We start from the raw sequence: 144,179 nt of genomic DNA, 5'->3' as shown, positions 1-144,179 counted from the left end.
ATGGCTGTACACTCTTGGTCACGTTCATTCCTCAACATTAAGTTATATTACATTTTTTTTAGACAACAGGCTTTAAAATACGATAGATAATGGGCCTGAAAACTTTGTTCATCAGCTCGATGATCATTACAAATGAATATAAATACATCGCTCTGTCAGCATGAACACTAGCAGAGCACAGCTTGTCCCGATCCATAAATGCTCTGAGTGTGATACAAAAATGTACTTATGTTCCCAACAAACGTCTCTTTGTCTCAGGAACAGCGGTAATGAGAACACAGAAGCTGACAGCTGACTGAGAGAAACACCATCACATGATTATTGTCTTTGTTTTTAGTTTAGAGAGTTAATGAACATTCAAATTGCTGCATGACCAAAGAAATCCAAAAAGGATTGTTCTGACCAAACCCAACGTCTTAATGCTGTCCAAGGCCTTAAACCTGATGGTCCATGGTCACCTGACATACTGTACAGAACAACAGGCCTCAGAAGTTTCCTGTAGGAGCAGCAGTCAGACTGTCTGCATGTTGATCTCTCTGGTTCTGACTCAGTGTCTTCAGCAGTACACGGACCAGTAGATAAGGTTGAAGAAGATGTAGGAACCCGGGAAAATCATCCGGGAGTATTTGTCAATCGCGTGCGTGTTCTGGATGATGTTGAGGGTACGCAGGCTCTTCTTCTTCTTGGTGGTGGTGGACTCGCTGCTCACTGACAGATGGACCACCATGTGTTCAGGTTTCTCTGACACCTCGTGCAGCTCTTCCTGCTCCTCTTCTGGCACCATGGGCTCCTCAGTGTAGCCGGCCAGGCTGTTGGTGTCGGCCTCGCTGTAGGTACCGTCTAGCATGGTCATGGTTCGTGTCTGGGAGATGCCGCAGGTGCAGGGCAGGGACTGACAGGGAAAAACACAACATACAATATAATCATTATTACGTTTGGATTTTTAAAGGAATACACCATTAGGGAGATTATCAGGAAAAACATCAGTGTCCTGGTTAGATGGCTAACTTTGTAACCCATGCTAATACCTGTTGTCCAGCTGATCCTGGGCCCTGATTATGAAAGTTAACTGTTGGTCACTCCTTCAGGATAACTCCCTGTATCTGGAAGTCTGCTCATGTGAGTCTTTGTACAGTGTAGGAGACAACAGGGACATCAGTAATCATCCAGTTCCCTGTCGGCTGAACATCCTGACATCACTAGTGAATAACTAACTCAGAGTATATCACCAGTCTGACCTGTCAGACCTGTGACCAGCCTTGCTCTTACATTAGTTGTAGATTATATTGTTTCATGTCTGGACCAAAGGAAGTGCTGCACTGCAGTTTTCATTGACTTATCAAAAGCTTTTAATTCATTCTCTGTTTATTCAGACACTGTGTGATATGAGGTTGATTCAACACTTCAGTTCTAGGTCCTTTCCTGTTCACATTAACCCCCCTCTTGACCCCCGGCAGCCTTGTAAGGGAAATAACAAACTTTCCAAAGGTTGAATAAGATGGTTGATGGTTTAAAGGTTCAGTCAGTGTAGACTACGATAAGACAGGGCACATTCAAACTTAAAACATGTATTGTTCTGCACTAGTTGATTGAACATGCACCTATTGATGGAATTGATGATTAAACTACTGAATAGTGTTAACTTGGAGTGAAATATAACCACAAATGTAAGAGTAAAATCATGTAACCAAATATATCACACTTTTATTATTGTTGTTAAAAGAGATTGCAGTCAGTAGGGCAGTGGAACATATCATGGAGGAGACTTAGAGTTAGAAACGTCTCACAGCCGCAGCACAGTGGAGGCAAGGCCACAAAGTGGCAACACAGTAGATAAGACGTGCAGGGGAAGTCCAGGAAAGCAGCTGCAAAAGGACTTCAAAGCGTATGACCGGTGTGGAGGTTGCCTCGACCAAATGTTGGCATGGGTGGGCACATGTTTAGCCTCGTGCAGGAAAATACCCGAGTCAGCAAAAGTTGATACATAAACAAAAGAAAGAGCAAGGATTGGATAAACCATGGTGCCCAACCCCCATCTTAGTGACTATAAGGAGTATATTTTGTATTGAGGATTTGGGTCTTATCTGATGAGCTTTTGTCTGTAAGATCTCATGATTTAATTATCAACAATCAAACATTACTGCTCTCAGCTTTGGAGGACTCCTGGAGATTATTTCCTTTTTATTGGTGACTTTTTGAAACTCTGAAAAACCTTTTTGGACAAACAAAGAATAAGAAATCGAGACACGACAAATGCAGGTCCATTATTCTCTCTTTTAGCTCTGTTTTGGTCTCCACCAACTCTCAGAAATCCTTCTCTCTGACGTTCAGTTACAATTTGTTTCATATAATAAATTTGAATAACAAAAGTTTGTAAAATGATAACGTGATGTGATGTCATCACAGGACCACCCCACTCAATATGGATGTGTGTTGACTTTTCACCTTGTGCTGTCTTTACAGAAGCTCTGTGGAGGTGTGCTCAGTTATAACATGCTGTCATAACTGCTGCTACATTTTATTTCCTCAACAGTATAGTAATAGTCGTGTAAAACCATAACAGGTTGACCTTTGTGCTAGCTTTTCTTTTGCTTTCCCGTCTTGCTTGTTTGTATTGAGGGATTGAAGCAGTGAATGAAGTGAGAAGATCAAGTTATTCTACTTCTGTTTCAAACAGGAACTTGAACTTTCCCAACCCATGCAGTTAACTGATAATACAATACTGTTAATAATACAACAACTCATTGCTTTTGCTGTCTTTTCACTGCTGCTCTTGTTTTTCCTCTGTTTCCTGACAGCCTGACAGAATCTCCCGTAAGAGAAATTGCAGAAAGTCAGCAAGAGTGCCAGAGCTTTGGAGTCTGGTTCTCTGGGGGACCGGTCCGGCTCATGAGCACAGAGAGTAATGCCTCGTACATTAATATTTCATGGCAGTCTGGGGTCTTTTTCACAGCACCAAACAGCATGCAGCAGAAACAAACCTGAGATCGCGCCCTCTCTCTCATCTTGCGCTCTCGGCGGTCCTGGACAGTGGACAGGTAGTTGACAGCCGCGTACTCCAACACGGATAAGAAGACAAAGACGAAGCTGACCCAGAGGTAAATGTCTACCGCCTTGATGTAGGACACCCGGGGCATGGACGCGTTCACTCCAGTGATGATGGTGGACATGGTCAGCACTGTGGTGATGCCTGAAAACAATTGATAGACAGCAGAATGATGATGTGTTTGAATCTCGATGAGTTGGTCTGTCCTTACTTTCACAGTGTAAACACACTACAGACGGCTGGGTCAGGAGGTGGACCGTGAGTGAAAGATAGCAATTGAAAGCAATAACATGACCATTTATACAATATGATGCAATGTGGTCCAGTAGTGCTGCAATGACATACAACCCTGTGAAGCTCCCAGTCAGCATGGTGCTGAAGATTCACAGGTGAGAAGGTGTCAGAGGTGAAAGGTGGTGAAATACTCAGCTTTTACTTAAAATACTACAAGAAAGTGACCTGGTGATGAAATTTACTGGTGATGCCTCTATATGACCTACAGAAGCAAACAACACCATCAGTGAGAAGATCAGCTCTTTCTATATAATTATTATAATTCTTAATGCCTGTCAGCAGGTCAGAGTCCAACTCATCTGGGTTGGATAAGTCATAAAATCCAAACTATTTTTCATGGTGGAGGATGAAGTGAGGAGTGTCACAGCCCGGGGAGAGAAGCTGCTGTATCAATCTCAAGGTCCATTTAGTAGTTTTTCTGGAGCTTTCAATCCTATTACATAACTTTCATCACCAGGTGGAGCTGTCCATCTGTCATGGAATGTGTCTTTAAATGTATATTTTCTAAGCACTTAGAAACTGCAATCGAGTGAACACCAGACAACTGTGTCTCCTGAGGAATGTGTTTCGCAAGTTACGTAAGTAAAGTTCTTCTTCAAACCCAAACCATGATCTTTTCCCTAAAGTAGTTCTGATGCCTCAACCTGACAAGCTTTATTTAAAAGTGGAGCGATAAGTAGAGCATCATAGTTGGAAGTGTAGGACCACGAACCAACCTGCTGTATTTAAAATGATGGAGTCAGATTACACACTCACACTCACACTATATATATATATGTATATATATATATATGTGTGTGTGTGTGTGTGTATATATGTATATATATATATATATATGTATGTATGTATGTATGTATGTATGTGTATGTATTTATGTGTATATATATACTGAATATATATATATATATATAAATATAAATATAATTTTGGTGCACAACAGAGAGGAGAAAAACAAAGAAGAACAAATTGCAGTTGAGATATGAAAATCTTTTAACATCCCATCCTAACAGCTGCAGTTAATAAGAGCGATGAGATGAGCCATAAAAGGATCTCAGTGACGCCTGTATGACAAGCACAGCAACAGCCCCGATACAGAAAATAATTCAAAAGAAAACCCAGAGTGGAGCGTGGGAGGTTTGTGTGTTCACACAAGCATGTGTGTGTTCCCAGTTGGTGGAGCCATGTCACAGCCAGCTTTCATCATTTCACACACAGTTTTTCCTCAGGCATGCACATCTCTTCAAAGGACAGTTTTTTTACCCAGGGAAACTCTGGCCGGCACAGCCCGACGGTCGATCCAGAACGACACCCATGACAGCATCACCATGAGTGTGGCAGGAAAGTATGTTTGCAGCAGGAAGAAGAAGATGTGGCGTCGCAACGTGAAGTTGATGTAGAGACGATTGTACCAGCCTGCAAACACAGCAAGAGATCCACTCAGACAGAGTGAACACTGAAAGATTCATCTGCTCACACACAGTCAACATGCACATGAAGGTTAACAGTATTAATATTTCTTCAATTAGAGCAACATTAAACAAATCCAATGACACATCAATGTAATGATGACAAACACATATAAACCAAAATATACCCTACCGCTAATATCAAAGTATACAAAGTAACATTATTCTGTATTTATTCCATATTAATTATTTATTCTTATTAGTCCTTTATACACATTAAAAATATTTTTGTTTGACGACCAATCATAGTTTACTCTTATATGTCCACAGAAGTGCACATACAGACACGTACATGAATGTTGCTGGGTTTGTTTTGATGATGATAATAATAATAATAATAAATATTATTATTAATTGACACCTTCCATCTTTATTCACGGCGTCCTTCCATGAAAACCTCAATAGAATGGAATAGAAACCTTTTTTTAAGGTCTGTTATCAAGCCTTCTGTGACCTGTCGTCTCTCTTTAAACCTCAGGTAACAGGATCTCTCTACTGATCTAAAATCTAATGATGTCTGTGTAGAAACACAGTGGACTGTGGAGGATGATCCTCTGTAGATATAAAGCCACATTCTAAAATTATGAAAACACAATTATACTTAGTGTCAGGTGGTTACACAGCAATCAGTACATTATTATGAACACTATCTTGCATTTCTGCCTATAGACCCCCTTAAATCCTACATACTGGACCTCATATGAGACTGTGAAGTATTACTGTATTGTATTAATAATTCAAATGTTTTAAACATAACGTACATTCTTGCAACTTATACTTTTATAATTATTGGAACAAGCAAACAATCTTTTGTTGTTTACACCATCACTTGTATCACAGTTTGTAACTGAAGGGTGACAGTCAGGCGGTGACCAAGTAATGTAACTGGTGTATGTCCGACCAGTGTGTAACACCAGGAACACCACAGCCAACTGAATCATTTGTTAAATTCTTGCTCAACTCAAATCTTGTGTGGATTTTCTCTTTAGAGCCTTGACAGCAGGGGAGTTAAAATATTACATAAATATAAATATAACATTTCTCCTGAACGTATAATGTAGCAAGAGAAAAGGTCAAAGTGGTCTCCAGTGGTGTTCAGGTCTACACTTACAGGCCTCATGACATGAAACATTCATATCAGGATTATATAAAAGAACAGAACAAAGTCCAGCAAGGAATACTAATGCAAACACATCTGGGCTCCTGTTGCCCTAATCCTGTGTGTGTGTGTGTGTGTGTGTGTGTGTGTGTGTGTGTGTGTGTGTGTGTGTGTGTGTGTGAGTGTGTGTGTGTGTGTGTGTGTGTGTACCTGTGCTGCTGTAGAAGGCCAGGCGAGACGTGGTGTGGAACTTCTGGATGAGGAACTGTGATAAGGAGATGCGATCATCAGTGCTCAGGGACTCATCTCCACTCTTCCAGTACAGCATCAGGTCCTCATCTGTGTAGGCATCTGAAACATCACACAGCCAATCAGATGTAAGCGTGGACTCATGGAGAACTTTACATCTTTGGTGAATCACTATTTAACATCATACCTATATAATAATAATAATCCTGGCTGCAGACTTCAGCTTTGGGAAATGTACATTGAAATGTTCATGAAACTGACCTGGATAAGCAGAAGTACATTTTTTTCTCACTGCACTCTGCTCACATGTTTCCACACTTGTTATTTATTCATCGGAGAACAGCTTTTGATGGCCAACAAGCGAGCAGCAGCCTGAGGCACAAGTCAACAGTCTGCAGAATGGAACTAGCAGCAGAATAACATGGCAGTGTTTGCTACAGTGTCAGAACACTTACAGTGAGACCTGGTGATATAATGTCATCGTCACGGTGAACAGACACCAGGACGCATTTTATTATTCACACATTTAATGTCTGCTTGGCTAGTAGAGCTAAAGACAATGTACAGCTAATGTTGATGGGAACACAGGTTTACTTTCCATAGTTTGTTTTCATTACTCCCCATCACAATCTTTATTATCTCATACTGCTGTGAGCAGAAGGGAAGGAGGGAGTGTTTTCTGTTTGTGTGTGATATATGGAGGATACCTCTGTTTGGTATTTGCTTGCTTGCTCTGCCTTATATGAGAATGAGACTGTATTCTATGTCCCACATCTGTTTTCTAAATGAAGCTGGAGGGGATGTATTTGACTTCATGAGTGTAACGTTAGAGAGGAGAGAGAAGCAGAGTCTCTGCTGAGGGCTGAATGTAGTGATTGACCTGGATTCAAACACACAGACACATTTTAATTCACAGGAAAGCTGTTTGTGGTGACGAACACTGGTGCCAGTAATGTGAATGAACCCACATGTGACTGCTAACAGGCGAGGGGAAGTTGTATTCTCATTAAGTTCCATCTCGTCTTCCTCCCTGTCGCAGACGCAGCAGTGATCTAATGAGACGCACCGTTACCTTCAGTGAACGTGTGGATTCGTCTGGTTTGAACATTGTTGGAACATTTCAACTCAATGACATCTACAACATAGGTCTGCTTGTTTTCAGACATACATATATATTCTATAAATGAGAAGTCTGAGGCTCACCGAAGTATCCACGTGTCACAGATATTTAACTCCACCATGAACTTTTGTCACAGCCTTTTTCTCTGTATGTAATTGATTAGCTGTCAGCCTGATACCAGACAGACACACAGACATCTGGCTATAGACTTTAAATGATCCAGTGGCAGGTTGATGTGGTAGTTTACCAAGATTCAGTCATGATGATGCAGATGTGTTTCCCATGACAACACAGAGGAAATTCATGTGTCCATTGTTGCACATGAGGGGGAATGTAATAAAGTGAGGCTGTCAGAGAGGCTTAATGAAGTAACAGCAAGGAGATATATGACCACAGCTGTGATTAACACAGACACTGATGCTGAGAAACTTCCTGCTGCCACCTTCTTCTGCTTGAGAAACCTATAAAGCCCCACTGTGAGCCGGAAGAGGCTGTGAACAGCTTTTATCTTTACAAGCTGTCATGTTTGAAGTGTGCCCAGTAGCAACCTTAAATCCCCAGATGTCTTCACAGCTAACTGTTGATGTTGTGAAGCTGCTCACACACACTTCACCGTTGAGCCTGAAACATCAGAGGGTGTGTGTTTAATGTTAAATGTGTGGGGACGCTTAGTGAACTGGACCCTGGGGTGTGCTGGATCTTTCCTCAGAATCTTTGATGTCTCAAAAATAAAGAATTTCAAAAGGCAGAAACTGCAACGCCTCTCTGCCAGCCTCTCTTCAGGTATGCCCTGCCTTCTTTCCTTCTGATGGCCTCACAGTTTACCAGGAAACACTACAGGCCATGTGAGCCATCATCTGCCATGTGAGCCAACAGCAACTCCTTACACGAGGGACGATGTCAGCAGTGACGTTACTGGCTGATGAGAGTGATGACAGAGCAAACCTGCACACACCTGCCCTGTGTGCATGAATCCAGCACACACACTGACTACACACTGCTGGGGCTCCCAGACCATGCTGTCATACTACCAAAACCTAAGTCTGCCGGTTTCAACAGTCTTGTGTTAATTTGATTAAACAAAACAGTGGTTCAGGAGGTGGAGCAAGTTGTCCACTAATTACAAGGCTGACAGTTCAGTCCGCTGCTCCTCCTGTCAAACTGCCTACACACTGAAGCCTCGATAAAAAGCAGCTTGCTACCATCAGTGAGTGGTTGATTTAAAGTCAAATCAAAAAGAGATTTAAGGATAACTCTAGATTTTAACAATTTGGACCATTATGGGTTATCTTCATTTTTCTTCCGTGAAGAAAAATGTCTGACTGTCTGACTGTCATGTTTCGCAACTGCTCTGATTTCTTTTCAGTGATGTCTAGACTACCTCTGATCTCTGTGAATACCTTGATGAGCACAGTGTTACTCTACAGATGAGACTGACAGCCAGAACTACAGAAACCTGAGCCAAGTTGTAACAAACTAATAATGTGGTAACTAGTACATAGTAACTGGTAATACTTAGCAATGCGTAGTTACTCATTAATCAGAGATACTCTGACAATTAAAAAGTTGTTGAAGTGAACTGAGGGAACTTCATTAAACTGACTCCTCACACACACGATCAATGACAGAATGGCCTTTATTACTGCCATCACACACGTTCACACATGTTCACACATGTTCATACATGGCCCAGGGTTCATACAGAAGTGTCCATCTTCTGAATTCATGTTGCATATCTTCATATGTTTTAACATGCTGGTCATTTATAGTCTGTTGGCATCATTCACAAACTGAGAGAGCCACACTTTTAAATCTGTAAACCTTGACCTTATAGCAGACTTTGTTGATGATTCAGTCAGTGTGAAAGTTTTCTAAATGATAATTTCTAAATGGTAAAGAATGGGAGGAGTGACACGTCACATCTGATGACATCACACGTCACTTTCCATTCCCAAGATTCCTTAAACACGGGATGAAACTCTTTACGGCTCTTCACCTGTGAACGCCACCCGTCTGGACCTCAGCCCAGTAAGTCTGCACCTGGAGCCAACAGGCCTACAAAAGGTGGATGCCTCCTCCTCTTCCTCTGAGACAACCAGCATCTTCAGAACATACTTGTTTACAGATGTTTACAGATGTTATAAAGAGTCGACTGCTCAGAAATACTCGGTTCAGAGTGGGTTTCTACTGAATTAGGATGATTAATAAACCATTTATTTCTCACCTCTCAGCAGGTATGATGTGGGCACAGTTTAATGTTGAAGCTCCCTCCACAGGGATATGGTTATTATATATCTCATTTAATATGAATCACAATGTAGGTGTCAGCATATGTCTCGTCACCTCTAATAACCCACGTAAGAGAGACATATTGCCAACTTTCTAATAGTATAGCAGACCGTCAGGTCAGCCTGTGTGACAGCTCTCTGATAACAAGCCTGTCATAATGATGTCTTGATGATGTCATAATGAGGCCTTGTTCCTGTCTCTGTTGTTCTCAGTTTACGACTACAACTTTTTCTTCTTCTGCTGTTTGAATTTAATAATAAATCACTCTCATTATTTTGAGATAAATAATTCTTGTTCCTCTAAGAACTGAAACAATCTCTGAATACAAAATAACATCAGGTCCTGATTTCTGAGGGAAAAACATAGAAATACATTCAAAAGAATGTGGATACTTGACCTGCACTGCCTCACATTAATAAAATGTTTGACGTGTAGCGGTGTCTTCTTCACCATGTCATCAGTGAACACATTGTCTCATTTTGACCAGGAACATGACCACTTGACCATCCTTACAACAATACATGAAGCATGTACTCACAGCTCTCCAGCTCCAGTGAGCAGGTCTGAGAATCCAGAGGAAACCGGCTGAAGTCCATGTTACAGGCTGCTGTCACCGTCACTCTGTCCAGCACAGAAACAACAGCAGACGGTCATGGTACTGCATTTATTCTTTATTAATATCACTCTCAATCTAACTGGAAATATTCTCAGGCACACCACACTCTGTGTGACGCAGGGTGTAAAGTGCTGCCCCGGTACCAGGTCGTTAGGGAGTCCAAACCCTCATATTATAGCTGAGTACAGTAACATACATCCTGAAAACATCTGAGGACAGAAACAGGAGACAGAATCCTGATTCAGATTTGAGCAGCACAGGTTGATCTGCTCACATTGTTCCACTCAGTAAAGTCACATATTATAACCTTTAACCGGACCCGAGCTGTAGTGTCACGGCCCAGCTGGCTACGGTGGAAAGTTTCCAGTCTGAGTCTGAGACTTTTGTTGCATGTTGTTGTTGTTCATCTCTTCCATCATTTACTGTCATCTGTCAGAATCTGTAATAAAGGCCTGCCACTATGGACAGAGAACAACAAATGATATATTGGGAATAACATTCTGAAGAAAAATACCTAAAAGTTGTCATTTTTCATCTCAGTGACATAGTCTGACACAAACAGTGTATACCTCAGACTGTTGTTACTGACTGAGAGCAGCAACATTGTGCTTATAGAGATGATTATCTTATTTTTCACCGGTCATTCAGTGGCTCACCAACACATTGTAACACTGGAGGAGAATGTCAGAACAGATGAGGAGGTCCAGTCATTTAAACTTCTGCTGAGTGAGTCACTGACAAACTTTATTGTTTTGTCCACTTATTTTGTCTTTTAGCGGGAAAAGGTCATCTGTCTGTTTGTGTGGTGTTTATTCTACCGTGTGAAGCGTCATCAGGTCACGTGACAGCTGCTATATAAAGTCAAGCTATTATTATTATTATTATTATTACGAAACGTGCACATGTAGAGACATCTTCTATGTGTCAGAATCAGAACAGCTCCTCTGTGTTCAGCAGCTGGTCTGGTCGTGTACAGCAGGTTTTTCAGAGCCTTTTCCCTGCAGACAGCTTCCTGCTGCTGCTGCTGCTGGAAACCAGGTCAGTGTGAGCAGTGAGACTGAAGCAAAACAACCAAGCTGTGGTTACTGTTGGGCCATCAAACCAAAACAATGAGCTGAAAGAGGCTAAACATCTCTGCAGAGCTGAGGGGAAATGCAGAGTCTGTTAAATTTCTCTGCAGGTTCATTAATACCAATGACACATTTCACAACACGCTGTCATCTGAGCAACTGTTGGTGTCAAAGACAGACTCAGCACTGTGCTCCTGTGATACAGTCACACTGATGATGGACAAAGAGGATTAAAATCAATGCAGCAGAACCAGTAACATTGTCTGTATTTTATTCCACATATTCTTCTTCCTTGTCAAAATCTGGTACCTACATTACCCACAATGCAACTCGAACACCAACAGTTTGCTCTGAGATTCAGGTGTGTTATGCTAGTAGCAGCTAATGTGGCCTGGAGCAGAGGTGAGGACGTCCACAGAGGTCTGATGAGCTCACTGCTGAACAACTTCAGCTCCAGCCAACACTTATCATTACTATTATCGTTATTATTATTATTATTATTATTATTATTATTATCGTTATTGTTATTATTATTATTATCATTATTATCATTATTATTATCATCATTATTATTATTATTATTATTGTATATAACTTATTACTCACCCTACCATTATTCCAGTGTTGTGTTGGTGTGGTCCTGTTTAAATAAAGCATGCAGTGGAAGGATTACTGAATGAGGATTAATGGAGGATCTGCATCTGATTCTTGTCCTGGGGCTTCCTGGCATCTTAATCCAGCTCTGGTTTCAAAAGTCTCCCTTTATTTATTCAACTGTTCAGTCAGTGCGACAGTAAACTAAACACAAGATACACATGAAGCCTGCTGGCCATCACTGAGGCCTGATGACTTTCATTACAGCAGTTAATACTTGTGCTCCTGTTCAGTATGCAGCCAGACATCACTGTGTTTACTCGTTCACTCGTGCACTTGTTTGGCTCAGATTCTACTTTAATGATTTTCTTATTCGTCATCTTGTCAGAAGATCTTGACATTGCACAGTGCAGCAGGGGACACTTTAAGGAGAATAGTGAAGTCTTCTGGCAGTGTTTGAACTTCTGTTTGTAGTTCAGCTCTACATCTGCACATCTCCATATCTCTGGCATGAACATTCATGAATATCTTTTAGATTTCATGAGTCATATCTCAGTCTAACAGCACTGTAATGAGCACCTACGCTCACTACATACCAACCTGTAGGCTCACTTGGATCAGGAAAATTAGCAGTTTAGAGATTAATGATATCCAGAAACAGGGGGGATCTATGAGAAGGAGGAGGAGGAGGATCTCAAGGGGAGATGATGACACTGTCAGAAAGCCAGCAGAATAAATGGATTCATTTAAACATTATGTCAATTAAAATTCAGCAGCATGTTTTTGGAGCTATTATCCATTCTGTCAGTCTAAACTGTATCATTACTGAGCAACGTGATGATTACTGAGCTAACAGGTCAGTGAGTCAACAGGATATACTGTAACATCTGCCTGCCTGCCTGTCTGCCTGTCTGCCTGTCTGCCTGCCTGCCTGTCTGTTTGCCTGCCCGTCTGCCTGCCTGTCTGTCTGCGTGCCTGCCTGCCTGCCTGCCTGTCTGTCTGTCTGTCTGTCTGTCTGTCTGTCTGTCTGTCTGTCTGTCTGTCTGCCTGCCTGTCTGCCTGCCTGCCTGCCTGCCTGTCTGACTCTCAGTGTGTGTGGTGCTTTCTGTGGGAGAGAGGAGCTCCTGGTGGTGTGGACTTTTAGGATCTTTTACATGCACAGGAACATTTATGACACTCTGAAGGAAGTCCTTTAAAGGGACAGACCTGTTTGATATCATTGTTGGGCGGCCCTGGACACTCAAGTATTGCTAGGGGATGCAGGTGTGTTGCTCAGTACCAAAGGAAGCACACGGAAATTGGTGTAATTTGGTTTGATTGAGCGTTTTTCAAAAGCTGCAAGCAGCAATATAGCAGAGCATTCTGAACAGCATGTTTCAACGAGCGGTGAACTATATATAAAATATATAAGACTCACATTCTTCAGAAAGTCTCTGATGTGGCATTTGAACAGAGACACGTGAACTCAAGCTCAGGTTAATTGAATTCTTCTGAGGTTAGCAGCTCTCTCAGGCAGACTGACCCACCTCATTATTCAACACTAGAGATAAAAAGGCTTCAAAATAAAACTCCTGGCTGACTGATATGATATAAACTGCCATCATGGCACATGTGGTCTGAATCATGGTGGTTTACAGTAGACAGGTTTAGTTTTAGCCTCATGTCTGGAATACATCACAGATTATCACACTGCAAACTATTCTACTGTGTTTTAGACATATTAAATATTATACATAGTTTCACATGTGCAGTAGTACACACCATGACCTGTGAACTAGAGGTCTTCGGAAAAACCCGACAGCCCGGACACCCGAGGTTCCGACCCGACCCGGCTCGGGTTTTGGGTCCATTCACAAGAAGTGACTCCTGGGCCGGGTCGGAACCAGGAGAGTTTGTCTCGGGGCTCTTATAGTGAAAGGCCGGGTTATACAGTACCCGAGAGGACCTGGCGATTGGCGGTCACAGCTGTGTGGACTGTAGTTTGTTCAGTAAAAAAAAATTCATTTGAACTAGACTGTTGTCCCCTGATGATGGATAATTTGTATGTCATTTTCACAAAACTCTCGCCACAAGAGGGCACTAAATGATTGACTCATGACTGTCACATTCTGATGATGACGTCAAAGGGGAAAGTTCAAGCAAAAGTTAGAGCCTAGGTCAGGACTCGGGGCAGTTAAAAAGATTGTTTATTAACGTAACGTTTTGGTTAATGGTTCAAAATGGTTAAACAATCGAGTTGCCATAGCGTGTTGTTACCGGTATGCTCTGCAAAGCACAATGGAAACTCCAAAGTTATAACGTTAATTAAACAAGAGAAAATGTGTTCTATAATAATTATAATAATAGCTCGGGGCCAGTCGGTTCCAGGAACAATTTTCACGGGTCCATTTGGGTTCGGGTCCGTCAAATTGGACCCGTGAAGACCTCTACTGTGAACACACAAGTAAGATTGGCGGATTGACCCTTTAACAGCATTTATTATAAGTTATTCACCACTGGCTCTGACGTCTCTTTGAGTTTGAAACAAAGTCATTCCTCTGTGGAGATAAAATGATTTAGTCAAACACTGAGATTAGTTTCTGTTGGACTGGTTTGTCTGAGGGTAAACTGACAGATACTGTATGAATAATGGTTTGAGATAACAGAGGAAGTTTCATTTGAATCTCAACTGAAGTTCTAACACAGGGAAGAAGAATTTGGATTTGGTACTGGCCCAGTGGACGGGCTTACTGCGATCGCTAATGTTTAATATGACACCTGTGCCTCTCCTGCTATCTGATAATATTGTCAACAGACATAAAAATCCATTCACGTTGTGTTAAATAAATCAGGCTATGAACGTATGGTGTATGTAAACACCACTGAAAACCAGCCTGAAGTATGAGAAGAAGTCAGATGGTTAAATGCTACAGACCTCAAGCTGTAGAGGACATGTCCATCAGGGAAGACACGCAGCATGATATTGTCTGTGGTGGTGTCGTGGATGAAGGACCTCTTAGAGTGCACAAAGAAGACATCAGGGACCCAGATCTTCTTCACCAGCCGACCATCGAACGTCATGCTCTTGTTGGTGCTGCTGGTGAACGAAAGGCGCTCATCCTTCCAGTAGTGCCTCAGGTACAGAGTCATGGTGAAGTCCTGGTGGAGTCAAATGACGAGTGTATGAGACACAGTGTACTGGAGATCCACTATCACACAACACAGAGCCATGTTGGAAGGTGACCAGTGACTTGACAGACCGAACATGCTATGAAAGAAAAAAAACTTTTCCCTCAGGGATCAATAAAGTCTCATCTTCTGTTGAAGACCTCATCATCATCATCAATGGGACCACAAACAAGAAACCACAGTTATATCTGCAGGTGTATCTGCTGCTTTTACTTCCTGCTTTACTTTTGTGATAAAACCTCTGAAATGTTTATCTGTGCTCTGCTATAATGTAGTTTCACAGTGGTACAAGAAAAGTCTGAGCGACAGTATAAATGTTTGTGTAAATGTTATGGAGAATCTACTATGATCTATAATCTAAGGACCATCTGTCAACACTGAACACATGTCCAATACAAACCAGTCCAAAGCTAATAAGCTATGAAACAAGCTGAGAAACCAAATGTACATTTGTAGCTACTGTGAGACACAGTGAGGCTGCACTCACAGGGAGGAACATGACTGACAGGAGCTGAGACAGCGGGGACATCTGGTGTCTGTGAAGACCATCAAAAAGATGAGAAAACGTGGCTGCTGTTCACTGCTGCTGGTCCTCAACAGTCAACATTTAATTAGATTTAGACCGAAGCTATTCAGAGTTTCACAGCTCTGCACATCTGCAGGCTCAAAGCCATCGGAGAACCATTTACTGCTGGTGTTGGTTGCATGAGGTGGAAGTCACCTCGAGGTAGAAAACTGAATTCATTAAAATGTCTTCACCGTTACATCTCCAGCTCAGTCGACTGTATAGGTGAATGTCTGCATTTAGATATGATTATTGAACACACTATTTTACATTAACTTGGACCTCAGTTTGTTTCTGTCGGTCTTGACCATCAGGACACACACGTACAAATCCCGTTCAACATTCATCTGACATGCATTCTGTCAGAAACTAGCATGATGTTGGATTCTGACCTTCACCACCCTCTCTTGTTGAATCTCTTCAATAATTACCTTTAGACACAACAAACCCAGCTCGCTCTCACTCCCAACACATCACATACAGCAGCCGGGTCAGTGGACCTACACTTCCAGATTCATCCCTGTACTTATCTCTGGAGGGTAAGAGCCTCGAGTGCAGTCGTATAAACAGCAAGAACAGTCTGAGTCGGGATGGTCGAGGTGCTTGGATGGCTCATGAACTCAGCTTGTCCTCGGGGACAAGGTTTTGCATCCCGAGTATGTTACGTAAGTAAGTTAATGTATGTAAATGAGGTAATATGACGTTACCTAACTGATGAACTTACATCACAGTTATTATTATTATTACTTACATTGCCTAAGTTACTGAATGTAGTTCAGTTCAGATCATTTCCTGAACATAAGTAAAGTAACATAATAATCTTAATGATCATAACTGTCCTAAAGTCATAACGTCATAATAAGTTTGTCAGCAAGCTTTATGTGAAAGTCTAACTGGACGTTGCACATGTGTGTCATGGTTTGAAGCTGGAGTGAGAACACGTTGTTTAATAAAACATGCGTACAGTATGTGTCACTGTAAAGGTCTTTTATTCAGAAAACAATTCACAGACTGTAAGCCGTACAGAGTGCAGCAGCTACGTAAGTTCTTCCTTATGAACCAGCACACAGAGCTCCTCAGGCTGGACCCTGCTGTCTGCCTGCATCAGGAACAATCTGTCACATTGTATACAAGTGTGGACAACCACAGTTTATCTTACCATATCAACCTCAGAGATGCTGTCCAAGCTCTCCACCTGAACATCCACTCCGACAGGAATCGCAGGACCTGCCAAACAGAAGTATATGATGAGCGAATAGTGTGAAGTACACAGTTATGTAACAGCAGGCCGTGTTGTCCAGCTGATTCATGAGACAACAATCTGAATTTGACCAGCTGGCTGCTTCCTCTGCTCAGTGTGTTTGCTTCTACCATGACTGACTGCAGCTAACAGGTGTATCAGTGTGTTTTCATTAGGATGCACAACAAGGAGGTGCAGGCAGCTCTACCTGACACTGACTTATTGTATTGTCCATAGTTAGATGATAAGTCTCTTGTCTACAGATTCTCTGTTCATATGCAGATATGTGTTTATACAGATCAGCCAGCGACAAACATGTTGCTGCATGGCATCACAACAACTACAGCATTCACAGGACATCATGGTCACTGAGGATGAATCCTCTTGTTTTCGTTAACCCTCTGACATTTCCTCTGGTGCTACCATCAAGCAAACATTTACATTTACACAAAGAAATGTCAAATTTAACAAACTGCTATGGAATTCAGTTATTACATTTATTTCAACACACAAAATGCAACTTTAAAGTCAGAAAACTGTAACCCATGTTTAAAAAATCATGAGCCTATATAATTTTGAGCCACAACACACTATTATTTAGGAAAAACTTAAATAAAAGCAATAATAATTCAATAGAGGGAAACTTTTCACCAGATATTGAAGCGTGACATCCTGAAAATCATGCACCATCACAACAGAAGTGTAAAAAACGAGCTGGATTATGAACTGGGTCAGAGAGCGTCTTCATTCCCACCAGCATCACCGACACCAACAGTTACCAACAGTTACACAGCTTTTACACTCAGTTCAGAATCAAACTTTCTTAAGCTCCATGTGAACTTGTGCTGACATTTGGCCCATTTTCTCTCTGTGATTTAACTTGTGTGGAATCCAGGAATTAACAGCCGTCTCACTTCAGCAGTGTATCAATGAGGGATGGAAACACACAACACCACAGGAAGTGATACACAACACATCTGACTTCTGTTCATGGAAGAGAGGAAACGTAAACACACCTGTTGCAAAGATTTCAGCTTCTTTAAAGAAACGTTTCTGTCCCATAAACTGCTGCTGGACTGTCTTCTGTTACATGTCTGTGTTAGCATGTTTCTGTCCAGGGTTACATTCACTGTCTCATGCAGTCAAAGTACAGGAGCTTTAAGAGCTTTACCTGTATGAGGTGTTTGACTCCATCTCATTCAGCGTTACTGTAACTGATTCTTGTAAATGCTTCATATCTCTTTATCATATTTGTTTTGACCTCTGACCTCTCCGTAAGGATAACAGCATTACGTGTGACCCTGTCACATGCACACAATGCTCACAGGCATTGAGCTGAAGTGGAGGCAAGATTTACAGGCGATTTGAACCACTTTGCATCACTTATCTATACAGTCTGTAATCCACAGAGATTAGCAGAGACACTAAATGCTAGATTAGAGTCACCAAAGCTCTTCAAATGAGGGGCTGTGGAGGGATCTCTGTGTTTGGGATTATTCTTCACTTACTGGGACAATGGCATCAAGTGTGTCGCACTTGAAATGTCATCATATTGAAACCAACTAAATCACCAGTGTCTACCTGGTCAGAGTATCGAGCAGCATTTAGAAATTTAAATCTCCTCTATGTTTGTTCATTTGTGATGCTGAACCGAGTGCAGGCTCACTGTCACTGTCCGACTGTTTGACTGAATCCAAATGTCCAGATTTCACAGCGCCTGCTGACTTTCAGACTTTAGAGGTGCATCCCCAGTCTGCAGGTCAAAGGACCATCCATATCCACAACTCAGACACAAAGACTTTGAGGACTACCAGTGAACACTTGATGATCTCAGAAGAAGAAGAAGCAGAATCCACATCAAGATGGAAGTTATAACCCAGTGATGTTCAAACTTCTTACACCATGGACCACCTCAGAGGATATTATTCTTCCACCATATGATCCACATCGTTGACTCAAACAAAACTGAACACTCTGGGTTTCAGTACATCACTCTGTGACTGGATGTTGGACTTCCTCAGAGTCTTCAGAACATGTGATATGAGTCCTGACAGACATGGATGTGACGTCAACTGTGCACATGACACTTTTAAATAAAGCTCCATGCGGGGACACTTACTGAGGACTGCTCACTGTCATTAAATCAGACTGCTGGCTGACATCACTTTTGTGAACTACTGTACATCACTCTCCGCTGCAGCAGAATCACATACTAGCATTAATTACCAGATCCATGCAAACCTCACATTATATGGGCCTAATACAAACTGGACTCATGAAGCTGATACTGTGTACATATTAATGGCATGTGCCCTTGACTCCAATAAGTCCAGCAGTAATAAAACACAAGTGTGATAATCTACAGTCTGAAAGCAAAGTGAAAGTACTGCTGTCCAGATGTTTACAGGCTCATGTGTGATTGATACAGAGTAGCTCCTGTCTGTAGATCCCGATGTGTGCTATTGACATTACAGTTACACTGTGAGTGAAGAACCACACACACACACACACACACACACACACACACACACACACACACCACAGCCAGTAGTTTCAGAGAGGGCCTGTCTAAACACAACAGATCACCCCCTGTGGACTCTATAGGAGACAAAACAAACTATAATGGGACACCACTGAGGGAGAGCTGTGATGCAGCTTAGACTGTGTTAATGCAGAACTACAGCTGTCACACAGATCTGAAGTGCTTCACTCACTTTATGCAGACACGCTGAAGGCTTACTGTGCACTGAGAGAATCTGAATAATCTTTTTTGGCTCATAAAATATTTACAGATGAAGATCAGATTGTGAAATAACAGACTGAGATGTCTGTGATGGGAAGGTGTTTCAGATCGGCCTTCTTCTTCACAGACAATCAGTGATGTGAGGATGAATCACACATGATGTGATCAACCAGGTTCCTCATGTTCTTTATGTGTCCTGAATATGAGTCAAAACAACATCAGTCATGACTCGTGTGCCTGTACAGCTTCTCATTAACATCTCTTGTTGTTGACGACATGACAAAGGCCAGATACTGGGACAGACTAATGAGTATGAATTCTTAAATATCATTAAATCATTTGACAATAAGTCACCACAGGATGTCTGACCTGATGCACCGGCATCTTTCTAAATGTCCCTGAGGACCTAACACCAGGTGTAACCTCCTACAGTCTGCATCAGATCGAGGTTAGTTTGAATCTAGATGTGAACAGCTGTTACCTGTGTTTGATTACTGAATCAGTCCCTGTGTATTTCAGTCTGTTTTCAAATCAGTTCCTCCGTCCTGTTTTATGTCTAATGTATCCTTTGTTTGAAGCACTTAGTGGAGGTGAGCCATCAGGGACAGACTGAGACTCCCACACAGACTGTACCTGCATCATGAGCTGCTGCTGACGCGGACAGCAGCAGCAGGATATTTATTGTGTCTTATTAATGTTATTGAAATGACATAATTGTGTTACAGTGATGTATTGGGGGGGGGGGTTAGTGTGGAGTCTGGAAGAACTCATCAGAATGAAGCTGTACAGTCCAACAAGTTTGTCTTCACCGTGTTTCAGCGTCCGTATTGATGAGCAGCATCCCGACACATCTGAATGTGAATGGAGAATTGACATCAGGAGCTAATTCACCACAGATCAAACGATGAGGTGACATATTGTAATAAACTGACCACTGCTGCCGGGACAGTCATCAGAAAGAAGACAGACCTCCAGCAGATGGTGGCAAACGGTTTATCACTTGTATGTTAAATCTCCAGCAGGCAGTAAATGTTAATGTCAGGCTGTTTCACTGGCTGTGTGCAGCAGTGTGTTAGTTAGTTATTGATTAGGGCTTTCAATGTTTACAAGACAATGATGAACAAATGTTCTGACTGATCCATTTGCCATCTGTTTTCTCACAAACACAGCTGATGCATTTGTCTCCACCAGCGCTGTGATTTGTGCTTTTAACGCAGCCAATCAAACAGGGATGTTATCACCACCACTGCATCTCTATAAACAGTGTTTGTTCGAGGCTCATAATGCTGACAGCCCGGCCACTTAGCCTCGCTGCATTAGAGCCAGCACGGCCACGGCAGCACCAGAACAGCCAGCCCTGATAGTTTACTGTGACAGCATGTCAGCAGCATTTATTACTGTCTGAACGTCTTATCAGTGATCATGTTGGACACATTAAAGTGATGTATCTGCACATGAACATCCGAAGAGTTTTGTGTGTTTACCTGATCATAAGAGACTATCAGCCTTCATTCCTGCATGTTCACAGATGTGACTGATGTAAAGAAACAATTAATAGTGATTTCAATTTGATGGCAGGCTCCAGTTTTACTGGTTGGGCTACATTTAGGATGTTTTTGTTGTTTTTTTGTGGCTTTAAATATGGCCTAATTTAATGTGACGTGCAGGACTTGCCACAAGGCAGACATACTGAAGATCAACACATACAGGTATCAGTCAGCTGCACGCAGCAGTGTCGCAGAGTGTTGTCTGACTGGTGCACATTCTCGTCGGCTTGCACTCTTATTTTTGGTGATTATCACTGCTTCTGTTGCAGGTGAAACCAAAGGTAAATGCTGACTTATCAATTTAATCCAGACCATCATCTTTTCCAAAACCTAACAGAGTAGTTTTATTGCCTAGATCTCACCAAACTGCAACTGAAAAGTCAAACGACCATTCAAAAGGTTTTCCAGCAGAAATCCTCCCATAAAACCTCCCAAACTGTCTTACAAGCAGAATATCACCTTCCATGCACATAGATCAGGTTAGATACAGAAATGATTGATAAACCATGTGCATGCAGGCTAAGACTGTCACAGAGCTCTCCCTCCAGGACCCTGGTGGGTGGAGTTAGGTCCTCAGAGACATTCAGCTCACCTGGTCCGTCTAACTATTACAGGCTGGACACTCTGGATTCCTGTGTGCTGCGTGGCGGCTGTGTCACCGAGCTGCCGCGGCTCACTGGTGTGTTTGTGTTCACACCGGCTGCGTGACGTGATTTTCCTTCACCACGCTGAAAGAGCCAGACAGCCGGAGGGAGCGAGGGAGAGGAAGTGAAATGAAGAGAGTGCACAGGACAGAAACTGCCTCACCTGTTGTGTGCAGCAGCCACACCTGACACACGTTGGAAGCGTCTCGTGCATCCAGTGTGAACGTCTAACCTGTTAACATGGACGCTAAAATGAAAAGTGAGAGGTAACGCCACGCAGCAGCGCTGCACACATCCACTGTGTCCAGCCTGTTAAAGTCTCACTCCAGTGTGTTTTGGTGTTTTTATATTTCGTATGTTTTTGAGTAATTACCTGATGATTGATGACTTCCTGTTGTTCACACTGTTCATGGAATATGCTTTGATGAATAACCTTGTATGGTACCTTGACCTCTCACAACATGTCGCCAAAAGAAGAGTCAACTTTCGGATCACATGACTCGGTGTTGTTGAGCCTAACATCATGCTGGTGACCAGCAGAGCAGTAAAGCACAACACATGCTGGTCCTTCTGGTCTCACCAGTGTACAGTATGCTGACCATGCTTGTTAGTAGCCAGTGTATGTTGAGTGTATGTGACTTGTCTATTCTCGATGGTTGACTTAACGTTGCCACCATAACCAATGTTGTGCGTATATGCTTGTTGTTCAATCTATGTGTCAGGTAGTAATGCTGTAATATGTTTTATTTATTTATTTTTTTACACCGTAAATGCAACAGTGGTGTCCTGTTAGCACACAGTTGTCTCTGTAAGAACAGAAAGCTTTTGCATTAAGTGCAAAACACATTTTATTTTCAACAAAGTTGTTAAAGCTGCAGTAATAACCAGGACCAGGATAAACATGACACGCGTTTGACAAATGATGGCCTTGTTCAGTTGATATTAACGTGTTCTCAAACATTTACTGTTTACACGTCCAGCAACATTATCATCACTCTGAGACGTGTTTGTGTCTCGCCGATGAAGGGAAGAAAACACTGAGAACAATGTCTGTTCAGCTGCTGAATGCTCCTCTATGTCTGTTCACCAGCTCGTCTCTAACCGAGTCTGTCTGCGGTGACAGACACTGAGGATGAGAGCATAGAGCCGTGGGCTATAAAATCAAGACTAAGAGCTAAAAGAGGCCAAAAGGCTCAGAGGAAATGCAGAGTTAACACAAAATCCTGTAACTTTCTGTGCTATTTTCCTAGGTTTATGCACTGACTTATTGGTCAGGATAATGTTTTACTCACCACCTACTTTGTAGAGATTTGGCAGCAAGAAGCTGAATCACATTTCCATAAACTTAAATATACAGTATGTAACATTTCCTCATTAAAATGTCTGTTACATTGTTTTATATTTTGTTGAATCCTAATGTGTAACCAGTGTTGGGGCTAGTTACTTTAAAAAGTAATATATTACAGATTACATATTACTCTCAAAAATAGTAATGCCTTACACTACTATATTACTCCCTGGAGAAAGTAACTAGTTATATTACTAGTTATATTACTAGTTACTTTTTTTCTACTTACTCTAAAATTGCCTGAGATGCATAAGATGGAAAGAGAGCAGACAAAGGAGGAGTCTTCTTGAAGGTCTTTATTAACCCAACAACAGACTGGCCTACATGCTGTTTAACTTCCTCAATTAACATTGTCTAGTGCAAATACAAACAAGTGTACTTGTGCAATCAAATACAAAGAAATATTAACTAATATTGAAAATAGTGGTTGAATTTCCAGCCGTCGAACGAGGTTTTTTGCAGAGCGGTGCCTTCTTCAGGACACGAGCTAGCAGAAGCAGCAGCAGCAACATGCTCCGGACTTGTTGACTCTTCTCTGGCGGGTGCCGCTGGCGACCAATCGGTGATGGTAAATGATACCTCGTGTCAAACCCCAACCAATCACTGATCCATTCACGCCCCCCCCCTCCCTCCGTGCTGTTTTGTGTGATGCGTGTGTGGTGAAGTAGCTGGTAGCTACTAGCAAATGTAACGCAAGTAACGAGCCCGGAAAATTGTAATATTATTACTATTTTCAGTAGAGTAATGCCTTACACTACTAGTTACTTGAAAAAGTAATCTGATTACAGTAACGCGTTACAAAGTAACGCGTTACACCCAACACTGTGTGTAACTCTTTGCAACGTAAGGGTGCATTTCATTTGGTCGCCTGTGACTTTAACTTCCATGAAAACATCAGACGAGACGTCAGTGAAGAAGGAAACGTGACTTCATGTTACATGAAAACATCTTTAATAAACTGTCACGTCTGTGAACACTTCTGCATGAAGATAGATATTTATTGCCGATGGCGGCTGTTTAACAATGAGGACAACATTTCCCATGATCCTATGCTACTTGTCGCCGTCATCAAACTGCGTCTCTTGTTTTCATTGCTTTGATTGAGAGACCTCTAGTGGCAGACATCAGCTCAAACTACATAAACAGACTCAATAGTAAAGAAAGCTGTACAGTGTGTTCAGTACAAACACAGTGAATAACTGTCGTAATGTAAAAACACAGGACAGTGACACCAAGTCTATAAATAATATAAATAAGTCTATTAATGTCAGGATGTCAGAGTACCAGATGTACTTTTACAGCCAGTTTTGGATCTCCACTCATTTCTGTGTTCTTCGGTTGGGACAAAGTGTCATTTGCAGGGTAACAGCTGTCTGATGGCGTAACAGATTGCTGCCTGTGCTAATCTAAGCTGTAAACAGGAGGAACCGCTGCCAGCTTAATCTGCTCATCACTGCTGAAGTGGGGCCTGCCATGCAGCTAGGCAGAATTAGGCTAGGCTAACAGTGGAGGCAGGCTGAATTATGTTGGGTGAAGCTAGCCGCTAAAGCTATACTCCAGTCGCCTCAAATAAAGCCCACATCTCCAGATGGTATCTGGGTGTTATACTGACCATTCCATCAGTGAGCACTGCTGAAAGCTTTAGCTACAGACACTGTAGCCCAGTGTTGTGTTCCCCTGAGCCCTCGCAGCCTGTCAGCCTGTCACTCTGCTACTCATTCCTGCTGTTCATGACATCTAATGCCTTTAACCTCTTTTCATGCCAACACACGAGTCACTCAACTCGGCACACATTGAAAAGTGACAGCATTTAAATAAAGCAGCAGTGAGCCTAAATCAATGGATTATTACAGTTTCCTTTGATGTAGAGAGCTTGATACAATCTTCTAATTGAATCTCCACAGTTCTGACATCAAACTATGGCAGCAGCAGTCACAGCGCTCATGTTTGGAAGATATCATGCCATGTTGGTTATTTTAAGATTTGCGGGGGATGATAGTCAATCATTTGATTCATAGTACGACTAAAAACTGTTATGGCTGTTTGTGTACATCAATGATGCCTCAATGGTCCTTTAACCTTTTCATCAAGACTAAAAGATTAGAGATCGTTCAGTGGCAGAGCTCCCAGAATGAGGCTGCAGCAGGGAGCCGCTGCAGGAGACCCAGAGCTGTTTACTTCCTCTACATGAATAAAGACATATGAAGTGCTTCGGGACTTCTACCTTCTTTTTAAAGACTGTATTCCTCAAGGTCACGTTTGCTGCCAGCTCCACGATCAGCTCAACTGTCCTTAAGCCTCAGGTACACTTACTAATGGTCAAAGCTGCATTCATCGATCTTTATGGACACAGAACATGTGGAAATATCATCACATATAAAACATATCTGACATTTCAGCCTCTAAGCTTTTATAGAGAGCAGAACTTTTGTTGAGGTCATGTGGTCCACTCCACATGTGTTGACAGGTCTGTCAGAATTCTTAAAACAGTCTTGTATTGTTTGTATCAGAACCCCAAAACCCAGGGTGGGTTTGAGCAGCATTTTATTTATAAAATCACTAAAATTATACCATTTACTCAGTTTTCATGAGGAAAACGACCACATAGGTCGACTGTGGAAGCAGCTTGTTACGACTCATATTAATGTTTCTTGTCACCTCATGGCCGTTATAATTATTGCGGCACTAAAAACAGGAAGTCAGGCAAGGGAACAAGACTGAGGAAGTCAGGTACAAATTGTTTCATGTCCAGTGTGAAACAAACACTTCTGTGTTTGTAGTACATGGTTCACCTAAGCTTAAAAATATATTTTATCAAAATCTACGAAGCATGAAGCCCCTCAGCTGCTACTTGATTTACTCAAGAACAAACAAAATACTTGCAGCAAACACATAACAATTCTCAAAATGCAAATAGACAGTTTGAATTAAACACTCTCTAACCATTCATAGCTTTTAAAGCATGACAATGTTATTAAAGCAGGACGATTGGTAAATGATCTGCACTGATGAATAATATGATATAATCATATAATCTGTATCTGTTGTCCTCAGCTGCTTCATATTGGATCAGAAGCTTTTCCTGCAGTTCATTAAATCCCAACTCATCACTAGAATAAACGTTGGCAATGTTCAAACGTTACATGTCTTATGTTCCTTTAGGTTCAGTTTTTAATGTAATGTTGTGAAACGCTGTGCTTATGCTCTGGTCAGGTTTAGGCACAAACACACTTGGTTAGCTTTAGGAACACATCATGTTTTGGTCGCCACAAACACAGCCGGAAATTGTCCCGAAAATGTTCGTTGGCTTCACGCTTACAAATGTTGAAACACAGTTGTGAACTTTGGTCTGTGGCTTGGCAGATTGCTAGCTCAACCCCAGCAGCATCCCCTCCACTTCCAGATATAGAATCAGGTCATGATGTGTAATGTGAACATGATATTAAATGTATTGTAGAAACGTCAGTATGGTATGTGTGACATGGACAAATGTGAACATATCAGTGGTTTGCATAAATCATTTGATTGTGTTGACTGTGCTGTTAAATCCCTGCAGCCATGTGAAGGCAGCAGGACAGATCCTGTATATTCACACATCTGCAGCCTCTGACAGCACAGTGCCTCTGTTTACTTTCATTACATCACCTGTAAATGACACCAGGCTCCTACACAGGAACCCTAAACACCTCAACATTACCTCTGCTCTGCCTGTGTGTGCAGGAGATGTTGGACCTCATCAGTTCTTCGTCACAGCCTCATGCCCAACTTTCTTCTGAAAAACTATGTTTTTTCTTGAAATTCATTCGGGTGCAAACGCTGCAGTCACATCAGTTACAATATGATGTGAACATTTATGAGGTGAGACAGTGGAAACAGTAGCGGTTTGATGCCATCATACAGACCCTCGGCCTCGTCCTACAGATCTATGGTGTGGATTTCCAGCATGTTGAGCTGCTGTCGTCATGCATCGCTGTGATTGGCCTGGAGTTGTATCACCACACCCTCCTGTCTTTATTCGAGCCCACCATCAATATACTCATCTAATCCTCAGTGATATGAAAATATTGATTACTGCAGGCTTTAGGTCAAATGAAAGAAGGTACTCACAGAAGCTCTAAACAGTCTGTGGCTTCATATATTCTATATTAATACAGCTCAACCTAAACATGCATTATGCACGGTCTGCCACCAGGGGTGTTTCAATTAAAACAATGAAAGTTTGATGATGTTCTGCAGGAGTGTGGCATCATGGGAGCTGTTGTCTAACCCGAACTACCAACATTGGTAATAACAATCTGTCTTCATGACTCAGAGATGAGGTTATGTTTATTCTCATTAACCAACTTCTTCCTCACCTGACGCATCATCTGATGTTTCCCTGGAGATAGACACATAGATAGATAGAGCAGTGTAACTTTAAGTGAGGGTGGATGATATATTAAAGTAATAGGCTGCATGAAACAACCCCACCTCTGACTCTCTGACCTCTGGTAAATCCTCAACACTGCTAAGCCACCACATTTTCTGAAAAGCACACAGCGGCTCTGGTATACAGTGAACAGATCATAACATGAGTCGCTCCGAGCCCATACATCAAATGATCTGGCCGACGGCTTTCTCCCTCGCTCCCTTCAGCGTGGATTAACAACAAGCTTAATGTGTTATCTTTCTGAGGATTAAGAGCAATAATACAGCCCACACGTTAGCCACACTCACCCCCTCTGTCCACTGAAGACACGCAGCATCTCACTTCATCTAGATCTTTTTAAATGTGCACTGCACAACCATGTAATATGTCATAGTGTTGTCGTGCACACAGTTTGTACTCAGGACTGGTATCATGAGGATTTTAACAATAATACTAATCTTGTTGATGCTCCTTATCGTCTCCATTCTTTTTCTTTAATAAATAATCGCTTTTTAAAAAATATATTATTTAAAAAAAGAATCAATTCAGAACAGGAATAGATCATAAATAAATACATATATGTATATTGTTTCTAGAGCAGCAACAGTAATATTTACAGCAGCACAATCATTATATGTCATATAATATGTCAATAATAAGTCACCAGAAACAAACCTAATCAAACCAGTGAGTAAAGTTTAGAAAGAAAGACGTCAGTATCAGTCCTCCTGCCTGTGCTGCAGTCATTCACTGGCTGCTGGTCCAGAGTCAGTCAGCAGCAGTCACAAGCTGAGCTGAACAGAGACTGTGGACAATAACGAGTCTGTGGACAGTAACCAGACTGTGGACAGTAACCAGACTGTGGACAGTAACGAGTCTGCGGACAGTAACGAGTCTGCGGACAGTACTACTGATCAGTAGTACTGATGGTGACATCACTACTGACCAGCACTACTGATCAGTAGTACTGTCCAGTAGTACTGGTCAGTAGTACTGTCCAGTAGTACTGTCCAGTGGTACTGATCAGTAGTACTGGTCAATAGTACTGTCCAGGAGTACTGGTCAGTAGTACTTTCCAATAGTACTGTCCAGTAGTACCGATCAGTAGTACTGGTCAGTAGTACTGGTCAATAGTACTGTCCAGTAGTACTGGTCAGTAGTACTTTCCAATAGTACTGTCCAGTAGTACTGATCAGTAGTACTGGTCAGTAGTACTGTCCAGTAGTACTGTCCACTACTACTGATCAGTAGTACTGATGGTGACATCAGTACTGATCAGTAGTACTGTCTAGTAGTACTGATCAGTAGTACTGATGGTGACATCAGTACTGATCAGTAGTACTGTCTAGTAGTACTGTTCAGTAGTACTGATCAGTAGTACTGATGGTGACATCAGTACTGATCAGTAGTACTGTCTAGTAGTACTGATCAGTAGTACTGTCTAGTAGTACTGTTCAGTAGTACTGTCTAGTAGTACTGTTCAGTAGTACTGATCAGTAGTACTGATGGTGACATCAGTACTGATCAGTAGTACTGTCTAGTAGTACTGATCAGTAGTACTGTCTAGTAGTACTGATCAGTAGTACTGATGGTGACATCAGGGCTTATTTCTAATGAAAGGATGTTATTTGAAGGGGACAGTTGGGGGCTTGACCCATACGAGAGACTAAAAGTCTGGATATCTTAACCTTTGGACCATTTCTTATAAATGTATATGAAGCTTGTGAGTTCCAAAACTACTGAAGTTCAACACTAAGTGTCTTGAAAGAGCCTTTAATTGAGTTTCTCTTTGATTTTGGGTTGTATCTCCTGAGGATGGAGATATTCATCATCACTGTCAGATGTCTTGGCAGCTACTGGCCAGGTAGAATGTAAATAGTGACACCCTGCATCAGGAATCTGACTCAGTGTTTTTCTTACCCTTTCTTTAGCATCCTCATTAAAACACCATTCACAAAGTGGATCAAAGAGGTCGTTCACTCACTGAAAACTGTGAGCTCCTTCAAGTTTAGAGAACCATCAGGGTCGTTGTCAGGTAAGCCTTGATGGCCAAGGTGTTGCCTTATTTATGTCCTGGAAGCTCGTCATAGCTGTACAGACTACTTCTTCTTGTTCCTCCACCTGCTCCCAGCTGGGACTGTAGCCTTCATGCACTCTGTGCTCTTTCAAGCTTCACAGTCTCCACTTAGCCACATGAAATCCAATACTGTATGACACAGATTGCCATGATTGCCAGCACTTTCATGCTGCCAGGGAGATAAAGCCATTCAATATTCAAGCTTGATTGATTGATAGATAGATAGATAGATAGATAGATAGATAGATAGATAGATAGATCCAATCAGTGCCCTAGGAGGAACTTCTGGCAGCTACTGCCGAGGTTCAGATGAGTGCTTGTTTGAAAACAACGATGGCGGCTCCTCCGCAGGTTAGCGTAGCTGCTATAGCATCAGCTCTATCAGAAGTGGAGAGCAGAGTGAAGAACAGCACTGGAGGCTTTTCTCCAGGAAGAGATGTTTTCACTCTTCTCCTCACTGACTTCAGTAAGAGTTTGATTTAACAGCGGCGGCTGTAGCTCAGGGGTAGAGCCACTGTCTTGTTAGCGGAAAGTCGCTGGTTTGATTCCCCTGGTCTGCATGTCAAAGTGTCCTTGGGCAGGATACTGAACCCCAAACTGCTCCCGATGTGCTGACAAAAGCATCTGCTAAATGCCCTAAATGTAACAGCAGGCTCTGCTGGTGGTTGAAGTTTGTCGTGAGAGACGATCACCTCCAGAGTATTTTTGTGCCCTTTTACAAAATGTTCCCGGCGGTCTCTCTCCACATGGTCTGTGTATTGAACCATCTGGTGTGTCAGGTTCACTTAAACATATTTAAACAATGGAAACCTGTGAACCTCCATCACAGTTTACAGACAGATTTAAAACTTCATTTTCAGACAGATTTTTAGTGGCTTAACAAACACAATTCGTTTCAGTTCAACCACCAACATAAAAAACAGGTTTAGATGATCTGTATCAACTTTCTGCGTATTTAAAAGTGACCTGATCATGTGAGTGCATGAGCTGCCTGCAGCTACAGAAGTAAAAGCCAAGTTGCGATAAACAATTGGTTTTCTTTTTTAAAAGCGACCGGATATTTTTCCTCTGCTTTGGATGACAACAGGTTGCTCTATATGTTCTCAGTCTGTTATTGACTTGCCTATCAGAGGAAAGGGAGGACTCTTTCAGCCTATCTCATTCTGATGCAGCTAAGCCAGTAGTTTACTGATCTGTTATGGTGGAAAATCCATGTTAAAGTATTATTCAGTATAAAAACAGCTAAGGGTTTAAACACATCTGGAGGGGGCAGCCCTTTGTATCAGACTCTTTATACTAATGCAACTAGAGCCGTGTATCCTCTGCTGGGACTTTGTGCCAGAACCCGGCTATTTTTAGTCCCATTTCCACTGTGACCTCCGGCTGCACGCTCTGCCTTTCTCTGAACAATCACACTAACAGCGGAGAAATGACATCACTTAACGACAGCTTCATCCTCCGCTGCTAACAAGGTACAACTTCAGAGGAAGACGAGTCAGGAGATTTATTCCTGTCCCACCCTATTTCAGAGCAGAGATGCAAGTCTGTCTTAGCTTCTAGACGTCTTTATGAGCAGATCCAACGACTTTCATTTGAGAACCCAAGAGAGGTGCAAGAGGCACTAAGCATATCAACAATGACTGAGGCTTCAGTGACTTTCCAAGTATTTCAATGAACAACACTAACATTACAACAGCTTGTCTATGAAGTGTATGAAACATTCTGTGAATGCTTCAAAAAAAACTCTTGACTGTTTCCTTTTGTGATCCAGCTGGGGAAAAAAAAGTCAGTTAATTGTTGAGACAACCTGGTGATGGAGCGAGTCATGTTGAGGGTGGAGGCTGGTGATGGAGCGAGTCATGTTGAGGGTGGAGGCTGGTGATGGAGCGAGTCATGTTGAGGGTGGAGGCTGGTGATGGAGCAAGTCATGTTGAGGGTGGAGGCTGGTGATGAAGCGAGTCATGTTGAGGGTGGAGGCTGGTGATGGAGCGAGTCATGTTGAGGGTGGAGGCTGGTGATGGAGCAAGTCATGTTGAGGGTGGAGGCTGGTGATGAAGCGAGTCATGTTGAGGGTGGAGGCTGGTGATGGAGCGAGTCATGTTGAGGGTGGAGGCTGGTGATGGAGCGAGTCATGTTGAAGGTGGATACTTGAACTGGTATCACATCAAAGAGCACCATCACTGTGACTGACCAATCACCTTGTTCTGATGTCATGGTTCTGAGACTTATGTTGGTGTTCCTTTTGGAACATCGTAACAAATGTGGCACCAGGACCATCATTTCAACAAACAGCCACAAGGTCCACTTCCAGAGCAAGCCGGAGGTCTCTCAGCGAGGAGACTGGGGTCAGTGGAGCATATAGTTCACCTACTTTTACCTATTTGTTTGCTGTTTTAGGTTTAGGCGACAAAAACATTGATCACGATCATGATTAATCATGTCGTTCAGACACAACACCAACGTGGCGATGTCAGATCGTGCTGCAGGTGGAGCTGTAGATGGAGCTGTAGATGGAGCTGCAGGTACTGAACACATCCTGATGATAATGGATTTGGATTCATACATGAGGTTTGAGGAAGCCTGTTGAATCAACTTTGATACTATTTTCATTTTTGACCACATCTCATGTTCTTCATGAGTGAATGGAGACAAGAGACAAGATGAATAAATGCACAACAGGAAAATAATGCATGAAAATGTGAGGAACTCTCCACACCTACCTCCAAATGCTGGTCTCATGGTGAAGTCATGATCATCTACTTTGAGCAGGTGCTCCGTCTTCATTTTGCGAGACTTGGTCACATCTGGAGGCTTCTTTGCCAAAGAGCTAGAGGAAGAGAAGATTCTGTCAGAGGAGGTTTTGAACCAACACTGAAGACTTGACTCAATCTGCTGGGACAGCTGGGGACAAGAACTGAGACTCAATCCTTTCTCCTCAGCAGAGTAAATGTCTTTCTCTTTCATCTGCATCCCAAATGTCTAAAGGAGCCACTGAGAGCTCAACCCGACACTAATCATCATATCATGGTGGAGAAAATGCTAATGTGTTTTAGAGATCAGCCCTGTGTTTCAACCACACAGTCACCCTGACAGCAGACACCAGTTCCTCCTAAAACTCTATTTGTGTCCTTGGTTGAATAGACGGCCGTGCTGTGATAATTGTCAGAGCTATTTTGTGGGTCTCACAGTGATGCAGTGTTTAGAGCACATGCTGTGTTAAATCACCTGTCTGGACAGACGGATAAATGTTTTCTCTAACAGTCAGCAGAAAAGAGGAGACAGACGTGTTGTCCTCCCTGCCCTCGTGTCCATTCAGGGTTCGATATGTTTGAATGCAGCTCTGTCTGAGCGTATATATATATATATATATATATATATATATATATATATATATATATATATATATATATATATATATATTATATATATATACATATATAAATAATAATATAAATAATAATGTTAACAATAATAACATGCCTTCCAGAATGACACGTGGTAATGTTAATCTACCTGACAGCTACAGTGGGCTCTGACAGTCTGAAACCACTCATCATCTGTGAAATCCAGGTATGTCTCAGTCCACCTCACACATTAAGCTCCTGACAAACTGCTGCTCGTCCTCTGAGACTCTACAGGACAGTCTGTTCTGACAGGACCACTGATTGGACTCTTGTGTTGTTAATTTAGTCAGTTCTGTGTCTGTGATGAAGCTGCTTTTCTGTCTCTCAGTGAACTGAGCTGGATGTATTGATCCTCTGATGCTGTGCTCACTTTGGGTCTGTCTGCTTGTGTTTTGGAAACAACTGATCCAGTTTAGAGTTCCAGCGCCGCCCCATTAGGAACCTTTAGTCTGCCCATGATGTGACGCTGAGGAAGACCCTCTTTCTTATAACACTGTGACTTCTGACACTTTCATTTACTTTCTTAAACTTTCTGATTATTTCCAGGTTTGAGTGACCACAGATGTTTTAATGTGGTCTCAGCCCTCCATGACCTTCACAGCCCTGTTTACAAGATGATAACCGCTGAGGTCACTGAAAACACAAAGCAACAGAACAACTGTTGTCAGGAGATGGAGGTGAGTTGTCTCTCGTGTCCGACCCCGTCTCACACAAAATATGTTTATATACAACCACTGTAATTTACAACAGCAAATATGCTTTAAAGGAAACATTATGCCGACCATTTAAATTTCTATTAATTGTGAATGAATAGCATAAATGTGTTGTCAAAAATATAGATTTTTCGATACATAAAAGTTCTAAATACAATACACAATACTCGTTTTCTGCAGTAGAGATACATCAGCTGCTCTCTCTCTCTCTCTTCTCTCTGACGCCAGGTTGACACACACACACACAAACACACACACACGCAAACACACACACACACACACACACACACACACACACACACACACACACACACACACACACACACACAGAGAGAGATCTTCTTAAAATAGCCTGATCAAATGAGAAAAAATACAAATATTTCTAAAATTGTGTGATATTAAATGTCACCACAGAAACATCAGAAAATGTTCATGTTTGTTTAATATCTACTCTTAGTGACTCCAGCGTTTATGAACCTTTGGATGCTGGTGCTGCAGGACCAGGAGCATTTGGTCTGAATGAACAGAGAAAGAGTCCTCAGAGACTTCAGCAACATTAAAACAGCATCTGCACAGACCCACAGTATGTCCCTCACCTTAACCAACTAGACCCGTCCACTGTCATGTGGCGTATGGACTCACAGCACGGCCTCATTCACTGTGAGTTTGCAACAATAAACCTGCAGTGGGTGTGAGTGCGGTTACACTTTCAAAATAAAGGCACAGAAACTACTCGTGGTTTGGCCTAACAATAACTACTTCCTAAACAATCAGCAGTAACTATCTGCTTGAAACGCGGGCCTCCTGGGTGATGACCCACCTGACCAACCCGACCTCCTCTACATGTGGACTGTCTGGCTCTTTGTACTACGTTGATCCTTTGCTCTCTTTATCGCCCCCTGCTGCTTCAGAAGACCAAACCCTCACACACACTTGTGTCCTCTAGTGGATTTCTGAGTCTGTTACATGCTTTGGTGTCAACCTCACCACAGACGTGACACCTGCCTGACATTTTATGAATGGATGGTTCTGAATGGAAGGGCTCTCTCTCTGACCCTCCTACAGTAACACTATGACGTGTCCCCCAAACCAAGCAGCACAACAGGACTCTGCCTCTCTAAAGGAGCATTTCCTGCAGGACCACATTCATTTTCAGCACTTCTCAGTTACAATTCATGACTATATGATGTTTAAAGAACCCACCTGGTTCAGGTTTCAGGGGAGGGATTGAGTGCACAGCTAAAAGTGGGCGTGGCTATCAGAAACTGAAGGTGACCGTCAGAGGGAGCAGCATCAGTGACTGCTCCGTCGACCCTTTCATCCACCCAGTCCTCCACCCTGAAAGGTTTTGAGGGTCTCTGCCAACATTGTTACAAACAGCAGCTATAATTCACGCGGCCACTAGAGGTCTTTGTCTGGTTCATAGAGATGCTGGCTGTTTGAGAGCAGGTGATGCTGCTGTCTGCCTCTGAGGACAGTCAGTGCTCTTCTTCTGAACCTCACACTCCTCCAGATGAGCAGGTTGCCGTCCTGCAGGCAGCCTCTCCACCCTCCTGTGTGGGTGGTGTTTTGGCAGAGTGCTTTGCTCTGATATAACTGCAGTCCATTTACTGTTCACAGCCCATGCACTTTTCATTTGCCCAATTTAACCTTTTTTTATATGATTTCCTCATCGTCTCCACTCCTTCACTCTTGTTACAAAGTGCTGACATACAGGTCACTTTCTTATTAACAAGATATCACTCTTCTGTAACACAGCCACAGATGCCTCGACATGAAGCTACACATTTACTCTTGTGACCACAAACCGTTCACACAGAGCAGAGTTCAGACCAGTGGCTTTTTCCCATTCTGATAAGTCACAGCCTGCACTTCTCTTAACATGTAGCCCACCATGCATCATTGATTATTAGCAGATAGAGCAGCTGATTTATCTTCCTGACACTCTGACGACTTCACTCTCTTTTGGTAATTGTTGTTTTTTTTAAAATTCAACATTTAATTTGTGAAATGTAAAAAGCAGAGCTGCAAAGATTTGACCATTAATCGATCAAGAAAATTAATAAGCATCAAATTTGATAATCAATTAATCGCTGTAGACGTTTTTCAAGTAAAAATGTCAAACATTGTCTGGCTGCAGGTGCTTCAATGTGAGAGTCTTTGAGTTTTGGACTGTTGGTTGGACAGAAGCAGCTCTGGGAAACTGTGATGAGCATTTTTAATGTTGACATTTTAATGCCTCAAAGATAAATCGTGAAATAATGATCGATCATGAGAAGCAGCCCTGGTCAAATCTTCTGATTAAAAAGTGGGCTTGAGCTCCACTACTCTTCAGCTTCCAGCTGTCTCCATGTCTCTCCTGTCACACCGTCCATTAGTGACATGCTGCTAATGAGATGATCACAAATCAATTATCACACTGAATCTCCCTCATGGAGCGACTAGCTGCCACTTACGTGCCATGCTTCTGGGTCTCCACAGTACCGGTCCATCTCCGCACCCGGTGGCCGTGCCGACGGCATTCACCGGTAACAACCAGACATAAGAGTAAGATCAGAGGTTTGGTCACATAAGGCATGTTGACGGCGCAGATCTACAGGTGAGTCTGTTGAAAGCTCCTTTCAGTCGGTTCATTCCAGCAGCGCGCAGCCGGCAGCGCATGGCTCTCAGCAGAGGAGGCTGCACGCGTCCTTGGTCATGGCATCAGACTCTCTCCCGCGTGAGGCTGCAAGAGTGAGTGTGTGTGTGTGTGTGCGATCCCATACACTGTGTGTGCGCTTATCCTCACGGGAGAGAGAGAGAGAGAGAGAGAGAGAGAGAGAAAGAGAGAGAGAGAGAGAGAGAGACTGAACATCTGTAGCCTACATGCTCCGAGGGGGGAACAAACCACACACACACACACACACACACACACACACACACACACACACACACACACACACACAGGGATTATTTGCAGCCTGACACAACAAGAGAGGCAGATTATTCCTCCCTCTTGTAAATAAAAACCTCATCACAGGAATCATGTTTCAGTCCTCTCAGGGACATGCTGGAGCAGTTTAAATGCAACCCCCATTTTCACTTAGTACAAGGCCTGAGCCAGTGTTTCTGGGGCCAGGGGCTCAATCATTCACCATGAGATGAGTAAAATGAGTTCCCACATGATATTTAATGGTGGTGCTGCTGTTGGAGCATTGTGCACCATGCAGAGCAGCTGTAGATGAATGTCTGGCACTGTGCACGGCTCTCAGGATGACGTCAGTGTTTTCATATTGTGAACTTAATTTTAGCAGGATTTTCACTCCTCAATAAATAATCAACATCTTGTTAATGATCAGTCAGTTTTAGCTCCCATGCAGTCACAATAAGTGTTTCAGTGTTTCATCACAGATGTCTTGCTCTGTATCTCACTTGTATGTCAGAGAAAAAAAGTCATTCAACAGTAGGTTATTTAGTGACTCGTATGTTGTAAGAAGATGCACTTAGGAAGAGTGAAAGCTGAGCTGATTACAGTGAATGTTTCAGGACCAAAGACTGTGAGGGATATTTCAGACGAACTGGCCCTGACTGAAGGTGAATGTTACGTCCCCTGGGAGGTCTAGGGATTGTGGGGAGTAACACATTACAAAAGAAAGCTTAACTCCCAAATCAGTTTTCAGGTTTTATTATGTTACCCAAAAAAAAACAAAGATTTACTCTTTAAGCACACAAAGTGAAAATGCAAACAGAAAACTAACTTCCCTTTAAAAGAACAGGGAAGCTGGTGGCACTCCACAAACAAGTTTCCACTAACAGAAAAACACTAGAAGGTTCAGTCTGCTCTCGACGCTTCAGAACACACATACAGCATGGACGTGGCTGGATGACCCACTGGCTCCAGCCACAACTCCGGCCCCAGCTTATATCTTGCCCTGATTACTAACTGGAGACAGCCATGCACAATCACCTGCTCCAGCAGGGGAGGGCAGCACCTGGAGGACAGAGAAGCACAGAAGAGAGCAGCCACACCCACACACACAACCACTGACGGCTCTCAGGCCGTAACAGTGAACCTGTGAATTTCTCAGTTGTCACAGAAACAGGACACCAGACCAAACAGCTGTCGTTGCTGACAGTGACAAGTGGTTTGATTTCTCACCAGAAGATGTGAAACTGAAACCGATCAGACTCTATGAGTAGCCCTCCTTCACGGACCTGGAGCAGCTGGTGGCTGCCCTGAAAATGACAGAGAGGTCGGTATGGATCAACTCTATAAAGAGTTTTGTTCTAGTCGGGAGGAAATAGAGAAATCCAGACAGGACACCACAAAATCCACCAAGCGGCTGCACAGTGTGCCGGGCTCAGTCACCTTTGTTGAAACATGTAGGACTTCCTGACAGGTGCAGCACAGAGCTGATCAAAAACACTTCACATCTGTGAACTGTGACAAAAGGACAAAGGGACACTTGAATCATTCAAGAGCAGCAAAAAACATCCATGGAAGAAAACTAGGTGAGTCATGTCTTCTTTTCTTCTTTGATTTTTTTGCTGTCAAGGTCCAAATGTGATTTATTTGATCATTTATTTTGAGACTTGTTCACATAAGCTTTCACACACACCACACCCACACCACTGTGAAGCCCTTCTGTCCCTGGTTTGGTTCAACATGTCCCTCCTGAGCTGCCTTTTAATATTCTACATGTTTATTACTGTCAGCAGACTAACCTGTCTGTGACTCTCAGCTCCGAGCCTCCACCCATGTTAGCTCGATCACTAACTCGATGATAGCCAATCAATAATCTCGGCTGTTAAAGTGCAGAGTGACGTGTTTCTCTAAAGCTGACTGCAGCATGTCAATATCAGGACTCATTCTCTTAAGCTTTCATTCATATCTTATCAATCAGTTCAGATTATACTTCTCATATTCTTGAACCATTATCAGGAATCTCATGAAAAATAAGTAGTGTCAGATGAGGTAGGCTACAGGTGTTATTTCAGGGTGTCAGGTAAATGTAGTCAACATTTAATAAATAAAAAAGTCAGATTGGACTGACTGTTGTCAAATCTTCAACATCATCCGGATCGGGCCAAGAACACGTACTGGGACATCCTGGTGAGAATGAATGGCAGCAGCACAGTGTCAGAGTAAATGTTGGAGCTCTGTGGCACAGAAGAATACCATCGACCAGCCTGTGAGACATACACAATGCTTACACAATACTTACACAATGCTTACTACAGATATACAAACAACAAACACACCAGACAAAAGTAATAACAATAATGAATAACAAACACTGACAGTAACACCAGAGAGGAAACGCTCTACATAACTGATGAGATGAGTTCAGAGGTGCTGTTAACCTGTCACAACATGAAGCAGCCAGCTGTGGCTCAGGAGTCATCCTCGCCTCCTACAGTCCACATGTGGACGTGTCCCCTGGCAACATACTGAACCTCAGTGTGCTCCTGGTGGCTCTTCAGTCGGTGTGAGTGTGTGTGAATGGTTACCACTCCTGGTAGCCTCTGTCACCACAGTGAAAGTGTGAGTGTGTGAATGCTGACTTGTGTTGTAAAGCACTTTGAGTAAGACAAGAAAAGTGCTGTATAAATTCAGTCCATTCCCCATTCACTCAGTGTTTCAGTCAGGCTAACAGAGGGTTAGAGTCCCTCTCTGTTTGACAGGTCTCATCAATAGATACATTCATGGCTGGTCTGCACGTTTGATTTTTTGACAATAACATACATATAGAATATAATCAGACAACACACAAAGTGTTGAATGGATTTCCGCAACTTAAGATCATCTTGAAAAAGAAACCTCACTCATGCAGAAGACAATGTGTAAAATTAGCTGCCACAGGGACGGAGAACATTAACGAATGAGTCAATAAATAGTGAAAGTCTTTGAGTTCAAACTACTCAGTTACATCAGTGTAACCAATCAGCCTACACATACTCCTTTAAAGCAGCATTATGACACTTTATGACCCTAAAATAACAGCTTCAAAATCATTTGGATGCTACAGTGTCTGTCTCAGCCACTCCACCACCCTTTCACTTGTCTCTGCACTATGTAACTGCAGTGAGTAGGGTTGGGTACCGTTCACATTTGAAGTGCTACCAGTTCTGACTGTACCTGGAATTCCATACCGGTACCCAACGGTACCTCTTTTTCAGTACCTCACTCACTCTGTAATAACAAAAGAGTCATTTCAGTTCTAACCACGGAAAAGAGTTAAATACAGTAAGTCAGTCTTTCTGAGTTTTATGTCAGCAGCCTCATTGCCATACTACTAAAACTGGTGAATAAAATGTGTCCTTGAAGTAAATATTGAACATTAGAAGTGTTGTTGCAAAGAGTGATCAGTTAATTCTTCTTTTGTGGGACTCAAATCTGGACTTTCACTGCAATTCTGAAACATGGTTACAACCACTCCTGTTCATGTATTAATGGTGCCGGGGTATCAGTGCTGTAGACAGGACAGAGCTGTGGGGAGGGGAGGGGGGTGCTTATATATGTAAAAATGGCATTAAATGTGAACATGTTGTGTTCAAACCTGGTAACACTCTTGAGAATGTGGGGTTAAAAATACTTTTGTCCCAACAAATGTAATTTACTATTATAGGGCTATAATATAATATATATTATGATCAGCTCACAAAAATCCTGAAAGAGTGCAATCACAACATTTACATTTACATTTAGGGCATTTAGCAGACGCTTTTGTCCAAAGCGACTTACAAAGTACATTTGTCACAAGAAAGAACCACAACATATCATAAAGTAGATAAAGTAGAAAAAAAAATAGAAACAATTTTCAAGCCCTCATCTGAGCAAAGTAGCTGCTATTTATCTATTTATCAAGGATACCTTAAGTACAAAAGTGCTATGATGTAAGTGCTAAGGGTAAGAACATACATATGCATATATGTATGTATATATATATATATATATATATACATATAGATATATATATATATATATCTATATGCATATATTTTTGGGGGGGTTGGGGGTAGGGAGGGAGTCATGCTATGCGGGGTCAAGGTGAAGTCTGAACAAGTGAGTCTTGAGTCTTTTGCGGAAGATGGCGAGTGATTCTGCTGTCCTGACATTGGTCGGGAGTTCGTTCCACCACTGGGGGTGCCAGAGCAGAGAAGAGTCGCGACTTTGCTGAGCGGCCTTTGTTTGCTCTTAGCGATGGCGGTACCAGCCGGCCAGTTGATGTAGTAGAGCGAAGTGCTCGCGCTGGGGCATGTGGTCTGGAGGTAGATGGGTGCAGTTCCGTTGATGGCCTTGAAGGCCAGCACCATGGTCTTGAAAGGCGTGCTGCAGCGTTCTGGATACGTTGCAATGGTTTAGTCGCAGAGGCTGGGTGTCCAGCCAAGAGCAAGTTGCAGTAGTCCAGGCGGGAGATGACCAGTGCTTGGACCAGGAGTTGCGTTGCGTCCTTTGTGAGGAAAGACCGGACCCTGCGTATATTGTAGAGGGCAAATCTGCAGGATCAGGCCACCACGGTGATGTTGGGGGTGCAGGATAGTCCGTCGTCGAGGATTACGCCCAGGTTCCTCGCAGTCGATGAAGGCGATACAGTGACGTCCTCGACAGTGACTGACAGGTCCATGTGAGGGCAGTCTTTCCCAGGGATGAAGAGGAGTTCAATTATACTAAGGTTGAGCTTGAGATGATGCACAGTTGTCAAAGTGGAGATGTCTGCCAGACATTCAGAGATGTGCGTGGCAACGTGGGTATTGGAGGATAGGGGAAAGGAGAGGAACAGTTGGGTGTCATCAGCATAACAGTGGTAAGAGAATCCATGTGATGTGATTGCAGAGCCTAGTGATCTAGTGTATAGTGAAAACAGAAGTGGTCCTAGTACTGAGCCTTGAGGGACACTAATTTCCAGGGAGCAGGGTTTGGACAAGGAGCCATTCCACGTGATCTGAAAGGTGCGATTTGTCAGGTATGATGTGAACCAGGTTAGAGCAGAGTCAGCGATGCCAAGTTCAGCCACAACAAAGAGTTAGTTATCATGGGTGACTTCAATTTAAATTGGGGAGACAAGTTGAAGAGGAAAAAGATAAAAAGCGTAACAGACAAATATAATTTAGATCAGTTGATAAAGGGTGCAACAAGGACTTCAAAAACCTCAAGTACACAACTGGACCTGATATTTACTCATAAACCAGATGGGATAACTCAAAGTTACAGCCTGATTACTGGCTTGTTTGATCATAATCTAACCCTGGTTACAAGGAAGTTAACTAAAATAGATTCTTTAACTCCAAAGAATCTAGTACAAATGTTTTTTACTGTGTACCGAAAGATTGGAAAGCTGCATTTGATAATGAAATTAATGTCTGAAATGGAATGACATAATCACCTCTGAAGATCTTGAGGGTTGCTGCAACATATTTACTGATAAAATGAACTGTGTAAGGGCAAACTATGGTACAGAAGGAACCAACTTTAGTAGGAGACCTTCAGCTCAAAGCTGAGGGAAGATTCATGTTGACAAGCCTTCTGTTGCTGAAACCTTTTAACGGTTTCTTTCTCTAAATTAAATAGGTAGAAACCTTACAGAAAGGGAACTGGATATTGTTCCTATAGCTACTACAGATCAGTTTTTAACAAATGTCACAGAAGTAAATGTAGCCCTTGCTGAAATAATTGATTTATTTTGATAACAAATATTCATAATTTATAAAAGTTCATTATGTATTGAAGTGGGTAAAAGTTCATAAACATGGTTAAAATGCAGAACAATTTAAAAATGCAAATGAAGTGATCTGTTAAAATACAAGTTATGCCATTTCATTTCATAGTGTTTGTGAGATATGAGTCATTGTGTGTTATTTAGGCTCACTGTATTATTACTTGTTTTGTGAGCTGTCAATCATTCATTTCTTTGACAGTATTGGCATGTGTAGAGCTCGGGTACCTCCGGCCAATCAGGGCAGTCTGTAGGTGAGGGGGTGGGACAGAGAGGGATGTTGGGATTGAGGTGAGCAGAGCGACGAGAGAAGGGAGACGAGTTAACTCGACCGAGTCCGTGTTGGAGTGATTTGGTGGACCAGAGTTCTTATTTTTATGGGGGACGGCCAGTGTACCTGATGTAAAGATCTTTGTGACCCACCGAGAGGTAATTATGAGCATATGAGTGTTTTTGAAAACTGTAACTAAGCTGTACAGTATAAAACGAAGTATTAATGCTAACCGCGATTAGCCGTTAGCTTCAACCTAGCGCCGCATGTGATTAGCTTGCTCTCTGCTCTGTATAAACATGTTTGGTTAATTCAAGCTAAGGCTAAATCGGCCTGAAGAAGCCTGTGGACTTGGAATTTAGCTTGTGTATTTAATTTAGGAGAAGGAGACGGACGTTTTGACGGCATTAAAGAGGGAAGCAAAGCTCCTGTGAGCTTGGACTGTGAGCTGCTGCTGCTGCGCCCTGTCGGTGACCTGTTCACTACTCTTTACCCCACTAACTGTCGGGAGCTGTGAGTACTGGATTTGCACGTGCCTTTTATTTTTCTTCTGCTTGTTAAAAGTGAAGCGGCCACTTTGTTTTAGGCCACAACGCACCCAAGTTACGACACAGGCCTGCAACAGGGGGTTTAGATGACTCATAGAGACTGTTGTGGACCAGGTGTGAGTGTGTGAGCATGTGAGTGCGTGTGGGTCCATCATATCCTGTATTTAAGTTTTGCTTCATTTTATTTGATGTTATAAGAGGTTGAATAATACTAAAACCAGGTACTGTTTCTGTTAAACATTAACATTCTCACTATACCCAAGTGATTTATTTCATTTTCTTTTATTTATTTTGAGAGTAAGAACTTACAACTAAAGAGTCTTTACATTCAAAGTCTGGTTGTGTGGTGTTTTATTTATTTGCATAAATAAAACACCACACAAGCATAAACAAAAGGGAATATCATAAGAGTAACCCAGGCCCCCCCTATATGTACATGAGGCGGGTGTTACATAAATAAAATCATCAGCTCTATAAAAAGCTTGAGATGTAGAGATGCTTTCCAGTTTGACACAATGTTTATTAAAAAACACAGATACTTTTGTTTCACCCACTGTTAATTTAATTAATCCATCACTTCAACAGATTACTTTCCCCAGTGCCTGGAAACAAACCATTGTGACTCCTATATATAAGTCTGGAGACCGTCATGAAGCCAGCAATTATAGGCTTATAAGCATACTGCCAGTATTATCTAAAGTTGCTAAGAAGGTTGCTATCAAACAACTGACGTATTTCAATATGTGCAATTTAGCTTACATCCAATGCAGTTTGGCTTTCGACCCACTGAAACAGCTACGTTACATCTAATAGAGCAAATAGAATCTCAGCAAGACAAAGGAGGGGTGGTTGGTGCTGGATTCTTAGATTTGTGCAAAGCCTTTGATACAGTCAATCACAATGTTCTTATTTCAAAACTTTCTAGATTTAATTTTTCACCGAGAACACTGGAATGGATGTCTTCATATGTATCTGATAGGTTGCAATGGGTTAAAGCTAAAGTAGCATTGTCAAGCAATCTGAAGCGTACAATGGGTGTGCCTCAAGGTTCTGTGTTAGGCCTTCTGTTATTTAGTCTTGACATTAATGATCTCCCACAAGTGTGCCATGGGATAGATATACAAATGTATGCCGATGACACTGTTCTATATACACATGCAAAAAACAGCTGAGCTAGCTGCCGGGAAGTTGACAATCCCTATGGAAAGGATCACAGAGTGGATTGACCAGTCTTGTTTTAGCCTTTACATACACAAATCAAAGGGAATGTTCTTCTCCAGAACCAAACAGAATATCAATGCTGACATTTTCATTAAGGCTGAGAAGATTGAAATAGTAAATGAGTTTAAATAATCTCAAGTTTAGGTCACATGTAAAAAAAAAAAAAAACACGACACAAATTATCAAGTACAACTTGGCAAATTTTAGACACATTAGAGACTGTCTTTGAACGGATGCAGCCAAGACCTTCATGCACGCTATGATTCTTTCCGACATGTCATTTTGTATCACATGTTGAGGGCAAGCCGGGGAAACCGTCACTAAACCACTGGAGTCTCTGTATAAAAAAACCTTAAAAGTTTGGACAACAATTCTATGTAATATCACATCTGTAGGGCTTTGAAGAAGCAACATCTTCTGAGCTTTGAGAATTTTAAACTATTTGCAAATTTGTGTCTTATGTATAGAATTTTAAATGGTTTGGCTCCAACTCCATTACATCATTTTATTAACCTTCGCTCGGAGGAGTCCATAAAATCCACAAGAATATCTCCGACAACAGATTGTTCTGTACCCTTCCATCACTCTTCCGTTGCTTTCTCTGTGAAAGCCACGACTCAGTGGGACGCTCTGCCAGACGACATGAAGAACTGTAATTAAATCAGCAGCTTTAAAAACAAACCGAAACATCTGCTAAAAGATACTCAATTCTGTAACCACTAATCTTATATCACTGCATTTAACTTGAATAATCTGTGTGTGTTTGTGTTTGTGATGTACTGCTCTGTGTTACTGTCTTATGTTTGTTATAGTTTATTTTTTTTCAGTGATGTTCTTTAACTATGTGAAGTTTTAATTATGACCTGCCAAGGGACTGCAGATGTAAATAAGCTCTGAGGTAACGCTGGTACAATGCATCAAATGACAACGTTTATGTTTAATATTTTACATGTTCCCTCTACAAATAAAATAAATTAAATGGATTAAAAATACATAAATACATAAATAAATTGCTACATTTAGCCGTCCCTGCAGCATTAATAAAATAATAAATACAATAAGATCTTGGGCAAAAATCAATAGAGCCCCTGAAATCTGAACACAGCACAAATGTGAGTCTTTTTATCTTTTATTCTTCATCTTTTATTCATTTTATTGCAATTTGTGTCCATTAGTCTCTAAACCTGTTTTTTTACCATCATTTGTAAAGCACTTTGAATTGCATTTTGATTTGTTTGAAAGGTGCTATATAAATAAAGTTTGTTTGTTTGTTTGTTTGATTGATTGATTGATTGATTGATTGATGGATTGATTTATTTAAATTAACATCCTTCACATATAAACTTGAAAATTGTCCTTTTAAACACCTTGACCTGACCTAATAAAAGTGGAAAATGAAATGTACAATAGGATGAATAAAATATATACTTTATGAAGTAAACTGCTACATTTAGCGGCTCCTGCTCATCCAGCGAGTGCTATCATAATAAATATAATAGAACAGATATATATGTGTGCTGCCTTCTCCTGGCATGCAGCGTCTCCACCAGTGGCTGTTTTTTCTAAACTTTGGGTACTGGGAATTTTAGGGTTTGAGTTTTGACCCTTCAGCTTGCCAGCCAGCAGCTCAGTGTTACAATGCTACAGCAGCAGAGTGAGTTAACAATGTGAAGTCAGCAGTTATAAATTGGTTTCCTGAGCATATTAAATACTTTATGTGCCTGTAAATCTGTCCCTTTATGTTGTTTTCCTTTTGTTGGTTTCTTTTGTGAAGCATTTGAGTTTTTTGAAAAGCACTATTAAATTAATTAAATGTATTACTATTACTATTACTATTACTATTATTATTATTATTATTATTATTATTATTATTATTATTATCATTTGTAAATATACTTTTATTGCGGTCGCAGTGCTAACCTCTGTTAGCACATTAAAAAGAATTCCCATTAAGTGTTAGCGTCGAGCTAGCAGGCTAAGCGCTTGTTTTATAAAAATCGATTCAGGAATCACAGAATGCACACTGTAATATTTCCTTGAACATACAGAAATACTAAAAAAAAACTGTTGTAGTAAACTAAACGGCATGTTGGTCAGGTACATCTGACACAGCCAGTGGCTGAGTGTAGGGGAGACGTCTCACTCTGTCTTTCTCTTAGTAATGTAACTTTAAAGATTTGCACTCAGGTACCGAAATTCGGAACTGATTGATTTAATGTGAATTGGTACTCAGTAGTACTAACGTTGTCCAGACGGTATCCTTAAAAGTACCGAGCTTGGTACCTAACCCTATCATTGAGAGGGTAGGATCACTTTACAGCAGAACATCACACAGCACCAACTGTCAGTGATTTTGGAGAAACTGGATCATATTTTATGGAGGAAATGTTCTCTGGTTTTCCCTCTGATGTCTTCCAGCTGCTCTGCATCAACTCTGAGTTTCTAGCTCTGCTAGCTAACTCTGCTTAGAGCAATAACACAGTAAACTATAGTGAACTGCAACTGGACTTGTTTCAGTCTGTTGAAGATGTTTCACCTCTCATCCAGGCTTTTAAACTCTGTGTGGGAGTGTTCTAGTGAACTATATGCTCACCCACACAAAAGGTCAGAGCTATCCATATTCATTCATTCATTCATTCATTCATATTGCCAGTGAAATAAATAAATAAATAAGGTTATGAACCCTAACCCTATGAAATTCAAAAATACGGTGTAAAGCTGAAGCTCAGGTCACTTTACAGTTCAGCTTTGATTGAGATTTGTGTTGCAATAAGAAAAGAGTAGTCTGTCATAGTGTCATAATGCCAACAATTACCTTTTAAATGAGTCTGATATCACATCTCTGGAAACACATACACTCCTTGTCTGTGCTCTTTGAAGGGTGAGCAAAAAAGAGAGATCAAGTACAGATCATTTTAAATGCAGCAAACGCAATGGAGACAAAAACAATAGGTGGTGTTAGTGCACATTGCCCAAGGTTAGGGTTAGGGCCCTCTCCTCTCAGATAAACAATGGCTCAAGTCAAAGGAAGCCACTGTGCTGCTCATCATGCGCACACAGCTGCAGGCAAGAATTCATCTCCGTTCTGACCGGCTCACAGGCTGCAACCAAGAAGGGAGACCAATGGAAGAACTTAGCAATAACAAACGTATTACGATAGGTTAGAGTAATAAGTGCAGTGAGGTGTGAGAGTCAGTGTCAGTGATGTATGGAAGTGTATTAATGCAGTTTCTCATATGAGGTGCATGTTGTCAGTGTGAAACAAAAAGACAACTATAAAAGTGACTGAGCTTGGTGAGTGGTGAGGTAATCAGCACTCTGATGTTTGGGCAAATACCTGGTTAAAATCACTTAGCAACACTTTAGTGTCACACATACTGTAAGTATATAGCACACATTTAATCAACTACACATTTCCCATATTGCCAGTGCAACACCGCCCACAGTGCAGCAGAAGCTCCACCTGCAGGACTGGATGCAGATGCTTTCCTAACGCGATGACTCACCTAAAAATCAGTGACTCAACATCCGATTCCCTTCATCTCCCACTCAGCCAGCACCCACTGTGCAGCCTCAGAGAAATGCAGCTTATCCTGGATTTCCCTGTCAATCAGCTGACACCGCTCCCCCTCAATCAGACACTGCACAATCTGGCTTGTCGCCAACAATACCACGGGATGGGATGAATAATGTAAGAACTTTGGTCAAGTATCTCTAAAAATCGGATGAACCCCTCTGCTTAATTTAGATTGTGAAGCTCTCAGTGTCTACCTCAGCCATTCTCATACTGTTCATAGATTTTGTCATGTGTTACTGTGGAGCTGAGTACTGCACATGTTTCTCTTTACTGTAACAAATATGGTTCGTATGAGGCAGGATATGCAATCATCTTTGGCACACAGCCTGCTCATCATCTGACCTTTACTAAAAGAAAAAAAAACCTAGATCGACCATACTGGAAAACTTCTAACCGTTTATTTTATTTTATAACTACTTGAGCATTTTATTGTATATAGTACTTTATTGTTTTTTATTGTTTCTATATTTGCCCTTGTATTTTGATTGTATTTGTACTTGAATGTACCCGCTGCTATGATAACCTAAATGCCCCTCTGGGATTAATAAAGTTATCTATCTATCTGTCTGTCTGTCTATCTATCTATCTATCTATCTATCTATCTGAAACAACACAAACGTCAGACTACTGGTTTGTTCACGTTCGGTCAGTAACACTGTGTCATAACCTGGCTCTCGGTCATGACAAAAAAATGGGACAGGACGTGGAGTGCTAAAATGAAAATAAGTAATTTATTATAATAGACATAGGAAAATAAATAATAAACTGAGAGATGAGGTGTGTATGTCAGTGGCATCAGTGGTTTGAATGTGGATGTGTGGAGAGCAAAACAAAACCAAAGAGGTGCAGGCGCTGGTGAGACTGATGAGACAGAGACCGGCCCAGTTAGAGGCTGGACTTTTCTATCTTTCAGAGCACTGGGCCCAGGAGCTCCACATCTGGCTGTAACTGCAGTCAGCTTCCTCTGACAACCTCAGAGAGAGACAGGTAGAGGATGTCAATAACAAACCCACTAACACTCATTAACTGCAGCATTACTCAAATACTACACAGAAACTGAAATACTCAATAGTGAAGAATGTGCTCTAAGTAAACTTACAAACAATGAGTTAATAAGGAAATAACACCCAATTTAATCGAAACAAAGACTATATTCTAAAATCAATCAAAGTAAGTGTTGTAAACCTTTGACCTTTAGCTTTCCCCTGGCCGGCTGCTCGTCCACACCCATCCTCAGACACACGGTACCTGAGAAGCAGAGTAAGAGCAGTAGGCAAAGCAAGAACAAGTCAAGGCAGCATGAAATGGCATACAGTGGTCGTTCAGCAAACACTCAGAGGGCACGTGACAACGCATTAGCAATGAGGTTGGCTGTTCCTTTAATTCGCCTAATGTCCAGGTCATGGCCTTGTCAAACCACAGAGCTGCTAAGACAGGAGCACAACTCAACAGGGACTTTACATTATCAGAGGCTTGCTGACACTCAGGTGATCTCACAAACGTTGCATTGGCTTTCAATGGTTCAGTAAGATTGGAAGACGGTGGAAACGTTTTTGCAAAACCTTCGATAGTGCCCCACTAAACTCAAAAACCACTCCAGTTCTTTTTTGGTTGTGGGCTGCTGATACTTATCAACTGCCATCACCTCGACCTGGACAGGAGCCACACTGCCATTATTAAAGCTCGCCTTTTGTTCCCCTATTCCTGCCTCCTGTGTGTGTCTGCATTTGGGTCCTCGCCTTGTTTAACCATAAAATATAACACAGGTCAGCCGTGGATCTGCCACTGTTTTGTTATCAGATTTGTTTTTTTATTTGTTTAGTTTTCAGATAGATTTTCATCAAACATATAACCATGATTGTAACCATATAACATAAATGTGACTTCAGAAATCACAGATTTTATTGGGGAACCACTCAAATATGACCAGCTGTGGTCCTGAGGACTCCCTGTATGGAAAACCTTTCAACATAACTGAAAAAAGCATGGTTGTTGTAATGGGCTTGGGCAGGAGGGAGGGAATGCCATTCTTTGGTGGTGGTAGGAGGGAGGAATGTGTGTTAAGGTTTTCGTCCATGACATTTCTAGCTAGAGTTTAGTTGGTGGACACAACGTCCCTTCATTTGGCTGGAAGAACAACGTCTGTGATTGTTCATGTGTGCAACTGGGCCAGACACATCTGAGATGAAGCATGTTGGAACATGGCAGACTCAGCCCAGCTTAGAAAAAACAACAACGAGACAAAGTGGTTTGAATGAAATGTCAGTTTGCAGTCTCACCTGCAGTCTTTGAAGTTTATGAGCTCTTCAGTCTGATAGATAGATGATGATAGATCCGTCATCACTGAGACCTCCTGCAGGTCTTTCTTCTGTGGCCGTGGGTGTTTTGGACACTATGTTTTCAGTGTTTCAGACAATAATGACACAATAACTACAACCAATTTAAACAGAACATTCCCCCGTTGACTCAATCAGGGACTTTGGTGTGAGAAGCAGTGAACATCTGGAACATAAACTGAGGTTTCTGTTGTGGACATATATGTTGTTGTTGCAGAGATATATGAAAGTCACAGATAACTTGATATACAGCGTGATTGATCAGATGAAAAGAGCGTAGTGTGTGTCCCTGTTGTTCTGACCATACATGATTTTAGGCCTGGCTGCTGAAGTGGGGAGATTGGACAAGGTAATGTGCACTTGGAGACTTTTCAAGTTGCCCGCCATCAAAGTGATATTGGTTGGAGGATGCCATCCTCGTTGCTTACCAGCAGTGCTGTGTTCTCTCCCGGAGAGTGCTGCCAGCACTCTCATTTTCTTTTTTTCGAGTGCATTCAATACGATCCACAGCAGTCTGCTCTCTCCAGTCCTGAAAGCTTTCATGATGACAAACTGGACGTGTAATTATCTGTGTGGCAGACCACAATATGTGCTGCTGAATGACACTCCATTCAGAATGACGAGTCTCTAACAATGTTAATTATAGACTGAATGATCAATGAGTGTGTTAAAATAACAGCAACTAATCATAGCTTTCCCAGATGCTATCTGCGTCTTTGATAGCAGCTCATGAATTACCTCAGCATGTGAACATCATCCACAGTAGTTTACAACAGAAGATGATATAATGTGAACGTCCACTTCATGTTTGGGGCTTAGTTTGTGTTAATGAGCACCTTGTACATTATATCATGGCACAATCTACTCATACAGGATTGACCATGTGTTATGTCATTCATTCATTTAACCCTTTATTTAAGGTGTCTTAAGACAAGCCCTTTGTTTAAACATACATTTTGTCCACCAGCAGGCTCAAATGAAGAAAAAGCAGAGCTGTTTCCTGTTCTCAGTGTATTCATTCACTTGAGCTACAGCTACACTTTGACTACTGGCTATTACTGTTGTTTCCCCAGAACGGTGACATTGCATGAAAACAGTTATCATAGTATCACACACACACACACACACACACACACACACACACACACACACACTCTCATTTAATTTATTTTCCAGAGATCCTTTATTGATTTGTTTGGGAAGAGGGTTCACTCTGGACAGATCTGAGAAACTGTAACTCTGTAACAAACATTTTTGTTCATTGTTGAATCCTGGAAGTTTTTTTTTATTGAACTGAATATATAATATTTCTGTTTTTGGTGACTATAATCTGAATATGCCTGGCCCGAACACACAGAAACTTACCAGAATCAGATGTAAAACAACCTTAATCTTTTTAATCAATAATCATATCATCATCTTATAAACTTTTAGAATTTGAAAATGTAAATGACAGTTTTCAGGGCATAAAACCAATGATCTGTTAATCTTTACAAATCCAGTCACAGAATTCAAACATTGCCATTAGTGCTGAAATAAATGTTGAAACTGAAAACTGAACAGAAAGGTGACCTTAAAAACCAAATCAAGGAGGATCATGCCTTTTCTTACACGTTTGCACAACAATTGTAGTTACCTCTTCTGATACCTGTGAAATTCAACACAGTAAGGATGTCTAGAGCGTATGCAGAGGCTCTTCAGCCTGGGCAGTGTTGTGCTGACTCTGAGAAGGAACAGATTGACTCCTTCCTCATGAGGTCTAACCACTGTTTTAGTGATAAACAGGTCAAATCATTAGCTGGAGCAGTCTACTATAAGCTGTGGTTTGTAGAGGGCTTTCCCTGGTGTAATTCTCTCACCTGTTTGAGTGTGTTTGGCCCGTTACATGCAGTTCAGGTGCCGTTTCAAAAGTTTTTTTTTTTTGCTTTTCAGTCTGACATCATCATTAATGGTGTTAGGAAGAACCAAAGGAAGATCTTGTGTATGTCCTTATTAGGGAAGGGATGTAAAATGATATGTGTCTGTATGTAACGTTAACATTATACTCTTAACCAGCAAATACGTGACAGTGCATTTCAGGCAACGTTGCAGAGTTAAAGTAATGTAAAAGTAGTGTAACAAATTACTTTCTATAGGGAGTACATCAGTAAAGTAAGTAAAGGATTTTTTTTGTTAAGTTACAATTAGTGTGTAATACATGACTTTTTTAGTGTAACAACCCCAATGGGCATCACAGAGTACAAGAGGTAAACACTGTAGTTAAAGGTCCACCTTGTAAGTTTATTTTTGAGTCTCTCTTCAAACTCGTCAAATACTGATGCTTTGGGATGGGGACCGACCCAACCTACAGTCCCAAAGCGTCAGTGTTTGATGAATTTGAGAGACTCAAAAGTCATCTTTCTTACAAAGTGGACCTTTGAGTCACTATTAAGTGGTCATTTCATATGAACTCACCCTCTCACACATGTGGCACACAGCAGGAGACTGTCCATGTCAGATGTGCTCTCACCCACTGGAAATACTGTGTGGCACCTTGGTGGAGCGTGCAGGAGGTAATGATGAACTGTTTTTGATTTGATATCAATGCTACATGGATTTCGACACACTACCATTTCACTGAAAGTGGGAAAGCAATGAACAACAAAACCAGCTTCACTCTGTGCAATGTCGTCATCAACACACACACTCATCTTTGGTGAAGGAAGTTATGTTTGACTGCTCTCATAGAGTTATAAAAGCTAAATCTGTGTTCGCATACAGTACACTGTTACAACAGATGTACTGTAAGTATAAGTTAAAAGGAGCTTTGCATTAGAATTATATAACATAATGTCAAAGAGAGGTTACATGAACAGCTGCTACTTATGCTTACATTCTGCCTCTAACACGTACATGGATGGAGTTGCTGCAGCACTCGTCTTACAGTACACATTAAGCACGATCAGCTTTGCCTCATAAGTTTTCCTTTATCTCCATAATGTAACACATCAGTCAAGTTGACCTCTGCTTATTGCACACTGAATAACTCATAGCCAAAGTGTTTTAAATTATAGAGCTGTATTACAAAACAGGTTTAAGTTTAAGTACTTTTAACATTAAGAGCTTAATAAATCAAAAGCATGAAAGTACATGTCAGGCACGAGCTGGAGCTATGAAGTGAGTGAGAGCTTGGCTGCAGCACTCTGAAGAAACACAATAGACCCCTGATCTGAGTGATTGGATAGATGGCATATTTTGAGGTACTCATCATGACTCACGATGGTCTATGATCATCCAAATTAAACATGTCACACAACTGGAGCTAGAGACTAACCCAACGCACACTGGGCAAAGTGGTGCACCCAGGAGAGGCAGGCAGTCCATCACAGGGTTGGTAATTAATGTAACTCGCATGTCTCAGGAGGAAACCAGCCAGCAGCTGAAATCAGGGATTGTCTTGTAATTCTTAGCACTTGACCACAAAAATACTGGCATACCTAAAAGATGAAGCAGCCCAGTATTATATTCTAACAAAAGAATAAAACAGCACTCGCCGAGTAATGCCTTTATCTGTGTTTAAAGTGAACACAAGACACCAGACTCGGTTTGGCAGCAAAGAGGAGACAGATGGAGTCATCAAGTTTAACCTTTCTGAATGTTTTCTGATGAGGTATATGATCTGCTGCCTTCTACTGTTCCCTGTTTTTCTGGCACGTTCATGATGACGAATGTGACACACAAAGAAAAAAAACAGAAAGGCAAGCTCGTCCACTGGAAATGTGACTGGAGTTAATCGCCTATTTTTAATGTGTTTAACCGCGCCTAAAAAAACAGCATATACACACAGATTTTGGTGTAAAAGTGGTATTAAACATGAGGACAGGAGGAGCCAAACACGTGATTATTGGATGACTCAGCGTAGCTGAGCTTCAATTAACAATTAGACTACGCCTTACAACTGCGTAACCTTCCCCTTACCTCGACCATAATCTAGTGCCAAAGAACAGAAAAAGAAAAACTTGAACGTAATCTGAGTTTGGCAGAATTCTTCAATATCACCAGTCTGTCTGGGGATAGGACTGAGATAAATACATGTGAGTAAAAGAGCGGCAAGAGGTAAGTGAAAAGTAGGACAAAGGCTCCTGCACACTGTCGATGCTCGCAGTGGAAAATTAAATATTGTATATTTAATACAGACACCTTCTTCAAAGACCTTCTGCCTGACAAAGATCTTTGAAGAAAGAAGGTTTTCCAGAAATTATTGACAGTATGTGGGAGTTTTAGGCTATGGAGACAATAGTACTTAAAATACACAGGGAAGACTACACACAGCAGGCTAGAAAACAGCTAACTGGAAGCTAGGAACATGACCAACCCTTATGTGTTTCGTCAGGCCCCATGCTCGCAGTCCTCCTGCACTAATTTCCTCTTCAAAAGATATCTTCTATATCAGTATTCTGCTGAAAGAGAACAGACAGATGTGTTGCAGATGATACCTGATAATATGCTCTTTGACTGACTTTTCTGTGTTTGAAGGCGCATTAATATATGCCATCTGTACGGTACAGAGTAGCCACATAGCAGAAAAGACAAAGGATATATGGGGTCAAGTAAAGACATGTAACAATATTACCTCTGGGTGAGACGATATTTAGTTGCCATAGTGATTTACTGTGGCATTAGACTTGCAAAATCTGCAATCAGCAAGAAATGGGTGTCCTGAGGCTGTCTCCACTGAGAGTCAAATTCTTTTCATTATGCTCCATTTTCGGGAGAAGAGTCACTTAGCGTGAAAAACAACGCTGATTCAATATGCATATTATCTCCCACATGTTCTGAAACTACAGTCGACCGCAACGTCACTTGGATGGAGTTTCTGAGGGAGTTAATTAGTTTAATTTTATCTTCAGTAATAGAGCTACTTATCGCTGGTTACAAGGGAGTAGGTTTGATTTTGAGATTGGTGGGGACACAAAAGTGCTCCAAGGCAGCACTCCTGAAAGTTGACGTTTTTTTGCATCATAATTTCACGTCATGCAGATGATCTGCATGACGTGAAATTATGATTGCTAATGCAAACACATACACACTAGTAATACATGATGAGGCCTCTTAGAACACCAGACTTGATATAAAGCTCTGATTTTAAAGCCACATGGGTGAAGCATTGCTATTCAGATCATCATCACACTAACATTTGTCACAGTGCTGAATTTCAAGACTAACATATTCATCATTATTTAACCTCACCTGTGAATTTCCAGCTTCTCTTTCAGCTTCTCCTCCTCTATCTCCTCCAGCTTCTCCTTCTCTACCTCCTCCAGCCTCTCCTTCTCTACCTCCTCCTGCCTCTCTTCCTTCATCTGCTCCAGCCTCTCCTTCTCTACCTCCTCCTGCTTCTCTTCCTCTACCTTCTCTGGCCTCTCCTCCTCTATCTCCTCCAGCCTCTCCTTCTCTAGCTTCTCCTCCTCCATCTCCTCCAGCCTCTCTGCTGTCTGTCACCTTACAAAAATATGTTGATGCATGACATGAACAGATACATTAGGGATACAATGATCATAGAGCTTGATGGTACAGCATTGAGCAAAAAAGGCTTTTACTAAATATTAAGATTACTTAATATTAATTAATTATATTTTATAATTATAAAATCACATGATCATCTAGAATCTGAGGTTTTATTGTATTTCCACCACAAATTGTCTTAATTTGTGTTTTTAAACCGTTTCTCTCTTCTACACAAATACATGAAAATAAGAATTAAAAATAACTTTAAAAAAGTGTATCTCTTTGGCATTAAATATTCTCTTTTATTCAATATCTGTACTGTTGAGCCTCTACCTATACACCCTTGAAGTAACTTACACTTTGACTCCTAAAGAAGTCTCTTATATCCAGTTTTCTTTTCTTTGACATCCTTTAAATCCTATACAGCACACACGCACGCACACACGTACACGCACGCACGCAAACAGACACAAACACAAATGTAAATGACACCACTGATATTAAAATCGATCTAGCTGACGTGACCCAGGAAGAACAAATGCCGAACATGTTGACAACTTATACTGGCAGTTGCAGATCACATGCACTGCCTCTGGTCCGGTCCAACTAGCAGGTTGCAGGTAGTTTTTTTACAAGCAGAAGGAGTGACAGTGGGGACAGCCAATCACATGTAAGTTAGCGAGAAACCGGCAGCCGATCAGGGAGCGGTATTTAGGTTAGAGGCGGGACTTCTAGCAGAGACCGACATTTATCCCTTTGTGTGCCATAATCATTGCCTAAACACTGCGGACAGCGGTTGTATTGATAGTGACTACCCTACCCAATTCTACGCCCTTGGCTGGTTATGTAAAATAGAACATATTATTAATCATGAAACAGAAACAGACCCCTTGAAGCCTTAGAGAAGGACACTTTCAATGCTAATATGTTCCCTTTGAGCTCATGGTTTCAGAATTTATATCAAATCAAGGGATTGCACCAAAATTTAAGAAGCATGACAGAAAATGGAAAAAAATGTTTTCTTCATTCGTACATTGAATCTGGCATGAAATAAGTCTATGCTTCAATGAATTGCATTGCTCAGTTTGACTCTTCAGCACTATAATAACAGAATTCAGTTTTTATTTAAATGTAATCTGCAGTTTATTGGTATGGTATATCATTTCTGCATATCAGCAAGTGCACCCTTTCATAGCTGTGTTTTATAAATCATGAAATGCATTTTTCAGTGAAATCTTCTGGTAAAGAAGAGATCAAAGTTGTGGGTCTTGTGTTTTTAATGTAGCTTCAGTGTACATGTGGAGTCTTTAAATTTTGCAGGTGTTTGCACAAATCCATACAGCTATACAACTATACAACTAAAGTCACATTATTGAAGATAGTCTGACAAAAAGGCAAAAGTTCAATAAAGTTAAATTGCCTGCTGTCTCTTATATTATAATGTATCGAATGACAATGTGAAAAAAATGTGACTTGAGCTTCAGAATGACTTTCAGCTCATTGTTAAGCTCAACTTTACATTTTTGCTCACTCTCATCAGTTGCAGCAGGCAGCGGCTTTCAGCAGTAACTATTAAAAGCCAAACAGTAGACAGACACACTTAGCAACAAGATGATGGACATAGTGTTGAACATTGTGCTGCATTGAGCACCTGAAGAGACACAAAACCTTAGAATCTTACCAAGTACATTTCTCTAATATATAGGACAAAATCTCATTACACTTAATATAAGACATAGTCATCTAGGAAGTAGCATTTCAATGAGATAACTGGGACAGTTTTCATCTGGTCCAGTGACACTTCCATCTATGCCTTGAGATCTTGTCCTGCATGACAAACAGGATCAAAGACAAGGAGCAACACAGTCACAAGACTTTTCCTAAGCGGCAAAACACATGCTGGAAGGTCAAACTCTCCCGACCCCCTAACAACCCCGCCTCATTACCAGCACCTTGGAAAAAACTTACCCAGGAAGGCTCTTGTGACAGCTCGATAACTGAGTACACTTCCACTGTCCCACTTTTTGAAAATGGGAACCACCCCCATGCCTTGCTGCCAAGGAGCTTCTCGCCCACATCAGTAACCTCTGCCATGGATAGGGTGAAGCTTAACCTGAGTCTTCACACTCTGCCACATCCAGTTTCCCTGACCTTCCTTGTCACGGACCAAAAGCTCTTCATAGACTCCCTGAACTCCTGCCACACCAGGGTTTTTGATTCTGCCAAAGCTGCAGCCGTTCTGGCCTCCTGGTACCTGTCTGCTGCCTCAGGAGACCCTCAGGTAACCTAGCCCGAAAGGCCTCCTTCTTCAGCTTGACAGCTTCCTTCACCGTTGGTGTGCTCCAGCTTCGGTTGCCACCACGACAGGACTGATGACCTTTGGACCACAGCTAGCAGCTGCCTCTACAATGGAGACATGACCCATTTTGACTCCATGTCCCCAACGTCCTCCGAGGTACATGAGAATTTTTTTCTGGAGGTGGCAGTTGAAGACCTCATAGACCAGGGCCTCTGCTAGACCGCTCAATTCACTACACATTTGGATTGACCAGATTTGTCTGGCAGCCTCCACTGCCGTCTGATCCAAGTCACCACCAGGTGATGATCACATGACAGCTTCTCTCATCTCTTCACATCACTGCCAGACCAGTGCACAAAGTCGATCATTGATCTTTGGCATGAGATATTCTGGTACCAAGAAGATTTACAAACCACATTATGCCCCAACATGGTGTTTGTTATGTCCAATCCATTGTTTTTGTAGTTTCATATTGTACGTACTCTGTGGCTGGTACTACATTATTTTAACTGATATTGTTGTGATGTAAAGCACTTTGTAACTTGGGTTTAGAGTTAAAAGTGCTATATAAATAAAGTTTTACTTGCTTACTTGTATGATGTACAGTTGTTAAAAACCTTTGAGGCAATTTTGTGATTTGGGCTCATGTGAAAATGACTTGACTTAATGCTTCTGCAACATAGTTGGTGAAATTAATTGAGTGGAGACATTTTGCAGACCCTGCCATAGGCTAAAGAAAATTGTAAATTGTCCTGATAGGCCAGCAAATAGGCACATTTCAGAGCACTGCTTCACACTGTGAGCTTTAATCCTGAGCTCTGTGTCTTCAGTCTGTTCCTGTTTGTCACCCAGTTAATGTATAACCAGTGTGAGGTGCTAGCATAGCTGATAACTTGTTGTTCATACATTCTGCTTAGTGTGCCCAGATCTGATGTGTTCTATTTGTTATATATTAGCATATTTAATGTATACCGTAGTGATGATAACATACTTTCCTGATATCTTAATTTAGTCCTGGAGCCCTGCAGCAGGGTACACGAGCCAGCCAAACACTACTCAGCTGAACTGAGCACAAGCTGTGTGGCTGATCAGAGCACTATGACCAAAACCTCTCCACATCACAGCTGGTGGTCAGCTCTCTGGCTCTTCTTTGGTATTTGGGCTGAGTTCTGTGGAAGCTAAAGCAGTACTGTGATAGACATCATTAGTCAGCAGAGTTTAATGAAGTCCAACAGTTGTGATGAAGTGCTGCAACCTCCCTTATGTACTTCAACTTCAGTTAGAGATTTTCTGCTTTTCCCTGAAGACCTCCCAACACGCCCCAGAAATGGCTCTTATATAGCAAGGTTTTTTCAGCAGGGGTAGCAGTGAGGGTAAAATTAGAACTTTGCTGCAGTTTGTGTTGTGGTTTATTTAGGAACCAGCCCCTGTAGCAGACAGCAGGATCCATGTACAGCCACCATGCCAAGATACAATCTGCACCTGGATGACACTGTTCATGACAGACACAGATATTAGTGCAAACATTGGTATCAGTATTGGATTCTCCGTCTTCTACAATGGAATTTTCTCTGATAATTTATGCATTAGCATCTTGAGGTGCATCTGCACTGAAATTGGCTTTTCAGATAAAAAACAGCATAAAGAAATATCCAGCAAGGTTAAAAGAAAAATTCTGGTCTCTTCTTTTTTTGGGAGATTAGGTGGATTAGTGGGTGGTTTCTGATACTAACTGTGTTAGTGATGGGACATTACCATATTCCCTCTGGTGTTGATTGGATGTGCAGTGCCAGGCTGATTATTTTCTCAGATATTTTCACAACCACTGAAGAAAAAGTGTGGATTCATTCATTCAAATTCATGTGATGACATACTGAACATCGCCAATCTGGGAATACGCCTAAAGTTCCACCGTAAACATATGAAATAAGTGTGTAAGTGAAAACACCTGCAAATCTTTAAGTAATGTCCGTGGGACCATTGTCAGTTCAGAGAAACAGAATGCTACTTTATGTCTACAATGACTCACATTTTCACTATATTCTACAGTAAGTGACATATCCAGCTTGTTCTCGCTCCCAATGCATCAATTACAGCTGCTTGGTCAGTGGTCCTACACTTCTAGGTTTGACACTGTAGTCACTGTAGTGATGCTTCTTGAAGAGCCCCTCTGGTGCAAAAGTATAAAGAGCATGAAAAGTCTGAGTCAGGGAGCAGTTGGGGTGGTTGGATGGGTCATACACTGAATTTCCCCACTGGAGATCAGAGTTTGTGTCTCGTATGTGACCAAGTTTTAGCATAATTAAGTGAACATACATATGTAAATGACATAACTTACGTACATCACTTACATGATTTGACATGCCGTATATCATTTATGTAATTAGCATTATGACTGAACGTTGTTATTTTAACCCAAAGTAGGATGTTTTCCTAAACCTGACCAAGTATTTGTTCTGCCTAAATCTAACCAAACCATGACTTTTAAAAGTTTGAAATTCCCAGTATGTCACAGTGTGTGAACTGTTTATCAGCAGTTATTTATTTTTTTATTTTGAAAGTTTAACTGGATGTTGCATAGGTTTTATCGCTAACTTGACCCTAGCCCTTCATGTGCAAAACTAACACTAGAGGGGTTGGTACATAGTTGGAAGCTTTGTATTTGACGAGTTGGGAGTGAGAACGTGTTTCCATATCATCTGATTAATATCACATATCAACAAACAGCAGAAATACTTTCATACAAAATTAAAACATCAAAACATTTTGAACCTATAATATAATGCAAGTTCAGCATCACACATTACCAGCCTGTCCTGTAATCAATGAATGTAAATGAAAACATTCTGACTGCTAACCAAGAGTCAGCCTCCCTCCCTACCTAACAGTACTCATAGTCCTGTATATGAAATAACCAATATTCAGGAATAATCTGAGCCCTGTCCCTTATTTCTCTCCCCCACACTCAGGAGATCACACATGGATCTCCCTTTTCACAGTTTTGTTTAATGTATTGCATTTACTGTCATTTAAAATAAAAAATATTGAAAAGGTGTATACTCTGGGCTGTCTCTTTGAGGGAATACATCCCCTTCTCCTCTCCCTGTGCCATCCCTTCACATACGCTGTAATAACAGTGATGGAGGTCAGACATACACAGATCCCCTCCTAAGTGAAGGGAAGATTTGGTGCTGGAGCAGGATTTGGTACAGTGTGATACTTCTTCTACAGTCAAAAAGTAGGACAAGAAATAGAGCAACAACCTTGGCACCCATATCCTTATATATTGTATCTTTCAGAGAAAACTCGATTCCTTTTGAAGACCTTTTAAATGTGACTCTGATTTGGTTGTGAAGCTATTCAAAGAGTTAACAGAGAAAGAAAGCTGCCAAAGCCAGAACAGCTGAATCAGAACATACTGTAGTTCAAAACTTGTGAAATGGTAAATGAGTATCAAGGACATGAAGTTAAACAGCAGAAAGATGTTTTTTCTGCCATGAATCTCATTCTGTATCTCTTATAAATGCACATTGAAAATATACAACCTCCATCAGTTGTGAGACAGACTTACGACTACTAGTGCTCCCTCAAACAGACAAAACACAACGTACTATTGTAAAAGCACATCAATGATCTACTAACCCAAAGCACAGATACTGTTGGATTGTAGGACTGTTGAAACACTTGGATCTTGATCTTTGACCTTGCGCACCACCGTACTCTTCTTACTACCGTCATCAACAACATAATAATAATCCTAGAATAAAAATGTTATCATTTTTTGACTCGCCCCTTGCATTTGACGATGTGTCCCCGCACTACACAAAGAGGTATTTGAGGAAACGTACATGAACACAGGGAGAGCTTGAAGGCTACCCTGCAGTCTACAAAGACCTTCTGACTGTGATCTGCAACTCTTTCTCCTTGGCTTTTTTTTCTTTGAAAAACCTGTAAAGCAACAGTTTAATTGAGAATAACATGGTACACATCGACACAAATCTAACTGAACAAGTGTTTGATTGGGTCAGTGTCACCTAGAGGTTTAAGTCACTTACAAGGCATATTATATTATTATTATATTATTACAAGGCCACATATCATGTGGATGGAGAAAAAAGAGAGTCAAATCAACCTCCTCTGTCCTCTCATCAGGAGCTGCAGTAGCCCTGTAGCCCTGACACCTGTACAGTGAGAGAGGGACCAGGCAGATCAGTAACATCCGGGTGGCTCGATCATTTCCACTACAAGCCTCCATCAGCATCATCTACACATCTCCACTAAGATACTCTGCTTGGGTTAAGGTTAGGGTTAATTCTGGAACAAAGTCAGAATACACTGAACAGAAAATACAGTTCATGTGCGGTGTAGAGAAACATAAAATAGTTGATGAGAGGACCAGAATGTTTTTTTTGATTTCTTGTGTGAAATCGTGCCATTGATGGCATTGATAGGTGTTGAGGCGGAGAAGACTTCACAGCTGACTCTTTGTTGAAAAGATCAAGAAGATCAGCATAAAATGTCTTAAGCTCATCTGGTAACGTGGCCTCACACATGAAGGTTGCACTCATGTGTTGATCTAGATTGCTTGCCACATTTCCTTGGTGATGTTGGTGTGAAGGTTTCTTTCAGTCTCAGCTTTTAGTCCTGCTCTGGTGGTGTTGTATACTTCCTTGTCACCTTACCGAAAGGCAGCTTTTTGCAGCAGGCACCATTTCAAAAAAGGCTGATGCTAGAATAGATGCACTGGAGGGACATTCTGCTGTGCACTCTGCTGTGATTGGTTGTTATGTAAGCTCATAAGTTAATTTGAGTCAGGCATAGAGACTTTATAATGTGTAACTTATGTGTAGTTTTGCTTGCAGTTGGTTTGTACAACAAACAGCCAGCAGTGGCTTTACTAACACAGGGGATTGTGATCTGTGATAGTTTCCCCCGTAAACACACCGACTTCTTTAGCTATTGCAGTCCCTCCTGACCAACCTGCTGCTGCTCTTCTTGGGTTGCACTCCTCCCACAGAGCCACTCTCCACTGCCAGAGTGTCTCTGGGTGAGAGAGCACAGACAGGCTGGGTGTCTGAAGGGTGGGCTGCACCTCCACGAGCAGTCCAGTGGCAAAACCTACTTTGCAGAAACCACGTTATGTTCTTCTAAGTGCTATATTGTAGGCAACTGGACTTGTTTCAGTTTGTTGAAGATGTTTCACCTCTCATCCATGAGGCTTCTTCAGTTCTAACTAACTGGAGAGGAGTTGGAAGGCTTTTAAACTCTGTGTGGGAGTGTCCTTACAGAGTCATTAAGGACACGTGTGAGCTCTGAGTTTCAGGGCGCACTCACACTATGTGTACTGTGCCCAAGCACATTTTACCACCAAAGTCCATTTTGTTTGACTAGTGTCAGCGCTCCGTATCATGCTCAAGCACGGTAAACTTCCTTGGCTCTGGCACGGTTGAAAGAGGTGTGCTTTGGCATGGTATGGTTGCTCATGCACGGGCACAGGTGTGAAATGTTGACATGAAGTATAATCATGCGTATTACGCCACCTTGCATAATCAAAAAATCCAGGAATGTGAGAGGGCAGTCGATGACCAAAACGACACAAAATAAGCCACAAAAAAGTCAGTAAAGTTACAGTCATGTTCTCTGTGTTGTTCTGCACTGTGCCGTGACCATGCTATGATGTGATGGCATATGTACAAGAGGTGACCATGCTCAGGCCTGGTTGCGGCACTTCATCCAATTCTTGCGCTTCCTTTGTTGATGAGTGTCTTCCTGTCATAGGTTATATGTGCTAAGGTAATAAAAATGAAAAAATAATAAAACAATAATCTAACAAAGTTTAAGGGAGCTGCAAATTCCTTGCATGTAAAAACCTACAACAATCAAAACCTGATTCAGATTTTAGTTCCAGTTTGGACTCCACCATCTCCTGGCAAAAAATTCTGGTTCTTTAGCTGCTAAATGCTCCACTATGTTCACCAGATAGTCTCTAACTTTGTCTTTCTGCTGTATTTGGTGCTAGGCAGAAGTGTACAGTGAGTTTATCACGGCTTTGCTGCTGCCTACTGCTATTGGAAACCAGGATGAGCCCTGAGACTGTAAAGTTTTGGGCCATAAAACCAATCCAAAGAACTGAAAAATGTTCCAATGTTCCAAAGATCTTATCTGAACTGCAGAGCTAGGGCTGGGTTGGTTCTATATGTTCATCATTAAGGATATCTCCTTTCACATTATTTAAAATCCCAAAAGAAGCTGCAAGACAGACAAACTCTGAACAGTGCACCATTTAACAAAAGGTGTTTTCTGCCCTTACACAGAGGTAGAGTGAGAAGTAAACATTTATCTGTGCCTTCTGGACTGTCTTGGGGCTGAGGATAGATGGATCCCTCAGTCAATAATGGTTGGGCCCCAGCAGCAAAGTTGAAATTAAACACCTGCAATGATGGAGGAGGGTTCCAATTTATAGGATATAAGAGCTACAAAAGCACAAACCAAGGATGGAGTGTGAAACAAATCAAGGCAGGAACAATTTTAGATTTGAATGTTCATAAAAAGAAAGAGTGTGTGTGTGTGTGTGTGTGTGTGTGTGTTCGATTACATCCACGTTTTTCTGCTGCTCTGAATAAGAACCTTCACAAATTAGCACAGAACCTCAGAATGTCTTTATGCTGTTTTGGACAGTTTCACTAAAACTCTTTAAAATGTTCTGTTTTTGTTCAGCCAAGTAAAAAGCACATTTCTTTGTCCTGACACACACAGTTCCTGGTTAGTCTGGGGCCAACCTTGTCCCGCTTGCAGCTGAGTTATTGAATAAAAAACTGTGAAAATATAAAAAAGCACTTGTTTTATAGAAAGTAAAGCATCACACCATATTGACTTGACGCTCACATGAGCCTGCATGTGACAGGATAGTGTAGTGCTGACGAAAAATCTCCTCCTCTACAACTGAACATGTCTTTGGATGTTAAAAGTAGGAATTAGAATAGATAGACTGTGGTCTCAGAGCAGCAGGGGAATACTAAAGACAAAAAACAATCACACAGTGTATACCTGAGAGGCTCCAGGTTTGGAAGTGACTCTAATGCAACATAAGAGGATTTAATAGCAACATAAATCTATTCAGCCTCTCAGGACATCTATATAAAACTTTTAAGGTGTTCCTGCATCTGTGGAAAAATGATGTGATAATCAGAAAACTTGTTTACTGCCTTTTTTAGCACATAGCCAGATCAATGGAGCCTGATGCTTCACAGACATGAACTGATGACTCATATTGGAAATAAAAAAGTCACAGTTCAACATGATACAAACAAACAATGTAAAGTCTAAAAGTTTGATTGCTTTACTGACCAGGTGACAGCAGAAGCATGACAAACAATATTATCGTTTTCTCCAGGGCCGGCTCTTGGCATAGTCCATATAGGTGGTCGCTTGGGCGCCGCATGCTGGAGGAGCGCCACGATGGCTAACTGTTGCTGCTGTCTGGTTAACTGCTGCTGCTGTTCAGTGTCCCTCCTCCTACCTACAATGTTTGACAATGTGCTGAAATCCGCTGACCAATATGGACAAATAATTACCCATATTGTTGGGCATGTGTAACTATTTAATTGTAGTGCAACCTCTTTTATTTTACTAATGTATAATCACAAGTAGGTAATCATTTTTCCAAATCCTAATCTCACCTAGGGCACCAAAATGGCTAGAGCCGGCCCTGCACATTACAGCGCAGCTGTTGCTCGACTCATCTGCTCCTTCAAGTGGTTGTCAGTTCGAATCGCCACCTTACTGTGGTGGAGGGGTTTGTGTGTCCCTGTGATCCTGGGATATATGTTGTCGGGGGCAATAGCTCCTGGTAAGGTCTCCCAAGGCAAATTGGTCAGAGTGGAGGGATTCAAGAAGACACTATGCTTCGGCAAACACATGGACAAAGTACCTCAGAGGTATAGGGATACCAAGGCCCCCTCCTGGGGAAAGACCTGGGAGGGGGGCTTGCCAGTGAGCATCTGGTGGTAGGACCTTAGCCCATGGAGCTCGGCCAGGCTCAGCCTGAAACAGCAACGTGGGCAATATGACCTTTAAAACAGCTGATATGACATCATGCAGATCAAGAATGTTTTTTCCTGACTCCACATTGATGCCATAGGCAGAATAAAGAATAAACTTAAATGAATCATTTAATTGGTTTTGGGTATCAAAATAAATGAATTGTTTACAATGTGTCAGATCATCTGGCTCCTCGTCTTTCTTGTCCCAGCTGATTTTATGTCTCCTGTTACCCAAAGATTTGAGACATTTCCTCAGTGAGTACAATCCTAACAAACACGCTGAAAAGAAATGGAGGAAACCGATTACCTCAAAATGACCAAGTAACGTAGACTAATACCTTTAAGTTGTTCAAACTTCTAAGCTTTTACAACTTAAATTCAATAATGTACTTTACTAGGTAATTCTGAGGTTACTCTATGGTTTCCTGACCTTTTAAAAGTAAAATCAACTTTTAAATGTACAGTGTAGGAATAATGGTCAAAACAACATTAAATCTCATCCGAAGCTGGATTATGTTTCAGAACAAACCCTCATATACTGTACACCTCTTCTCTTATGCAGTATGCAGCAGGCCTACAGTATGTAGCAGAGACTGCATACTGCGTTCATCGGCACTATGTGGTCGAAGAATGCAGCGTTGGTTAATGCCAAAAACAAATCTCAGTCCCGTCAGCCTCAGCTGTACCTTGTGTTTAGTGCTACTTAGCAAATGTCAGCATGCTGACACACTAAACTAAGATGGTGAATATGGTAAACATTATGTCTTCTAATATTAGCTTGTTGGCAATGCAAGTTAAGCATGTGGGTTAAAGCACCGCTGTGTCTCAGTACAATTACACAGAGCTGCTAGCATGGCTGTGTTATCATCAAGTGGCAATCTCTGAGTCTGAGATTTGAGTCCAGTGCAGCGGTACTTCAGCAGTACTGCAGCGGTACTGCATTGCAGTTCGTCGAATGGGCACACTAAGAGCCCTTGTTCAAACGCCCAACCTCACAGCAGCAATAAACACTGTTTTGGTCTCTATAGCTAATCTCCCCGCTCTTGACAACTATACACAGGTACATATTTATATAGCTCACTTGTTTAAATTTAAGCCTAAAGTTACACACAATTAGGGGCGTGGCCTCTTTGAGTGACAGGTACCCATGAGCTGCTGCACCTTAGCTAATTCAGTCACTGAACTTGATCTCTCTGTTGTATTTGTGGTGTTGGTGCCTTCTGGAGGATTTTATCTCACGTGTCTTTCTGTGTGTTAACTGGACTGGCAGACTGGAGTGCAGGGACAGAGGCTGGTGTTTTGGATTAACGAGCAGCTCTGTTAGCGTTAACCAGCACACAGCTGCTGGAGCCGGAGAGCTCTGGAGGAAAACAGCGGGAGTCGAGGAGAACACAGAGTTTGTTTTTTAAACTTTTGGGATTAAAAACTGGATTTATCTTCGATGTCGCTGCCATAACGAGCCACAGAGGAGCTCAGATCCACTGTACTCTCTTATTTGACTGCAGAATGGAGGAGAAATATAACATCACTTTACTTCATGAATGTACAGAGAGGAGAGGGGGGGGAAGACTGCAGGATAACAGATAGAAACAGAGAATGTGGTGAGGGTAACTTTGCTCAGGTCAAACACACACACACACACACACACACACCCTCCGTGCCAGTTGTTGTGCTGTTAATGTACAGGTAGGTATTGTGGCTGTTTGTGCTCAATAAACCTGTAGTCAAGCTCACACGATTAACATGAGGCAAACATCACTACACTTTATAGATAGCTTGTTAGTGCTAGCTATCTTGGTAGCTTCCTGCTAGTTGGGCTTGTTTAAGTAACTAGGCTCGCATCAGCTCCACCCACGCTCCACGTCTCTTTGCCCATTTTTGATTAGCCAGGAGTTAGGCGAAGTTAAAATTTGTCACTTTCAACAGTTATACACATGTAAGTACATATTGCTCCTTAATAATGAACCAACTTCAGGAAAGTAGGAGATTCTTGTATGGATTCATGGCAGTGTTTGTGCTTTTAGATGGAACCTGATTCCTAATTTGGAAAGCTCAGTCAAAGTCACAGTAAGTGATGGTTTTACTCTTTGCAGTTTGTTTAGAATAGACAAACGGAGAAATTAGTAGTTAGCATGAATAAAGAAAATAAACTTCACTATGTAAAAAACAGCACATCTGTTTCCTCAGCTCAGTGAGAGCTGCAGTCTAAAAACCATGGCAACAGTGTGCATCTGGTCAAAAAGACAAGAACAGAGTATTTGAGGATGCACGAGCTCCCTGTTTGCTAAGACATGTTTCTAAAGACAGGAGAAGATTCTGTCCCACACAGTTTTCTTTATTTAAGTCATTGAGTGTCATTTGATTAAGACGAACAATGCTAGAGATTTTGTGCTTAAACAAAGACTGTAAACTGTTAGTTTTAGAATGAAGTTTATTTTTTATGAATGTATCAAAGCCCCCAGAGTCCTTTATGGAAGCTATCTTGTTCCCATTGTTAAAGAGGAAGCATGCCTCAGTAATAGCCTTTCTGTCAGGTGTGTGAGTGGGCGGGTCGTCTGATGTGATTGGATGGTGAATGTTGGATGAAATGACAGCTGATTGAGATAAATACTGAATGATGCAGTACAGTATAAGTGAGTGGATTGGGAAAGAAAAGTGTTTCCAGCTGTGTGGAGAATACTAAAGTTTACTCTGTGTGTTTCTTGATTACACCTCCCTGCCAGCACGATGGTTTGTCTTCCTTATGTTAAACCATCCTACCCTGCACCTCAGCTTACAACACATTGATTGCCACCTCACACAGCTGCTGAAGGTACTTATATAGCTTCAGGACAGACAAAGGAGTTTAATATAACAAATGCCACAGCCTTTCATGCTTCAACCTCCTGACCCTCCTACCCACCTCCCGTCTTTCCTTTCATCCACTGTTGCTTCAGACGGTGCACTCCCACAGTCTCAATCAGCGGCATTTCTGCTTTGTATTGTCACTGCAGATGGAAACACAAACAAGTGTGGACTAGGGATGAGCAAGTACGCCATGATCTGTATCTGTATCTGTTCAACCAACTAAATTATCTAGAACATCCTCAAGGTTAAGCATCAGATGAATGTTTATGACCATAAGAGTATTAAAACTATTTATAGAACAAGTTGGATGAATAAACTTCAATCAGCTACCAATCAGGACTGATACATTTTACTCGTATTATACTGTAAAAAGTATATTATCTGTACCAGAGACTCGTTTCAGCCGAGAACTCAGGGGACCCTGGTCTGGACACGAAGCTACAATCGATCTCACAGTCCCTCATGGTCAGGTAAGAAAAGATGAGTTTCAAGTTTTAAATCAGTGCTGTTCGCCCTCTCAGAGGTTACAAAATGCAATCTACAAACACACGGAGCTCCTTTTGACATTTTGAAGCAGAGAGGCTAACTAGTTGTTTTGGGAGGGAAAAGATTTTTCCTCGGGTGAAAAAATGCCATCAAGGTAAACAACACATTTCACCTGCCTTCATGATGCTGCCACATCTGATTGCATGTACTCGTGTCACTGCTTAAGGCAGGTTGCCCAGCATTAACATTAACACAGGGAACACTTCAATACAACCGCTTGTTCTGAGGAGCAACTCACATGTTTCTGTACTCATGGCCAAACTTAATTCTGACTGATTTAAAATAAACAAATTATCTGTTGATGTCAGAAAAAATCAAATTTTAACACGTAACTCTTGTTACCCAGGTCTCATCCACAAGTCTTCCTAGAGTCCTGACTGGTGATAGTGAGCTGAGGGAGAGTCAGTACAGAGTGGTAGTAAAGAGTAGTTATTTTGTTTGCGGTCAAACTTCTATATCCATTGACATCATGTCAGGAGCTTCTTATCTCACCCGCCTTCACAAGCTGTATACTTTCGCTATGCCACAGTAGCAGCAGGACTGACAGGACATTCAGCATCTCTCTTTAATCAGATCCTATCAAACTTTAACAGAAATAAATGCCACTTGCCCTGTCCCATCCCTTCAATCTATTGTTATTGTTCTTATTTTGTGTGTTTTTATTGATATTGATGTTATTCTTGATGTTTTCTTTTATCTCATTTGTGTATGGTGTCCTTGAGTGTCCAGAAAGGTGCCTTCTAAATAAAATTTATTATTTTTATTATTATTATTAAATACCACACTGTTTTTATTTGAAACAATTTGCACCAGCCAACTTTCCTCCCCATGCCTTGTGTGTTTCCAGTCCAATGCTGTTGTATACAACTACATTACAAGACATGGCAAATGTAAATAGATAAATACATTGCAAGTATAACTGTATGAACTGATAAGAGAGTTTCTGAATGATATGTTCCAGAAACAGAGCCTGTGTACAACTACTCCACGTGCCTTTAATTGCCCCCCGGGGACAAATAAAGTTTTTTGAATTGAATTGAATTGTCCAGCCTCAGAACTACTGAACAACACAAACAAGACATAAGCTGTGTCTTAAATCCACACAACATGCTCACTGTATACAACATGTACAGTACGACACACCCATCTGTATTATTACTGCCTCTGCCGTAACTTTCAAAGAAATTAACATGCTAAATACTACCGACAAAGTTCTTGTAAACATATTATTTTTAGGTTTTGCTTATGTTCCTCAGTAGTTTCTTTTAGCTGTTAGCAGCTCCTTTGTTTCCGTTACACACTACATTGTGTGAGAACAGTGTTCATCAGCAGCACACTCAGCTGACAGCTTTGAGTATAGATATATTTTGGTCACTTTTTCAGTATGAAACCACTGCAGACTAAAAACCTGCTTTAAATCTCCTGTAGCAGTGTAGAGTCATGGTTTCAGCCTCACTGTGTTCACACATACAGCTGGAGAGTCGTAGGCAGCTGTCTGTGTGCTGCAGCTCTGTGGGTGTACTGCATTGACCATGTGATGGACACACTCTGCTCTGACTCAGCAGTTGTTTTCTCACATATCGACCACACATTAAGAGGGATTGTTCATTTCCTACAGCACTGGTAGGATTGGTGTTTACTTCCTCTCATTTGCTCAGTTTTTGGTCTTTTTGACCTTGTCTGTCTTGTATCCATGCTGGAAGTGATTCCTACTCCACTGGTGGAGCAGAGCAGTTAACATCCCTCCTGTGTCTGCTTGTTCTCACTCCAACATGTCTAATGCAGCAGCTTGGTCAGTCGCCTTACACTTCTTAGTTCGACGCTGCAGTTACTCTCTATTATCATTTCTGGAGGCCCTCCTCTAGTGCAGCGGTATAAAGAGAAGTCCAAGTCTGTGGGTGGGGGTGGGGGTGGGTGGATGGATTGGTCAAAGGTCTTTCCCGCAGGAGATCATGTTTGAGTCTAGAGTTTGTGGCCAAGTGTCAAGGTCGACTTGTTTAAAGGTTTGGAACGTAAATAAGCAAATTCACTTAAAATGGAAGAAGAAAATGTTTGTAACTGTCCCCTCCACTGTCACAAATGCAGCGTTAGCAACATGGCTAGTGCTAGCAGCCTGGCTAGTGCTACCAAAAACAACTGTAAGAATCCCAGTTTGACCTGAAAACAGCTGGTTGTGTTATAAGTAGGAAGGTGTTGATACTCACTGATAAGTAGAACGAATGTCAGTTTTTGAAATGTGTTTTTTTTATGTGTTTTGTTGGTTCTGTAATTCAACATTAATTTTTCCATGAATAACCACCAGTTGCTGGCAGATCGAGCAACACAGTGAAGGTGAAACTTATATAGAACCAGGCTATACTCTGATTTCTACAGGCATCACACGGTGACGTCAGTATTCACAGTATTTACAAAAGTCTATGGTCAGTTCAAATTACCCTACGGAAGTCATGAAAGTGATGTGACTGATCTCTTGTATCGTGGTTATTTTGACTCAAAGCATTATTTTTTCGTTAACTGGACCATACTGCCACATTGCTTCTGTGTTATTGTTAACCTGACCATGGAGCCCTGAAGGCGCAGAATGGTAAATGGACTTGTCTCCAGTCTACTGACCCCTCAAAGTGCTTTACAACACCTGTCACATTCACCCATTCACACACAGTCATACACTGAGGCTGCCATGTAGGGTGCCACCTGCTCATCAGGAGCAGTTTCCATGTCAATCATCTCATATTGTTGACATATCTCAGTCTGGATCCATGTTGTTGCATCCATAACTCCATGTCACCAACTCTAACCTGTTTGATTAACCAAGTCAGCAGAGAAAAAGGTTTGTGTGGAATTCAGAGATGTTGTCACTTAAACCCTATATGTGTGGACCTCACACAGTGTGTTGGTCTTGATCTATGTGTCCTAACATCTGTTGATGGGAGCTGTTCACTTCACCACAGCAGGGCTTTATAATCTGTGGTAAGATGATGGGCGTGATGGAGCCAGGCCGACCCAGCGGGAGGCTGGAAGGTGCTAAAAATGGCAAACTAAGGAGCTTTGTAATCTGAATGATAAAGAATATGAATCTGTGCAGAAAATCTGTGGAGAGATGATCAACACTTCAGCTTACACTGTACTTATAAAATTGTATGATGGATAAACTCTGACCACCAGCTGGACCTTTTTCAAACCAAATCTATATGAATACACGCTGTTGGTTTGTCCTTCATCACATACTATACGAACTGTAGTTAGTATGTAGAATTAAGTACAGCATATAGATCTGTCCATTTCATTTCATGTACCGTAGAGATGACAGGAAATGAGGGAGAGATCCACAGAGATCAGTGGATATTGAACGGGAGAGTTCAGCTGCTGAATCTGTAAAATGTTTGTAAAGGTTAAAGATACAAATGAGGTTCACTACTGATTAACAACATCACAGCCTTCCTCCTCAGCTGGAGTTTGTCCTGTTGTCATAGAAGTAGAGATGATGCTCAGCTGCTCTGAGCTCCTGAAGGACTTTTTTTCTATGTTAGCAACAATGAGATACATAGTTTAACCTTCTTCTTAATAGTAATCGACTAAACTCTTTCTGTGGCTGTGGAGAGGCTTTGTTGAGAACACCACCTCTGCAATGTCTTCAGAGTTCACATGACAGAAAGCCCGGTGGAGCCTCCAGCGGTGGAGTCTGAACGATGCTGTGTTTACCACCCAGGAAGGGTCAAAGGTCATTTATCATTTCAGCATGTAAAATGATCATTTCACAACCTGATGTCCTAAAAGTCAAGTCAGTGTGTGAAAGTGTTAAAGCTTTGCAGTCAGCAAATGTTTCATTCATGTTGGAAAACTTGTGTGCACACAGATACAATTTGCATATGTTTAATAAAGTTTAGCAGCTGTAGAAATATTGTGTGTCATTAACATGTGTGCAGGAATCATTTCAACAGTGATGTGATCTGTGACCAGCCAATCAGCACATTATATTCATTTATTTTTAAAAACTTAATTAAAAATTCACAAACACAAATACATTCACACATTCAGAAAAGTGTGAATGTCATTTATTCTCACATGCACACAAAAGGCTGTGGAATTAATTGTGAGCTCAAATTATTAATGACCCTTATTAACTTCCAATAGTGACAATAGTGAAAACTCTTAAACAAATACATTTCCCCAACATGACATCTGCAGCACTTTCTGTGCAAGAGTGAACATCAGTCATACAGGAGGACATGGTGCATTTTTTAAAGGACGGTGTTCAGCACCAGATAAATCCACATTTGCTGCAGAGAGTATTCTTGGCAGCAGGATGTGAGGTTTACTTGTGACTTCCTGAACTTTATGAAAGTGCCATGATAAATGACTGAACTAGCCCTTTAAAGTGGACAGTGTTTGAAATTGATGCCTTTCCATCACAAGAATTGATTTCTTCAACTTCAACTGAGCACTTTGAGACAAACACACACCAAATGGCTTTGTTTACGTCAATTAACAGAGCCTGTGTGTGTGTGTGTGTGTGTGTGTGTGTGTGTGTGTGTGTGTGTGCATGTATATATGTGAGAGGTTAGCTTCAAAACACCTTCATCCTCTGTCAGCAACCTAAACACCCTGGTGAGTTCACATGGCTGCAGGTCACACATGCACATGCACACATGCACACACACGCACGCACACGCACACACACACACACACACACACACACACACACACACAGCCCTCCCACAGTGTGCAGCACAGCAGCAGGCTGGGTGATTGTCAGAAGTGATCTTCAGAAGCTGCTGGTGGAGAATCACTCTGACATCCTCTTCATCTCTCAGATCACAGACAGCCTCCCCAGAGACACCTGCACTATATCTGGGTTTATTTTTATTGGTCTCATTTTACCTGCTACACTCACGCAGGATTATGTTTACACATTCCCATACAGAATGTCCCGTCACAATCGTCAGGAGGAATCGGGCTGCCGGAGGATCAGGTTGTTCATCTTAAAATGAAAATACCGAGCTGCATTCACTGAGAGTGACATACATCTCCAGACAAGGCGAAGGTGGAGGACACACAGATAGAAACAGATGTGGTTGGTGGAACGCGGACAAAAGCTTCATCCTCTCTCTGTAACACATTGATATGCCAAATGCACCAGCGCTGTATGTATACACACAGGGCTAACAGATGTTATCCATGACAATCAGCTCACAGACCTGTACACAAACCCATCAGAACCCTCAGGATGATTCTTACCTTTCTAATTGGGCCAGTAGCTGCTGCTAGCGATGTGTGTGTGTGTGTGTGTGTGTGTGTGTGTGTGTGTGTGTGTGTGTGTGTGTGTGTGAGAGAGAGAGAGAGAGAGAATGAGAAGTGAGAACATGAAGCAGCAAGAATGCTATGAAATGCAGCATAAGAACACCAGGAGTCGACTGTAGGTCAGCACAGTGTGTAGGAACAACAGCGCTGTGAACATGAGGGTGTTTGGCAGGTATAAAGTTGATCATGTCTTATACTCCTCTCACTGTGAGTGAGTGGCTACGATCGGCATGTTGCTAAAGACTCTCAGTCATCCAGGAAGCTTCTGACTGACTCTAACTTGAGCTCACAGGTGAGTTCTGAGTTTCGGGGTCATTAAGGTCACATGAGTCGGCCATGATGTGAGTTGTGGGGATCAACTGCACCACACTTGGACCCAGTTGACCCCACTTACTCACACATGCATGGGTATTTGTGTATGCAAGATTTCACATGAATTTCACATCAAGTAAACAGGTTCACATAGAGTGCACGTGGGCACATAGGCGGGCTGAAGGCCGGGCTCATCAAGGGAGAAGCAGCACACCTGTACCTCCTGACTCACCTGTATTTAAGGTGGCTACAGACCATACACTGCTGCTCTCTCCTTCAACGTCCAGACCGTAAAGACGTTCCAGCACTCCACATGGATATTACTGGCTGATTCTTACCTTTACACACTTGTCTTGACACACTCACCCGTACACTCCTGACACTCCTGATACTCCTGATACTCCTGATACTCCTGATACTACTGATGCTCCTGATACTACTGATACTCCTGATACTACTGATACTACTGATGCTCCTGATACTACTGATACTCCTGATACTCCTGATACTACTGATGCTCCTGATACTCCTGACACTCCTGATACTCCTGATACTACTGATACTCCTGATACTACTGATGCTCCTGATACTACTGATACTCCTGATACTACTGATACTCCTGATACTCCTGATACTACTGATACTCCTGATACTACTGATGCTCCTGATACTACTGATACTCCTGATACTCCTGATACTACTGATGCTCCTGATACTACTGATACTCCTGATACTCCTGATACTACTGATGCTCCTGATACTACTGATACTCCTGATACTACTGATGCTCCTGATACTCCTGACACTCCTGATACTCCTGATACTACTGATACTCCTGATACTACTGATGCTCCTGATACTCCTGACACTCCTGATACTCCTGATACTCCTGACACTCCTGATACTCCTGATACTACTGATACTCCTGATACTACTGATACTACTGATACTACTGATTTCCACATTTTGTTATTTGTTTTTTGGCCAAATTTAAAGCCCTTTAAGGTGATGTTTGTGTGAGCTTCCCCTTTTCTCACATAACTTGTATAAAACCACCAGTGTACTGGATACCGTGTATCATCTAACTGGCTGCAGTTAGTCTCAGAGTTTGTGTTCAGTCCCTTCGGACACTTGGGTTGCTTGGAGCCTGGTGTAGTTAGCCACCGTTACTTTAGCAACAAGTAAAGCCATCTGTTCATCAGGAAACAGCGTAAATCACAGAGGCTTCGGACAAAGAAGCCAGACGACAACCCGAAAACCTCAAATCCATTAAAAAATGATGCAGTTTCACCCAAATCAGTAAATAAAGTTAATGATGTTACAAGATGGAGGATTTTTGATGGGTTTCGCTTTCAGTCCCATGGGTTTTTCATGTGATATCATAGCTTTCACACAGGAAGTCACATTGGTTTGTATTCCTGTAGTTCACACACGCGTAATCTGAATTTAATATGAGCTTCACATATTATACAATGAAAATGTCCAAAAACCACAATTCCCATGTGCACACGGGAACACATGTTTCACTTTTGTAAGCACGTGTTTATACATATTTAACACCTGACTTTTACATGTTAAAATTCCCACATTGACATGTAATCTGTGACCACATGTGTTTTATGTTCACCAAAGAGTCAGTATTACATTTCATTAAAAAAAAACTATCTTGGTCAAAATATTTCACTCTGAACTTCAAATGTCAACCTCATTATAACACTAGATGAAAGTCAGAGGACCACCAGCATCATTATGATTTCTTCTCTGGACATCATAAAAGTTTGTTCAAAAAGTCCATTTAGTGTTTTCATATATTTCACAGGATAAAACTTTGACATGCTGCTGGAGGCAAAGTGAAGTGGTCAGGAACATCTGCACCCAATGTCATGCTAATCAATATAATAGCTGTTTCGAGCAAAGTGGATGTGCAACTCACAAAATGATGTCACACAGATCCTTGCTACTATGAAGACGCAAAGGATGAAGATACATTTGGCTTTACATCCTGTTGGCAGCCTTATGTTCACTACATCAGTACAAATGTAAAAACATTTTTCATCTTCATAGAGCTTTACTAATAGTCGGGCTCAAATGTTTAAATTTGTCCCGGTGGTGCTGCTCGAGTAATGCTTATGTGGTCATTAAAATTAATGGGTCCATCCTCCTGAGAGCAAATGTGCTCAGTTAATTCATGACAGTATTCCTCGTGGACTCAGTAACAGTTTGTAAGCAGAGCTGTGCTGATGAAAAAGTCAGGGATTCAACAAAACCATCCAGCCGTGCGTCTCTGAGACGGCCTGTCACAGATCACAGTGCTGGTCAGAGGGGACATCCTGACCCGTCGTCACATGTGGAGTGGTGTCTGTGAGTAACAGCTCCGAGGGGAGGAGAGCACAGAGCTCACCACGAGGACAGGCTGGAAATCCCAGATGGGGAGCGCTCAGGCAGCACAGGCCGGATTATAACTCTGAACATCAAATTGTCTTATGTAACACATTGTAGCGCCGACCACAGCCACCAGCAGCTGTTACGCAATCCACTGTTGACCTGGCAAGGAAGAGACATGCCTGCACACACACACATACACACACCACAACACACACACACACACACACACCACACAGGCATGCACACAGCACACACACACACGCACATACACCACATAGGCACGCACACAGCACAGACACACACACACACACACACACACACACACACACACACACACACACACACACACACACACACACAGCACACACACACACACACAGCACACACAAACATATACAGAAAGAGAAACACAGTTGAACAGGTGGCACACAGGTCTTTTATGTAGTGATTACTTTATCTGTACATTATATTGCTGCATGTCATTCAAAACAATGGCAGCAACAGCTGTTTGTTTACATATAGAACTATTAAAAACTTGCACAGTGATGTTTGTGCACAGTGTGACACTAGAAGGCTGTTTTCACATTCATATTCACATATATGTAATGTTTTACATTCATGTTTATTGTTTTACTCATGATCTTCATTGATTTATGTAAATATATACTTAAACTGAGAAGTTGTGCAACGCTCCAAAAACACCTGTCTGGGACATTAGAGGTGAGGTTCAATACTTTGTGTATGAATATATGAATGTATGAACGTATAAACGTATGATGTATGATGTATGAATGTATGAACGTATAAACGTATGATGTATGATGTATGAACGTATGAATGTATGAACGTATGAATGTATGAACGTATGAACGTATAAACGTATGATGTATGATGTATGAATGTATGAACGTATGAACGTATGATGTATGAACATATAAACGTATGAATGTATGATGTATGAACGTATGACTGTATGATGTATGAATGTATGATGTATGAACGTATGACTGTATGATGTATGAATGTATGAACGTATGAACATATGAATGTATGATGTATGAACATATGAACGAATGAATGTATGAATGTATGATGTATGAACATATGAATGTATGAACGTGTGAACGTATGATGTATGATGTATGAATGTATGATGTATGAATGTATGATGTATGATGTATGCATGTATGATGTATGAATGTATGAACGTATGATGTATGAACGTATGAATGTATAATGTATGATGTATGAATGTATGATGTATGAATGTATGATGTATGAATTTATGACGTATGATATATGAATGTATGATGTATGATGTATGAACGTATGATGTATGAATGTATGATGTATGAATGTATGAATGTATGATGTATGCATGTATGATGTATGAATGTATGATGTATGAATTTATGATGTATGATGTATGAATGTATGATGTATGAATGTATGAACATATGATGTATGCATGTATGCATGTATGCATGTATGATGTATGAATGTATGAACGTATGATGTATGATGTATGAATGTATGATGTGTGATGTATGCATGTATGCATGTATGATGTATGAATGTATGATGTATGAATGTATGATGTATGATTTATGAATGTATGATGTATGAATGTATGAACGTATGAATGTATGCATGTATGATGTATGAATGTATGATGTATGAATGTATGAACGTATGATGTATGAATGTATGAATGTATGAACGTATGATGTATGCATGTATGATGTATGCATGTATGATGTATGAATGTATGATGTATGATGTATGAATGTATGATGTATGAATGTATGAATGTATGATGTATGATGTATGCATGTATGATGTATGAATGTATGATGTATGAATGTATGAACGTATGATGTATGAATGTATGATGTATGATGTATTATGATGTATAGAGATTACCACACAGGCTCTGGACACTTCAGAAAGTCTTCTGTTTAAAAAGACTTTATTCTGTTTTATTTATGTTTAACAGCAACCTGACTTCTTGAGATCTCAGCTCACCAGGCTAATGCAACACATATCATGTGTCTCTCTCACCTTTACCCAGAGGGCACTGCTTATCTACCTGCAACACAAGATTCATATGGTTACAGATGATTGGCTCAGAGTCATTTCCTCATAAATACCTTTTGAAAATAACCAAACACAAATCTGACTTGTTGACCTCTTCATCCATAACATCACATCCAGCACAGCCATACATCATTTCCTGAGAATCCTTTATATGTCTCAAACAATGAGAGGACATTACTGAAGCTAATACACAGACATGAAGAGTATCAACAATGGGTTTAATATAAAAATCACGAGGATTATTACATAAAGCTTAAAGCTCCAGAAATATACAACATGACAACTAAAAGATTCTTCAGGATGTGACTACACTGTACAGCATGTTTATGAGTGAGGACAGTTTATCATGCAGCAGCATTCAACTCCAACATTACAGCCCACAGGTGAAGCACACCTGAGCTGAGACTGCGCCTACAGCTGAGACTGAGCCTACAGCCTCGTCCTCTGAATGTGTGTTGTAGAGAAACATTTCGGTTCACACCACTGAGAGACGTGGTGTGGCCAATAATTCCATGGATGACATGAAGAGTGTGAAGTAAATCAGCTGGAGTTGTTCCCCTGATGCTCAGAAGCTCTGTTGGAGCAAAACATTGAATTTACCAACAAACAGAGCACCAACACACCCGCCATCTGCTGCGCAATCTTAAGAAGAGCTCTCTGAGGCCGGCCCACATCTCTCTTGTTGGCGTGTCCAGATTGAGTTTATGAAGTCTGGACAGCAGAAAACCACAAGAATGAGCTTTTTGCTAATTTGATCCAAACCACATTCAGCGGTGGTTTGAAATGTGATTCAAATCAGATTTCTACAGATTTTTCTGTCACTAGCAACACAACACACAACGATGACGTCAAATCCAGAGAGACTCTAGACTGCGTCCAGCAGAGCAGCTGAAGACAACAGAGAACAACAGTGTGAAATACAAATGTCTGAAACAAACTGTTGCTTTGACAGCTTACGTTTTTCTACGTGTCACCAGCGTATGTAGTGGCTATGTCGTTACCATAGCAACCCATGGAAATAAATTTGTGTTGTTTGGACACAAAAGTCTGATCAGGTCACAAATATCAGTGAGGAAACATGTGTGATGTGCCTGCTGACTGAACATAGCCTCAGTTACTCTCAGCAGATTCTCCAGAGAAAGTGTTTGTTAGAAACCCTCAGTGTCTTTCAGAGCTCTGAATGCTGAGAGAAGTTAATTTGTGAATATGGCTCCTGATGTCCAAACAACTACCTTAACGAGGTATCAGCTCCACTCTGAGCTCCTCTGACTCTGAGCACAGACACTCAAACTCAAACCTGACTGCGTCTGTGAATTCATTCTCTCCGGTTCCTCCTCCGGCTCATGATGACAGGCGGCTGATGAAGTACAGACTGACAGCTAGATGGAGAGCTTCACCTTCACATGCAGCTCCTTCAGCCTTCTCTGGATGAAAAGGTTCATAGAAAGCAAAGGCCCCATCAAGTGTATGAAAGCTATTTGCAGGCCAGATCAATCGAGTGACCTATAGCTGTCAGACACGATGAGTGAGCAATCGAAAAAACTGTCCATTGAACATCTTAACAAGCTAATAGCCTGCTGTCAGTCAGTCCAGAGGCCAAGCTTCCCTTTTTATCGACCACAGCCCCAACTACACAGGAAACATTTCAAACACCTTTAATGCTTCATAAGATCCTTCAAAGTCTGCTCATATTCTGTTTCTCTGTGCTGATGTAACCCAAAGTGAATGTCTCTACCAACACGTACTGAGTGTATCAGATATCTCATTCCCACTGCACTGTCCAAAAACACATCAGTGAGTCACACACTGGCTGACATGTTCTTTATTATCATGAACACACACTGTAGTTTATTTTGACTCAGTCCCACACACATCATCCTGCTGCCAGAAACACTAACTACTGCACCACATGTGGATTAATCTGCTGCTGAAAATAGTCCCCGACAAATGGATTATTTCCTCCAGTCTGAGTGAAACTACAACGAGCAGCTGTTTGGGCAAATTACTGAGCTGGTTTAAAAACATGAAACTGTGTATGAGCTGTTTTAAAGAGTCATGTCTTGAGTGGTACACTGATAAAACTGTTCAATCCAGTCTTCATGCTCTGTAATTCAACATGATGTGATAACTATGGAAGGATTGTTCCTTCAGCGTGACCAATAATATGACAAGAACTGTGAGCATATTATAAATGATATCATCATTATTATAAATAAGAGCTTAATAGAGATTTTTCTCAGTAATGTTCAATGAATAAATGAAGACTAAACTCTAAACTCGTCTGGTTTTCTGGTATTTACTAAAAACAACGTTCACTGTTGACTTTGGAGAAACAAGTTGAGAACGATCTCAGCACGACGTCGACTGAGTGGACAGCTTTCAATCACATCATCTGGTCTGCAGCAGCAGCAGGGGTTGACCTTTTGGTGTGGATCTGTAGACTTTTTTATTGGTTTCTGAATACTTTGAGATCTTGTTGGCTGAAAGCTGATATTCAAAGTTCATTCTTTGATTGTCTCCACCAAGCAGGTTATGTTTTCACCCATGTCCATTTATTGGTTGGTTTTTATTGGTTTGTCAGCAGGATTAGAAACTAGAAACTAGAAATTAGAAACTTGGATAGAGGATGGTCTCAGTGCAGAGCAGACCACACTAACCTTTGGTGCAGAAAGGGACAGATCCAGGAATATTTTCTCACTTTCTTTTTCCACATATTTATTCATCTCTCAGAGAATAATACATGGATCTCTATGAAAAAAAACAGGCTTATGTAGGTGGCTGGTGTCTATGAGTGGGTAAAAACAGGACTATAGGACTTTGGTGGAGGTATGCGCTCTACTGAGTGCCATTCTAGTTCAACATATATTTATATATAGCTTAAGAAACAGGGACAGCATGTTATAATATGTTTAATCACAAACATTAATAAATACATAAACTATAGAAAATAAGTTATTAAATAGGGACTTGACATGTTTGCTGACTCAGCAGACGATGTTCATCATGAGTGAGGTGCACAGTGTCACTTCAATTAAAGAAGGACTGCTTCAGAAGTTAAGTGTCACCATGATAAACAGTTGGAAAAAAACTATGTAATCTTACAGAATAAGCCTTAATTAAGAGAAGCTACACTGACAGAGTACATTCCTTCTGTTCTGTGAATGTCTGGTGGACTGATTTAAACCGGGTGTCACCAGGAGCCTCATTTTCACTACTTTTGGTATAATACCCTTTGAACCTGTACGTAGACCCTGGTATCTGGAGCCTCTAGAGGTCGCTGACTTATTAGAAATGTGAATTTGGGTTGTCATAACTTGCTTTCACAGTCAACATATGTTATGTTTCTGATGAGGACAGGCTGTAACTGACATACTGTGACCTATTCTGTACTGCCTCGTTAACAACATACACTACAACATATACATAATACTATACAGATACTACATATACAACCAAACACTTGCTACACACAGCACGCACATGTGTGGTTGTTAATTACAACTAGGAAAGAAAGGTAACCTGCCTTGGGACTATGGATGAAAATGTGTATTCCTGCCAAATCCGCCACGTTTCCATAGTCTATTTTGTACTGATGTTCATTATCTCGCTCTGTCCCTATCAAATAAACAAATACAATTATAAATAAAATCAATCTTTGCTTGAGAAGAGGGTGCAGGCGGCAAGACAAAAGACAGGTGAAATCCTTCATCAGAGTGCAGACAGTAGCACCATTCACACTGTCCTCTCAGTGCAGGATGTGGAGATTCTCTGCATTGTCCTCTGTGAGAAAGTTTGGAGAGGATGAGGAGAGGGGGGAAATTTTGCTGCAGCTCTGATCCTCCTCTGGAGGTAGTATCAGAGCCGCAGCAGAGACGAACCGGCGTCTGTGTGAATGGATAAGCTGGAGGCGCGGAGCGAGGGCGTGTTGACCTGATGGTGTTCACAGTCTGATAACTAAACAGATCCTTCACTCATCAAAATAAAGAGAAATGTCCCACAAAGCAATGTTACAAGACCAAACAACAGTAACGTAGTAACTGGTGCAGTTATACGTGGAGAAGTGTCTGTCCTCCTGTCTGTCATCCTGTCTCTCCTCCTGTCTGTCATCCTGTCTGTCCTCCTGTTTGTCGTCCTGTCTGTCATCCTGTCTGTCCTCCTGTCTGTCATTCTGTCCTCCTGTCTGTCATCTTGTCTGTCATCTTGTCTGTCATCCTGTCTGTCCTACTGACTCTTCGTCACACTTCTGCTTGAAAAACAGCGTCTGTCCCTGGCAAAGACTTTAACTCACCAAGTATTTGTCTCCTTCACTGTTGTGTTGTTGTAGTTACTGTCTCATGGTGACGGTCAGCCCTCCAGACTGAGACTTCAGTGAATTTTCCCCCAGAAAACAGCCTCCTTCCCCATGATCCATATGATTATAAACAGTCAGCAGGTACATGTTTAGATTAACAGGAGGACACCGGGGGAAACACGTTGAAAAAAACACATAGACGTCATCATCATGACGTGTACCGTCACGCCTCTTTTGGATCCACAGCACCAGAGTAAATTGACACACTGGTGCGTCTTTATGCTGGTGCTGCTTGGTTCTGTGGTAACAAACAAAGGCGGAGAATCGGCGAACCTCCGCTGTGGAGATAATGTGGAGTCTCTGTGTGAAAAGGGCTAGTGAGATGACTGTGGTGTTCTGACTGACCATCAGCTGTCTGCAGTGTTTTAACACCACATTTAGTATCCAATCAAAAACGAAAATGCAACAAAAAACAACTTCTAATGTGTACCAAACTGAACCAAACTGAACCGGACTGATTGGTGGAAAGTATAGTGGCATGTAGAGCTGCAGCCACTGGTCTCCACAGGTCCACGGAGCCACATCGCAGGTCACACAGGCATAGGAGTCATTTTATAGACACTGTTCAATAGGCTACACTTTACAATCATGTATGTTGATGACCTCTCTCTCTAAAAAGGCATCACTGAAAACATCTGCCATGTCTTCAGACAGCATTCAACTTGCTCCTGCACTACCTCACATGAGCTTAGTCACACTGCCAAACAACACACATACTGTTGCAATAACTAGTTAAAACCTTGATGTGAGCGTCCCGGCCCCAAAACAAACAGCTGTTGCATCCATAACTCACCTGTCTCGTAGAATATCAATGACATAAACACTGAGTGCACGACAGACGCGTCACGCCATGTTCCCCAGCTTTTCTTATGCCTCAAGTGCAATTTTTTTCTGAACTTCTGAGTTTAGTGGAGTGTTCAAAACACATAAATCTCCAGCTGTTAAGATTTTGTATTCTTATTAACGGTATCGATAATGATTGACCACAATGCCCAGTTTTGCTTTGTTTGCTCTGTTTTCATGATTAAGCAAAGATTGATAATTGATTGAAGATGATGAAGCAGATTACCCACTCCTGCTACACAATGAGTCTTTGTAGACACTTCATGTGGAGCCTACTTAAAAAAAAAAATACAGAAAATATATTCAGTCTAGTTAAAGACAGTTTGTCCTCTCTGCAGCTGGCCGACATCTGACAGGACAGAGGGCAGAGGACGGAGGATGGAGGGCAGAGTTAGTGTGGATTGAAGCCCTCCTTTGGGGTCAAGGTGCAGCTGTTGGCTGTCTGATGTGAGGTCATCAGTCCTCAGTGGTTGCTGAGCACTCCATTGGTCATAGTCAGTTTGCTCCACCTCCTCTGACAGAGGAGCTTACGATTTTGTTGAACTTTCACTCGAACATCAAAAACCTCCTGGATGGCATTCTTGAAGCAGTGGAAGTTGTATTCAATCAGTCCTGTGAGAGAATAGAGAGGACGGAGTCATGACTGTTACAGGTCACAAAGGGAAACACTGACAACGATTCTTTATAACACATAAAAACCAGTATAAACAGGAAGTCGACAAAGGCCTTTGTAGGGAGCCACCAAGACACCCAGACAACAACAACAACAGGGTTTTAGCCATGTTAGCATAGCTGTAGCTATGATAGTGCCAGTCTGCTAACCCATCACTTTGCGTCAGACTGAAATATCTCAACAACTATGGCACACATATTAATGGTCCAGAGAGGATGGTAATACTTTGACTTCTCCTCTAGAGCCACCACCAGGTCAACACTTATGAATGATCTCAACTGCTCCAGCGTCGAAGACATTTTGGTACATTCCCCCTCAGGACGAGCCCGAGTCACCAGGTCTACCTGGTCATCCACTGACTTTTCGGCAGGCACCATCAAGGTTCATGACAAAATACCTGCAGAACTAATGATAAGCTGTGTTTGGTGCTAACTGACTAATGTTAACATGCTGACACGCTAAACTCACACACTTAGCATTAGCTCAGAGCACTGCTGTGCCTACCTGGCATCTACAAACCACTAATGCGTTCTCATGTAACATATTGGCACATCAACACAACTGGCATATCCAGTTCACATTACATGTTTATCACCTGACTTTCATGTCTGGAGGTGGAGGTGGTGGTCATGGAGTTGCAGGTGACATGGCTGGCAAGCCAGAGACCAAAGTTCAAGAAAGTGTTTCAAGATTTGTGAGTGTGACACCGTGTTTGTGGCAACATTTTTGATGGGACAACATTTCCAGCTGTGTTTTAAGTAAAATCTGAATATCTCATCCTCTGCTGCTTCGATAGAGAGTCTTATAAATCTGTCGCTTGTTCCACAACTGTATGAAAAAACAATACAATAAAAAATATGGAGATTTTTTGCTATAAAATGGTTAAGATGGTGGCCAGACTGTGAGTCAGAAGAGTGTATTTGTCTGATGTCATAAGAGAACAGAAACAAAGCTCATTGGTGGACATAACCTCTCCTGTATATCTAAATTGTAAAGGTTAGTGATTTACATGTGTTTGCTCACCAAACATTTGTTGAACATAATATTAATTATGACATGATGTTGAACACAGATCTGAAATACAGGCAGATGTCAGCTAGAGGATGTCAGATCAAGACATGTTGAGGATCTCAAGGTTATATTCAATCAAAACACAAAATGCAGAAATGCAACATGAATTTAAAACAGTTAGCGTCATAAACAGTGTGACACACTCATGAAAGAGCTTCAGACAGCAGCATGGGCTGTGCTTCCCTGACTTTGCAGACACATTTCTCCTCAGATGTGAGGTTCTGCAGTTTATAAGGACTTTTAATCTCAAGGAAAAATAAAACAAAATGATTCCATAGTCTGACGTTACTATCCATCTGTTACCAAGCAACATCAGGCAGCGTCAGACTGCACAAATAGAAAATATGGAGTAAAGCTAAACTGCATGTAGGAGCAGCAGCTACCACACAAACAGTGATGTCCAACAAGTCTTACATTAAACTAAATATGATGATACACATGGAGGTGTGTGCATCATGTGGTCTCTACTGTTCTGTCTCTTTTCATCAGGTTACACCACCATGCATGACTAGTTCAATGCATGGCACTGGGCCCTCACACAGCGTCAGCCTGAGTACTGACGTGAGGGCAGAAAGCAGAAGAGCAGCAGTAGTTTTGAAGCATGACATACTGTACTGTGTGGATATATTATCTAACTTATTACCACTACAGACACACTGACAGCTCTCTGTGACACCTCAGCTGCTCAGCTCGGACGGGCTGCTGTAATTCCGTCCATGTCTTCAGACTGGCCTCCATCAGTCTCAGAGGCAGTCTTCAGTCCAGGTCTGGTCACGGCCGGACACCAGACTGGGACTGAATGCAACCACCGTCTTTGGGTGGTCGTGGCTCAGGGGTAGAGCCAGCGTCTTGTTATCAGAAGGTCACTGGTTTGATTCCCCTGGTCTGCATGTCAAAGTGTCCTTGGGCAAGATACTGAACCCCAAACTGCTCCTGATGTGCTGGTTGGCACCTTGCATGGCAGCCACTGCCATCAGTGTATGAATGTATGTATTGGACAAAAGCATCTGCTAAATGTAACTGTAGGAACAAAGTGGAGAGTTAGAGTCACTGGAATTTATGGTTCTCTTTGGCTGCAGAGGGTTTGTACTTAAATTGACAGTATACACAGGAAGTCACATGAACTTTTTTCATACAGTGATTGGCAGAATAAAGAAGAAATTGCACTATGTGATGATTGTTCCACACCAGCCTGGCTTATCTCAGAAGAGCCTTCTGTATTCAGGTGTGTGTTTGAGGAGGTGTTTGCTTGATTGACGGGTGTTTCAGCTCATTAGACTTCTGCCCCACTTGAACAGGATTTATATCTCCAGATTTTAACATTACCTGCATAAGGAAGTGATTTAATTCCCATTAAGTGTGTATGTGGGTAATTTGTTCTCTCCACTCCAGTAATAACTGCAGCGGCAATTACCTGCTCTTTTTCTCTTAACTCACTGGTCCACCTGTCATTTTAATGTGGATCTCTGAGATTGTTATGCAGAAAAGTTCTGCTCGTGTTTCTACTGCATCTTATCAGCTCGGTGTGAGATTTGACTTTTGTGTGAAACTGGGGGAAGATGAAACATGTAAGCACCAACATATGGGACTACACAGGAAGCAATGTGAAGCGAGCCAGAAGAAATGTAAGACCTTGTAAAAGCCTGTCAAATGTGCTGAAGTAAGGTAAGTACCATTAACTTGTTAATAGCCTTGAGCTGTCTCTGTGTCTCCTGCTAGGTCCAGGTCAGACATCCCTCTGTTCTGCATGGGTCCAGGTTCAAGATTTGAAATAAGAGATGGGTCTGGTTCGGTTCTGGGTCATACATTTCTCGGTTTCTTCTTTGGTTTGGGCACAAATTTTTTGACCCATGTAGACTTTTACAACAAAGCTTGCTTACCACCTATAGCAATCAAGTTTATAAAGAAACAGAGACAATGTTGATGTTAAATTCCACACCAGAAGGGATGAGTTGGCCATAACATTACATCAATTCACTGTCAGATTTTCATATTAGGGCGAAATGCCAACAATTTCCAGTTTTCCTCTAAGCATGCCTTTCCTGTCATTACTGTTGTGGAAGAGAAACACAAGATTTCAGTAAACCTGAAACTGCCATTCTGAGTTTCTAACTAATCCGGAGAGCAGTTATCAGATGGTGAGCATCAGGCTCGTTTGCAGAATATTAAACTCTCTCGAAATGTTTTCATCCCTCACAGGCCAGTGTTCACTTCCCACTGAAAATGAATGTTAGCCACTGTTGGTGTGTGAGCTGTCACATGGATGTAACTCTCATTAAAGTATGTTCATTAAACATCTAACAGATTGAATTGAGAAGTCAGGAGGGAGGAGGACGTGGACTGTTTGGGTCGGCCTCCAAGCATTTTATTAGGCCTAACCCATTTCTACAACTGTGTCTGAAGTCCTTCATGTGTCTCTGCAAAATATCTTCCAGCAATGCAACATGTAGCTAATGTGCTTCAGGGCTGGTCCTGTTATTTTATCCTCTGTGATTAAAAATGTTAAAAGTTATTTGAGTTATCTTGATGAAAGAATAGAATAACCTCAACATACTCCTTCCCACAACAATACAAGCTCTTATTTTATTACTGATGGTTATATAATATTTCTATGATATTTCTTGGCACTTACAGTCTCAGCAAGCAGGTAAGCAGAAACGTTGACAGGACAGGAGGATGTTGTGGACCGTACAGGATGTTCAGTGTGATGAACATGACACTATCTGAGGCGTTATGCAGAACTCAGAGTAGCACGTAGCTCTCATAGCTCTTCATCAGCTGCTGCTCACTTTAGGCTGTTACTCTGTGCGCGCTTGATAAAAATTCATATTCCCCATGGACAGATGAGGAATAGAATTAAAGAATTAAAGCTGGTATTGATTTTTTTTTTTTTTGCAATCCATTTTCATGCATCTTATTTGGTAATAACATGCCTTTTATAATATTTTATCTCCATCAGCATGAGACGCTCGTCCATCATCCAGTCTGGGTTTCATTCTGTTTCCAATTTGTCTACATTTCTGTCTAAATGTTTTCTGTTTACATGGTTTGTTACCTGCTAGTGGAAATATAATATAATAATAGGTTTTATCAGAAGCAGGGAGCAGGTGTTGCTCTGAGCTCTGAAATGTTTGAGGTTTGTCAGTTACAACTCAAAGCTGACCTTTAAATTCACTTCAATACAAGTCAACTTTCATTTTTGTTTCTTCAGAGAATCCTGCTGTCACAACTGGATACTCTCATGTTATTAAGGTATCACACAGGAATGCACTGCAGATGTAAATTAGCTCTAAGCTAACTCCGGTACAATGTATCAAATGGTAACATTAATGTTTAGCTTTGCACATGATCCCTCTACAAATAAAGACGAACAGTAACACACATGAACCCTGGAAGAGAGAAATATACATATAGACCTGCTCTCTTGATCAAAGCAGACACTGATGGCAGAGGCTACCATGCAAGGTGCCAACTACTCATCAGGAGCACTTTGAAGTTCAGTATCTTACTCAAGGATGTCTGGTCATGCCAGGGATCCAAACCGGCAACCTTCCAATTACTGGCTGCCCATCTCTACCTGCTGAGCTACAGCTCTCCTTGATATGATACTGTGAAGAGACTCTAAGGACCTCATTCACTTAATGTGAGCTATTATTCTCATCTGTTTCCAGGGACACTGCATTTATATAAGTTATGATGAGTAGATTTTAAAAAGTGCTGTGAGAACAAGCTGTGGTGTGTCGAGACATTCTAGTAACAGTGAGTGCAAAGGCCAGAAGACAAAGCAGAGACACTGTGGCAAACTTCTTCCTGTGATTGTGGAGAGTCTGTAACTCACGCAGTTCAGACACAAAGCTTTGCCCTTCAAGACAACAAATCCTGCTGTTGGTGGTTTACATCTCTGGTATACATCCTGCCGTGAGAGTAAGAAAAGCTCTGCAGCTGTCTCTAACTGATGTCTGTCCCTCACGCCGATGTGTCGAGTCAGACTGGTATTGTCACTACTGCACACTACAGAACCACTGATTTCACACTCAAAGATGAGGACTGTATGGGTGTATAGTTGGGTAACTATCCACCAACAAAGCTACCTGGGCTGGACGGTGGGATCTAGAAATATTCTCATTAACAGTGTTCCCTGGTTTCAGAAGCTCCTTTCAGACATGCACCCATTTCATTATTTTGATGTTATTTTAAACATGTCTGTTTCATGTCTGAATAAGCACCCGAGTCACTTTCACAAGTCATGATGGCAGCATCGCAGTCAGACTAAGCAGGAACCTCTGGGGCTGAAAAATGAAGCCAATGCTAAGTACCAAAAGCTGCAGCTCTTCCAATGGCCACTTGAGGCCGGCTCCAAAAGAGATTCATCCACATAAGAGCCATGTAATGTTCAAATGTCCAACGTAACAGCAGAAGTACACATGTTTACAGCCTGGTACATGATGCGTCCCTCACACTCACAGTGGTCAATCATCTGTGAAAAAGCTTCAACACAACTGTGTCTCTTTCTGTAAATGTCCTGTCACAGCTGAACAAAGCAGTGAAGAACATTACGGTTAAGTCATCTGTGAGTGAATAACAAAAATCCATCATTTTAACAGGCGACAGGTGAAGCCAGCAATGTTACGCATCCCATTTCTCAAAAGGGCTTTAAAGAGATTTTATTTTCTGAGGGCAACAGATATGACTATAGAGAAATACTTTTATAGAGACTCTGAAATAAGTCAAACGACTGCATACTTGTGTTGCTTTAGCCTTTGTGGTACATTTATGTGACAGCATCAATTCAGACCTGAAGAGCTGAGAGGAGCTGGACCTGTCTGGCCTTGGGGTCCAGTAAAACATGTCATAATGTATATTTCATAAATGTATTAACAATAAATGTGGAGTGCAGTTTCTTTATCATTGGTGGCCTTGATTTTTACAGGGGACGCAAAAGCATTTGTCTTGCTTTAGTATTCTATTCATGACCATAAAACTAACTCAAATACACTAAATACACGCATATGGTCCAGTTCCTTGTTCATGTTAAGACTCTAGTTTGAATCAGCAGCACTGCAGAGGGTGAACTGAAATTGTTAGGTTGAATTAAAATGGATTTTTTATTAAAAGATTGTGTTTGTTTGTTCCAAGTTTCAGAAAACATTATTTAACAGCAGTCAGCTTAATGAAGAGCTCCAGGTGTTATAGGAACATCAAACGGACTGTTAATGTGAAATTAGAGGAATGAATCAGACTTCTAGACTTCTTAACTACTCTGCTCAACTCAAAATGTACTCAGTCAAAAATAGTCAGAGCGATGAGAGTGAACAGCAGACATGTTGAAGTACACTACGTCTTTCAGGACATCAGAAAGATGAAGCCTCACACCTGCCGACAGTCAGTGAGACACAACGTACACGGTGATCATTGTGGGCTTGAATCATATTCAGCAGCTACAAACAAACCACTGACTGATGTTCTGTTCTAAAAGATTGGTCACTGCAGATAATTGCAGTGGCTGCATGTGAACTTCTGCTGTAATGGCTGGAGAGATCAACCAGGGACCAAAGACTTGAAGACTCAAATCCCTGAAGCCTGTATAAAAAGGTGGGCGGATGAAAAGCAATGCCCTCCATCAACAGCCACTGAATAAGTACCCTTCAGAGAGGCAGTGAAGCCCCTGCTGCTCCCCGGCAGCTCCCAGTAGCTGACCTGCCAGCTCCATCATTAGAAAGCACTCTGCGCTCTGGACGAAGTGTCTGTCTTTTCTGTGCTGACTTCTTTCTACAGGTGCAGTAATCTATACTGACATTATTTAGATTGTTGGTCTACAAAGGTTTACTTTTAAAGAGTCTTTCAGCCACAATCTACAATCTGCAGTGTCTCATGGAGGAACGAGAAAAGTGAAATCAATTAGTGTAAAGTTAAATCAAATAAAACAGAGCAAATCATTTTGAGCTTGTGATTGGATGTTGGGAGTCGTAATGAGCCTCAAACTCCACAGACTTTGACTTTTGTATTAAAGTTTGTATTAAGGACCAGATATTTTCAGCTGGACCCTTTTAGTCCTTTGGTGATTAAGAGTGAGAGTTCAGTTCATGTCCATAAATGTACTGACTGTGAACGGACTGACCTTTCCTCTCAAAGCTTTCTTTGCGGAGGAAGCAGACCATGGCGAGGAACTTGGTGACCTCCTTCAGGTACATGACAGTTGTGTTGTTCAGATGAATAATGGCCATAGACTCCTTGTCATAGGGTAGACCACCTTCAGTGTCGGTCAGACTGAAGGAGATGAGACAGAAAAACACACTTAGCTCAAAGTGGAAACTAACAACTTATCAACTGTTCCCTCCTTAGCTTTCAAAGTGCTGTTATTGTTGGTGCCGCTGCTGCAAAGATGACTAGATCGCTTTACGTGTTCCATGGAATTAAGAGAGAAGAGAAAATGTTCACTGAGGTAATTTATCAGGAGTAATAACACAGTCATAGTTAACATTGCATCTACTGCAGCAGGGGTTGGAGTTGGGTGTGTGTGTGTGTGTGTGTGTGTGTGCGTGCGTGTGTGTGTGTGTTTATATTTGTTAATATAAAAAGCACAAGTTTAGTCATTAATTTAGTCTATAATGGAGACATGCAAGCAGGGTTGTACCATTAATCAACTCTTAATGTTCCCAGGAGATTTAACAGCTAGTGGCAAACAGAATTACATGGTGAAAGTCAGGCTTATATATGGAGCCCATCTATACATCACTGGTTTAATTATGTATCATGCCATTACATTGTGTTAACAACCTACACATCAGAACCATAAGTTGAAGCAAGAAGTTTTCTTATGACAATTTATCTCCAGTGAGTAAAATAATGCTGGCACAGGGAGGCAGCAGGTTCACTTGTTTGTGTGCTGTCACAGCAGCTTGTTTTCATCACTTCAGTTTATGTGAAATCAGGTTTATCTGTCACTGTTTTAAATGCTGTCACTTTACCTCATTCCTTTGAATGTATTGCTCTGAAAATTAACTTATCTTGTAATATTGCAATCATGGTTGTGGGTGTATACAGACCACCCTCAGCTATCTCCAGTGCAACTGATAATTTAGCAGACTTACTTGCTCAGTACTGTAACTCAGAAATGCTGGTTCCAGGTGATTTTAAACTAAACTGGTTAACAAATGATTCAAACGGTCTCAAAGAGATATGTGACAATCACAATCTGATCACAGCTGATCGATAAGCCGACCAGACCTCATTTGAAGGATCCCTCAAAGTCAACATTGATAGATCTGATTCTGTGTAATAGGAGGGAGAAAATGGCTGCCTCTGGAGTCTTTGCACTTGGTCCAAGTGACCACTGTCCTGTCGCCTGCATTAGAAGTGCTGGATTGGCAGAACCAACGTCAAGAATTTTTATCAAAAGAAATTTAAAACATTTTAATGAACAGGCTTTTTAAAATGACATTGCTAACAGTAATATACAGTATACTACTGAAATGCTGGATGTAGAACAGGCTCTTGAACATTTCACCAACTCTTTAGTTACCATTACTGATAAACATGCACCCTTCATAAAGCTCAGGGTTAAAGACAGATCAAACCCCTGCTTCAGCTCAGAACTATCGACGATGCTCAATACATGGGACAAAGCCTGGCTCTAGCAAGGCTTACTGGTGAGGAAGCCCACTGGTTAACTTTTAGACAACTCAGAAATAAATGCACATCTTCATTGAGAAAAGCAAAGGCCAACTATCACATAGAATTCATCTCCAGCTCTTGTACAAACCCATCCACATTTTGGAAAGCAGTAAATATGAATAAAACAAATCCTCTCATGTCTGTACCTTCTAGTATAACATTTAATAACTGCCAAATAAATAAACTATCAGATATTTATGATGCTTTTAACAAATATTTAGCTGCTGCAGGAGATCAGTTTGACGTGGTGTACTGAGGTTCTGCTGCCTCATGAGCCTCCTCAAACCAAACCTCTGTGTTTACACTGCACAACTTCACTTCCTCTGTTGTTAAGGAGGCACTTTAAGGTGTAGATGTAAGGAAAGCAACTGGGGAGGATAAACTAGACCGTTATTGTTTAAAGCTCTGTGCTCCATTTATTTCTGATGAAATTACTGATCTTTTTTAATCTATCCATTTCTTGTGGGGTTATCCCTAATATCTGTAAAAATGCACATGTTGACCCGATGCATAAAAGTGGTGATAAAGCTGATATTAACAACTATTGACCAGTTTCTAAACTGCTATTGATACTGTTGACCATGCTTTACTCATACAGAGGTTAAGAGGTTAAGTTTTGATTATAATCCCTGTAATTGGTTCAAGGACTGTCTCATAGACAACAATGTGTGACTGTAGGAAATAATCATTCAGTATTTTTACCATTGTCTAAAGGGGTTCCGCAAGGTTCAATACTGGGTCCTGTCTTATTCACAATCTATATTAACAATAGTACATCCTCTATAACAAATTGTAACACACATCTTTATGCTGATGATACAGTCCTGTAATGCTGTGCTGAAACTACACATAAAGCCATTACAATTCTCCAGCAAGCTTTTTTAACAAACTGCAAGATTCTCTTTTTAACCTAAAATTAGTCCTCAATGCAAACAAAACCAAATTCATGATACTCTCAAGAGCCAGAGATATTGCAGATATTGGTCTGCATGTTACCACTCTAACAGGACACAGTATTGAAAGGGTTTCTGAATACAAATATTTGGGTATCTGGTTGGATCAGAAACTCCCATTTAAATTTCATATTAACACAGTAGCAAGCTAAGATACATTTATACAGAAACAGAACTACTTTCCCCATGTTGCATGGGGAAAGTATAAAGTGCATATAGACATGCCTCTGTCTCCACTCTTACTCCATTAGACTGGGTTTATCACTCCGCCCTCAGATTCATTACTGGTGACTGTTATTCCACTCATCATTGTATTCTATATGAAAAAGTTGGCAGCCAATGGTTTGTGTTTCTTTTTAAAGCCTTGAAGGGCAATATGCCACCATATATCAGCTCTGTATTAAACTGGTCACAGAACTGCTTTCAGTTTCAGTGCTTCATACACTGGGAACATTTTACAATGTACATTAAACTTGATACAGTTATACCTATAGGCCAGTTTAAGACTTTGATTTCAAACTACTCAGCATTTGAATGTAACTGTTTTTAACTGCGTGCTGTCCTGTATGGTTGTCTGCCATTTATCTTATATGCACCTCTGTTGTATTTGTGTTTTGTCATGTTCGTTTGCTGCAGTTTCTTATCATTTTCAGCACTTTTTTCTGTTTTATTGGTATTCTGTCATATTGCTTCTTATCTGTTATCATTTCTATGTACCCATTCTGTTTACTCGCTCTGTAATTATGTTTGTTGTTTCTGTTTGTTATCACATTTTTGCACCTATTCTGTTTTTTTTATTTGTGCTCTCAACATCATTCGAGATTTAAATGAAGGTTGAATGATTGAATGAAAGGATGCACACAGTGGCTGCTATTCAGAAAAATAACAGACCTCTATTCAACCGCAGAGATTTCAAGATGGACGGCAGAAAGTGGGAAGGAGAGCGACAGAGGGAGAGGAAGGGAAGGGTAGGGTAAGGGAGAGAAGAGCTCTATATGAAAAGAGAGAGGAGGTGTAACTGAGCAGTGGACAGGGAGGACCCCTCAGAAGTGTGATAGCTCATCTCAGGGGGTTTATTCTCATGAATAAACTTGTACAACAACAATAACATGCTGTTCTTTCTTGGTTTTTTCACTTGTAATTTATTCTGTTTTCACAAAGAAAAGAAAGTAACATTGTTCGCCATCTTCATTTCATTTGATGAATATGAATTTTGTCCTCCTGGCTTATGGTTATTTTGCCTTCCTTCTCCTTTTGAAACACACAGGACTTTTCATCTCACAGTATGCATACAAAGGCCCACTGTAACTTGACATGAGGGGTAGGTTGGAGGAAAATTGACTTGAAGTGTAAAAATATACTTCTGGTTTCAGTTTCATGTGCACAAGCACAAGTGAAACTGAAAAGTTAAAGTTAAACCTGAAGCATAGATGTTAAGTAAAAAGCATCAGACACATCATGCAGGGTGGATGTAATGAGGTTGTTTTGGTTGATAGAGGTGTTGTAAAATGCTTGCCATTGACCTCCACTATGTTGAGGTGGAGGCAGAAAATAGTAGCAAAGTTTTTGGTCGCCTGGTGATCAAATCACTCAGGACGGGCAGTTATACTGGGTCTAAACTGGTTCTGGCAGAGGATGGTACCTGCATGATTACCAGACTTAATGTCACGTCAGTGGCATCACTGTTGCATCAGTTTTTGAGTTGCTATGCTGAACAGGACAAAAATGGGGTTTCAAGCATTCGTTTATTTGTATTTATCTTGCTAGTATGTGATGGGTTTTCAGTCACCATGGCACATTGGAGAGAAGATGTCTGTGAGCCATCTTCAGTTGAATTATTTCTTTAAATGACACGATGTTGGAGCAGAGAGCTTTGTTTTGCTTTAGCAGTCTAGGATTCTGGAACCTCAAGATGACAGTTTCTGGAAATGGAATAAATTTCACAGAACGTGTCTGAGCAGCTGTGAAGAACTTTACCACTTTCACAGGGAATTATTTTACACATCAGGCATAAACCCACACTTTACAAGTGCCGACAGAGAGCACAGAGCTCAGCTTCTATTCATTTTCAATCACTCCTATCTGTACCTAAGGCATTGCTGGCAACCCGCACATCATACAGTAGAGATGTGATAAAAAGCATCTCTATGCAACAGATGCTGGATTCAGTGTAATTATCTAAATGATTAAAATGCTGTCTCATACTTAATCTCGTGTTTTCGTGGCCATTTGCCTGGTGATGTACTGTATATGCTCTAAAAATAGGTTCAGTGCTCCACAGACTGGAGACAGCCAAAGAAGAGAAACATGCACAGCTAATGTGAGTTTAATGAAATGTGAATTAATCATTGTTGTCAAAGGGAGAAAGAAATAATTACATTTCGCTGGCAAAAGACTTGGCTCAGTTTTTTGGCCAACAAATATTTCAGTCACATTTGAGCTTTCCAAGTGCATAGCATGCCAGCTTTCTCACAAGAGTTCATTAATTAAATGAGGTAAAAAAGGACTCCATTTAGTAAAGCCTCTAATTAAGGATAATATCCCAGCTGTTTTGTGATGATAGTGATGGCAGCTTTCTGTACAACAATCTGCCGCTTTAAGGTCCAACTGGTACCTACGAGGCCTCCAAACTTGTTCATGCGGAACAATCCAAGACAAAGGAGAGTGTACACATTATTGAGAGTTACTAAAGCGGACAGTTACTGTGTCTACAGAGGCAACATGACCCAAAGATATCTGGTATCATCTCTATACACGGTCAAAACGTGAAATTAGGAGCAGTCCTGTTCGAGCCCTCAGCCAAACATTCTCCAACGCAGCTGTGACGGGTTAAATATTCACTCACTTCAGGCCAAATGTGGCCTAGTTCAGTTAAAACCCCCAGCTGTGATGCCTCAGGTGAAACACACACACACACACACAGACACACACACACACACACACACACACACAGAGAGACACACATGCTCCCCTCTATTATCTAAACAACAAACAAGGGTCAAAGGGATCACCTGGCCCAGGGAGGCATCGCGACCACAAACACCTCAGCTACCTGAGGCTTTACTCTGCGACTCTACACTACCTCGGCCTACACATTGTCTTCAATGGTGGCTAATCACTAACTCACTGAGACAAAAGCAAAGCGACAAAACAGAAGTGTTTCAGGAAAACATTTCAAAAACACATTAGAAATAAAAAAACTGCTGATAATAAATAAAACACAAGCTGGATTTGTGCCGTGTGGGAGTTTCCATGTTTATCAGTTCCCAGCTTGTGTTCGTTTTAACAACTAAGTCCTGATTATATCTGGGAAAGCTCTAAAATAATGAAGTTATCAAAATGTAATGAATGTAATGTTCAAATGTAGATTCACAGTATTTTCAACCCTCACACAACCAACTAGCAACCATGTAATGATTTCATCTCTACTGACTCATATGATGTGAGCACAGAATCGTTCTCACTTCACTATGAAATGTGTTCAAATGTCTTACAGAAAAGATTATTCCCTATATATAGGACTATGTTGAAAATGTATGTAACATATACCCTTTGATGAATTACTGCGGGGTTCATTAGTTTCCACTGTTTCCCAGAAACATCACCTGGATCTCAGTATTTGCTTCTGTAGGCTGTGGTGCCTGAGCCTTTGTGATGCTCCATTATAACTGCAGGGGAGCTGGATCTGTTCTTTTCATGAAATCAAAAGCATTCTCTGCATCTCTTACGACATTTTCTATTTTGAGTTTTAAGGACATCTCCTCGAGGATAGAGAGTGTTTGGTTTGATAGATATCTTCTGTACTTCTGCTGCCTTCATCAGTCTGTGACCACCTGCATGCACAAGGACACTTTTCATCCAAGTGTGTTAAAGCAACAGACCAACCACAACTCCTTGTCCTCCGGGTCAGTAATGACCCACCCTCACTAAAAATCTAAAATAAAGCAATTTCATTTCATTTTAAATGCCAAATCTATTTTGCATGAAGAAACAACCTGTCATTCATCAGAAACTGTGTGACTATCAGAGTTTTCAGAAAGACTGCATTCATTCAGTGGACACCATCGTTTTTATTTCAACACAGCTGTCATATATGTTTTCTTTACTAAAGTAGATTTTTTTTATTATTATTATTTCTTAAGGTACTGCAAAGGTGGTAAACAATATTTTTGTATCAAGAGATAGTACTTGTATAGCCCAAGAAAGTATCACAAATGTGCAGAAAGTAGTTTGAATGCAATTTACTGAAGGCACTTCCAATAATAGTCAAATGTGAACAACATAAACCAACAAGGCAATCTGAGAGGGCAACCACGACCACTACAGGAGGACAAGCAGCCGCTTCACCCACTTGTCCCAGACCTCTCTTATGGCAGCTAGTTTGTCTGTCACACGTCTTGCAGGTCTTGACTCACGGTTATCAAACCGTATCATTCTTGAGAAAGTGTGAAAGACTTTCAGTGGCATTGTGGCAGCTTCCACTCTCTGCATCCCAGAGACTAGATGGGGCCTCACCTCGTGACCTGTAAACTCCTGCTAAGATTAGCAACCCTCTGTAGGCATGCAGGTCTATCTCATCCATGCTTCTCCAGTTGTCTCCATATTTTTTAAAGCCCTCCAAATTTGTCATCTCCAGGAAGATTTTTTCGATAGCTGGTGTGATGAACAGGTGAAACGTTGAGGCGATGTCCTCAACATGGGAAACAGCATATCTTGTGGGACCTGGAGTCATCTTTATGACATGTAGTGCTGCCATCCTGCCCTGGTTGTCATATGGTGATGAGGACCATGTTATCTGTCTTCATCTGAAGATGATGCACCATGCTCTGGGTTGTATTCCTCCCCATCTTCTTCTTCAGATACCTCCTCATCTGCTGCTCCTTGCTGGAGATGTGAAAGAATCAGCTCTGCGGCCTGTTCAGCGGTGAAACGTGCACTCATGGCTTCAGCACAGAGAACATCTGCAGCACATGTAGAACCTCTGAATGTACAAGTGTTAGGAAACAATGCTTTGATGTTTGTGTCTCAAACTGTTTGAACTTTGATCTTTGATGTTGTGTATGGGGTCGTGGAAAGGTGATGGTACACCTGCACGACAACGTTTTAGTTCTGTCTGAGATCAATCAGCTGTGTGTGTGTGTGTGTGTGCGTGCGTGCGTGCGTGCGTGCGTGCGTGCGTGTGTGTGTGTGTGTGTGTGTGTGTGTGTGTGTTGTAGTCTGTAACTGACTCTGTCACTGTGATTTTAACTGCCGGGTCAAAAATGACCTGAAGACAATCTTTGTACACAAGTGGTGTACAGCTTCCATGGAAATATGAATAAAGGCAATATTTCCCTTTTTCTAATGTTGGGGTCACTTTAGGAAAAGTCATAAAATTTCAAGTTAAAAAAACAACATTTAAGAGGTTTTCTCTGTTGTTAAACACAGTTTAGGGTCATTTTTGACCCGAAGACAACAGAAGGGTTAATCCATCTGCTGATCGTCAGCCGTAGTCTACAGGAAGTGGTGTTATAATTGATCTGTTGCCAAGCTGCATTTATGTAAGATCATTTCACATGGCACCATGTAGCCCACACATGACAAGTACTGTATCTTCCCTGCTCAGTCAAAAGTTGTTCAAACTTCTGTGCTTGTGTCCTCCTCCATGTACTGTGACCGTTTATTGAAGTCCAAGTGTATGACAGCGATCTGAATCATCACTGTACAGGAAGCATCCCCGTCATCCTGTCATTTTTCAACATGCGGTCGATTTTCAGTTAACCAACTAGGCCAAGCAGACAGAGCGCACCGTGGCCCTGAGCAGAACTCTGAGGCTGACTCGCAAGCTGTATCGATCGACATCTATTCTATTTATTGTGTGTGCCACGAGTGAGTCACGCAACAAAACACACCAAACTATTAGAAATAGTGTCAGTGCTGTTTATGACAGACATGAGCAGACACACACACAGACTCACACACAGACACACAAGCTGTGACCCCTCCCTGCTGATCATCACAAATCTATGGTTATTTTAACTTCACTGTTGCAGAAGAAGCAACACTGTGCTCATCCAGGAGCACTGAAAGGCCACATGTCATCAGTTGATTACGTCACTGTAGAGCTCAGCTCTGTGTGATTAATAATAATGAGTGATTTCTTCATGAGCTGGTTGTGACAACAACGAACATGAATACACATCAGAAGCATTAAAGTGCTGCATAAACTGCTGTGGCATCTGATCACTCATGATGATGTGCTATGATGCAGGATGTCAACTGCTAAAACTGTCCAATCATTGAGTCACTTGTCGGTCTGTATGACTTCGTGTTTACTCCTCTCGGTCAATGTGAACAGAAACCGAACCAGAATTAAAATGCAAAAATGTATCATTTTTTTCTGTTGGTCCGGAGCAAATGAACCGAACTACAGGTGTGAAGCCTGAGGCCAAGCTACTTTGTTTAAGTATCTCAAGTCTACCTGTGTAAGGTGGACTGACAGGTGCTGTGGGTGTTGTCCTTCTTGTCTGTCAAACAGAGAGGGAGGTGTCAGTGTACGACCAGGCGTATCTACATGAAGCAGCAACAGACACACAGCCTGGTGAGGATGAGGAGCAGAAGGAGCCTTCGTGTGAAGTTAACATCAGAGTCAGCTGAGCTGGTGGAGCAGAATTAAGTTCCACAAAGAGCAACGTTTCCCAGATCTAACCACCTACTGTGGTTATTTAATGGGCTTCAAACAAGGATTTATATTCACACAATTTCTCTGATATTTAATACTTAATATTTAAACATTGCTGCTGGCCCTCATTGACAAAGCAGTCTGAAGTAAAACAGCTAGTGCAAACATAAGAGTTCTCTAGTTGTTGTGGGTCATTTCCATCAGTGCAGTTCATCCACTGGGTCTCACTTCCTCTGATGGTGGCAGTGGATGAAGATGATACTGTGGCACTTTGCTCACATGTTTGTGTTACTGAAGTTGGCATTAGCGAGGGAAACAGTAGTTACTGGATGTAACTTTAGTTATATGAGTAACGTGTTTGGCTGCAGGTTATTGCAGCCACAATAAAGCACATTATTATAAAGCTCTTCAGACGGGGATGACAGTTTTGCTAAATCCAGTGTTTCCCACACGTACAGTTTGCTTCGGTGGGCAGCCAAGGAATATAAGCTACTTTTATTTTTTGAATCCGTCAAAAAACGTCTGCAGATCTCAGCCATCCTGACATGATACTTTCTGCTTCAACAAGACCAGATTCAGCGCCACACTAAGCGTCTTTATCAGCCAACATCAGTATTTTTTACCTGCAGCCTCAGACTCAAGTGAAAGTCAAAGTGTGTCCTGCTAATAGTTCAGTTATAAATGTTTTATCTTCACTCTGACAAAATCAGGCTCCAGTTGATGGACTCAACAACTTTCAGAGGGCAGCTGTAGATGTGCCAGTGTTTCTTTCAGAATTGGGATTTTATTTGTTTAATTTTCAGAAACATTTCCCTCAAACATAAAACCATAATTATAACACAAATTCAACACTACAAATTGTCAGAAATCACTTATTTTATTGGAGACACTCAAACGAGGACTCACTATATATAAAACCTATCAACATCACTGATCATGTAGGACTGATGTAGGCAGACAGAACGTGACAGTGATGAAACTGGTATTATACCCACCAACACTAATGAAAATATAATAATAAATATTATATTCACGTCCATGTGATTAGACAGAACTGCATGCACATCCACTGTGAGTGTTTGGATTATATCCAGCACATCAGCCTGCTGCCAACAGGATGTGAGAGGCAGAACATGAATACATGGATGGGTTTTGTCTTTTCAGTGGGTTTATATTTATTATTAATGTGTTGTCAAATGGGTGAATGTGTATTTGTCTGTGTTTGGTCTATTTACAGTGTTTTTTCTAAATACAAATTCTATGCTGTAAAGGTGATTAAAACATTGTCTTCATATGTGTGTATTGTTCATTTGCATGCCTTTTGTGTGATGTGCTGAGCTTCATCACATTTCTACAGATATTATTTGGATTTATTTGATCAACCCGGAGACGATATCTCTGTCTCATTACTGTCAGCGGGTGTGAAGGGCATGCTGCTCCACATTGTTCCTTTTCTGCTGCCTTTGATGTTGAATACAAGTGAAATACTGACAGGTGAGGCTTCTGTGGCTCGATCAAGGCTGATCATTTAATGCTGCTTTCAGCTGTAGACCGACTCATTCAGACAGCTAACACTGGCAGGCCAGTAAGGCTGTCACCCAGGTTTGAAGCTGAGGAAGGAGGTGGGTGTGACGAGTGAGTCCAAGTGATTTTCTGCCAATCTACAATTGTCACAAGAGTGAGTTATGTCTCTTGAGACATCTACAGACAACTACAAAGTGTACAACGTGGGGTTGTTCTTCAAACTTCTGTTTTCCTTCAGATCACACCTTAAATATTTCATGTGGAAATATTCATTTTGCTTCATATCTAAACTAAAGATATCACTAGAGTATCAGAATCAGTAGATTTAGCTTTCGATAGCAGTTGTGATGTAGCTTGAACCAGCAGTCCCTTGTCAGAGCTAACGTTAGCTTGTCTGCCCTAGCTAGCTTGACTTTTAGCTTGTCCTTCTTCTTAAAGGGCTTTTCCATGTGTTTGGTTACAGTAAGGTGAGCTCTCTAACTCTCTGTTACCGATCAACACTTAACTGTTGACATCTCTAATCTGTGTCAGCTGATATTTCATGAATACATGACTGGAATTTAACTTTAAGGTGATAATTGTAATGAATAAGCTAAAGAAGGCACAAGGGAACTGTATGTGTAGTCTTAAAGTCAAACTGAAATTTGAACTCTTAACATTTTTTTCTATGCATCAAATTGTTATATTTTAAACAGGATACAACAGGAACATATCGGGATCATCCCTATGTTCCCCGGGTTCGATTATATCGATTATATTCTCAAAATGGCCAGGAAAGGAGAACTTTCTTCTGGAACTCGACAGTCTATTCTTGTTCTGAGAAATAAAGGCTATTCCATGTGAGAAATTGCCATGAAACTGAAGATGTCCTACAACGTTGTGTACTACTCCCTTCAGAGAACAGCACAAACGGGCTCTAACCAGAATAGAAAGAGAAATGGGAGGCCCCGGTGCACAACTAGGCAAGAGGACAAATACATTAGAGTCTCTAGTTTGAGAAATAGACACCCCACAGGTCCTCAACTGGCAGCTTCATTAAATGGTACCCGCAAAATGCCAGTCTCAACGTCCACAGTGGAGAGGCAACTCTGGGATGCTGGCCTTCTAGGCAGTGTGGCAAAGAAAAAGCCATATCTGAGACTGGCCAATAAAAGGAAAAGGTTAAGATGGGCAAAAGAACACAGACATTGGACAGAGGAAGATTCAGGAAGAAAAGTGTTATGGACAGACACAACTAAGTTTGAGGTGTTTGGATCACACAGAAGAACATTTGTGAGACGCAGAACAAGTGAAAAGATGCTGGAGGAGTGCCTGACGCCATCTGTCAAGCATGGTGGAGGTAATGTGATGGTCTGGGGCTGCTTTGGTGCTGGTAAAGTGGGAGATTTGTACAAGGTAAAAGGGATTTTGAATAAGGAAGGCTATCACTCCATTTTGCAATGCCATGCCATACCCTGTGGACAGCGCTTGATTGGAGCCAATTTCCTCCTATAACAGGACAATGACCCAAAGCACACCTCCAAACTATGCAAGGACTATTTAGGGAAGAAGCAGTCAGCTGGTATTCTGTCTGTGATGGAGTGGCCAGCGCAGTCACCAGATCTCAACCCTATTGAGCTGTTGTGGGAGCAGCTTGACCGTATGGTACATAAGAAGTGCCCATCAAGCCAATCCAACTTGTGGGAGGTGCTTCAGGAAGCGTGGGGTGAAATTGCTTCTGATTACCTCAACAAATTGACAGCTAGAGTGCCAAAGGTCTGCAAGGCTGTAATTGCTGCAAATGGAGAATTCTTTGACGAAAGCAAAATTTGAAAGACAAAATTATTATTTCAAATGAAAATCATTATTTCTAACCTCGTCAATGTCTTGACTATAATTTCTATTCATTTTGCAACTAATTTGATGAATAAAAGTGTGAGTTTTCATGGAAAACGTGAAATTGTCTGGGTGACCCCAAACTTTTGAACGGTAGTGTATAAATATACATATACATATACATACATATATATATATATATATATATATATATATATATATATATATATATATATATATATATATATATATATATATATATATATATATATATATATATATATATATACATATATATATACTCTGCATATATATATACTGTGTAACATGTAGAGTAATATAGGATATAAATATATAAGTACGTATATAGGGCAGTTTCTTAGAGAGAGAGAGAGAGAGAGACAGAGGGAGAGAGGCTTCCTCCATGATAAAGTAAAGTATACTGAGCCAGCGAACACACTAATTTCCCTTTTCAGGTTCTAATTCTTCTCTCTGGCCTACAGAATGAGGCAGGTCTCTCAGATTAGGACCTAATTATAGTCCCAGCTGGAGTGATAATTGAAGTGAGAATATAGAGCGAGTCAGAGATGATCAGAGGCCTGCTGGGGGATCAGGAGGACAGAGTTTGCTTTGGCCTTTCATCACATTCAGCTCTGTACTTCTATTAAACACCATCTCCTCTCTGTGCCTAAGACAGAAGCAGCCAGCACACTTCACCTTGACAAGGACAGTGATATGAGCCACTACACCACTACACTACTGACCCTACAGGGTCAGTAGTGTAGTGTAGGCCACATCTCAATGCTGTAAGATCTTCATCAGCTCTGTACTCATGACCACTAGTTACTGAACAGTACAGACACAGTGAGTTATCACATAGACTATAGAGGTTGTGTGGATGTGTCACCTCTGATACTACACACATACAAGTTGTGACTTCACAGTCTCTTATTTACTGTACATTACAGTATAAACACGTTGATATTGATTGCAGGTGAACCTGTGAACAGATCGACATGACTCATAAATACAAGCTTTCTGCCTTTCATCTATTGTACTGTACGATTCAGATGACTGCTTTATATTTGAATGTGTTTTCTTTATTTTCTGATTCTTTCATTTGTGAATATCTTTTTGCTGCAGCAGTTTGTGGAGATTCATTCTGGAAAAGACTTTTAAACTACACAGCCAAACAAATACTCCCTCCTTTCAGCCTCTTCAGAAGCTCCGCCACCTAAAGTCACATCAACAACAGGAGCACTGGGCGAGCTGACCAGAGGACAGATATGGTGGATTCGAGAGCTTAGGGCCCTGCTCTTCTCAGTTTCTCCCAACGAGGAGAGAGCCTATTGGGAAGCATGCAGCCGCATTAAGGAAATGTTTTTCTCGTTATAATTCTCTGAACTTTTCAGAAGGCCCTGAGGTCGTCACTGTCACTCTTTGTCAGACAACTGACCATATATTGGATCGGTCAGGACATGTCATCCATCACCCTGGTAACCAAGTAAATGTTGTGTGTGTCCACCCGGAGCTTCACCATCACAGAGACAGAGAAATCCATTTGTGGCAGCAGATCATCTGGAGTGTTGCTGCTGAGTGTCGAGCTGTAGTCACCCTACACTCTGGCAGGCTGATGTTAGCTGTGTGGTCACCCCTCTGTTTCCACAGCATCAGCCAGTGTCAATCCAGTTGTTTCTCTTACTGCACCAGTGCCTCAGTCCAGCACTCCCAAACACTGCCAGCACGTTTCTGCTAGAAAGAAACGGTATATGGACACGAGACCTAAGGCTCAATAACAGTGTTACACAGGCAGAGACATGTCAGGTCTGCCAAAACAAGTATACTATTTACATCCCAAGTTGACAAAGCAACATCTCTGGTCTTATTTAGGTGTCATTGCTTCATGGTGTAGCTCTGTTCCTTGTGGGCGAGGAGTCAGCAGAGCAGAGAAAGAGGCAAAGGTCCAAGTAGCTGGTTCCCCTGTTGCTGATTGGCTGGTATGGTATTGTGCAGCTCAGCCTGAGCAGCTCTGCTTCTCATTTACAAACCAGAGCTGTGTGCGAACAGCTGCGTCTAGTGGACGTTTTTCTCAACTGGCAGACTGTGAGAAGATATTTGCTGAATCTGACTGTAACTGTAACTGTACTGGATTAGAATCACTGACTGCTCCTTTAAAGAGGCACCGCAGGTGAGCTGGTTCAGGGCTCTGGTGTTGTGCTTGCTTGCTCACCGACATGACGTACAGGACACTATATAGAATGGAGTCTATCCTAAGATAATAGTGTCATTAAAAATATATACAGTATATTTCAAGCTCATATTGAGTTTGGAGTTTGTCTGTCAGGAGGTAATATTTTGTGAAATTATAATAACACCATGATATTTCCTGAGATGGTTCACGTACTGTGAAAATCCATCACATGCCTAACTGTGAGTAAACTGTCTTTTCTGTGTCTGCTTGGAACTGAAGGTTCAGTTCAGCTGACCTGTGTGACCCTCCCTAACTGTGACTCCAGGTCTGTGACTTCATGTGTAGAGGTGTCTCTCAGTAGGCCTCTCGTAGTAGCCGAGCTGTAGCACAGGTACCACAGTGACTCCTCCTCTCTGCTCTGAGAGTGTGAGGGTAGCTGCTCTCTGCATCACGTGATGCTGCAGGACTAATGACTTCAGCATCTCCTCATGAGTTGTCTCTGACAGTACAATGTTTGACTGGCTGGTGACATTATGGTCTGTTGGTGTGGTGATGAGTCGGATCATTTGGCTCAGCTCAGCCTCAGAACCGACTCTTCATTCAGTTCCACTCAGACAAATGTAGCAGTATTTTGACCTATGATGGGTACATATGTGTACACATGTATCAATCACTGTAATTATACTAACACTAACCCTACATTGTGATTGGTATAAAAACCTTAATAATGTCAAAACATCAAACACTATAATGTGTGTTGAACGTTTTTTTTTTATTGAACTAATTTTTATTATCTATGTGTTGTGTGTTGAAACCAGCACAACATACAAAAGTCTCAGCATGCTTGGCTCTTAATTTTACCAAAGTCAGACTTATCTGGAAGTAAAGCAAATACCTTTTTATCGTCCTATTTTTCCGTCTTGTATTATTTTTATTTAAAAAAAGAAAAAAGGGCTCTCAGGCGGCAGCCGGCTCGTTAACGAGTGACACATCGCTAGTGTCTAGTGTCTTACCCATAGATGCAGGAGATGTCAATGACCACGTCGATCATGTCACAACACAGTTCATATGTCTGCATGTCCACTGGACTGCTGTCTGTGGCGATGTAGATCTTACTGACCACATCGAACAGGAAGGCCTTCTCAATACCTGAGTTCTGAAAACAGAGACAGAGACGAAGAAGAGCATTAGTGAGGATGACCTCACCTGGAGAGGTCCTGTCTTCATTTAATGTTAGTCCTGCCTCTTAATTCATTCTTTTGCAATTAAATTTCTCTGAAGAGAGACGGAGCTGTCGTCTCCTGTCTTCATTCTGATTAGCAGAACAGAGTCTCTCATTCTGTGGCCTGTCAAACATCGCACAGAGGTTGGATTTTAATTTCAACTTAAAACTATCTGAAACAAACCTTGTTGCCAGAGGGGGAGGAAGATGTTTACTCACTCTGTGCAGCCTTTTTAAACAGACTCGCCTGTTTTATAAAGAGAATCTATCTTCAATTAACACTTCAACTCTTTATAGTGTGAACAATCACAAGTACTATATCCACTGAGCTTTACTCTGGCTTTATCATCAAACAACACAGAGTTATGTTACCTTCTTTCTATCTTGGTATTCTGATACTGTGCTAACAGTTACAATATTCTGGGTTTGTACACATTTTCATTAAGTGACTCAACAACACATGAGTAGTTGTGCTTTATTGTGCACACCAGCACATTTTACAGATCAGGTTAGTATTTCTCAGAGTGGTTTCATCTTAAAGAAGAATTCCACGAGAGAATCCTGAGGTGTTGCACTCACATACCTTCACAGAAATAAGACCTTATTGTTGCTCGATAGTGTTTCACTGCCCACATATTCATCAGTGAGGATAGGCTAAATAACAGAAACACCACTCTGTATGTGGCGATGCAGTTTTGAACATTAGGGCGGACAAAATAAAATAAAAACATATCAGTATAATGCAGAACAGTTCAACAGCAGCATGAACTACATCCTCCAAGACTGTGATGAAATCTACCAACACATCATGTTTGCTTCACTCGTATGGCTGCACTCTAACGTCTCTGCCAAAAACTGTGTTGTGTTGTTAACTGTAACCAAATGAGGAAATGAGGAATTTGAACTTCACATTGCAGATGCCCCACTGACTTTAAAAGCTGATGTGTGGCAACTTTTAGGGTTTCCCATTTCAAGAAATGATAATGGCGAAAGAGAACATTTTGCAAATACAGCTGGACAACGGTCGGCCAGGCTACAATACAGGACATACATCAAACATGAGCCATGAAGCTATTTTGCACATCACCACCCAGAAAAGCTCCAGTCACAACATCGACCTGCTGTGAGGAAAAAGCTTCAGCAGGCCAGAAGACTGAAAGAAGCATTTAGTCCTTGTTAGGATGGCCGTGTGGAGGCTGGATATTTGAAGCAGGAGTCTGAGGCAGAGGTTTGGTGCAGACCAAAACCAGGTGTTCATTTTCACCAACATTTAACATATATCAGAACACCATTATGACGCTTGGTGCTTGCTGGAAACTGGCTGCTTTATATAGCCTGCCGCTGCCATTAACTTCTACCCCTCCCACAGTATAGGGGAATCTGCGCCACACCTGACAGCAAACTAACACAACAAACACAAATACATCAGAATACATCTAGATTATACTAATATAAAGTATTCAACCTGATCTTATTTTATCTTACACCATACCAGTCAATCCTAGCAGTCCTGACATACAAACTAAAGTCCCAGACACCCCTACACCAATCAACAGGTGGTATCTCCTGGAACCTTTAAATTTGTGCTTCGTTGCCCTGTGGACTCTTTTGCCCAGAACACCCTGAAGAGGAGACACAACAGGGGAGTGAACTTGCATTCAAACATTACACAGTCAGCCACAAATCATTAAACTAACATGTTGTCTGTGCTTCATACCACTACTTCATTATGTTTAATTAAGTGAGACAAACTGAATGTGTGTTTGTCCTACAGGAAACCCTTCACCACTGAGGAGGTATCTACTTAATAGCATCAGCAAATGTAACAATTTCAATAAAACAATTCAATCTTCTGGCTTAGTGTCTTATTCTATTAACTGTTAACATTCTGCTACACAAAGTGGTAATGAAAGGACCTTCATTACAGCCCCCCAAAACAGTCTGAGAGCTGAAGAAATAAGACACATAGGAGAAATCATAAGGCAGAGACTGAAGATAGCTTGTTCTGTGGCCAACAACCTGAGATTTATGAAGTCAGTAAACATGCTGGAGCTATATTAGTCACAGCTGCTGTTATGACGTGCAAAACCTGCTTGTTTTTAAAGTGCTACATACAGAAAAAACGTGTTTGTTTGAGGTGAGTTACTTGAAAAACTGAGGGTTTGATTATTTCTGTCCTTGTTGGTTATTTGACCTGTGAGACACAGTGGCACCTCTCTCTCTCTGAGTTGGTAGCAGGTTTAAGATGTTGGATGATCTTGTTCCTGCCTCTGTGACTTGTTTATGATGCTGTACTCACTGTACTACAGTACACTGCAGCTTCATACACTAACATCAGTTGGCAGCTTTACAGTTACAGTATCTCACCTTGGAGAAATACCACAGCTCTACAACCAGTGGAGTTTATAATGTATGTCAAACTGTGTCAGAACAATAAAATTAGACAGAAGTTACAGCAGGACTTCAGTTAGTAGACACAGCCACAGTAAAAACTGAAGCTCACTGCTCAATAACTGTGTGGAATGTGAGTAAATGTATTTGAATGTGATCGTAGACGAACTTTCACTTCACAAACATCCTCCATGCTGCTCCCTGGTTAGCAGCTCAGCTGGGAAACAATCAAAGATCATTTCCAACTTGACTACCAGCTCACTTTTAGAGAACCTCAGTCGAGAAAAAAATATATTGACTTAGTATTTGGAAAAAGAGTGTGATGATCACTTATCATGCTGTGATTGGCTGAGAAGGGGGAGTCAGCATCGAGCTTCTCAGCCAATCACAGGGTGGTAAATGAGCTGCCTTTAGTTTCAACTGCACTCTCGCATACATACATTCATCTTTCTCTTAAAGACTTTCTTCAGACACAATCATTCTTTACAATATTAAATGTACATGAATACATGTTTATGTGAGAGACAATGATGTGCAGAGCAGTTTGTCGTCTTGTATCTCAGAACAGACCTCCAGTGTGCTGCTGGTAGTCCTGATACGGGCTACATCTGGTTAACACAGAAATGTTCAGCCGTTGTTTTAAAACAGCTTTTAATGTTGGTTTGAATTAATAATATAAACACTCGTATTGTTATAATATGACTGGAGTAAAGAAGGCAAGTGAAACCAAACCAAACAAACAGCAGTCCAGTTAGAGAATATTAACATATTAATATCTCAGTATTAGTAGTAAACTCATATTTATATATAAAACAGGATTATTTTCACTACTTTCAATATGCAAGTACTGTTTTTATATTTGCTTACCTTTTAGCAAGGCACCTTATTGTGACATGAAATGGACTTTAGTTTAGGATCTATGGGGTCACACGTTATATGTGAGGTGTCACTATCAGATTGATGATTGGTCTGAAGACCGGCCAATAGATGTAAATATACGTTGTTACAGCACATTTAAGCTCATTTATATGGCAAATAAACTTCAATTTGCATGTGACAGTAAACAACAGATAGAGTACAACAAGCAAAAATAAATAATATAACCAGGAAACTGGAACATCTGTCATTCAGGATGACATCATGTTTAACCTAAATGAGGCATGTAACACTCATAAACAGTGACGAATGCATGTCAGTGCTTCATCTAATTTATATTCTTTGGTGGCATTCAATAAGTCTGCGTTCATAAAATACAAACAGTATATCTGTTATGTAAGACTGCCACCTAGTGACTGGACTGTAAAGTACAGGAGGACAGGTACATGCAACATACTGCCCATAGTCCAGCTTGGTTATTAAAATACTGTGGGCAAAATACAGAAGCACACTGATGTAAATTCAGTTTAGATTTGACTAAATATCTTCACTTCATTCAGCAGCAGGATTACTCACAGATATGAAGATGTTGAGGAGGTTTTCCAGCGTTGGCAGCTGTGGGATGAGCTTCTGGACCACTTTACTGAACGCCTCGAATATGGAGTGGTCATATATACTGGTTAAATAGAAGCTGTGGAGGTCAAGGACAACAATCTGAATCAGAATAGATTTTTTATGACACATTACTTCACAATTTGATCATTCTTAGCATACAGATATGGACAAAAAACAAGGCAGCTGTCCCTTATCAACAGGTTAGCATTAGCAGGTTGTTACACACATTTCTAGATAGCCTGACAGTCCCAAAGCTTGAATTATGTCAGAAAAGCCTAACAAGCACACTTGTAATTATAGTACTGAAACCTTTAATATCAATACTGACATTTATATAATTAACATTAATAAAACAAACAGGCATCTTTCTACAAAACTATGTTTGTTGGTTTAAACAATGTCCGTCTCTTACATTGGCAAGATTAAGATTGAAAGATTTCTCCTGTATTTTCTTTAAAGTGAGGCATGATAATCATTTTGCTTCTTATTATTGTTAATAAGCACAGAATACTATTTTAATTGTTGAGTCTTTGGTCTGTTCAGCCCATATGATGCCATACTGCCATTCTATAACATAAGAACCATTAGCTAGTTAGCATAAATTTCTGTGGCACTGTGGCGTGCTTTGTTTGCAGCCTTGGTTTGAGCAACTATCACTGAAATATATCAATGCAAACAGCACATCACTGATTGTTCTCAGAAACTAATACTCCCACACAGCCAACATGTTCCTTATATGTGAAAACAAACCACATCTGCACACAGCACATTATGTGACACGTGAGCGCTGCACATTGTGTGTCAGAGTCATGGAAACAGTATTGCAAGTATATGGCGGTGGGCTGCAGGAAGATGGTGCCATGATGAAGCAGTGAAGGTGGAGCTAAATGCTGTAGACGGCAGTCAGGAAGATCACTGGACAAAGTTTTATTCAGGATTAAAGGCAACACGAGGAGCAGGCAAACACGACGGCAAGACCAGGGAACGCGACAAAGACTTAAATACAAACTAAATTAATGAGGGGATGAGGCCCAGGTGGAGCGAGGCAGAGAAACACAGGTGAGGGTGGTGAATGGAAAAATACTAGAAACAGAGAAGGAGCTGATAGGCTGGAAACACTGTGAGGAAGGAGGAGCTGATGTCATGTCATTTGCAAATAGGCCAGTGTCATTATTAAACCAAAAACATTGATGAAATGTTTCTGATTTCATTTGGAGTGAAAATAAAAAAATGACATTCAGTCAGACTACGTCATTAAAGTGCATGTATCCAGCACATCTTTTATACATAAGATGTCATGCATCACCATTTTTACATTTCATTTCTATTTAGTAAAAGGTATAGATGTACTTATATAGATGTATCTCTTTATTTTGCTCCGGTCAAAAGTTGTTTTAATTTCTTGAATCTGTTTTGTATTACAGTATTTATTTAATACAAACGAATCATGAAACCAGAAACAATCCAAAAGCTGCGGTCAAACCCACCTCAGGTGTATTCGTTCCAGGCCGGCGTCTGCGAGGTCATCGTTGGCCCGTTTGTGAATGTCCCTCTGTTTCTCGATCTTGTGGTCATCTGACAGGCCATCCACTTTGTGAATGAACACCTCGAAGTTGATGTCGGGGTTGACTTTGTAGGCCCTGGTCACTGTGAGATGCAGTCTGCTCAGAGCCTCCACATAGTCATCCTATCATGAAGAAGAAAAGAGTCACACCACTGAAGAAGCAGTATGTTCAGTTTACTCTTTGGTTTAAACTACAAACGTTCTCTGGGGTGAATATCATTGTAATAACTGAACAGTCTGGCCAATGCTGTTTATGTGATGTTATGTGTATAGTCTGTGCATAAAAAAAGTCAATACAGAAATGTCAAAGATATGTATTTTTTACTCTTTAATATCAGTATCAGCACTAGCACAAACAATGGATCGTGGTTGGGCTCTATTGTCTATGTCATTGTTTGCGGAGGCTCTAAGACCTGATTGTGCTGAGCCAACAAATAGTGAAGAAATCCTTCAGAACATTATGAAGGATTGATTACTGATACAACACGGCTGTGTGGCCTGACCTGTGAGTCGATAACAAAGATTAACGCTCCAGTGCCTCGGAAGATCATTTCGTAGTCAAAGGTGGGGTCGAAGAAGTCGATCTGGCCAGGGAAATCCCAGATCTGGAAGCTGACGAAAGAGCTGTTGGAGACGTCCTCTCTGCAGATCTTATTGGTGCTCTCCAGGAACAGGGTCTCATTGGGTGACATTTTATGGAAAACCACCTTCTGGATGGAGGACTTCCCACTCCTCCGCAGGCCCATCAACAGTATCCGAGGTTTGACCTCTCCATTCAGAGAATCACTGAAGCCCAGCACTACACATCAACAAAGGGACAAAGTCACTGTGAAGTAGTGAGTGAACCCAGCTGACAACACACAGGTTAACAGAGTGCTTCATGAGGACGACTCAGCAGTGGTGGGAGATATTAAAATAACACCATGTATTTATAACAACGTGATTTACATTTATAAATAAATTAGATAAATGTCTTATAACCAAACTACTTCCACACTACTAACTAATAACCTTGATTATGTCATCAGGATTATATCTGTTAGGCTGGTCGACACATATTTATGAACTGGGGCTGTTTTTAATGGACCCTGACACACAGGGAGTGTCTAAAAAAAGATGCTATCAAATTAAACTGTGGGATATGTAGTAAACAGTCTTCCTAACAGGGACTAAAAGTCCAGATATCTCCACCTCTGCTGGTTCAGTTGTGACCATTTCTCTTTGAATCTGTCTCTGCTCAGGCTCTCAGCTTTATAAAAGTGGCTGAATCACTGTAGTGCACTTCTAACGCCAGGAATACAAAGACATTTTGAACTGGCACAGCATTGGTTCAAACAAAAAGGCTGTGAAAGACTGAGGAGGCCACATACTCTATCAGTCAGTGTACAGTAAATAAGTCAGTAACACAGTGTTTGGTAAAACAATAGCTCCCATTATATCTCAGCCCCAGTTGACCTCATCTCGTTGCAGTGTGGGCATAAAGAACTGTGGAGCTGAAGGCCACTGAGTGTCCAAGTGTTTACTCATGATAACAACACACTCATTTCAATGCCTCCGTCTACCACTTGTGACTGGAAGTCACTACATAAAGAGAAGAAGAAGAGAAGGAGACAGAAGTGAACAGAATCCAGACAGCTGTTTGCTTCATCATAGACGTCCACGTCCACGACTGATCAAGTGTCCCTCACACTGCAGTCCAACAGCCAATCACAGAAGACTAATGCAACTTCAAAGTATAATTTCAAATTTTACTCAGATACTCTACAACTATGTTTAATTTCAGATTTTTAAAAGGAGGTTCACTGCAACTAAAATCATTTACCATGTAGGAGTAACAAAGAGTATGTGCACGTACACTGCATTTACAGCTCTGATTCACAAAAAGTTTGGAAGCTGTGTGAAATATAATAAAATGGAATGTGACACTTTGTTAATCCTCTTTGACTCAACTGAAAACAGTACAGAGACTATATATTTCATGTTTGATCTCATTAATGTCATGATTTTTGGAAATATCTGCTTCTTGTGAATGTGGTGCAGCAACATGTGTCACACAAGTTGTGACAGGAGCAACAAAAGACTGTGAAAGTTGTGTAACGCTCCAGAAACACCTGTTTGGATCTTTCCACAGGTAAACAGGTTCACTGGTAACAGGTGAGAGGATCATGATAGGAATGAAAGGAGCATCCTCGAAAGGCCCAGTCGGTCACAAGCAGGTGTGAGGTGAGGTTCACCACTTTGTCACACACGATGCATAAAGGAGATCACTGCGTTATTATGGATCCAACTGCTTTTCTTTGGAAAGCAGCCCTGCTCACTCTCAATGGAGGCAACATTGTTTTCATATGACGAATGGCTCAGCAGCTTTGTGGTCCTGGTACTCCATGCCTTTTGACAGGAGACGGCGAGAAAAGTGGTGTAGTTCAACTAACAGCGCCTTCTCGACTGGTGGGCCCCAATAAATGTACTGTTACTGTTTGATCACACCACAACAGGGATAAGAATTAGCTAGCATGCTATTTCCTAAACTGTACGTTCAGTGGTTGTCTGGTCTTGATGGGTTGTGTCTGGGTGTTTCTCTCACTTGGTTTGTAAATCAAACAGCCAGCAATGGAGCTCACACAGCGGTTTGTGAGCTGTAGTTTCCCCAGTAAACACACCGACCACAGAACTGCACTGTTTCCGGGCTGTAAAGCCTAACAGCTCCAGCCTAACAAAGGCAACCAATCAGAGGCAGAATAGGGCAGGTCTACCAGTGGGATCCTCAATAAGGCTTTACTCTGAGTGAGCATCACTCAGAAGTAATCAGAGCAAAACTGTGTGAAATCAAATGTTCAGTAAATCATCCATCACTCCATGTTTCAACACACATTTAATCACTTTCATTATTAATTCATTTTCATCACCTCCACATTTCTTAATTATTTTCTGGAGGCCACTTCCCTTAAATGATAAATAGCATGTCTGTGTTGTGAGTGATGAATGTAAGACAGGATATGATACATGGTGTTTTCAGCGCTACATTTTTCCATTCACACACATTTCAGTAACCATGTGTCAGTTAAATGTCGTAACTTCCAGCCCTCATAGATTTCAACTGTTACTCTGCAGGAAACTTAAAGTAGTGACCTATTATTAGTAACATTACACTTATTATAGCAGCCAGATTGCAGGTTATAGTCTAGAAACATGGCCGCAGTTTAATGTCTCTGTTTGTGTGTAGTAACGTAGTCGTACCATTACAACTTGTAGTGACTGTACTCCGTTACTCCACCGCAGTTGTAACTTGACAAAGTGACGTCCACTGAGTGCTCCAGTGACGCAGAGGGAATCTTATTTTAGAGGGAGCAGCTGCAGGAGCCCTGACACACTGAGCCCAGTGTACCACTCTGTGCTGCTCTGTGACCTTCCTAAGCACAAGAAATACCCTCCTACCTCCGTCCTCACAGCCCAGTCCTGCGTCTGAAAACGCCTCCAGGTCGTCTTCGTCGTCGTAATATCCCAGAGCCGTGTCCTCCTCCTCCTCCTCCTCCTCCTGCCGGCTCAGCGCACACACTGTCTCAGTCGTCATGCTGCTTCCCTCTGCTCCACTGACGCTGCCTCTGCCTTGTACTGTCTAACTTTCCTACATTGTCACCTGATCCATGAGAGCCATGCTGGTGAACTCTCACCCCCTCTGCAGCCGCACTGGGAGGGGTGGAGGAGTGAGGCTGGTCCTGGTGGGTCTCTGGAAGCAGCCAAATGAATATGACAGACAGGCTGAATGAATACTACAGAGCCAGGCTGTTACAGAAAACATCCACTGACTCTTCAGAGGTCTGCAAACAGGAGATAACTGGCTATTTTTCTCCTCCACATCACTTCAATGCTGGGACGCATGTTGGCTGTCCAGTGTGTCGGGGTCAGAGCAGGGCCGGCTCTAGGGTCACACCTTTAGGAGGGCTCAGCCTGCCTGATGAAAACACAAGAGCTCCTGTAGGTCCACAGATACGCTCATAGGAACTCCAGGTTTCCTGAAACAAAAATCAATATTCCAGCCACACCTTCCTAATCAACAATGAGGCCTCTAGGTGTTTCACATGCTGTTTTATCAGATTTCCTGATTGCTTGATTGCAGCAGGTGTTTCTTTAAATGTTCAGGTGCTGATTAACAGAGACTGCAGTAAGGTCACATTCCCCAGCATAAACACACATCAAAAAGTCAACAACAATAGGCACTAGAGACCACAACGCCACTGTACAAAACTATAACATACATTAACATATTTTACATAATGAGATAGAAAATATAAATCAGAGTCTGATCCATCTACATCAGAGGAGCACTAGATACACAGAAGTGGGGATTGAGACTGCGATACAAACATAAAGGATTTTATTTAAAAATGCATTAAAGTGAAGGATTGCAACAATATTATAGGTATGACTTAAGTATTAACACAGTGAGACATGTCATGTCAACATGAGCACCAACATGAGCAGACTGGAGAGGAGCACATGAGGTGAGAGGAGCTGAAACACAACACCAAACCCACAAAACACAAGTGAAAGAAGATAAACATGACAGGACAATGACACTATTCAGACTACTGCACGGTACTGCTGCTACGTTCATCTGTAGCAACACATCATATTTGTACAATGTCAAATCTTAACCTGCAGAGTAACTTACAACAGCTGTGGAGTCAAAGGTACAATATTTGTCCTTTTAATGTAGCGTAAGTATAAAGTAGCAAAAGGGTTTACAGTGTGTCGGCAGACGTGCACATATGCTATCTAAGAATCTTTTGGTTCATTCCTTTTATGAATTCCTGCCAAGCTAGTAGGTGTGTCAGCGCTCTGTTAATGGTTAGGTGCACTTCACTTGAGTGTAAAGGTGATTTATTTGTCATCATACAATGAAAGTTAGTAACTCCTTCATGCTACACTAACACAGAACATATACAGTATACAGTGATTTAGGCTATAAATATACATGTATATGTCATAAACACATAAACTTCCAGGAAATAACTGTGAAGTGCATTTCTTACATTTGCATCAGCGGGAATGTAAACAGCAGCAGCCAGTTGGTGATGATAACAGTTATCGTCACCGTTATCGTGTGCTCGTCCAGTGATCCGGGTGGAGACCGGGTTCTGTAAAAACATCAGTCTCTCTCTTTGGTATTTACCTGAAACCTTTTCCTCAGCTGGTTTTAAAGACTGTCATCCTGCTTTGAACTAGAGTGTTGGGCAGGTGGACAGACTGTTACAATAGTGGCTTAACCCTAACGTTCACATGCGTTCTACATTTAGAGGACTGAGGACTGTTTTTAAACGAGTGAGAGGATCGACACTGCAGCCTCCTAATGGTGCCATAAAATGAAAATAATGTGGATTACACTTTTAATCCAATATTTTTTGCTGTCAGTGGATGAATGTGGTAAGTTACATTTTATTAGTGCTACTGCTGATTTTTAACTGTAGCAGCAGAGCCCAGAACGTATTGTTGAACACTTACAGGTTACTACCTCCATTAAGGAGGTTATGTTCTCACCCTCCATTTGTTGGTGGGTTTATGCAAAAACTACTAAACGGATTTCCATCTAACTTAGATTGAGGATGGACTCAGATCTGGATAAATGGACGGATGCATGACATTTTCTTTAATGCTCCTGTTGGTAAAAAAAAGTTAAATAAATAGTGACATTTTCGGATGGCAGCTGACCCGACCTTCAGTCACAAAGCATCGGTGTTTGACGAGTTGGGTACGAATCTTAAGAATCAAGTTTCTTACTAAAATTCCCAGGGTATAATTCATGATGAAAAGATCAGGCACCTTTAGGTGGCTGGTCTCTCTGAGTGAGTACAGAACAACAACTGGGATAAAAACCTGCAACTACCACCAATGTGCAGCTGAGACAATAGGGATTGGTTGCATTAACTGTTGGACTGTTGGGCTTTGGTATCCACTCTACTAGTCATTCTAGTTCTTTCTTGTTACTTTGCAGATGGTGATTCTACATGCAAAGAATAAGAAAAACTACATCAACCTACAAATATTCTTTAAAAAAAGAAACAGCAGTTTTATCTTGATGATCACTAATGATGCAAATTTGCTGCTGTTATTTTTATATTAAACCTCAGTCAAATGTGAGAGAAAGTATTACTGTACTACATGCTTTAGTATTAAAGAAAAACAACAAACGTTCAAGGCAGCTATGTGTTGATCTACATGAGCTGACATCTTGGCTTTACTATTGCTGCTATAACTTGAATTCTGGTTGGGAAAGTGGTTGTTATATACTTATATTTTCATGTCATAGAGCAGGTGCAGCACTTTATCTGTTAATGCAAGTGTCAACTGTGTGTTTACATGTGCTAAGGTAACTTGGTTATTCTTGTTTTTCTGCATTGACCCTGATTTCTTGACAATGACATGCAAACAAAAATGTCATGGTGCAGATTATATATTATATTATACGACTTCAGACGGGAACATGTGTCATGGCAGCTGTACAGAGGAATGAACTTGTTGTAGTGTCTTTGTTTCCAAACAAATTCAATGCAATCCTAAATCTGACTATGAATTTTTATCAGAAACTGTGATAAAAATTTGACCCATCCAATTTCTTCTTTTTTTCCAGGTTCCCATTCTCTTGAGTTCTTGTCAACAGGACGTGTGCAGCCTGGAGATCGACCTCAATTTGAGCAACTAACTGTATTTAATGGAGTTCCCATCTCTTACTGTGACAGCTCGACCACAAGAGAGGAGCTCAAACCTGCTCTGGAATCAGCAAACTTGCCTGAATACTGTGGTGAAGCAAGATCTAATATAATAGATGCTGTCCATGAGATCCCACCATCCATCAACTGTACTGTGTGTAAGTTTTTAACATGTGCCATGTTAATCTTCATCGTAGGCTACTGACTGAGGTCCCTCAGACTTTATGTCATATCTTACAGGAACTTTGTTTTATTGTTCAAATGTTTGATTCCTGATGACTGATGACTTTTTAGACGTACCAACATATTGGGGTCCTGGAGGAGCCCAATCAAAAGGGCCCAATGCTGCCTACGCAGTTTTTTTTATTTTGAATTTTTTATATAGGGATAAAGAGAAGGTGAAAAGAAAAATAACAATAGTAATAATAATATAAAAAGACAGTTAATCATACAAGGACAAAACAGGCAGGTAGTCCAGTAATAAAACGTTCTCGGATAGATGGAACCCAAATCTCTTCTTTATTTAAACGCCACCACCAGATGTTGATAATTGTCATCGCTTCACTCAGCAGAATTTAGCACGTTCACCCGGGTCTTACGTTTAGATCAAAGCCGAGCCGAGCTGATAAAAACCCGTGTCTACTGCAGAGTCAACTGACCCGGGTGTAAATACAGAGTTTATACATTCACATTGCACAAAAAGCTGATCTTAATGGGTTTGAGTGGGATTATTGACCAGTGGAAAAGAGGTATTGGGTCTCATTCCTTTATTTCCAGGTCTGTTTACATGATATTTTTTAGAAATGTTTTAAGATCTCTCATACAAACAAGACTTTCTCACACGAGACATGATTATTATTTAACATTTGATTATTAATATATGATTATTATTCTGTGCTTTTACACACATTTTAAATTATTTTTAAAGAATATATGTTTTCACACAAACATACACCGATCAGGCATAACATTATGACCACCTGCCTAATATTGTGAAGGTTCCCCTTGTGCAGCCAAAACAGCTCTGACCTGTCAAGACATGGACTTAAGACCTCTGAGGGTGTCCTGTGGTGTCTGGCACCAGGGCGTTTTATAGTGGATCCTCTGGGTCCTGTATGTTGGGGGGTGGGGCCTCCATGGATCAGACCTGCTCCAGCACGTCTTACATATGTTCAATCAAATTGGGATCTGGGGAATTTGGAGGCCCGGTCAACATCTTGGGTGTCAGGGCACATTGTCCTGCTGGGGGGCCACTGCCATCGGGTAGTGTTGTTGTGATGAGGGGGTGTACTTGGTCCACAACAGTGTTTGGATGGGTTGTGCGTGTCAAGTGGCATTCACATGAATGCCAGCACCCAAGGTTTCCCAGCAGAACATTGCATTGTGATGAGATGATCAATGTTATTCACGTCTCCTGTCAGTGGTTTAATGTTGTGGCTGATTGGTGTATACACATGTACAACATATACATTTTATCACATGGAATATATGTTTTTCGTTAACCCCTTGATTATAGAGAATTATCCGTTGATTTAACAGTTTCTTAATTTATAGATTGTTTACTACAACGGCGGCGTGGATGCACCCAGTCAGCCAATGGGGTGATCGCTTCTTTTGACGCCTGGGCAGTGAATGGAATAGACTTCATAAGATTTGACCCTGTATCGAAGACATGGACATCCCTGTCTCCCTCTGCACTACAAGTTCAACATCAGTGGAACAACAATATTGCTCGGAATCATGCCTTTAGTCACTTCATCAGAGAACAATGTCCACTGACTCTGCAGAGAATTAAACTGAGATCAACACACCATAAAACAGGTGAGAGCTGGAGCAGTAGGCTATGAATACCCACCAGATAAAACACCAGCATGCAGGCACATGTGCGCACACACGCACACACACACACATTCATCACATCACAACTTGTTATAGTGTTCTTTAGCTCATGAAGTTGTTGCAGTTAAAGAAATAGCTTAGTCTGTCATGAAGGCAAAAAACAATCTGGCAATCAGTGAGTGAGCCGGAGGAGCCTTTATACTGGCTGATTGCAGACGAGCTGCAGCTGAGAGTCTAGGTGAGGTGAGTCAGGCAATGAGATGGGTGTGGTTGGCTGGCAGGTAGGAGGAGAGGTGAGGCGAGTGGAAAAATACTGTCAGTGCAGACTGTGACAAAAGTATGTCCAAAGCATTTTCCTGACATGTCCATTCATATTAAGACAACCTTCTCAGTTGGTTGCACCAGTACATGCTTTGGTCGCTCATCCACATGCACAACCAGTTTTTTTTCTTCCTTAAACTTGACCCTGTTATTAAAAATATATTCAAACTCTCCACTGACATCTTTTAAAGAAGCACAATCTGCCGCATGCTCGGCAGCTCTTGTGTCCGAGGACACCTGAACTATCTGACAACTAAGTAAATACTACCTGCTGATGAAGACCGTGGGATGCATTTGAAATCTCCAGAAAAACTCTTGGTAAAAAGATTGTTGTTGTGGTCACTCGACTGTTTACAGTCAGGCATGAACTGTCAGACTTGTGTATGTTCCCATGACCACTGTGGGTTCCACAGTGGTCATGGGAATTCTGTGTGTTGGATGTCAGAAGCAAAGTGAGAGCAGCACACAGTGAGGTAGTTGCTCATAGCAGATCCTTTGACCCTAACCCTGATCTTTTACTTTATTTCTCTGCAGAGGTACGTGTCTTCGCCAAGCCAGATGTTAAAACAGACCAGGCACTGCTGATGTGTCACGTGACAACTACTGACAAATCAGTGAGCTCAGTGCATCTGATTGGAGATGGGGCTTCCCAAACAAGTTGGAGCTCCGTAACCGGACCAGTGCCTTCTGAAGATGGATCTATGATCCTCAGACTGACAGCTGGCATCTCCCTCAGCCAAAGCACTAATGTCTACGGCTGTGGAGTACAAACAGGAGGTCACAACATCACTGTCTTTTGGGGTGAGACCTTTTGAAAACTTGCATGTTTATATTTGGTTAATTAACTAAGATATACGTGTACAATTCAACATAACCTGTTGAATCAGTGTTTCTAATATTCTGTCCCTCTCTCAATATACTGTAATCCAAACCCTGCTGCCTGACCAAGAAGAAAATAACTTCATGTTGTTACTTCTGAATTACAGTGCATTCAGAAAGTATTCAGACCCCTTCACTTTTTTCACACTTTGTTATGTTGCAGCCTAATGCTAAAATTGTTTAAATTATTTTCCTCCTCATCAATCTACACTCAGTACACCATGATGACAACGTTGAAACAGAATTTTAGACATTTTTGCTAATTTATTAAAAAGGAAAAACAGAATTATCACATTGACATCAGTATTCAGACCCTTTGCTATGACACTTGAAATTTAGCTCTTTTCTCTTGATCATCTTTGAGATGTTTCTCCACCTTGACTGGAGTCCACCTGTTGTAAACTCAATTGATTGGACATGATTTAGAAAGGCACACACCTGTCTATATAAGGTCTCACAGCTGACAATGCATATCAGAGCAAAAACCAAGCAGGTTGAAGGAACTGCCTGCAGAGCTCAGAGACAGGATTGTGTCGAGGCACAGATCTGGGGAAGGCTACAAAAGAAGTTTCGCTGCATTGAAGGTCCCAAAGAGCACAGTGACCTCCATAATTATAAAATGGAAGAAGTCTGGAACAACCAGGACTCTTCCTATAGCTGGCTGCCCAGCCATCTGAGCAATCAGGGGAGAAGTGCCTTGGTAAGACGATGACCAAGAACCCAATGGTCACACTGGCTCTGAGCTCCAGAGTTCCTGTGTGGAGATGGGAGAAACTTCCAGAAGGACAACCATCACTGCAACACTCCACAGATCTGGGCTTTAAGGCAGAGTGGCCAGACCGAAGCCTCTCCTCAGTGAAAGACACATGAAAGCCTGCTTGGAGTTTGCAAAAAAGCACCTAAAGAGCTTAGACTGTGAGAAACAACCAGGCACAGCTCATCAGCTGCCCAATACCATCCCAACGGTGAGGCATGGTGGTGTCAGCATCATGCTTTGGGGGTGTTTTTCAAGAGCAGGGACTGGGTCACTGGTCAGGGTTGAGGGAAAGCTGAACGGAGCAAAGTACAGAGATATCCTGATTGAAAACCTGGTCCAGAGCACTCGAGGTTCACCTTCCAACAGGATAATGACCCTCAGCACACGGCCAAGACAACGCAGGAGTGGCTTAGGGACTCTGCGAATGTCCTTGAGAGGCCCAGCCAGAGCCCTGACTTGAACCCAATCGAACATCTCTGGAGAAACCTGACAGAGCTGGAGATGATCTCCAGCTCTGTCAGGTTTGATGCCAAACATGCTTCAACTTCAAGTACTGAGTAAAGGGTCTGAATACTGATGTCAATGTGATATGACAGTTTTTCATTTTAAACAAATCTGTTTCCACTTTGTCATTACAGTGTACTGAGTGTAGATTGATGAGGAAAAAAATAATTTAAACAATTTTAGAATAAGGCTGCAGGCCTGAAGGAGAGAGAGCAGAGAGTGTCCCATTAATAGGAAATAATGGGACACTCTCTAACCCTAACCCTAAACCGTTTCACTGTTGGGCCTTTCCTATTTTCAGTTTTGCATTTTATAAATGTGATGAATGGAGATCAGAAATGATTCTCAGGATCTTCTGTCATTGCAGATGGAAATACTCTAGATGGCAGACACCTTCTTAATGCTTTAAGTGTCCTCTGGAAAAACCTGGCACTAATCCTTGGACTCTGCTGCATTATTTGTGCAACCACTCTCATATCATGTGGAATAATTATTCTGCTTCAATGTGGTAAGATTTATTAATTTATACCTAACACTACTATCTGTCCTGAGTGATCTGATCACAAGGGGACGGCTCTAAGTCTGTAAGTTCACACCTGGCATCAGAGGGACCACTTGTGAGCAGATGTCACTTCCTGCTCTATATGAAAATGAACCCGTACTTCATGTAGAACATATGCTGAATTTACTGGAAGGCCCAAATAATGAAGAATGTGTTGTAGTTGTAGATAGTGTTTCACAAAGTTTATTGTTGGGACCTCACCACATGGTCAAACAAACAGAGGCCTACATGTAAAACCAACAGCCTCACATGAGGCCTCTCTGTACTCTCTCTGCCTGAAAACAAAGAGAGTGAAAATTGCCATTGTATCCTAATTGTGATTGCAATTTTCATTGTAGACAAGAGGTTTCTTCGGTCTCAGAGAGTTGATCTACAGCTGACAGAGAGAAACACAGAGGGGGAGTGGGACCAGTGGGCGATAAAGACTACATCAGAGGAACAAGACTTCTATGATCCAGAATATTTTGGTCATCACATTGCTGAAGCACTGCTATAGTTTGGTTAGAAAATGAGCAGGGAATCTGAAACTGTAGAAAGAAAAACATTCAACAGTTTAAGATATACACTGTAAACAGCAGGTTTTACTGTGAGTACCATACATGTGGTGTAGTGTGCATGCTACGGACAGTACATGTTTGAGGGCACTATTTAGTGTCCACACTGAGGTTTGAGGTTTAAGACTTGTCATTAAACAGCCAAAAGTAAATTAGTTCATTTGCAAAAACAGATCATTGTTGAAAACTGCTGTTGAAGAAAAGGATTTATGAAAACAAACAAAAAAAAAAAAACAGTCCAACAACTGATGTTACTGATTTTGATATTCTTTGGAGTGCACAAAAAACATGAAATATAGTGAACAATGTAGCAAATAAGGAATGACCTCGGACACAGCTTCATATCCTGTTTATAATTCTCCTGTAAGGCCTGACTTCAGCCAGCGTACTGTGACGAGATACTTGATGAAACTGACAAAAAGTGTATGGAAGAATTAGAACGGCTGACCACACCTTACATTTTACACACTATATATTGAATCATATTATATATTTGCATGCACTTTATATGATTATACTTTGTACTCTATATCATTATGTTATGTATGTATATGATTATATGAACAAAAATGAGCCTGTGGACCCATGAACATGCTTTTTTGGTATGTGTACAGAGAAACAGCTTCAACAGCCAATCACAACACTGTTAACAGACAGGTAGCAGTAGCACCAGAACAGAGTCTGTTACAGCAGCAGTATCTCTGAAGGGTTTGACAGCTGCCTGTATGAAAAAAAAACACATTTATCTCAAGAACTCCACTTTGTTATCTTCTAATGTTGAGATACCAATATCAGTCAGGTAATATTGTATGCAGGCCTACGTTCTCTCCACAGGCAGTGGTGCACAGTGATATGTGCATTATATAAATGCAATACTAAGTGCAAGAAACACTCTATAATCTACCAAAACTATAATGCATAAGCTAAGCCCTCCACTTCTTAAGCTAGTTCCCATTTGTAACATGGTCTGTATGTGGAAGACTTTGGTCTCTGATGATCTGATGAATTTAAATAGAAAGAATGGATTTGTTTTTATTCCAACACATCAATCCAAATTTAACATTGGACCCGCTTCCTTTCACAGATTGATTGACAGGCATGCAGGCATGGATGCTAGTTTTTTGATGCCATTAAAGATGTGTTTCCATCAGTGTTTTCTGTAAATGTTGGGCTAAACAACCCTTTATTTTGAATTATGATACAGTTATTGCTGTGAATGACCTCAAGTGTACTTTGCGAAAAAACAAAATACAGATTGGGGCTTTAACTGTCACCCAGCTGGGTTTCTGTCCTCTCTCCCACAGCTTTGTCACATGTTAGTGTTCATGTGTGATTAAAACTAATCTAAAGCAATCCCTAAATGTTCCCTGTTTCATTTTGTCAAATTTGTAATGGAGGTTGTGGTTGGTTCATGAATGAATGAAAAGCTTGAAACAGCAAAAAACCTCTGCTCATTTTTTAAAATTTTTCAATCATTGCCAGGAGCTGGGACTTGTACCACAACGCATCAGTGGGTTATACAGTGAGGTGTTTCATAAAGGCATAAATCCTTGAAGTCTTGAATAAGCCTGAACCAGGATCAATGAGTGCAGCAGAGGCACCATCAGCATCAGTCAGTCAGGTCGGTTCAGCCAAAAGAGATAAGAGAGACTTTACTGTCATCTATCTATATACAGTGCAGCACATTATACATGAGGATGAAATTGTGTTTCTCCTGGTTCCTGTTGGGGGGTGGTGGTAACTACTCATTATGATATTTCACTTTACTTACAATTCACTAAAAGAATAACTAATGATCCAGTAATCAGAAATGAATTAGTCGGCAGTAGTTCATGCCACACAGCTGCTGGTTGATAGAAGAACAACTCATAAAGAAAGAGGTCAGTATGTTACTGATTCACAGATATTTATGAACAAATCATTACCTAATGATTCATTAATGTATTATTATCTGCTCTACAGTGACTCATCATTAATAACTATATGTTCCTCAAAACACACTTATTCAGGAATGACTTATTAATGATTCATTAACTATCAAGTTGTTCATTTATGTTAGTGTGTCCTGATCCTGATCCACAACCATTCACCAAAGACTGCAGGCCTGTGTGTGTGTGTGTGTGTGTGTGTGTGTGTGTGTGTGTTTGTGTGTATAACAGTGATTTAAAGCACATGGTTCCCCAAAGGAGCTGGAAGTCACTTTATTGTAATCTCACATCACAGATCAACTGATCATAAACAAGATTAAACGTTTGTCCATGAGCGTGTGCACATGCAGATGGAGGGTGAAAGGTAATACTGTAGATATACAGTATGTACTCCTGCCATTCTCTCTCTCTCTCTCTCTCTCTCTCTCTCTCTCTCTCACTCTTTCTCTCTCTCTCTCTCTCTCTCGCTCGCTCGCTCGCTCTAAGCTGTAATGCACTACAACAGCTGGCGTCCTCTCTGCACGTCTTCACACACTGAGTAGCCAGCCTGCTGTTGTTGCAGCATCATCATCCTCTTACACATCACACACACAGCTACCAACCCGTTGAAAGGCTTGTTTGGATTTTGCTTGGATGCTCCTTTCTTCTACAACCGGGAGTCACTGAAGCGTGCATGCTCTGTGCCGATAAGGTAAACTGGAACTAGACAATGCACTTTTTTCTGTGAGAACTTGAAATTGAACAAACATTTTAAAAAGAGCCAGCCTCTTTGAAATACCAATAAATGCATTGAAAAAGTATTTTTGACAGCAGCAAATACAAGTGATGAAGGCAACTAAGGAAATGTACTCAAGTCCTGTATTTAAGTACAATTTTGAGGTACTTGTACCTACTACTTGAGTATTACACAACATTTGGATGCACATATTGTACTTTTTATTCCACTACATTTATTTGATAACTTTAGTTACTAGTTGCTTTGCTGATTACATGATGCATCATTTTCAAATTGATTTACATACATACATATATATGTATATCTATATATATATATAATTTATTTTTACGTGTACTTTTGACACTTAAAGCAACATTATGTAGAAATTGTCATTTTGTGTGATGTGACGCCCCCCACAGTGTCTGAGTGCAACACCACTGTGGTCAATACAAATCCCAGGTGTGTAACAGTTTGTCAGACCTGTCTGTGCATGATTCTCTGACTTTAATGATGCATCAACGTGTTAGCAGCATTGTGTACTGTCATAGCTGCTTGAGGTGGAGCAAGTTTGAAATATACAATTAGCTAGTTTAGTCTGGTTTCCAACCTACAGCTCAGGCGCCTCATTAGAGTCACAAGATCAATCTGAGGGGTTATTAGATGATCAATGTGTTAGGAAAGAAAAGGAGAACAAAGTTCTATGCACAAATCTAGTAGATAAAGGTAGATAAAGGTAGAATAGCTCAGAAATGTAGTGGAGTTTAAATAGCCTATAATGTGGCAGGGAATTAAATAACCTTCTTAAGTTAGGTACAAGTACTTCAAAACTGTAAAAGCAAAAAATATATAAATAAAACATACTTTACTGTGCACAACAGTTTTAGTAAGGGGTGAAGTCAGACCTGATGGTGTTGGTGGAGGAAAGCTCAGGTTGGTGTCCAACCCTCCTTGAACTAATTCCAAAGGACCATGAGCACACCACACCATGTTCAGTCCAGCTCTGCACGCACCACACTGGATCCAGAAGTTAAAACAACATCATGTAGAAATTGGCATTTTGTGTTTTTTGGAGCCCCCCACAGTTCCTGAGTTCAGAGTTTCTGAACACCACTGTGGTAAATACAAATCCCAGGTCTGTAACAATCTGTCACACAGACAAGAAAACATGATGAAACAGAGGATTTCATACAGTGTAATTACGTATACAGAGACCCAGCCTTCACTGCATGGGATAAGAATGTGTTGAGATTAGTGAAGAGAACAGAGTAGGAGCTATTGATGAGCCCAAGTGTTCAGTGTTGTATGTACACATGCTTTGGGTTCAAGACTCTTTATAATCGCCAACAGAGATTAAGGCTTGATCCTTGCATAGAACATAATCTGAGCTCAAATACTGCAGCATTGACATGAAATCCTTTGTCATTTGGGTCAGATGCTTAACATTACCGGAGGAGGACAGTGAGTGTAAGAATTCAGGTCAGTGGTGTTTAGTGAGTGAGCCAACAACATGCAATGAGGGGCACATGTGACTTATAATATCTGACATTTGTTCTTTCAATTCTGCAAATGAATATACCTACACAGGTGGTAATTACAGTATAGTGTTAGTATGGACTTATTTATTCATCCACATCATACACAGTGGAAAATGTACAAAGAAACAACAGCAGGCTCTGCACTTTCCTGATTTGAATTGGAATTATGAATTGAATTGGTCTGCTGTTCTGTGCTGAGCAGGAAGTGTCCTGCTCAGCACAGAACAGCAGACAATTCAACAGAGGGTCCATCAGACGTTCACTGACAACAGCTGCCTGCTGCTGCTGCTGTTGCTGCTGGACCAGTCTCAGTCTCATGTTAAAAAAACATAGTGGGATTGAAGTCAGGTGACTGACCTGACATCATTGTCCTGCTGTATTGTCCTGTATCACTAAGTCACTGTATGAAGTCAGTCATCTGAAGATGGGCAGGAATAGGATGATATTACTGACAGCATCACACTAACAGAGGTGTTCATTGTTGTTTGTGTTACTTTATCTGTTATCTGTTCATGCATGCACACATACAGTATACTGAAGGGGTATGTAATCCTATGTGCATGAATGTGTGTGTCAGGAGTGATGAGTGAGCAGGCAATGGTCCATGTGCCTTCAGCATCATGCCTGGGCCCCGGTCACCAGACGACCCTGCACCGAGCTGCCATGGTGGGGAACAGTGATGCCGTGGCTGCTCTGATTCAGGGAGGCTGTGCTGTGGACCTGCAGGACAGAGTGAGTGGCGGACACACTGTACATGTCAGACACACCTACAGGAAAGTTCATTTATGCTGATAAAGTTTTATTAGTGATGGAATAACTGTGTCCAATATCTGTTTAAGGATGGAAACACTGCACTGCATGAGGTATCTTGGCATGGTTTCTCTCACTGTGTCAAACTGCTGGTCAAGGCAGGAGCTGATCTCCACATCAGGAACAAGGTAGGATAATAACTCTATTATTATTATTATTAGTAGTAGTAGTAGTAGTAGTAGTAGTAGTGGTGGTAGTGGTAGTAGTAGTATGATCAAATTATTCAAATATAAGAGTATCCAACTGAACATCAATAAAAGCTCTAGCAGCAACAGACTGTGTTTCTACATTTCTAGTGATCAGAACTACAGAACACAACTTTCAGTCTTATAGTCTTTGGTTTGTAGTTACAGGTGAAGAACATTAGATTAACATTATCACTGTCAAGAAAAGTGCAAAGAAGAATACCATAATGCTATGTGTCTGATTCATAGCCAATATTTTTGTTTGTGGTTGTGGAACCCCAGACTTCATTTCTTAGACCCTAACAATATGACAACATACCATTACATCTCAGACTCAGTCATATCAACTCAATCTCCTCAATGACTAAAGTAGCTGGGGACTGGTTTTAAAACATAAAAATGTAAATATAGGCTTACATTTCAATGGAATGTTTTGAAATCTTCCTTTAAAATGCATGTTTTATAGTTACTACTGTATGAATTATAATGTGATAAGAATGTGGACCAATAACATGCCAAGTAAAACACTCAACAACTTCGATGCCATCAAAGACGTGAGTTGTGGTGTTACATTGTCATGTTATTGATGATGCTATACAACTACCCTCCCTAGTAATTCACCATGAAAGCCTCCTGTAGAGTTGTATTAACTCAACAGAATCTACATTATGTTGTTTCAGGCAGGAAACACAGCCCTCCACCTGGCCTGTCAGAATGCACATGCTCAGACTGCTCGTCTGCTGCTGCTCGGAGGATCCACGCCAGACACCAAAAACAACGTGAGTCCTCCATCTCCTCACAATGAGCTCTCCTCAGAGAAGAACAAATGATTTAAAGATCATCAAAACACTGCTTTGTCACTGTGAAACCATGACAGCATGAACAAAGTTTCACAATGCACTTGTACACCGCTTTAACTAAGAACTCTGTGTTGTTCCAGGTGGGTGACACATGTCTACATGTGGCTGCTCGCTACAACAACCTGACCCTGGTGAAGATCCTGCTGAATTCCCTGTGCCCTGTGACAGAGAGAAACCAGGTACAGGATGTCAGTAGGATCTAGCATCTTACAGCGTATATTTCTTCAGTGTGTTTGATATTTCAGTGCTTCATTTCATCTTGTGTCAGTGGCTGTCTGCAGGAGCTCTCGTGTACGCATTAAGCAGCAGTATCAATACTGCAGTGGAAAAAAATTGTTCTGCATTTTAACTTTTAAAGCCACTACATGGAGCTTCCACTTTTTGTTGATGCTGGCGGCCCCTGTGGACAAAAGATACGTTTGTTTTATCACTGTACCACCTGACTACAGAGCAGCTTCTTCCTCAGGCTGAGAGACTCCTCGGTTCATCAAAAATCCTTTGAATTTATCCCATCTGGATATGTCAGAATGCGACCCAGTGACGGCATTATAAATAACTATAATAACTACACAGAAAAAGCCAATGTTCTTGCCAATGTTCATGTTTGCTTATGTAGGTCATAAAGAGGCATGAGTATAGAAAAGGTCCTTATAGTGTGTTTGAGTCTAAATCAATAAATTTTAATTAAAGTAGCAAAAGTAAACGTACTTATTATGCAGAATGGTACATGTGTTTTATATGAAATATTCTTAAATGTTTATCACCTACTCATTACTATGTATGCAGCATTTTAGTGTAAGCTGATCAAGGTGATCATTGTGATGATGATATAAGTGAAAATAAGACAGAATAAGAGATCGGTACTTTAGAATGAAAAAATATATCAACTGCTTTTAGAAAGTTTGTATAAAGCAATATTTAAAAATATTAATATAATCTGAAATGCTCCCACCTCAGTGGTAGATTGTTTAAAGAAAATAAAAATGACTTATATTTTTACAGTAGCTACATGAGCGAAGTGTCTGTACTTTTGTTTTCCACCGCTGTATTTAGGTTTGAGTGGAGTTAGAACTGCTCCAATTAAACTGATGTAAATATGGATTCATAATTATTTTTATAGGAAACTTCTTTGTTATATTTGTTGTCACTATACATGCATATACATATTTTGCGCACTCACCGGACACACAAACACACTGTACTGTACGTGTGTGTGTTTGTCTGTAGGTAGGAGACACAGCTCTCCATGTGGCTGCTGCTCTGAACCACAAGAGGACAGTTCAGCTCTTACTGGAGGCGGGGACTGACGGCACAGTCAGAAACAATGTAAGTTACTGCCAAACCACCATCCAAGTACAAACTGAATGTTTAGTCCTGACACGCTCACAATTCAATATCACAAAACATCAAACTGTTGTCTCATTTTAAATCATCACCTTATTTCTCGATGGTGCTCATAACATTAACATTATGTATTGTTTTTAGATCCTCCCTGGTTCTAATGCCGGCTTTAACATTAGATCTCTCAAACTCAACATAACCCTGATGACATCCAAGTTATTTCTTATAGTATAAAAAAGGTCATGATGGCTAATCTGACCTTTAAAACACAGTTCTGACAGTGGAGTGTGTGGTAAATATTACATGACTGTTTTGCTATAGGTCATGTGAAATGTATGCATGTTTTTTTCTAGTGTTGATGAGATTTTGTTCACTTCCAGGCAGGTAAAACAGCCCTCGACAAGGCCAGGGATAACCACCACAAAGATGTGGCACTTCTGCTGGCCAGAGCTCCTCAGGTCGGTGTCTGCATTATGAACTTAACCTTGATTTTATTCCACGCAGTGGTTCTCTCTCTCTTTGCAAGTTGCAAGCATCATATGCATTATATGTTTTTATTTATGTAATAGTAGTTTCTGATAGCATTAGCAAACATCTTTTGTATTTTTTTTTACATACTACATCATAAAACGTAGTAATAATATTACATTAATTTAGCTGATGCTGTTATTCAAAACAGCTTGCAAGAAATGCACTCAACCTTGAGGATACAACCCAAAGATTGCAACAATCATGCAAGTAGATCAACTCAATGGAAATGTAACCTGCCTTGAGTGCTGCATATAGAAACAAAAAGAGATAGTAAGTTAATGGATGAGATGATGATGGATACGTTTTCAGTTACTGACAGAAGATGTGTTGAGTTTCTGCTGCTGATGTGAATGAGAGAATTAAAATTAATCTGCAGGAGTTTGTCGTAGCGATGTTAGCATTGATCAGACAGCTGCTAGCACACCCAGCTTCCTTGGGTTATGTAACCAAAGCAGATTTTGTAATTGTCTTCAGGTGCATCGCTTCATGCGAGGAAGAACAATAAGGAAAAGAAGAGAGAGACTGACAGCTGAGCGCAGGACGCAGTCTGTCACCAGAGTAGAGATTGTACCAAACAAAGTAAGAAATCTCACACAGACACAATGTTGTTATCAGGGTCTCGTGAACTATTGAGAGAATTCTCACAATTGAGTTAAGCTGCGCTCAGACTAAAGGAGTTTGGGGCTGATGTATCCTAAATTCACCCAGCCTGGAATTTGAAGAAGAAATCTGGTTTGAGATCTTAGTCAGTTGGTACAGATTTTCAGCCCAGATTATCTAGTGAGATGTTACAGATCCAGTCTTAAACCTCCCGAGCTGCTGTCGGACTCATGAGGACCAACCCAATAAAATCAAACATGTCTGATGTTCAGGAGTAAAATCTGGATGATTACGTCTGTGCTTTCCGACTGGGACCACAATAGCCAATGCCATAAACCTTCAAGCCTGTGAGGCTAACGTTAGCTAGCATGCTACTGTGACAGATATAAAAACTGACAGTTAAAATCTCACCTCCAGTTCTTGAAGAACACAGACAGCCCATGTTGGCCACGTTTCCAACTGTTTTCTCAGCCAGACTTGTTTCTTCTGCTTTGGTTTTTTTTTCTCTGTAACATCTTTGAATTTTATCCTTATGTGTGTGATGCAACCACATTTTAAAATCGATTCATATTGTAGTGTACTGTAGTCTGATCTTGGCTTTAGTCACATTAGGTCAAATCTTTCAAATTTCAGAGGTAAAAATGATTCGAACATTTACTATCATTATTTCATCGACTGCTGTTTTCATGCTCTACCACTTGCCTGTGTCCTGAGCAGGACAGCAGTTCTGTGGTGGAAGAAACCCCGAGCAGTGAAAAAATGGAGAGCAGAACTGCCATTAAGGCCGCTCATCACAAGCAGCAAAAGCAGGAGCAACATTACCACAAGACCCCAGCCATCATCAGCAGCCCCTACAGCCATCACAAGAGGAGGAGAGTCAAGGAACAGGTAGGTCAACAACAGAAACCAGGAGTGGTGTGCTCAGCTGGCCCATAATTGATGTTTAGTGGATATTTTCAGCTTCCTGTACCAAAGCCTATGTTCTCCGTATGTGTCGAAGCTTTAATATTCTTGAATTTGTACTTATTGTAAGTTGCTTTGGACAAAAGCGTCTACTAAATGCCCTAAATGTAAATGTAAATGAATTTGCAAACACATAATGATGATATATCTCTGAATAAACAAACATCATGTGTGTTTGATATGCAGAAGGGTTTAATTCTTTTGACAATCACTGGTCCCCTATTTTGTACCTATATTCTGTATAAAATCTGTCACTGCTACATGACATTAAGGGAGTTTGCCACCAAATTGTAGTTCCAGATGAAACTGATGTGAAAGATGGCAAATTGCAGGCAGCCACCATACAGCCCAGAAGGAAAACCTTAGAGATGTGACAAAGAATTGATTTTCCAGGAACGTTTAGGGAACACACTTGATGTGTAGCACATGCTCCAGCTGGAATCTGGAGAAGACCTTTCTACATAGATGAACACCCAGTGTTGCTCTCTCTTATACACACCAGGTGGTAAGCATCCAAACATACTGCTTAGTGAAGATGGTGGCACCCTACAGAAGATAAGATAATCCTTTATTACATTTACATTTAGGGCATTTAGCAGACACTTTTGTCCAAAGTGACTTACAATAAGTACATTTTGTCACAAGAATGAAACCACAACATATCACCGTTGATAAAGTAAGTAAAATAGAAACAATTTTCAAGCCCTCGTCTAAGCATAGTAGCTGCTATTTATCAAGGATACCTTAAGTACATAAGTGCTATGATTTAATTTTATTTTGCTAAGGGTAAGAACATACAAGTACGTATATGTTTTGGGTTTTTTTGTTCGTTTTTTGGGGGGGTGGGAGGGAGTCATGCTATGCAGGGTCGAGGTGAAGTCTGGCGAGCGACTCTGCTGTCCTGACATTGGTCGGGAGTTCGTTCCACCACTGAGGCACCAGAACAGAGAAGAGTTGTGACTTCGCTGAGCGACCTTTGTTTGCTCTCAGCGATGGCAGTACCAGTCAGCCAGCTGATCAAATCTGCAGGATCGGGCCACAGCAGTTATGTTGGGGGCGCAGGATAGTCTGTCATCGAGGATTACGCCCAGGTTCCTTGCAGTCGATGAAGGTGATACCGTGACATCCTCGACAGTGACTGACAGGTCTATGCGAGGGCAGGGGGGGTCAGGAAACTCAGTAAGACAACACAAAGGACAGAGCAGACTTCGAACAAATAGCATGGCAGTAGTGGCTTCATTGGAGAATGGCCCCTGTGCCTTGTCAATATGTGGGTTGTGTTTTCGGAGCCAGGGAACCCCACAATCACTGGTTGGTTGGTTGCAGGAATGTGAGAGTCTAATAGTGGCATCTGACATGAACCAGAACAGTTCTGTGGGTGATGAAGCGTAGAAGATGTCCACCAAGGGAGCTGGACAGGTGAATCCCTAGCTGGAGGGCTAGGAATGAGTCCAGGATGTTAAAGTCAGCTCCAGAATCAATGAACACTAGAACGGAGAGAGAGCACTCAAGAGTCCAGAGCCAGATGGCTCGGCTTACCACCACCGTATACCAGGATAAGTACGAGGGTGGTTGAAGATGGAAGGTGCTGACTTAAGTGAGTAACACCTGGGGTCTAGCTTTCGGGGCTTTTCAGGGAGTCCATTGACTCGAATGACAGCAAAGATGAAGCAATCCAGGTCAGAGGGGGGATACCGAGCAGTTGACTTGTCCTTAACATTGTCAATGACATCATTTAAAGAGGCATCATAAAATGTGAGTGCATTCTATTTACTCTCCTCTACCAAGGTCAGGAACTCAATGGAGAATGGCTCCCCTCCATCCGCCCTGGACCAGACTGAAGAGTTCTCGAGCGTTCTCTTAGCGTTGTCAAAAACCTTATTGAGTACGGTGGTGAAGGAGCACAGCATGGAGCTATTTTCATGGGTTACTGCTTTTCCCATTGGGTTATTACCCACTCCCATTCCCGGTCAGTGAGCTAGGTGATTATGTACACCACAAGGGATCTCTTGGATGGGAAGTAGAGAGGCCAGATTGTACTTCAACCAAGATGGCACAGAACAGGAAGAAATCCCCAAGCATGGCTCAAGACCATTAGGTAAGCAAACAAAGAAGGCAAACTTAACCAGGTAAGGGGCAGGCAAAGTTCAAAGTCCAGGAAAACAGGCAAAGGCTCAATGCAAAAAACAATCTGGTGGACGAATGGAAAACAGCTGAGTAAGTAGGTGGAGAAACTGGCAAGAAAGGGGTTATAGGAGGGCAGGAGTGAGTGGCTGAATCTGACATGACAAGAGATTTGGTAATAGGGAAAAACTGGCAGAATGAAGGAATGTACGACCAGGAAGGACTCGTGACAACTACATTTTGCAATGTGTTTCTTTTTCTCCTTTCCAGGCTTTGAATGGTGATGATCTGAGGAGAAAAGGCATGAGCGACTTCCACTTTGAGAAGGACCTGCTCTGTGATAATGGTGAAGATAGTTCTGCTCGGAACGGAAAAACCTACCAGCTTTACACACTGTACCGTGACAAGAACGGAAACATAAGACAGGTTACTGACTTTTTTAAAACTACAAACATATTTAGTAAAGCAGTAGTTATACTTTATAAATCTGAAGGTCCTGGGGGGTAGAATAGTCATGGAACTTGAACCCAATCCACAATGCTTGGAGCAAAGTTTGAGAAATTCTTGGAACTGTCCTGCTGAGTGTTTGTGACTTGTGACCATTCTCTTTAGGCACCAGCCAATGGATGTCATTGTAAGCCTCTGCTCAACAGGCTGGAGGGCCAACTGGAAGTCACGCAGGAGGAGATGAGAATGCACATCCTGAACATCCAGGAGGAGGTCAACTGTAGGCTGGACAAAATTGACCGCAGGAACAGGCACCAGGTCTGCTTCTATTCTCTCTGCTTACTTTAACACCTTCAGTGTCTCAGACTGACAGCTCAGTTAATTTGGGCTTTCAAAGTTTGATACTAATGAGTACTTCTGAGTAAAACTACTGGTTTGGGTAAACTATAATGACACTAATGTGCATTTTTGATGTTTTAAATGGAGGATCAAACGTTTTTGACATATTTGCGGGAAAAAGCCTCACACTTAGACACAATAGCAACATTATCAGTTGGTACCAAAAATCCATACCTGCTGGAGATCATCAGTTTAGGAACACTATCACTCCAGATAAATAACTAAAATGTGACTTTGACAAGCACTACAGATACATGAAAATATTTCTCAGTAGAACTCCATTTGAATTACAGTTGAAATTAAAGTTTGACAATTTTTAGGCCAGAAAGTTCCAAAATTGTTAGAAAGTTTCTTGATTCAGGTTTTTTCAAGTCAGACTTGTCTCCACTGTGGCTTGTTCAGATTAAAGTGTTGGACATGCTGAATCAAGAGAGAGCAGCAACAGAGAGGAAGAACATGATTTACAGGATCGAGCGGAGAGTTGCCCAAAGAAGAGAGGAAACCCTGATGACACAGGTATCAGTTACAACCTACAGCTGACACTGGACTTCTTTCTATGCAGGAAACACTTTTGTTATGTTTACATGTGTCATCTTCATAACTGGGAAGGAATAACCTGAGACGTTTATGACAACAGCAGTCATTGTAGCTTGTACACAACTTGCTGCTTCCTGTATGAAATGTAGGTACAACCCCCTGAAAGTCATGATTCTGAGAATAAAGTGTTTACTCTGAGAAAAATGTCAGAAATAGAGATTTAAGTCAGAATGATTCTGTTTGCACTTCATAGTAAGCATGTAGCAGTCCAATTGTTTGAGACTTGCTATTTCTCTTTGTTTTGGGCTGATTTTCCAAAATGCCTCTGGACTGATTACAGGGGATTCAGATCACCTGTGCACAGGTGGGAGACTGACTCCTGATTGAAGAGTGGAAGCAGCTTGGGGCATTTCCCTCCCAGTCAATCATGGGTTGTGTCCCAATTCAGGGGCTGCATCCTTCGAAGGATGCAGCCTTTGTGGCCTTCGAAGGCGAGTCCTTCAGAGAGACCTTCGAAGGCTGCGTCAACGGTTGTTAAATGGGACGGTCTAGCCTTCGGAGCATTTCCTGGTTGCGTCACCAGATGTTACCCTTACGTCACAATTTCTGCTGCCCAGGCCCGCGAAAGTGACGATCTACACCACTTGATGTCGCCATTTTCTTTCTTTCTTTCTTCTTTTTGGGTGCGCAAAGAATCTTGGGATATGGGAGGCCGCGAAGGATAGTAGCGGTGCGTCCTCCAAAAAGAGGGAAAAGAAGGCTGCATTTGTGAGGTGCAATTTCTGCTGCCCAGGCCCGCGAAAGTGACGATCTACACCACTTGATGTCGCCATTTTCTTTCTTTCTTTCTTCTTTTTGGGTGCGCAAAGAATCTTGGGATATGGGAGGCCGCGAAGGATAGTAGCGGTGCGTCCTCCAAAAAGAGGGAAAAGAAGGCTGTATTTGTGAGGTGCATTTGGAGGAAACTTCGAATTGGGACAGCCTTCGTGAGGCGTTGTGACGTAATTGGCCTTCAAATGCGTCCTTCGAAGGATGCAGCCCCTGAATTGGGACACAGCTATAGTGTGACGAAACCCTGTTTGTAAAGGCTTAAGAGAGGTGGTGAATGGCACACAGGTGGCTCTCACCCTCAGTCTGAATCTGTCCCTGACCCATTGAGAACCTCATTCCCCTTAGATTGCCAGCCAGAAACTCTGGTCTGTTTAGGCCCTGTTGGGTTTTCTTGGCTGCCCACATCTTTCGAGTGAGGAAACTTTGTTTATTTGGGAACCCCTTGAAACCCAAGCCCCTATACACCTTCAGTTTACCATTTTATTTCCCTGGGGCTTGTAGGAGGCATTTGTTTGTTACACCCAGAAGAGGCATTTGTTTATTTGTTTATTGTCCAAGTAGCGGACATTGGGCATCCCCTCTAGTTTTACATGTTTTTTGTTTATATTTTTATGTAGGTTGGGCTGGCCTGTAAGCATTTTACTGCCATTACCGCCACAAGCACACCACAAATACAAGAGAGAAATAGCGGCTGTGCGTTCATTAGGTTTGATCACACGGCAGCTGTGTTTCTTATCTCAAGCAGGCAGCAGTGAGTCATGAACTGAAGAGGTGGTGTGTGTCCCAGCTGAAGGACATGGACGTTCACATCCCAGCCAAAGCCCAGTATTACAAACTCCTCCCCTCACCGTCTGTGGAGCAGTCTGTGGCAGACGCTGACCTGGAATCACTCCCCTTGCTGTCTGTGGTATCTGGAGATAGCAGCACTTCACTGGCTACCTACGTCAACATCCTGCCATCTAACTCTACCCAGAGTCTGGGAGGCCCAGAGCAGGAGCAGCATGGGCGCAGGACATACTTTGAAATGAAAGTAGATAGGTCACCAGGTATGTCCAAGAACAGATACAAGACAGATGCACAAACAGCTCAGTGTGACCTGTGACTGAAGCAAAGACATGGTTTCACAGCAGAGAGTGAAGCAGCCAATGAGATCCAACAGAAGTATTCAGTAAAGAAGGGATGGCACAACTGTAGAAGCAATATATTCATCTTTAATAAAACCTTTTTGTATTTGAAGCTAGATAGAGGACTGAAACTGCCAAATTAAAAGTAAATACATTTCTCAATAAATAAATTAATATGCCCTTAAATGCACTAAAAATAATTGTTTAAGATAAATGTAGAAATTTAGTAATTTGTAAAATGTGACATAAATTGAAATTACTGTTTAAATTTGATTCTGTATTACTTTACCTTGTTTTAATTCCCATATATATATATATATATATATATATATATATATATATATATATATATATATATATATATATATATATATATATATATATATATATATAGTTTACCATTTGTTTTTTTTAATTTTTAAAAGCATTTCTTCACATATTTATTTCTGTACTCTTTTTTTGCATTTTGCAAAAAAATACAGAACTTATACTTTAATAAATAAATACATCTAAAAATGAATAAATAAATATCAATTTATATCACATTTTATAAATGAATTAATGGCTACATTTATTTTTAAGATCATTCTTGGTGAATTATTTATTTATTTTGGCGGTTTCAGTCATCAGAATCAGAAACAGCATTTCTTTTTCCCTTAGTTTGACGGAAGTTTTTTGTAAATTAGCCTGAAAGTTTTTGACAAAATAAAGTCCGCTGACTTACTTTTTCAGAGAGTTTCATGTGTGTCTCATGGTTTTCTCAGCAGGTGGATTTGCTCAGTTTTTTTAAAGGAGCTGTGTTGAAGTTGTGATGTTTAGTCACTACAGTTGGTGACATCTCCATTACAACTTACCAAATACTGAAGTCCATCTGCTGTGGAAGAACAGTCAGAAGTCACAGTTATTTATAACCATTAAACAGGATTGCTTCTTTGACAAAAACAACTTTGTATCTTATAGAGTCGATCTTATTTGTATATTGTAGTTACTTGATAATTGTTCACTATTAATTGTGTGTTACTACTTTCCTCTCAGATGACTATGAGAACACAGCCCTGTTTCCTCTGCCTGCTAACGACGACTCAGGCCTCCTCCTTGGCTCTGTTGACCCCCTCTGGCAGCCCCCGGGAGAGCAGGACAGTCATATATCAGCAGTGGTGTCACTGTGTGGAGAGGCCTTCTCAAGCAGCAGCAGCCAGTCCAGTGTCAGCGAGCAGGCAGCCAGACTGATCCAACATCAGGACCACAGCTGTGACAGACAATACAGGAAACCCTGTGGAGAGCTGGTGAGTGCCCTCAGGCATGCAGGGACACACACTGAGAGCACCAGGACACTGGAGTTTTTCATCGACCGTCCCACTGAGCCCACATTCAGCCAGGAGAGGAACAATCTGCACGCTAAGGAGGTGAGTGTACTAACGGGTGGGATAACAAGCGCTGACAGACTTGGACTGGACCTGTCAGTGAAGCAAACCTGTTCCAACACTCTTCTCTTTAAGGGTTAAAGGACGGATCATTTTAAACCAACATGAGTTCTAGCAGTGACAATAAAGTTGTAGTCAACAAGTTAACAGCAAAATAATTGTTCATATAATTCTGCTAACTGACAGCTACCTGCACCATTAGAGACTGTTTGGAGAGTAAACTCTGCTTCTTTCTGTCTGAGGGTGTGATGGGCTGGAGATGGTTTACATTCTTAAAGGAAAAGTTCACCCAAAAAGTAAAATCCAAACCCACCCCAGGCTCTTCCACACTAAGTGTGCCGCTGCCTTTCTGTCAGGTGACTCAGCGTTTCTTTGAGACGGTGTCGACTCAGTTGGAGCGGTGGTACGAGAGGAAGATCGTGGAGGTGGAGCAGCAGACGGAGCTCAGAGCCCAGCAGGACAGGAAGGAGCTGCTGCAGCGGATAAGCATGCTGGAGGAGGAGCTTCAGAGGCTGAAGACCAATGAGAATGCAGAGAGCTGATACATCCTGACAGCGATTAATAAAGAGGGAGACTGACAGTGGATTAACTTTTTCACTTTGATTTGATTGATTTGACATTTAAAGACTCAGATCAGCTTCAGTTACAAAAAGCAGAAAAGGACAAAATGAGAAAAAGTCAAAGTATTAATTTATAAAAAGGCAACCTAATAAACAGATAGAGGTATGAAGTGCAAACTGTACATAGATGCAAAAATTCATAAAATATATACAGTTAATACATAAACAAAAGTATTGCTTATATAAAGCTTGTCATTAACGGTTTACTTTTGTTTCTGTTTAATTACTATTTAAAGGAGAATTCCAGTATTTTTAAACCTGGGCTCTGTATTTACATGTTTGGCTGTTTGACACTTACCAGAGGCTTTGGAGTTGTGATCCTTTGGGGCAGCTGTGACTGTCAGAGTTAAGTGTTTGATTTAGTCACTTACAGGCTGAGGTTGTTATCTAATCCTGTGTTATCCTATGGAGACAAACCTGTTTGCTAAAAAATAAGATCCTTTTGTCGCTGTCAAGGAAAAGTGTCTGTAACCTGGAGAGGTGAGTTGTTGCAGTTGTTGCCTCGTCTATATTGTCACAATCACTTAAATATTCAGCCATGACTTTGGAAATAAATTCTTACTGGCAGTTCCTCTGGTAAACTCAAAACTCCATCACAGTTAATTCTGTCTCTACTGTTGAATAAAGACAACATGCCTTTGTATCACCAGTATATTACTATTACTGCATCAGGATCATTATTATAGAAGCTTTACTGTCTAAGTAGTATTCTAATGTTAGAGTTGGTTGGAATGGTGCTAATTATAATTGTAATACAACCCAGTCCATTATTTTGTATGTGTGTCATTATATTTGTATGTCGAAGCTGTAGAATAAATGTAATGCATTAAAAAGTGAATTTCTCTGAAGGAGCATCAAAAGGAAAAACTCTGTTGTGTTCTGTTAACCAGGAAATGAAGACCAACATGTGGGTGAGTTGAGGTCTGATGTCAACAAACACACAGACTGGACAAACTCCCGCCCGGCTGCTCGGCTGTCAGTCAGCCATGG

At 41.3% G+C, this 144,179-nt stretch overlaps 3 protein-coding genes across 4 annotated transcripts; 1 reads left to right on the top strand and 2 right to left on the bottom strand.

Moving 5' to 3' along the window:
• Positions 1-556: 556 nt before the first annotated feature.
• LOC140996198 (gamma-aminobutyric acid receptor subunit rho-2-like) lies at positions 557-36,278 on the bottom strand. 2 transcript variants are annotated; one of them, XM_073466508.1, is made up of 9 exons: positions 36,157-36,278; positions 32,304-32,410; positions 16,736-16,803; positions 14,758-14,981; positions 10,102-10,184; positions 6,116-6,256; positions 4,601-4,753; positions 2,982-3,190; positions 557-892 (listed from the first exon to the last, which is right to left on the bottom strand). In XM_073466508.1, the coding sequence occupies exons 1-9, from the start codon at positions 36,276-36,278 to the stop codon at positions 557-559; spliced, it is 1,443 nt and encodes a 480-aa protein (XP_073322609.1). The 2 variants fall into 2 exon arrangements, with proteins under 2 accessions (XP_073322609.1, XP_073322610.1); XM_073466509.1 differs by having other exon boundaries at positions 32,304-32,414; positions 36,164-36,278.
• Positions 36,279-85,322: 49,044 nt separating this feature from the next.
• rragd (ras-related GTP binding D) lies at positions 85,323-117,660 on the bottom strand. The gene is made up of 7 exons (XM_073467068.1): positions 117,524-117,660; positions 114,593-114,884; positions 114,013-114,212; positions 112,487-112,601; positions 108,435-108,577; positions 92,722-92,870; positions 85,323-85,471 (listed from the first exon to the last, which is right to left on the bottom strand). Exons 1-7 carry the CDS (start codon positions 117,658-117,660, stop codon positions 85,323-85,325), a joined length of 1,185 nt encoding a protein of 394 aa, XP_073323169.1.
• A 7,041-nt stretch (positions 117,661-124,701) lies between these two features.
• Positions 124,702-143,111, top strand: ankrd6a (ankyrin repeat domain 6a). Its single transcript, XM_073465761.1, has 16 exons — positions 124,702-124,800; positions 124,959-125,142; positions 130,971-131,125; positions 131,233-131,331; positions 132,069-132,167; positions 132,329-132,427; positions 133,476-133,574; positions 133,970-134,047; positions 134,595-134,699; positions 135,438-135,608; positions 138,078-138,233; positions 138,420-138,572; positions 139,056-139,169; positions 140,767-141,067; positions 142,181-142,551; positions 142,926-143,111. Exons 1-16 carry the CDS (start codon positions 124,702-124,704, stop codon positions 143,109-143,111), a joined length of 2,469 nt encoding a protein of 822 aa, XP_073321862.1.
• Positions 143,112-144,179: the final 1,068 nt, after the last annotated feature.

The sequence above is a fragment of the Pagrus major genome, chromosome 5 (genome assembly GCF_040436345.1).
Source record: "Pagrus major chromosome 5, Pma_NU_1.0".
NCBI lineage: Eukaryota > Metazoa > Chordata > Actinopteri > Spariformes > Sparidae > Pagrus > Pagrus major.
This window is presented reverse-complemented; position numbering and strand designations above follow the sequence as displayed.

Bases quoted from the DNA above. Each gene is read 5' to 3' on its own strand.
- rragd (XM_073467068.1), bottom strand. From the start codon at position 117,660: ATGACGACTGAGACAGTGTGTGCGCTGAGCCGGCAGGAGGAGGAGGAG. The intron at 112,602-114,012 runs GTGGGTTTGACC...TGACCTCCACAG, and splicing joins CTGGAACGAATACACCTGAG to CTTCTATTTAACCAGTATAT. The intron at 85,472-92,721 runs GTCAGTCCGTTC...ATTCTCTCACAG, and splicing joins AGAAAGCTTTGAGAGGAAAG to GACTGATTGAATACAACTTC.
- LOC140996198 (XM_073466508.1), bottom strand. From the start codon at position 36,278: ATGCCTTATGTGACCAAACCTCTGATCTTACTCTTATGTCTGGTTGTT. The intron at 6,257-10,101 runs GTGAGTACATGC...GTGATGTTTCAG, and splicing joins CTCACTGGAGCTGGAGAGCT to ATGCCTACACAGATGAGGAC. The intron at 893-2,981 runs GTTTGTTTCTGC...TTTCCCTGTCAG, and splicing joins GAGAGAGGGCGCGATCTCAG to TCCCTGCCCTGCACCTGCGG.
- ankrd6a (XM_073465761.1), top strand. From the start codon at position 124,702: ATGAAAGCCTGCTTGGAGTTTGCAAAAAAGCACCTAAAGAGCTTAGAC. The intron at 131,332-132,068 runs GTAGGATAATAA...ATGTTGTTTCAG, and splicing joins ATCTCCACATCAGGAACAAG to GCAGGAAACACAGCCCTCCA. The intron at 135,609-138,077 runs GTAGGTCAACAA...TCTCCTTTCCAG, and splicing joins GGAGGAGAGTCAAGGAACAG to GCTTTGAATGGTGATGATCT.